This window comes from Euleptes europaea, chromosome 17 (assembly GCF_029931775.1).
Source record: "Euleptes europaea isolate rEulEur1 chromosome 17, rEulEur1.hap1, whole genome shotgun sequence".
In the NCBI taxonomy this organism is placed as follows: domain Eukaryota; kingdom Metazoa; phylum Chordata; class Lepidosauria; order Squamata; family Sphaerodactylidae; genus Euleptes; species Euleptes europaea.
The window spans coordinates 35685954-35829091 of record NC_079328.1 but is presented as its reverse complement, the minus strand read 5'-3'; the positions used below and the strand labels follow the sequence as shown (position 1 = coordinate 35829091).

At 43.6% G+C, this 143138-nt stretch overlaps 5 protein-coding genes across 5 annotated transcripts; 3 read left to right on the top strand and 2 right to left on the bottom strand.

Moving 5' to 3' along the window:
• Positions 1–26560: 26560 nt before the first annotated feature.
• Positions 26561–28167, bottom strand: PDP2 (pyruvate dehydrogenase phosphatase catalytic subunit 2). The gene has a single exon (XM_056862708.1). The coding sequence runs from the start codon at positions 28165–28167 to the stop codon at positions 26563–26565; it is 1605 nt and encodes a 534-aa protein (XP_056718686.1). The 3' UTR covers positions 26561–26562.
• Positions 28168–55784: 27617 nt separating this feature from the next.
• On the bottom strand, positions 55785–67494 carry CA7 (carbonic anhydrase 7). Its single transcript, XM_056862781.1, has 7 exons — positions 67428–67494; positions 65410–65607; positions 60880–60998; positions 59878–59973; positions 59250–59312; positions 57106–57261; positions 55785–55991 (listed from the first exon to the last, which is right to left on the bottom strand). Exons 1-7 carry the CDS (start codon positions 67465–67467, stop codon positions 55869–55871), a joined length of 795 nt encoding a protein of 264 aa, XP_056718759.1. The 5' UTR covers positions 67468–67494; the 3' UTR covers positions 55785–55868.
• A 5399-nt stretch (positions 67495–72893) lies between these two features.
• On the top strand, positions 72894–87699 carry NAE1 (NEDD8 activating enzyme E1 subunit 1). The gene is made up of 20 exons (XM_056862777.1): positions 72894–72976; positions 74058–74161; positions 74249–74309; positions 74688–74718; positions 75688–75759; positions 76948–77027; positions 78566–78675; positions 79287–79396; positions 79923–79985; positions 80452–80515; positions 80808–80899; positions 81001–81060; positions 81167–81300; positions 81835–81910; positions 82770–82809; positions 83628–83714; positions 84454–84546; positions 85152–85266; positions 85858–85907; positions 87516–87699. Exons 1-20 carry the CDS (start codon positions 72894–72896, stop codon positions 87623–87625), a joined length of 1635 nt encoding a protein of 544 aa, XP_056718755.1. The 3' UTR covers positions 87626–87699.
• Positions 87700–93903: 6204 nt separating this feature from the next.
• TERB1 (telomere repeat binding bouquet formation protein 1) lies at positions 93904–112832 on the top strand. Its single transcript, XM_056862356.1, has 17 exons — positions 93904–93931; positions 95100–95210; positions 95324–95452; positions 96171–96302; positions 96912–96972; positions 97063–97178; positions 97580–97702; positions 98648–98797; positions 99529–99660; positions 101432–101557; positions 102964–103127; positions 105316–105554; positions 107900–107964; positions 109581–109748; positions 110591–110706; positions 111494–111703; positions 112784–112832. The coding sequence occupies exons 1-17, from the start codon at positions 93904–93906 to the stop codon at positions 112808–112810; spliced, it is 2097 nt and encodes a 698-aa protein (XP_056718334.1). The 3' UTR covers positions 112811–112832.
• A 2708-nt stretch (positions 112833–115540) lies between these two features.
• On the top strand, positions 115541–140038 carry DYNC1LI2 (dynein cytoplasmic 1 light intermediate chain 2). The gene is made up of 13 exons (XM_056862780.1): positions 115541–115674; positions 120042–120115; positions 120830–120946; positions 122347–122577; positions 129469–129632; positions 131503–131596; positions 132482–132617; positions 133087–133198; positions 134396–134455; positions 135686–135727; positions 136347–136464; positions 136991–137107; positions 139847–140038. The coding sequence occupies exons 1-13, from the start codon at positions 115544–115546 to the stop codon at positions 139951–139953; spliced, it is 1503 nt and encodes a 500-aa protein (XP_056718758.1). The 5' UTR covers positions 115541–115543; the 3' UTR covers positions 139954–140038.
• Positions 140039–143138: the final 3100 nt, after the last annotated feature.

The window sequence follows — 143138 nt, the reverse complement described above, 5'->3', positions numbered from 1 at the left end:
GGGATAAAACCAATAAAACAGAACTGGGTACCCAAGTTGGGAGGGAAGAAAAATATATATAAATAATGAAAATATAATTTATTAGAAGCGCTATGTTAAGACTAAAATTATTTAAAAACATTGAAATAGCTCAATGGCATTTCCTAATGTTGATATCTATAACCACATGCCAGACGTGTTTCGGCCTGTATGGCCTTCCTCAGTGCTGGCTGGAGATCTCCTGCTATTACGACTGATCTCCAGCAGATAGAGATCAGTTCAGCTGGAGAAAACGGCCGCTTTGGCCATTGGACTCTATGGCATTGACGCCCCTCCCCTCTCCAAGCCCCGCCCTCCTTAGGCTCCACCCCCAAAACCTCCCACTTGTGGTGAAGAGGGACCTGGCAACCTTATTCCTCAGTGGTCTATGAGAAACCCATGTAAAACATGCACACATTCACAGATATATATATACATATACAGACAAGATATACCAGGCAAGGCATGTAATAGATTGTATAATATATTACCAATTACACAAACATCTGTTACCAGGTTGATAATTGCACACCTCTTACATGGGAGACATATACAGCCCAGCGTAAAAACTTGAGAAAATCTTAGACCACTGAGGAAGCCCATATCGGCCGAAAAGCGTCTGGCATGTGGTTATAGATATCAACCTTAGGAAATGCCATTGTGTTGTTTTAACGTTTTTAAATAATTTTAATCTTAACATAGCGCTTCTAATAAATTATATTTTCATTATTTATCTATATTTTTCTTCCCACCCAACCTTAGGTACCCAGCAGCGCTATCTTAGATCAATCTACCTGGATAACGTTTTCCAGGCACAACAACACATTTGTTTTTGTATGTTCCGGACTAATTGCCGTAGGTGTGAAGCGTTCCATTTTTAGCCATCTACTGTAAAGTTAGCAATGCATTGTTACTATTCTTGCTCCAAACCAGCACCATGTGTCACATATTCCCACACTAGGCTAATATTTAGTAAGGTCATGGGGTTGGCTAGCCCTTATCTAACACATTCCCTGGAAACTTGGCAGGGCTCTGTTTTGAAAAGACCTCTGATACGTAGGGTTGGTTACTGTTGTTAGGGTCCTTCCCCTCCCCCCCTTCTTTTCTGTGCAGTTTCTGGTAAAGGCATCAACGGTGTTTAAAAGAACATCTTGGACAGAATGGCAGTCAAAACCAGCACATAAACACGGACATTCACCAACTTCTTTTTCAGGCCTGGCTCCTGTGCATTTAGCAACAATATGGTGTGCAGAAATTTAGCAGAGTACATGCCGTATATGTCTCCCGTATAAAATGCATTCAGAAATTTAGCAGTTGCTAGGCCAGTGGCACCCTAAGCCGAGTTACACCCTTGTAAACCCATGGAATCTGCTTAAAACAGTACTGTTCATCTGGTACATTTCTAGGGTTGCCAACCTCCAGGTACAAGCTGGAGATCTCCTGCTATTACAACTGATCTCCAGCCGATAAGAAGAAGAGTTGGAAGGACTTCTGCAGGCTATAATGCTGCAGAGTCCACGCTCCAAAGCAGCCCTTTCCTCTAGGGGAACTGACCTCTGTGGTCTGGAGCTCAGTTGTAATTCCACTAGATCTCCAGGCCGCACCTGGAAGCTGGCAACCCTGCTTGTCAGGCTGATGGGAAAGGTAATGGGGCAGGGCCAACGCCCCCACCCCCCAAAGTAACAACCTTTGTTAATGTGCACACAGTTAAAATGAGGTATGTCCACATTAAATGAGGTATGCCCTGACCTGGATGGCCCAGGCTAGCCTGATCTCATCAGATCTCAGAAGCTAAGCAGGGTCAGCCCTGGTTAGTATTTGGATGGGAGACCACCAAGGAAGACCAGGGTTGCTGTGCAGAGGTAGGAACCGGCAAACCACCTCTGTTAGTCTCTTGCCATGAAAACCCCCAAAGGGGTCTCCATAAGTCGGCTGCGACTTGAAGGCACTTTATACACACACACACACATGTCCACATTCAAATATTTGTTTGTGTAATGTCACCCATGTTTTTTATCCAGGCCTTCCTCTAAAGCTCTCAGGGCAGAGTACATGATTTCTCCCTTCTTGTTCTCGTAACAACCCTGTGAGATAGGTTAGGCTGAAAGAGTGACTAGCCCAAGGTCACCTAGCAAACAATATGACTGTATGTTGAACGGCATGGCTCTCTCAGGTCCTAGTATGTACACTAGGGTAAAAAGCCGATGTGGTAAGTGGCTTTGGGTCTCCGTTGGAAAGAAAAGTTGTGTATAATTATCTAAATAAATAAAAACATTTAGATACCATGTAGCCAGATGCTAAGTTTATTCCCAGCCAATTGGCTATTTTGGAGGCTGTGCTGCAGAGAAAGGAAGCGCTCTGAGGTTGCCCTAACCACTGCAGCCAGGCACCCATTTTGCCATTTCCAGAGACAAGAGGGCAGAGGAAGTTCTGGGCAGCTAACTCACATCTGCAAGGCTAATTCCAACCCCCTTGCACTAGGGTTGCCAGGTCCCTCTTCGTCATTGGCAGGAGGTTTTGGGGTGGAGCCTGAGGAGGCGGGGTTTGGGGAGGGGAGGGACTTCAATGCAGTAGAGTCCAATTGCCAAAGCAGCCTTTTTCTCCAGGGGAACTGATCTCTGTCGCCTGGAGATCACTTGGAATAGCAGATCTTCTGCTATTACCTGGAAGTTGGCAACCCTACCTTGGGCACACCTCTCTGTTTAGGCCAGCTAGGTTAATACATTTTTACAGATGTGTGCTGGGGTAAAGAGAAGCGGCCTGCAAATAGCTTTTAAATCAGTTAATTCGCGGAAGAATCAAGACCGCTAAAGCAAGTCACGGGGGGAGTCACGGTGTCCTTGGACCGTGTTATCTTTGGTGCCCGCGGACTGCTGATTGCCTTTCTATCTGCCTCGATTTGAAGCGCTGGCGTTGACACCCCCAACCAAAATAAACTTCCCTGACCAACAAACGGGCGGAGATACTTTTCGGACTTAGGGAAAGAGCTTTTAATAGCCGCCCTTTGATTTTAGATAGACAAGCTGCTTGCTATTTTCAGCAGAGAGACTTTTGTGATCCTTGGCCGACGGACCGTTTTCACACACATCGGCTCTGTCACAGTTACTTCAGTCAAGAATGTGTTTCCCGTGGCGCAGCAACCACCAATCTTCCCTGACCAAGAGGGCACCATTTCAGTAGTATGCTGGGCAAAGTCCAAAGACCTGTGTTTAGATATATTACTTTGGTGGGGGGGGACCCGAACCATATATATCGCACATTTTTTGGAGGCAAAGTAGTTTACCGGTATGCTTTTGTTGTGCACACCTGCCACTACTTAGACCCATTTAATTGTGTACATAACATTAGTCATTCCACAGCATCCCTTCAGCAGAAGCTAGGGCTAAGCTGGGCATATTGTCCATGTATATTTATACGTGTCCGTTTGTTCAATGGAGCCCCGTGGTGCAGAGGGGGAAGCTGCAGTACTGCAGTCAAAGTTCTGCTCACGACCCGAGTTCGATCCCAACAGAAGTCGGTTTCAGGTAGCCGGCTCAAGGTTGGCACAGCCTTCCATCCTTCTGAGGTCGGTAAGCTTGCTAGGGGTAAAGTGTAGAAGACTGAGGAAGGCAATGGCAAACCCCACCATAAACATAGACTGCCTAGTAAACCTCGTGATGTGACATCATCCCATGGGTCGGTAATGACCCAGTGCTTGCACAGGGGACTACCTTTACCCTTACCAATTTGTTCATGCCTGAAGTAGAGGCCAGAAATGGTTTATTTTAAAATAATAATAGAGTCTGTGTGGGTGATCTGCAGGTGGGGCTTGGAGATCTCCCAGAATTACAACTAAGGTTGCCAGCTTTGGGTTGGGAAATACCTGGAGATTTTGGGGGTGGAGCCTGAGGAGAGCAGGGTTTGGGGAGGGGAGGGATTTCAGTGGGGTATAATGCTATAGAGTCCACTTTCCAAAGTAGCCACTTTCTCCAGGTGAACAAGGGTTGCCAACCTCCAGGTGGCACCTGGAGATCTCCCACTATTACAATTGATCTCCAGATGACCAAGATCAGTTCCCCTCTTCTGTGCCTGTTGTGGTACCTGCTCTTTAGGGAGATTCTTTGGGCTAACTTGAACGCAGGGCAAATGGGATACATATTGTTTAACCGGCAGGTCACACAGATCTTGAACAGGCGTCGAAGAAGGAACATCACGTATGGCGTTTCTTCATCAGCCTTAGCAAGTAGTTCCTGGCAAAATTCTCTATTTCCAGAACTGTTCTGGAGAGAAGAAGGCCTGTCCTTATTTGATTCTGGTCAGCCTGCGTGTTTGTGTTTGAAGAGCGTATGCATCATGAGAGCCTTTTGGCAAGCAAGAGACAGATCTGTAGCCAGCTCTGGCAGGCCTTTGGGCTCAAACTGAAGAGTCTGTAGTCACTGGCATAATATGTGCACCTGTTAGCTGTCACAGAGTGTGCTGGAACCTCTCTAGCGAGCAAGGTCACAAGGCTTCCCCCTCACTCGTTGCACAAAGGAGAATCCCCGGCCTCGTCCGAGAACCAACATAAATAGATTTCCGGACCAAATGCTGTTACGGAGCTGATTACCAGGAAAATTTGTCCTGAAGATAATGTAGCTTTCCTTCAATACATTCAACTCTCTTGGGAAAGTTGCTCTCTGGACAATTAGCCACAAGTGTTGTTATGTTTCAAAGTGAGCTGTAGCCCACAAAAAGGCTAGAATCAAAACTTTTTTAGTCTTCAAGGTGCCGTAAGTCTCTTGTCTGTTTATAGTTAATTTACAAACACTTTACAATGGTCACATTTTCTCCTCAAACTGGGAGGTGGGTCGGCCCACTGGGAAAGAGGACATTTTCCTGAGCCCTGGCCAAGATGAGTAGGGTTGCCAGGTCCCTCTTCACCACCGGTGGGAGGTTTTTGGGGCGGAGCCTGAAGAAGGTGGGGTTTGGGGAGGGGAGGGACTTCAATGCCATAGAGTCCAATTGCCAAAGCAGCCATTTTCTCCAGGTGAACTGATCTCTATCAGGTGGAGATCAGTTGTAATAGCAGGAGATCTCCAGCTAGAACCTGGAGGTTCAAAACAAGAAACAGCACACACAAAATATTTAACGTATACAAAATTTATAGAGCAGAAACTGTACCGAAGCATCTAACTAACTAATCTAAAGACATGCAACATAAACATACAAAGTGGTACTGAACAACAAATATATACAATTATATACAAGAGGCTTTAATAGCCAAAAATGGTCCCGTAGGAGGTCGAAGAAGTCTTAAATGTCTTGAATGTTCAAATAAAAAAAAAGACCTTGAACAGATTTAGAAGCGGGCTTAAACAATCTTCCGAACCTGTTAAATTTTCTTCCATTTCACTAATATTAGGATTAGCTGAAGTTCCTTAAAATGGATAACTTCTCATGTCCTAGTGGGACCCACAGACAGTACTTGTTCAGGACCGCAAGAAAGAAGGGACGCAATTCCCAGGTATTATTTTGCATTTCACTGAGTACGGCTTCATCAGCCTTGCACGTCTCAGGAATAATTCATAACAGCCTCAAAATGAGGTCCTGTGTTTCCAAGGAAAGTAGGTCTTTCTGTCCGTTTTAAGGAACTTCAGCTAATCCTAATATTAGTGAAACGGCAGAAAATTTAACGGGTTCGGAAGATTGTTTAAGCCCGCTTCTAAATCTGTTCAAGGTCTTTTTTTGATTTGAACATTCAAGACGTTTAAGACTTCTTCGACCTCCTACGGGACCATTTTTGGCTATTAAAGCCTCTTGTATATAATTGTATATATTTGTTGTTCAGTACCACTTTGTATGTTTATGTTGCATGTCTTTAGATTAGTTAGTTAGTTAGATGCTTCGGTACAGTTTCTGCTCTATAAATTTTGTATACTCTAAAATATTTCGTGTGTGCTGTTTCTTGTTTTGAATCTCTCATTACAGCACCGGGTGATTTTTGGTTTTGTAGAACCTGGAGGTTGGCAACCCTAAATATGAGGTTGATCATCGTGACTGGTGCCAAGAAAAAGAGAGAAAATAATGTACATGGGCTTGAGGGACGTCATGTGGCAACCTCTGCTCTGAAACCCTTATTCCACTTTTACATTCATAATATGGTCACGTAAAAAGTGACCAGCAAGAAGATGAGGTACAATATTATAAAATACAATTATGCCTTGGTTTGGGTGTAACTACAGTGGAAAGGTAGTTGTTAGAATGCCGGAATAGGACCTGCAACACCCGGGTTCAAATCCTCACTTTGCCATGGAAGCTCGCTGGGTGGTCTTGGACCAGTCTCTTTCTCTCAGCCTCACCTACCTCACAGGGCTGTGGTTGTGAGTATAAAGCGGAGGAGGGGAGAAGGATATTGAAAGCCACTATGGTCCCCATTGGAGTGAATAGTGGAGTATAACTATCTAAGCAAACAAAGAGATCCATTAAATAAATAAATAACTTGGCCAGGAATAATGGGTACTAATTAATGGGTGATCCGGGCAGCTGATCGCCTTTGGTCACGCCTACCTTCAAGGCAGAGAAGATTCAAATTGGTCTGAGCGGTGATGTAGCATAGCGGGTAAGGGGCTGAGTTTCAAATCCCAAAGTGGCCACAAGTTCACTCTGCAGCCTCAAGCAAGCCACCAAGCTACACGGGACATAGGGAATCTGAAGACAGGATCCCATGTAGGGTTGCTAGGCCTGGATTGGGAAATTCCTGGAGATTTTGGGGGCAGAGCCTCAGGAGGGTGGGTTTTGGAGAGGGGAGGGGCTTCAATGCCATAGATTGCCAAAGTGGCCATTTTCTCTAGGTGAACTGATCTCTATAACAGCAACAACAACAATAATACTGAGGTAATGTCTGTGTTATACCATGGACTGCCAAAAAAAAAAAAAAAAAAAATCAGTGGGTTATAGATCAAATCAAGCCTGAATTGACCCTAGAAGCTAAAATGACTAAACTGAGGCTATCGTATTTTGGTCACATTATGAGAAGACAAGAGTCACTAGAAAAGACTTTCGTGCTAGAAAAAGTTGAGGGCAGTAGGAAAAGAGGAAGACCCAACAAGAGATGGACTGACTCAATAAAGGAAGCCACAGCCCTCAGTTTTCAAGACCTGAGCAAGGATGTCAAAGATAGGACATTTTGGAGGACATTGATTCATAGGGTCGCCATGAGTCGGAAGCGACTTGATGGCACATAACACACACACACACTCACACACAATGTCTGTGTTGTGATGAGCATGATTGTTATTGCCCAAGCTGAAAGCCTGCTCCTCTCAGAAAAAAAGATCTGGAATGAAACCAGTTTGGATTTAGCCAAAGAAAAAATGTTTGGTTGAGTCACGGAACTAATGGATGTGAAACATCACACTTGCATTGTTTGAAAAAAAGAAAATTGTCCAGGCATGAGTCAGTTCTCCTTAGCATCTGAGGAGCCCTCAAGGAACATTCACAATATGGTGTGATTAGTCGGGTTCACCCAACATCCAGATGGCGGGATGAAGGGAAATGAAGGAGAAACTCGACTGTACATTGCATCTTTCTGTCCCGCCGCACCTAGCATGGTAGCCGGCACAAGGCCATGCAGCGTGCAAGAAAGCAGGCACACTTTAATGGAGAAAAAGCAAGAACTACGTTTTCACTGTGACTCCAGGCAGCTTGACTTGCGTGCCGATCGGGGTGAAATCTGCCCCAAGCTCTTTCATGAAAAATTTAATTTGCTCTGAGAAAGCCACTCAAGATAGCCCGTGCTCAATGCTCAGCCTTCAAAAATGTGAACGGATAATAAAAAGGAGCATCTCTGAGCATGTTAAGTGCATTTTTTTCATGATGGCAGCACAGCTGAGATTAGCAATACAATCGGCAAGTTACCCGCAGGGGAAAGTTACCAGGCAGACTAACCCACAAAAACAAAAGGCTGTGGTACATCTTGAAGAAAACAAATAGAACCCCTTCTACAAAAGACTGGTTTAGTCCTATCGGGAAGGTTGCAAGATTCAAGTCTTGAAAGCTTATTCCCTGGAAATCTTGTTGGTCGTTATGGTGCTACTGGAAACTTGATTCTAGTGCTGTGCATTTCCCTAGCCTGGAGAAAGCACCAGACCATTCTTGCAGCAAAGCCCTACCTGATGTGAGTTAGTCTCCTATCCAGAAGCAGACTTTCGTAGTTCTACCTGTCTATCCGTTTATCCATCTATCCGTTTATCTATCTATCCATCCGTCTATCCATCCATCAAAGAGAAAGATGTTAACAACAATTCATAGAAAGCAAAGCAAGGTGTTTTATCCCTAACATTTTCATTCCATTACATAATAAAAACTAGCCAGCTGACATAAGAAGAGTTGGTTTTTATATGCCGACTTTCTCTACCACTTAAGGGAGACTCAAACCGGCTTTGAAGCACCTTCACCTCCCCACAACAGACACCCTGTGAGGTAGGTGGGGCTGAGAGAGCTCTAACAGAGCTGTAACTTGCCCAAGGTCACCTAACTGGCTTCGTATGGAGGAGTGGGGAAACAAATCCTGTCCACCAGATTAGCCTCCGCCGCTCATGTGGAGGAGTGGGGAATCAAACCTGGTTCTCCAGATCAGACTCCACCGCTCCAAACCAACACTCTTAACCACTACACCACGCTGGCTCTCATGTCCATGCATTGTAAATTATTTCTTTTGGGTAGTATGTTACTGTAGTAGGAAGAAAGGGAACCTTCTCCATGATTGGTGCTTTCAGATGAAATTCTCCTGCTAGAGCTTTTGCCCATCAGGTTTCACCTGATCATTTTAGGTCCTAGAGGGCAGTTTGTTGAACCGCTGATCCCCAACCCCTAATATCAGGTTCCCTTACACTTGTCCACGAAGTGACTTTCTACATCAAAAAATGCTGTGCTCTTAACGGATCCTAATGAGCTGGAATTTATTCGTTAGAGGGTGCGTCAGTTCTATATATAGGCATTCCCCTCCTCCCCCCTCCCCCATCTCCAACGATGAATTCATCCGGTCAGAAAAACAAAGTCTTACTGCTCTCAAAAATGAATTATAATATGTCCTGTCATCAAATACGGGATGTTGGTGGTGCTGAAAGAGGGCAAGGAATACTTCTGGCTCATTTATGATTTATGACCAAAGAGTTAAATGGAAATGGCCTATCGAGAAAAAAAGGGGGGGATGGAAATAACCATTCCTCCGAGTTTCCAGCAGAACAGAAAGGTAAGCTTTGCTTATATCAATAACGTATCCAATTACTGTTTAAATGGAAAGTCCGGAAATAGGGCTCAGATAGCCACAAAACTGGAAACAGAAGCAAGAATGATAGAAAGAAGGCCAGGGCAATTGCAAATGGTTTCAGGCTGACAGAGCCCTAACCCCAATGCAGCCTTGGTAGCATGGTAACTGAATGAATGTAATGGGGGAGAGGAGCAGTCCTGATGCATTGGTAGGGTTGCCAACCTCCAGGTAATTTGTTTGGGGAAAAACAGTCCTCAGCTCTATATGCAAAAATATCAAACAGTGTATTACAAAATAGTGGAGACAACTGTGAGGTGCAAACAGAAACTTATTTACAATCCTAAACACAGATTATATACACATATATGGGATATCTTCTATAGAGTCTAATAAGACTTCAACAAGGTCTTTAGTAACAGTTGTTTTAAAGACTAAACAATATCAAAATGCCAAAGTATTGAAAGCAAGGGAAACAGTCCCGTTTATCTTGGAAGAATGGTGTGATGAGTAAAGTTGGGAAACGTCTTCCGGAATTTTCAAAACGTTTTCTGCAGAATTATGCTTCTTCAGCCTGTAATAATGAAATTCATGGCGCCATGTATGGGGCTGCTTCTGTTTTCTTTCAAAGGTTCTCTTGTGAAAGAAAACAGAAGCAGCCCAATACATGGGGCCATGAATTTCATTACTACAGGCTGAAGAAGCATAATTCTACGGAAAACGTTTTGAAAATTCCAGAAGATGTTTCCCAATTTACTCATCACACCATTCTTCCAAGATAAACGGGACTGTTTCCCTTGCTTTCCATACTTCAGCATTTTGATATTTAGTCTTTAAAAACTATTGTTACTAAAGACCTTGTTGAAGTCTTGTTAGACTCTATAGAAGATATCCCCATATATGTGTATATAATCTGTGTTTAGGATTGTAAATAGGTTTCTGTTTGCACCTCACTGTTGTCTCCACTATTTTGTAATACACTGTTTGATATTTTTGCATATAGAGCTGAGGACTGTTTTTTTCTAAACAATATACTGTACAGTACAGGTGATTTGTAGAGCTTGCCTAACCTCCAGGTAATAGCAGATTTGTAGTGCTTGACTAACCTCCTGCTTACAACTGATCTCCAGCCGATAGAGATCAGTTCACCTGGAGAAAATGGCCGCTTTGGTAATTGGACTCTATGGCATTGAAGTCCCTCCCCTCCCCAAACCCCACCCTCCTCAGGCTCTGCCCAAAAATCCTCCCGCCGATTGCAAAGAGGGACCTGGCAACCATATGCATTGGGCCCTCTTGCTTCCCATCCAGATGCTAACTTCACTCTCTTCCTCCATGGAAGCGAATGGGGTAGTGACCTGAGCTAGACTGGACCACAAGCCGTTTCTGGTCCAGTTTTGAGAAAGCACAGAAGCAGGATGAGGAAACCACCGAAAAACAACAACCTGCTCTCCCAAGTGAGATCTTGTTCCTCTTAAAAACTCTTTCTTGCCGTCCCATCCCATCGGACTGAGTGATCTTCCTTGGCCCAATCCTGAGAATTTTCACTTATTGCCCTGATGCTCTGGAATGTTGAACACATGAACACATGAAGCTGCCTTATACTGAACCGGACCCTTGGTCCATCAAAGTCAGTATTGTCTACTCAGACCGGCAGCGGCTTTCCAGGGTCTCAGGCAGAGGTCTTTCACATCACCTACCTGCCTAGTCCCTTTAACTGGAGATGCCAGGGATTGAACCTGGGACCTTCTGCATGCCAAGCAGATGCTCTACCACTCAGCCATAGCCCCTCCCCTAATGTTCTGGAATGCCTAATGTTCTGGAATGCTCTGGAACCAAGGAGCTTGAGATGGCGCCCTCTATTGAATTGATTCTACACAACCATCCTTTTCTAGGGAGGGCCTTTTGGTAAAAGGTTTTGAATGTGAGAGCCAGCATGGTGTAGTGGTTAAGAACGGTGGTTTGGAGTGGTGGAGTCTGATCTGGAGAACCGGGTTTGATTCCCCATTCCTCCACACGAGCGGTGGAGGCTAATCTGGTGAACTGGATTTGTTTCCCCACTCCTCCACACGAAGCCAGCTGGGTGACCTTGGGCAAGTCATGCTCACTCAGCCTCACCTACCTCACAGGGTGCCTGTTGTGGGGAGGGGATGGGAAGGTGATGGTAAGCCAGTTTGAGTCTCCCTTAAGTGGCAGAGAAAGCCGGCATATAAAAACCACCACCTCCTCCTCCTCCTCCTCCTTCCTCCCATCTGCTTTCGATAAATTTGTTTTGATTATTCTTATTGCTTAGATTCTCTGACCGATTACCTTGGAACCCCCCTTGTAAAGAGAAAGGTGGGCTATTTGAAACAAATATCTTTGAAACAAATATCAGTTCACTCAAGCAGGAGAAAAGGCATATATTCGAGGCATAGATTTTCCCCCTTTAGCAGTTCTAATTCTCTCTTGGCTCCTTTATATAACACTCCAGGGCCTTTTTTGCCATTTAAGCAGCTGAAAATGGTTAGGATGGAAATAAAAGCTGCTAATTTTGAAGGTGTGTTATTTCTGACCTCTCTTTCAAACATGATTTTCCTTCTTGGGATTTCCCCCCCTGCCTTCTAGCGGCGGGATGAATAAAAGATGAGAAAGCCGGCTGTAGACGTCTGAAGTATTTATTACTAGCAGGTGATGAAAATGGCAAGGGAATGTTTATAAAAGCCTCTGGTGGAGAAACCACTTAAAAATTTATTATATTAACCAACTGGTCTAAAAAAAGGAAATGAAGTTAAGCCATCCTTCCGGCCTATCCTGGAACGTGACCCTCGGGCAACATTAAGGTCATTTTAAGTCTGGACCTTCCCGTCATACATGGAGGCAGGGGAACAAAGCATCCACCTGTTGAGATGTGGCTTATACACAGCTTGTGATCTACCAACTGTGTATGGGGGGTGGGAAGCTGCCTAACAACTGCTTCCCCCTCCATTTTCGCAACCCCCACACAAGTGGCAAGAACAGGAGGTTTTTGAGCCCAGTCTTAGCACGTCTACTCGGAAGTATGCCCTACAGTGTTCAGTGGGGTTGCATAAGAAGGCAGCTCACCTCGCTTCTTCCAGATACCCTTCAACAGAACTTTCTCCTTGCCAGACTATTTCCGCTGGTTAGAAATTCATAAGTTCAGACAAGCTTTCTTATGGGCGAGATGTAACGCCCTAGACCAGTAGTTCCCAAAGTGGGCAGTACCACCCCCTGGGGGGCTGTAGGATTACCTAGGGAGGCACTAAGAGGCAAGGGGGAAGCAGGGGGGCTCTAGAGGTGGGCCCCTTCAACTGTGTTGTTCACTAATTTATAATAGATCAAGCTATGGCACCGTGCTGGCAAATTTGGTGGAAACGATCAGAATTTTTCTCCAGACTTTGAAGAGCTGGTACCACTGGGTCAAGTTTATCAGCTTTGTTGAATAAATTTCAACTAAAAAATTTTAATTGGATTTTAATAGATGCGCAATTAATTGTTACTGTTTAAATTTTATTGTTATTATCTTCTTTAGTGAGTCATGCAAGCCCCTATTTTGAATAATGCTTTTTATAAGATAGGGTAGGGGATGCTGGGGTTGAGTTTGTGGAACCAAGGGGGCAGTGGCCCGAAAAGTTTGGGAACCACTGCCCTAGACTCAGCCGAAACACAAGGGCGATACAATAAAATTACTGCAGAAGAACGAAAATGCCCATTTTGACCAGATCAAATAGATTCCCTAGCCTGCATTGTTTTATCATGTCCAGAAAATAATATTGCATGAAATAAATATATCGCTCCCTGGATAAAACAGCTAAAGACACTTTCTGAGAAGCGGATACTGTGTTATCTGCTGTCAAATAGATCGGTCAATTGCGTGAGAGATGCGGCAACTTTTCTCTTTATAGTGTCAAGGAAAAAATTAATTTCATTTCCCCTTTTTAAAGTGTGAAGTGGTTGATGGATAGCCACTGGATGTTAAATCTAGGGAAAGGAAATAAGATGGCAGCTTTAGACTCAGTCTGCACATGACTTTAGTAACAATTAACTTTCCTTCCAGTGTCATTGTCCTTTAACCTAACACAGCTGCCCGGGATGCAGTCTCCAAGGGGAGACCCCCATGGGGACTAAAAGCATATTTTCTTTCTCTGCTGGGTTGCCACCTCCAAATTGGCCCCTCCCAGTTGCTCTTGGCCCCATGTGGGAAAAGTACCTGTTCTGCACCCCCATGAGGTCAGAACATCTGGAGAGGGGATTCGAGGTGACAAACCAGCAGAGAGGAAAGAATTTTCCAATTTCCCTTCATTCATGTATTTATCACAGGGGTCCCCAACATGGTGCCTGTGGGCGCCATGGCACCTGCCAACACCTTTTCTGGCACCCACCAAGTGTTTTTACAAGGGGGCTGGGCCGGGTAGGGCTTTTGCTCAGCAAAGCTTCTGATTGACTATTGGAGATAGTCGGGGCAGAAAATACTCAGGCCATAGCAGAGAGAAGGGAACTTCATGAGTAGGGTTGCCAGGTCCCTCTTCACCATCGGCGGGAGGTTTTTGAGGCGGAGCCTGAGGAGGGCAGGGTTTGGGGAGGGGAGGGACTTCAATGCCATAGAGTCCAATGGCCTAAGCGACCATTTTCTCCAGGTGAACTGATCTCTATTGGCTGGAGATCAGTTTTAATTAGGTACTAGCTGGTACTAGCTGGAGATCTCCTGCTATTACAACTGATCTCCAGATGATTGAGATCAGTTCACCTGGAGAAAATGGCTGCTTTGGCAATTGGACTTTATGGCATTGAAGTCCCTCCTCTCCCCAAACCCCGCCCTCCTCCTCAGGCTCCACCCCAAAAACCTCCTGCCGGTAGTGAAGAGGGACCTGGCAACCCTAGTTGTAATTGCAGGTGATCTCCAGCTAGTACCTGGAGGTTGGCAACCCTATTCATGAGGGAGCTGCAGACAGTGAGGCTCAGGGCCACAATCCTGCCCACAGTTAGTGTGCTTAAATCCCATTGGCTTCAATGGGATTTAAGGAGGTTAACTCTGTGCAGGATGGCAGCTTTCCACTGGTCTCATTCCCAAACTACGGAGCCCACCCACCCAGTTTCGCTGTCCATTCTCCTGCCTTCCCTGAGTTTAAGCCACCTCGTGGAATGTGGTACGTGGCAGGCTGCCATTCAGAAATACAGTACAAAACAGTACAAAGCTGCTTTTTGCACTGGGTTAAGACACAAATATATAAAATCTTGAAACAAAATCCGAAGTGAAGACTGTGTGCCTAAAATAAAGCAAAATATTTTTAAACAGGCAGTACAGAGGACGTTGCGTTCCTTAGACGGGCCTTATGTTGCCTATCTGCTGGAGAATATTTCGCCTAATGGCTAATCCAGCCCTGGGAGAGGCCTAAAAACCCATATGGAGAATAACTAGGGTTGCCAGGTCCCTCTTTGCAATTGGCGGGAGGTTTGGGGGGGGGCAGGGTTTGGGGAGGGGAGGGAGTTCAAGGCCATAGAGTCCAATTGCCAAAGCAGGCATTTTCTCCAGGTGAACTGATCTCTATCAGCCAGAGATCAGTTGTCATAGCAGGAGATCTCCAGCTACTACCTGGAGGTTGCTGTACAAAGAGGCAGCACATGGCTCAAAATAATAAACACCAATATAAAAAAACAACAATTGTGTTTGTCTTACTGTCAAATGTATTGAAAATAGACCACCAAAACAAATGAAAAGTGTGTCAAAAAACACACACAATAGCCTCGCAGGGCTAGCCTCGCAGGGCTTAAGGAAAGCCTTTCCTATATTTTCAGCCTATTGGCACTGCCTTAAGCCCTGCGAGGCTAGCCCTGCGAGGCTATTGTGTGTGTTTTTTGCCACACTTTTCATTTGTTTTGGTGGTCTATTTTCAATACATTTGACAGTAAGACAAACACAATTGTTGTATTTTGATATTGATGTTTATTATTTTGAGCCACGTGCTGCTTCTTTGTACAGTTACCACTATTTTCAGCATAGGTTCCTTCTTTCTCCAGCACCACTACCTGGAGGTTGGCAACCCTAAGTATTACAGAGTGACACCTAGCTACCAGTCTCTGTGGTGTTTTGGAGTGTTCTTTCCCTTAAGCTTCATCAGGAGCCTACCTTACTGTCCTTTAGGTACCATGGCAGAACACTTTTTTTCTATCTAGAGTTTTGACCTAGGGGTTCCATCTTTTAAGGCTGTTTTTATGACCTACTTCTAGCCTGCCTGTTTTATGAAAGTCAAATAGACTGCTGGGTATTGTTTGATGTGATTTTTATGACTAAGCTTGCCAAACTCCAGGTACTCTATGGCACTGAAGTCCCTCCCCTCCCCAAACCTTGCCCTCATCAGACTCCGCCCCAAAAACCTCCCGCTAGTGGCGAAAAGGGACCTGGTAGCCCTATTTATGACCCTGGCTTCTTTATATGGCTTGTTTTAGGGTTGCCAGCGCCAAGTTGGGAAATACCTGGAGATTTTGGGGGTGGATCCCAAGGAGGGAGAGGTTTGGGGAGGGGAGGGACTTCAATGGGGTATAATGCCATAGAGTCCACCTTCCAAAGCAGCCAGGTGAACTGATCTCTGTTGCCTGGAGATCAGTTGTAATAGTGGGAGATCTCCAGCCACCACCTGGAGGCTGGTACAAAAGACTCACTCAAAACTGTACAGTTAAGCTGTAATGACAAACAGTAGTCGGCTCTGCAAACAATAATAATAGTGTAATAAAACACCAAAAGGTCAAAATGACGATGTAACAAGAACAAAGTGGAAAGGTAATAAGATAAATAACAATTACAAGTGTGTACACAAATGAAGAAAATAACAAAAAAGACAAGCAACAATATTCACAGAACAAGTGAAAATAGTGCAAGCAAATGAACGCAACAGCAATCAGTCACAATACTTTCATAATGTTCACAATAAGGGAACAATGTCCAATAGAGTCGGCTTGGCTTGTGGCTAGACGCTTGTGCAGTCAGGCAAATTGGAGGAAACGCCTTTCCGGATATACAACAGTGCTTTCGCCACAAAAGTGGCTTCTTCAGCCTGATTGTAAAATGCAAAGTTAACTGTAGAAATAAAATTTCTTGTAGACTACCTAGTCTACCATTGTAGACTCCAATGGGGTATAATGCCATAAAGTCCACCTTCCAAAGCGTCCATTTTCTCCAGGCGAACTGATCTCTGCCGCCTGTAGATCAGATGCCATAGTGGGAGATCCCCAGCCACCACCTGGAGGTTAGCAACCGTAGCTTGTTTTAATATGAATAAATCTTTTAAAAATGATTGCATTGTGTTGTTTTTACTATGTGAATTCCCTCAAGGCTGGTTCTAGACTTATTGTTGCCAGCCTTCAGGAGATCTCCCAGAATTACAACTGATCTCCAGACTGCAGAGATTGGTTCCCCTGGTAAAAAAATATCTGCCTTAGAGGGTGGACTCTATGGTGTAATACCCAGCTTAGGTAGGGTTGCCAGCTCCGGGCTGGGAAATACCTGGAGGGGGAGGAGCCTGAGGGCAGGGGTTTGGAGGGGGGGGACTTCGATGCCATAGAGTCCAGTTGCCAAAGCTGTCATTTTCTCCAAGGAAACGGATTTCTATCGCCTGGAGATCAGTTGTAATAGCAGGGGATCTCAAGCTACTACCTGGTGGTTGGTAACCCTAAGCTGAGGTCCCTCCCCTACCAAAACCATACCCTTCCCAGGCTCCACTCCCAAACTCCACTCCAGGAATTTCCCAACCTGGAGTTGGCAACGCTATCTGAAGCAGAGACATACACATATCAATAAATAATGCCCAAAAGTTTAATAATAAGCAAAATGTGAATCAGCGCCAGTTGGCATCTGATTCTTCCTACCCTTGCTGTGAACTTTCCTTGTGGAAAAAGAGTGAAACACTGACATCTTGTGGCTAGTTCTTGCAATGCAGCCTTTAGCCCTAGTTCACAAAGCAAGTTCTTACAGGGCTGAATTCTGTTGCACATTTTGGCAAGCTGCTGCCTGCAGCCAGGTCGTTGGAGCAAGGACAGGATACAAAATACACCATTGAGAGAGAAATGTGGGGGGCAAAGTAGCACGAAAATGAAAGAGCTTCTAAGCTTTTTGTTTTCTTCTAAAAACTAGATGGTGGTGGTAAGTGCTGTCAAGTCACAGTCAATTTATGGCCACCCTGTAGGGAGGGTTGCCAGCTCCGGGTTGGGAAATACCAGGAGATTTTGGGGGTGGAGCCTAAGGCATTGTTTGGAGAGAGGAGGGACTTCAATGCCATAAAGTCTGATTGCCAAAGCGGCAATTTTCTCCAGATTGTCGAAGGCTTTCACGGTCAGAGTTCATTGGTTCTTGTAGGTTATCCGGGCTGTGTGACGGTGGTCTTGATATTTTCTTTCCTGACGTTTCGCCAGCAGCTGTGGCAGGCATCTTCAGAGGAGTAACACTGAAGGACAGTGTCTCTCAGTGTCTTGACACTGAGAGACATTATTGTGGCTTAACCACCTGGAGGTTGGCAACCCGAACTTTAGGGGGAAGAAGAAGAAGAAGAAGAAGAAGAAGAAGAAGAAGAAGAAGAAGAAGAAGAAGAAGAAGAGTTTCTCTAAAGGGAGACTCAAATTGGCTTACAATCACCTTCCCTTCCCCTCCCCACAACAGACACCCTGTGAGGTAGGTGGGGCTGAGAGACCTCTAAGAGAGCTGTGACTAGCCCAAGGTCACCCAGGTGGCTTTGTATGTAGGAGTGGGGAAACAAATCCACTTCACCAGATTAGCCTCCGCCGCTCATGTGGAGGAGTGGGGAATCAAACCTGGTTCTCCAGATCAGAGTCCACCATTCCAAACCACTGCTCTTAACCACTACACCACTCTGGCAAGAAATCAAGGCAAGAAATGAACAGAGGTGATTTGCCATTGCCTGGCTCTGCGTAGCGACCCAGAACTTCCTTGATGGTCTCCCATCCCAGTACTAACCAGGACCGACCCTGCTTAGCAGCTGAGATCATATGACCAGATCAGCTAGCCTATGTCATCCAGGTCAGGGCAAAAACAGGCATAGTGGGCCTTAGTTTGGATTGACTCCAGGACATCATTGGGGGGGCATTCCTACCAAACTCTGACTGAAATAGATTTGTTCTGCACACCTCAGAGGAGTGAGGTTCCGAAGCACCTTGATAAGGTCATAATTTTCTGTGGCAGGAAAATAATGAAAACTTGTGGTGGTTTTGTATTATCTGCTTGATTTCCTACTAAGCGAAAGCAGGTGTTTCTCTGAAAGCAAGTATTTCAACAGGGATTAAAGTTGCTTCGCCCTCCCCAGCAACAATAGATGATTGCAGCTCTTCCTCTTCCACCCCCAGTCTGCTTCTTGCCAACTGGATCTGAAAAGAGAAATCTCTCCTTTCGACTCTCATTCTGCAGGTAGGTGTGTGGTTGCGTGTACGTTTCCCCTGCCCCCAAAATGTTTTTTTAACATGAAAGTCATCATGATGTTTTATGAATGTACATCAAGGAAACGCCCGCTGTTCACCATTGACTGGCAGGTTATGTGAGAACAGAGGAACTGTATTGTGTTTGGCACAATAGGAAGGCCCTTCGCATATTGTCAGGGTCAGGAAGAGTGGATTGGCATGTGCCCTGTTTGCTGAAATATTTATCCCCAAATAAGCTTATAAATGTGCTTGGAAAGAAGGCAGTTAAGGGGAGACATGATAGCGGTCTATAAAATTATGCATGGTATAGAGAGTGGACAGGGAGAAGCCTTTTCCCCTCTCTCATAATACTAGAACGCGGGGTCATCTGCTGAAGCTGGAGGCTGAGAGATTCAATACAGATAAAAGGAACAATTTCTTCACAGAACACATAAATTGTGGAACTCCCCCGCCCCCCAGGATGCGGTGATGGCTGCCAACTTGGAAGTCTTTAAGAGGGGAGTGGGCAAGTTCATGGAGGATAGGGCTATCCATGGTTACTAGTCAAAATGAATACTAGTCATGATGCATACTTATTCCTTCCAGGATCATAGGAGCATGCCTATATTAGGTGCTGTGGAACACAGGCAGTTGTCTTGTTTGTGGGCTTCCTAGAGGCACCTGGTTGACCGCTGTGTGAACAGACTGCTGGACTTGATGGGCCTTGGTCTGATCCAGCATGGTTTTTCTTATGTTCTTATGTGTGAAATCACCTGACACTGTGCCATTGTTCTGTCTAGCTCAGTATGATAGCCACTTCCTAGGATCTTAAGACAGGGAAATATTTCCCCCCACTGAGATCCTTTCAATAGACAAGCTGGAACGTGTACAGAGGAGGGCAACAAAGATGGTGAGGGGTCTTGAGACCAAGTCCTATGAGGAAAGGTTGAAGGAGCTGGGTATGTTTTGCCTGAAGAGGAGAAGATTGAGAGGTGATATGATAACCATCTTCAAGTACTTGAAGGGCTGTCATATAGAGGATGGTACCGAGTTGTTTTCTGCTGCCCCAGAAGGTTGGACCAGAACCAACAGGTTGAAATTAAATCAAAAACGTTTCCATCTAGACATTAGGAAGAATTTTCTAACAGAGCAGTTCTTCAGTGCAACAGGCTTCCCGGGAGGTTGTAAGCTCTCCTTCCCTGGAGGTTTTTAAGCAGAGGCTAGATGGCCATCTGTCAGCAATGATGACTCTATGACCTTAGGCAAATCATGAGAGGGAGCCATCTTCTGGGCATGGAGTAGGGATCACTGGGTGTGTGTGTGGGAGGTAGTTGCGAATTTCCTGCATTGTGCAGGGGTTGGACTAGATGAACCTGGTGGTCCCTTCCAACTCTATGATTCTATGAATTTGGAGATTCCAAAGACCAAACCTCAGACTTTTCATACACAAGTGTAACCTTCCCAAGGAAGGTTCGGTCCAAAGAAGGCTTAGCTTATGCTGTGTGTTACATGTTCTCAAGTTGTTTCCAATTTATGGCTTCCCTACAGATTAATGACCTCCTAAACACTTACCATCGACAGCCTTGCTCAGGTCTTACAAACTGAAGGCCGTGGCTTCCTTTATTTAGTCAATCCATTTCCTGTTGGTCTCTTTTCCTACTTCAACTTTTCCTAGCACAGTTGCCTTCTCATAATGTACAAACAGTACAATGTGTGTGTGTTAAGTGCTGTCAAGTCGCTTCCGACTCATGGTGACCCTATGAATGAAAGTCCTCCAAAATGTCCTATCTTTGACAGCCTTGCTCAGATCTTGCAAACTGAAGGCTGTGGCTTCCTTTATTGAGTCCATCCATCTCTTGTTGGGTCTTCCTCTTTTCCTGCTGCCCTCAACTTTTCCTAGCATGTCTGTCTTTTCCAGTGACAATACAATAGTACAATAACCTCAGTTTATGCTAGAGGGTCTCTTTTCAATATCAGAGCTGAGGTCTGGCACATGACTGATAATTAAATCCCCATCTGAGCATGCGTGGAGTGTCTTTCCCCTTCACCATCATGATCCTTGCATGACTAGGATCAAGAAACACTAGACTTGAGATGCAGAACGACTACAGGAAGGGTAATGTCAGTGGCAGGCCAGCAAAGAGAGTAGACCAAATAAGAAACTATTTTTCAGTCAAGATGAATAGCATAAGAAGCACAACCTTTTAAAGAGAACACTAGTTTGACTGCTGTGCTAGAAGGAAGGCACCCGATAGCTGAGTTATATGATGGCCTCCCGGTCAAATCCTGTTGTTTAAGATTCTGATAAGCAACCAGAACACAACCAAACCAGAACACATCCACACAGCTGTCAAACACCACAGTAGATACTCAGCTGTGTAGGGGGAAGGAGGGAGTTTGCTGTTCGGTTTGATCAGCACCTGACATGACCACCAGCTTTAACTTCAAGTCATTCAGTGATCAAAAACCAAATTCCAGAGATTACAAACTAATCTTCCAGGATTACTGAATTGCTCTCACTTGGTTATTTCAGGGTTTTGGGGAAAAATAAGCATGCCAGCTGGGATCTGAAGAAGCGCTCAATTGGTTCCACATACCGAAGGCGAACTTTGGGTTTGCTGCCCTGCAAACCACCTTTGACGCAAAGGGGACTTTCCAAAGATATCCGTAATATGAAAAGAGTGGCGGCTGTTCATACAGAAAGGCCTGGGTTTGGTGGGAGATTTTATTTACTAGATTTACAGGCTGCCCTTTCCAAGTGTTGGTCAGTTTCAGACCCCTGTGCAGAGAGATTTGAGAATTCGACTGCAAATACTGGGCATTGAGAGAGCTGCATATCCAACGGAAACAACCCGTGCATAAAAGGCAAGAGACAAAATGCCCCATTATGAAATCTGCCTGCACATCCTGAAGCCCTTGGGCATGCCTAATTAATTTTTTTCTAAGCATAGTTTGTCAATATGGTGGTTAGCTTTATCCAACATTTCATATGCATCTATTCTTGAACCACAATGAGTAAGAATATGACACAAAATTAAGGCACCAAATGTCAAACAAAGCAGTAAAACAGACTTCATAACACATTTGGCATGTCCAGTTTTAGGTCTTTTATTTCCCAATAGATGTTAGAAAAAGCAGAACAAAAAACAATATCTTTAAATACAGACATTTAATAATATGTTCTCTTCATCTCAATAAGAATGCCACCCCACTAAGTTTCCAATAATGTAACCCAAAAATATACCCAGAGAATTTCTAAATGGTGATGAAATCAACATATAAGTAATTTCTCCTGAAAGTAGAAATTATTTTACTGAAATATTGCTAAACAAGTTCAATATGTAAAAATTACAGGAATTTCTATATTTTAACTGCTGTTCTTTATTATACAGTATTGTTAAATTGAGACACTCCCCCCAAAAAAGCTACAAATTCATTTCCAGCAACCAAACATAGCCCAAGCCACTGGGAACTGCTTTTATGTAAATATTACTTGAAATTAGCAGCACTGAAGATTTCTGCAGATTTTCCTGCTTTGCACCCGGCAAGTAATTTGGAGAGGGGAAAACAGAATACAAGCGTAGCTCACAAGACCAGCAACGAACCGAGATATGTTCAAATGCTGCCTTAGAAGTAATCTGGTTTCTATCTTACGCTTGAACAGCTGCTAGCTTAGAAGGGGTGGAACATACAGCCAACACAACTATTTGCATATTGGTTAAGCATTCAGCACTTGCTTTCAAAGTTCCCTCCTTCTAGAGAACAATACTAATTATCAGACTCTCGATTCAATCAGGCCCACAGTGCCCTGGCGATTAAGTGCTGGTTTTACAGAGATCTATAAAACGGTGATTACCAAATTAACAAGGACAGCATAACAATAATTAACGTTAACGATGCCATGTAGCGCTTTCGAGACGTTGAGTGTCATCTATGCTACAGACACAAATGCTTCACTCACGCTACTTGTATGACAAATCAGAGGCCCTCTGTATTGGAAATTAACTGGGAATCAAGATTATTAAAAATGACACTGTTTTCTATACTTTATTGTGGTTTAGCATAATACTTGGGACCCCAAAACAATAATTTAAAAAACCCCATCACCTAGATTTACATTCATACCCAATAATATTTTAAGAATAATTTATGTATAAATCCATGCATAGAATTCTTTTTAAAGTGCTGGTGGAAAGGCAAGCTTTCTGGTTAATATATTTAGAAGCTGATTCATAATGTAGAAGTGTTCACAGGTCTTAGGAGGTCTCAATAATTGTCACGTGGCTGGCCTTTCATTTTTCTTCCTGTCTCAGCCTTCTTCTTAACTGCTTTCTTTCCCATACACAGTTAAGTCTATTTTATACTCCGGAGGAATGGATGTTTACAAAACAGATTTCATTATCTGCATCGAGCTAATCAGTCGTTGCAGCTTCACGCCTTGGCCAGTCTTTCTGCAGACCACAACATGAACTGTTTTTACTCCGGCCAGCCTTTATCCTTGCAACCATATTATCAGCTGCAGCCTTCAAACCTGACCCAAACTTTGAGCGAATGGAAAATTCCCAATGCTGGATTGGACATTTTCCATTATGGGGCAGCTGTACTTTTCCTGCAGCAGCAGGCTGAAATGTGGTCACAAGTGCTTTTATGTTGTCAGCAATGGCTCTGAAGTAGGGTTGCAACTTTATCTAGACAAAACACTCGAAACAAAGTGTGCTATTAAGTACTCAGCGAAAGAGCCCAACTATTGGTAACAGTTGTGGCAAAGCCCTAATAATGCAGGGACCATTCAGTCAGCCAGTAACAATGACTGCATATCCAAGGTTGTATTTCCATACAGTCCATGAGCAAATCTTCATTCATCCAAAAAACAAACAAACCCCACACTGATCTCCTAAACAAGGAAAAAGCATCACATTTTTTGTTTTACTTCTTTCAATGAAGTAGAGACAGACAACTGTCCTTAGACACGTTTCCAGAAACCCTTCCCCCCACCAACCATTAATAGTGGGCACTTTCACACATGCTGAATAATGCACATCCTATCCACTTTCAATGCACTTTAATGACTATTTGCAAGTGGATTTTGCTGTTTCACACGGTAAAATCCAGCTGCAAAGTGGATTGAAAGGGCATTATTCGGCATGTGTGAAAGTGCCCACAACATAGGCCCAAATATACATACCTAAATCCATTGGTGGTGGAAAGTGCCGTCAAGTCACAGCCAACTGATGGCAACCCTGTAGGGTTTTCAAGGCAAGAGATGAACAGAGGTGGTTTGCCATTGTCTACCTCTGCATAGCAACCCTGGACTTCCTTGGTGATCTCCCATCCAAGTTTTAACCAAGGACAATGCTGCTTAGCTTCTGACGTCTGATGAGATCAGGCTGACTTGGGCCATTCAAGGTAAGAGCAAACTAATATGGGGATGGAAAGTGCTGTTAAGTCATAGCCAACTTATGGCATTCCTGTACGGTCTTCAAGGCAAGAGATGAACAGAGGTGGTCTGCCATTGCTTGCTTCTGCATAGCAACCCTGGACCTCCCCGATGGTCTCCCAAGTACTAACCAGGGCCAACCCTGCTTAACTTCCAAGATTTGATGAGACAGGGATAGCCTGGGACATCCAGGGCAAAATAAAATAAAATACACATCAGGGTGACTATTTTCTCTAAAAAAGAAGCAATCTACCAAACTTCCCTTGCAAGCATAACTTGACTGAGAAAAGCTTTGAGGCATTTCTTTCTTTTTTACAGCAAACTTCCACAGGGAAGTTCTGGGGCACAGATAGAGCGCTGGGTATTATTATGGCACAGCACAGGCAATAACTAGAACCCTTAAATCCCTGCTATACAGTATGTACGTCTTCAAGCAATAATTTAGTCCAGTGCACAAAGAGCTTTACTGTCAGAACAAGAAGAAAGCTAGCTAGTTTTCAGTCTTTAAATATGTTACAGCGGAAAGCTGATTAGGAAAGCCAAGCACATTTTCTTTTGAAATGGCTGAACTGTTTGGTATAAGAAAGCTTCCCTGTGGAAATAAAAAGAGGAACGAGTCCAGGGAACGCACAGTGTGCTTGTCAGACGTGCTACTGAAATGTCATGTTCAGGGGCACAGAAACCCACCTCCGACTCAATCCCCTTTTTTGTGCACCTCCCAAGCCTGTCAGGCGTAAGAACGATTTGATACATAGCTTTCCCGCTGACTAAGACTACCTCCATTTGCAGTCTTTCAATCAGCGGCTACTTTTGAACCTGGGCTTCAAATGAAAAGTGTTGCCCATTGTTCTGAACAAGACTGTGCTGATCTCGTTCAACAGCAAGCCACCTCCGTTCATGCCGAAGGCATCTGCCACCAATTTCAATGGCAACAACTCTGCATTTAGGTCTTACTTGTTCTGTAAACAGCTAACTGCATTGGTTCTTGTAGGTTATCCGGGCTGTGTAACCGTGGTCTTGGAATTTTCTTTCCTGACGTTTCGCCAGCAACTGTGGCAGGCATCTTCAGAGTAGTAACACTGAAGGACAGTGTCTCTCAGTGTCAAGGGTGTAGGAAGAGTAATATATAGTCAGAAAGGGGTTGGGTTTGAGCTGAGTATTGTCCTGCAAAAGTATTGTCCTGTAAGTATCAAGATAATGTGCTAATGAGGGTATGGTATGTTAATATGGAACCATTGTATCCTGAAGTGATCTGTTAATGTGTGTAATCCAAAGCTAATCTGTATGGCTATTGTTGAATGTTGTCTTTGTCTGGAGGTTTTTCAGGGCAGGAAGCCAAGCCTTATTCATTCTTAAACTCTCCTCTTTTCTGTTAAAGTTGTGCTGATGTTTATGAATTTCAATGGCTTCTCTGTGCAATCTGACAAAATAGTTGGTAGAATTGTCCAGTCTTTCAGTGTCTTGGAATAAGACCCTGTGTCCTGTTTGTGTCAGTCCATGTTCAGCCACTGCTGATTTCTCAGGTTGGCCAAGTCTGCAGTATCTTTCATGTTCTTTTATCCTTGTTTGTATGCTGTATACATACATGTTTGTATTCAGCATACAAACAAGGATAAAAGAACATGAAAGATACTGCAGACTTGGCCAACCTGAGAAATCAGCAGTGGCTGAACATGGACTGACACAAACAGGACACAGGGTCTTATTCCAAGACACTGAAAGACTGGACAATTCTACCAACTATTTTGTCAGATTGCACAGAGAAGCCATTGAAATTCATAAACATCAGCACAACTTTAACAGAAAAGAGGAGAGTTTAAGAATGAATAAGGCTTGGCTTCCTGCCCTGAAAAACCTCCAGACAAAGACAACATTCAACAATAGCCATACAGATTAGCTTTGGATTACACACATTAACAGATCACTTCAGGATACAATGGTTCCATATTAACATACCATACCCTCATTAGCACATTATCTTGATACTTACAGGACAATACTTTTGCAGGACAATACTCAGCTCAAACCCAACCCCTTTCTGACTATATATTACTCTTCCTACACCCTTGACACTGAGAGACACTGTCCTTCAGTGTTACTACTCTGAAGATGCCTGCCACAGTTGCTGGCGAAACGTCAGGAAAGAAAATTCCAAGACCACGGTTACACAGCCCGGATAACCTACAAGAACCAATTAACTCTGACCGTGAAAGCCTTCGACAGCTAACTGCATCTTTATCTCTCAATATTTTTGGCACAGATCTGCCTCTCTCTTGCCCCTACCCCCAGGACACCTTACAACATTTTGTTCTAACACATACATAAAATTTTTAAACACTAATTCTTGCCTAGAACAGCGAAATTAGGCCACTGGAGACAGCTAAGGGACTTCCAAACAGTGGCATTTCACTAATAGCAAAAAGAAATCCCTTCGTAGTACGCAGAATTAGCACGAGTAAGGTCCAGTAGCTGGACAGGTCTCTTATTTATTCTCTCGGTAGTAGCTGTCAACCGTATCAGAATTAAAATGGACCACAGTGACCGTGATGTCATCCCTATACATGCGAGCCAGGTCATCGGGAAGCGTCAACATGGCCCCAAGCCTCTCTGGGTCAACCTCTCCGTATTCATTGCTCCCAACGGCATGTCGGATGAGGTGGGTGGCCACGTTTTCGTCATAGGAGCGGATGCGTTTGGCTTTCCTCTTGAGCAGCAGGTTTTGCATGTAACCCAGCTTGGCCGGTTTTTTAAAAGTCAGCTGCATTTGCGGCACTTTCATTTCATGCAGGTGTTCCGCAACAAGCTTGACCACCTCTTCGTTGCTCAACATGTCCCACAGGCCGTCTGAGGCGATGACTAAAAATTTGTCCTGATGCCTTACTTTGTGGTAGGTGACCTCCGGCTCCGCGGTTAAATAGGGAGGGGTGTGGTAGTTTGGAGGAACGTACTCGCAAATGTTTAACACTTCATCCTCGCCCCTGTTTCCCAGCACGCTTTGCTGCAGCTCCTGACTCCATTTGAACCGCACGTCTCCGAACGCCCGAGAAGGCATAAGGACTCCCAGCAGTCTGCTGTTCACAAAGAGAGTGTTCTCTTCGGACGTTGGGTGCTCCCTTTTTAACCTTAAGATTTCCAGTTGGTTGAAGGCGTTGTGGTCTCGAGTGAGAGGGAGGGCGGACCACGATCCGTCTTCGTTCTGAATGCCGAGGACGGCCCTACAGTCTCCGGTGTTGGCTACGTGTAAGTGAACGTTATCAATGTGAGCCACACATGCCGTCGAGCCTGAAAAAGCTACCTGGAGGGCTATGTTCCTCATCAGTTCGTTCTCTAAGGGAGCCTGGGCCTCCAGTGACAGATCCGAGTCCAGCCTCTTAAAGGCGTACACTAAGGCTTCCTTCATTGTGAAGCCTGAATCCAAGTCCAGTAAGGTCTGCCAATAAACCCTGAGCTGTTCCAAATACAAAGAGGCCACTTCTTGAAAGAACCTGTCATTCGGATGCTTGTACCACTGCAGGATTGGCAGAACGGGCTTCATGGACTCCATGGCGAGTTCGATTTCCTCCAGCCGCTGCTGAGGCAGCAGAGAAATGGCTATGTAAAAAAACAACCTCTCGCTGACTGTCTGGGCACAGGCGTAACCCGCATGGCCGTCAAAGACCCCAAACATCATCCCCCGGGTCTGCAAGAATGCAGCTGAGCTTCGACGGTCTTCGCTCGGGGCATTGGCGGCCAACTGGTTACTCTCAAATTTCAGCACCGAACTGGGGTTTTTCCCATCGAATTCGGGTATCGTCAGGGACAACTCGTTCGCCCTTAATATGTCATCTATCTGTGACGGTGTCAGGTGGAAGAAGTCTTCTTCTTCTGTTGAGGTATGTCTGAGAGCCTTGCTCAAGGTGAAAACGTCAGCTGTGCTGCCTCCGACGCTTGCCCGTACAGAGGGATAAGGACCTTTGGAAAGCAAACTCCACCGTGTTGCTTTCTTCTGGCTTGAAATGTACCTGGAATTCAAATGTCCCTTCCCGTGCAAAGCGCAGATGCTGCTTCTTGCAGAGTTTATAATCCGGGAGGACACAGTAGCAGACATCGTAAGAATGTTTCAAAAAACCTACACGTAAAAGAAAGCAGAAGCAATTGTTGAATTAGAAGACAAACAACAATGCTACTTGCAATCCTTACAACACAGGATAAATATTAAACATTAATTTGGACTGGTGTGCTATTGAGAAAACAGGAGTTTTAGCAATAATTTTTTGTGACTTAACATTACATACATAAGTGCCATCAAGTCGCAACCAACTTATGGTGACCCCAGCCTTGGCTTTCAAAGAAAGAGAGAAGCAGAGAGGATCTGCTATCACCTTCCTCTGCAAAGTCTTCCTTGGTGGTCTCCTATCTGAGTACTGACCACACTTAGCTTCTGAAATCTGACAAGACTGGGATATACCATGCTACTTCCCTCCCCATCTAACATTGTGTTTGTGTAAAGTACCATCAAGTGGCAGCTGACCTATAGCAACCCAGTAGGGTTTTCAAAGCTAGAGACTAACAGAGGTGGTTTGCCATTGCCTGCCTCTGAGTAACAACCCTGGTATTCCTTGGTGGTCTCCCATCCAAGTACTAACCAGGACCGACCCTTAGCTTCTGAGTTCTGACTAGATAAGGTAGCCTGGGCTATCCAGGTCAGAACAAAAAGCTATTACAGGTGTGATAAAGTATAGTTTTTCCAAATGCACACTTATGGACTAGTTACTGAAAACTTCTTGGGAACAGCTGTGCATTTTTCCAAAAGTGGACTGGTTCTTAAATTCATGAGATCATGAAAAGAAAATGTCTGACCAGTATATCCCACACACCATTTACTAAGATGCTTTCCCAAGTAATTAACTAGCCAAGCACATCAAGTTGTACAATGGGACTCTTTTTAAATTTCTTCTCTGAATAAGAATCTATATCCTGCCAGTTCAAAATGGCTCATGTGGCATCAACACATTAAAAATGCAGTATCAATAAAATTATAGTTAAATAGCACCACTCGTGAGAAAATCACATAGTTTCATTGGCTAGTTTTCATGAATAAAATTAATACTTCACTGATGTCTCATGGCATGTTTTATATCCCTGTTCGAATGCACAATTCAAGTTCTTTTTTCCATGCCTTGAGGTAACTGGAGGCAAAGTGAATTTCACAGAAGTAAGGATTTTCAGCTTGTAACTTACCTATTGCTGTTTTCTCCAGAGCTGCAGGATCACATTCTGAATCGGTCCTTCACCTATCCTACTGGACAGGTAGAGAAGAATGAAATGCTGCAGTGCCGGCTTAATAGAGGGTGGAGTTAAATCAATAAAAGGTGTCGCTGAGTCAGAGACAAGGTCTTCATGAGCCCTGCAGCAGAGCCAAGATCTTTTATCTCCTTTCAAGATTTACAATGCAGTCCTAAGAAGAGTCACACCCTGATAAACCCACTGATTTAAGTGGATTTAGGAAGGTTTATAACTCAGTTTAGGATTGCACTGTTAGCCCAAAATTATGGCCCTACAAGCAAGTATTATTGACAGAACTTGCTACTTTGCATGAAGGCAGGTGTTATTCACAATGCTTTTCACAACAGACGGTAACCTTTCCCTGTTTTCCTTTTGGGTTTCCTCCAGCTGTCTGTTTTATCTGTGTTAAGGAAGGCCACCACATTTTATGTGTTATATGAACAATTGGCTTGTTTATTCCTCCCTTACCCCACATCTTCCACTCCCCTGCTTCCTGATCTCCCTCCTCTCCTACCCTCCCTCCTTTCCTCCTCCAGTCAAGATGGCTTTCTCCTATTTGCAGAAACCAACAGAACCAAGTAATAAGAGCGATCTTAATTTAAATACTTTTAGTTCGCTTTTCTTACAAGCCTTGAAAGTGTTTTACTTTGTGAGCCACCTTGAGCAGGTCTCTGGAAAGGCGGCACATACGTTTTCTGAACAAATAAACAAGTAACTATTTCATTCAGGGCTGGATTTAGGTTTGATGAGGCCCTAAGCTATTGAAGGTAATGTGGCCCTTTATATGTCCAGCTGTCCTTTGTCAACAACAAATTGTCGGTGATTTTTGTGTTGAATATATGCTATATGGTAATTTATGGACCTAATAGGTATCTAAAGCCATTTGCACATAACAAAATATGTATTTTATCAAAGTAATTGTTGAACTGAAATACAAACCAGTGATATTTTAGGAGCAGGCTAGCAGGCGGGGCCCATTACTTACATCATAGGAGCCTACACAACACAAAACACTGTTGCTGTATGTAGGTTTTATTTGTTTTTTATCTTATATTTTGGAAATGTACATCCAGTTTTTTTTCCTTTAAATTTTTTTGGGGGCCCCAAGAGAGTGGGGCCCCTAAGCTATAGCTTGTTTAGCTTATACATAAATCCGGCACTGATTTCATTACCTTGTTAGCAGTCCATGATCCTGCACTTTATTTTTGGGTACAACCAATGCAGATATCCTTCTTGTAAACCTAATGCAAATAAAAAATAGATAGGTTTTTTTTTAAGTAAGATCAAATATGGCACTTATAAATACAATCAGAATGGCAGCTGCCCTTCACTCTAATCAGACAGCAGACCCAGGTGGCCCACAGACACAGGAAGGGCTTCTGCATACTCAAAACAACTCCAGGTTTGCAGGAAGACATCACGATTTCCTTTGTAAAAACAAAAGAGACAATACGACAACAACCAAAATTCCCCAGAGATGGCTGCTCACGTACAAAGCCATCCCCTAGAAACAGAATAACCTAGATGGCTCAGGTTAGCCCTATCTCCACAGATCTCATAAGCTAAGCAGAGTCACTCCTGGTTAGTACTTGGATGGGAGGCCACCAAGGAAGTCCAGGGTTGCTACAGAGCCAGGCAATGGCAAACCACCTCTGTTCGTCTCTTGCCTTAAAAACCCAAGGGGGCTCATCATAGGTAGGCTATGACTTGATGGCATTTTCCGTCACCAGGAACAGAATGTCAGAAACAGTTTAAAACCCCAATAGTGAGAAGGAAAGTGTCTGCCGGACCCATATTTGAAAAGAACTCCCTTAGGTAACAAAGGAAAGGAAAAGAGGAGAAACACTTCATTGTATTGAAGCTGGCCTTGCTGTGCAGCAGTTTGCTGAATACCCAGCCCCAAACTCTGCAGTATAAGCGTAAGGAGGACCCCCTTTCACTGTACCATTCAGCAAGGCCAGCCCCTAAACTTCTTCCCTTCTCTGAAGCATTATCATACTCTGGTTCAGGGCAGGTGACACACTCTAGGTGGGGGTGGAAAGTGCTGTCAAGTGGCAGCTGACTTACGGCGACCCCGTAGGGGTTTCAAGGCAAGAGACGTTCAGAGGTGGCTTGCCGTTGCCTGCCTCTGCATAGTAACCCTGGCCTTCCACGGTGGCCTCCCATCCAAGTACTGACCAGGGTTGACCCCACTTAGCTTCTGAGATCTGATGAGATTGGGCCAACCAAATCAGGACCACAATCTAGGAAGGGGGATTTAATCCCCCCTACCGTACCATTCAGGTTGAAAGCCATGTCACTTGTCTCCCCCTCACCCTGATTCTCTTTTCCTAATGACTGCTTTGAGCCCCCAGCCAGCAAGTTTTTTGTGGACCCCCCATTTGGTGTTGATCGAAAACACCCCCAATGGTTAATACTTCATAAATAAGTAGCATTTACCATTCCTCTAATGTACAAGACTGTGTTTTGTCAATGCCCTCCCTCCTTCATCAACCTCAGTATAGTAAGTTTTGTGTTATTTGCTCAGCGGGTCAGCTGAGGTAACATTACTTTAGAACTTGATAAAGTGTGGCTGCCTGGCTGGGGCTAGACTGGGACCGAATCCCTTTGTTTACTTTTTCTCGTGACACTGCTGCTAAAGAGCTGCTGGCAAGCATGACAGGACCAAAAGTGCCAGCAACAGGAAACGGGCGAGGGGTGGGAAAAGAAGAATGCAAAGGATTACACACAAGAGAATCTAACATTTATAGCAGGAATACACTGACACATCACACACTTCCATGTTACAAAATACAGATATATCTTTGTATATCCACATAGACAAACAAAGCATGGAAACTGATCTTATATTAAGATTACAGTTTACAAGCAGAATAGAAACCAACACGAACAATTTAGATCAGGGGTTGTCACCTTTTCTTTAATGACACTCCCTTCTGAAGAATGAGTAATATCCTAAGCTACTCCCCTGTGCTCTGCATGTTACCAAGTTTTGTTCTGTGTTCGAAACAGCATATGGGTTAGGAAGAGTGCCAGAAGTGAAGTGATTAACTAAGCAGCAGCAGAGAGAAAATTCTATGAAGAGCTTTGGAGAGGGGGAGCCTAGAACAGATCTTTTCATAATCTTTTACTGGGTCCTCTACAGGATGCGGGAGCTACTGGTAGCTCATGAGCTACCTGTTCGAGACCCTGGTTTAGGCTTGTGTGCTTCAAGTTTTTAAATGTTGCCCGAGTACCTGAAACACTCAAAATACCTTCTCTTCCAAATGCCAGATGTACCTCCAACGAGAAATCATATATTTGGACACACACACACCCAGTTGGTAAATGGGTAAAATCAAAAGGCAGCAAAATGAAATATATCTGAGAGTTTAAAAGATAAACTGCAAAACAATAATTACAAGAAACAAAACTTAATGTGGTTGAAAATGGTTGACAGACCACAGATGACCTACCTACATCAGTGTGGGAGTGTAATCTCTTAGTCTTATTATTTATTGCAATCTCCCTCCTGAAATCAAGTGATCCTTCATTCTTAATTTCTTTACTTCCAAATTCTTTTAAAGTTAGATGTCTTTCTTTTACATGTCTAAAGTTACATATCTTTATATTGTCGAAGGCTTTCACGGTCAGAGTTCACTGGTTCTCGTAGGTTATCCGGGCTGTGTAACCGTGGTCTTGGTATTTCCTGACGAAACGTCAGGAAAGAAAATACCAAGACCACAGTTACACAGCCCGGATAACCTACAAGAACCAATTACATATTTTTCTTTTGACGCTGAGATTTTATTCGTTTACTGTAAGCCCAGGATACTTTCAGTGCAATCTTAAAAACACTTTCCTAGGAGTAAGACAATTGACTGAATAGACCTGACAAAAACTGCTCTGTTCAACTAAATGCCATTGAGACTGGCTAGTTGATCTCCTGGCATTTGAATTAATTCGTTGCTGTAAGGGCTAAAAATAGTCGCTAGAGGTTTGTTTTATTGTGTGTGTGTGTGTTAAGTGTATCATGTCACTTCCAACTCATGGCGACCCTATGAAACAATGTTCTCCAACTCATGGCAACCCTATGAAACAATGTTCTCCAAAACATCTTATCTTCAACAGGTCTTGCAAACTGAGGGCCATGTACGGTTGCCAACCTCCAGGTATTAGCTGGAGATCTCCTGCTATTACAACTGATCTCCAGCTGATAGAGATCAGGGTTAAACAGTGAAGTAGCCAAGTTTGCAGATGACACCAAATTATTTAGGGTGGTTAAAACAAAATCGGACTGTGAAGAGCTCCAGAAGGATCTCTGCATACTGGAAGAATGGGCATTAAAATGGCAAATGAGATTCAATGTGAGTAAGTGTAAAGTGATGCATATTGGGACAAAAAATCCCAACTTCACATATACACTGATGGGATCTGTGCTGGCAGCGACAGACCAAGAAAGGGATCTTGGGGTGGTAGCGGATAGCTCAATGAAGATGTCAACCCAGTGTGCGGCTGCTGTAAAAAAGGCAAATTCCATGCTGGCCATAATTAGACGAGGAATAGAGAATAAAACTTCTGATATCATACTGCCCTTGTACAAATCTATGGTGAGACCACACTTGGAATACTGTGTACAGTTCTGGTCACCACACCTAAAAAAGGATATTACAGAGCTTGAGAAGGTGCAGAAAAGAGCAACCAAAATGATTAGGGGACTAGAGGAACTGTCCTATGGGGAGCGGTTAAGATGCTTAGGGCTGTTTAGCTTGGAAAGAAGGCGGCTGAGGGGAGACATGATAGAGGTCTATAAAATTATGCATGGTTTGGAGAGAGTGGACAGGGAGAGGTTTTTCTCCCTCTCCCATAATACTAGAACACGGGTCATCTGCTAAAGCTGGAGGGTGAGAGATTCAAAACAGATAAAAGGAAGTATTTTTTCACACAATGCATAGTTAAACTGTGGAACTCCCTGCCCCAGGATGTGGGGATGGCTGCCTGCTTGGAGGGCTTTAAGAGGGGAGTGGACATATTCATGGAGGAGAGGGGTATTCATGGCTGTTAGTTAGAATGGATATTAGTCATGCTGCATACCTGTTCTCTCTAGTATCAGAGGAGCATGCCTATTATCTTGGGTGCTGTGGAACACAGGCTGGATGGTGCTGCTGCAGCCGTCTTGTTTGGGGGCTTCCTGGAGGCCCCTGGCTGGCCACTGTGTGAACAGACTGCTGGACTTGATGGGCCTGGGTCTGATACAGCAGGGCCTTTCTTACGTTCTTATCAGTTCATCTGGAGAAAATGGCCGCTTTGGCAATTGGACTCTATGGCATTGAAATTCCTCCCCTCCCCAAACCAAGTCATTTTATTGTTAAATTAGAGATATTACTTTTCTTTGTATTATTACTATTATATTCTTTTTGTTGATATATTAAATGAAGAAAATAAAAATTATTTTTAAAAAAAAGAAATTCCTCCCCTCCCCAAACCAAGTCACTTTATTGTTACATTAGAGATATTACTTTTCTTTGTATTATTACTATTATATTCTTTTTGTTGATATATTAAATGAAGAAAATAAAAATTATTTTAGAAAAAAAGAAATTCCTCCCCTCCCCAAACCAAGTCATTTTATTGTTAAATTAGATATATTACTTTTCTTTGTATTATTACTATTATATTCTTTTTGTTGATATATTAAATGAAGAAAATAAAAATTATTTTTTAAAAAAGAAATTCCTCCCCTTCCCAAACCCCGCCCTCCTCAGGCTCCGCCCCAAAAACCTCCCGCCGGTGGCAAAGAAGGACCTGGCAACCCTAGGGCCGTGGCTTCCTTTATAGAGCCAATCCATCTCTTGTTGGGCCTTCCTCTTTTCCTGCTGCCTTCAACTTTTCCCAGCATGATTGTCTTTTCCAGTGCCTCTGGTTTTATTGTACCCGCTTTCAAATTGAAAAACAGCAGGGTGGTCTTTAAAAGACATTTAAAAAGCCGCGAGATGCAAAAAGGGCAGCCGGCCAGGTCAAGCAGGCAAGAACCGAGACCGCCAAAGCTGCCGGCGGAAGCTCCGCCCCCAAGGCGCGACGCCATTGGCTGCTGCGAGGGGCGCGAGGAGGCCGCCGCGGCCCGGAGTGGGCGGAGTCCCCGCCACTCCCCAGCGTGCCGGCGGAGCGATCTCCCGAGAAGGGGTCGCGCGCGCAAAAGGCACGAATCACTCCGCGCTCCGCCCAACCCCCGCGCCCTATGCCGAATGCCCGCCGGCTCACTCCTCGAGCAAACCCCAACGTCTTCGCTGGGCTTTGCTCCTGAGTAGGCGCGCAGAGGCGAGCCCCTTCCAGCACGCGCGAAGCCGCAGTCACCACACCTCCCTATCGGCCCCGGGGGGGCCTCAACCCGCCTCCCTCAGACATTCCCGACAGCCTTACTTCCAAATGATGGTCGCCAGCCTCCAGGTCGCAGCAGGCGATCTCCCGCTATGACAACTGATCTCTAGCCGAGAAGAGATCGGTCCGCCTGGAGAAAAGGGCCGCTCTGGCCGTGGGACTCGATGGCATGCAAGTCCCGCCCCCAAACCCCGCCCTCCTCAGGCTCCGCCCCAAAGGCCTCCCGCCGGTTGCCAAGAGGGACCTGGCAACCCGACTTCCGATCGCCCCCCCACACCCCGGGCCAGGCCTGAGGCGGCGGCTTCCGCCCGCTTTCCTCACAGTAACGGCTGAGGCGCCCCCTTACCCGCGAGGAGGCGGCGGCGGCGGCCGTCCAGTCCGTCTTCCCGCCCGCTCCGAGCTCCTCTCTAACTGAGCGCGGCCGCTCCCTCGGCCGCCCCGCCTCCGCTGTCCTCCCTTGACCTCGCCCTTCGCGCGGCTCCGCCTCAGGACCCTGCCTGGAAGCTTCATATGCTTTGATGATCCCATTCAAGTTAAAAATGGAAATTTCATGTGACCTAATATCGTCGAAGGCTTTCCCGGTCAGAGTTCATCGGTTCTCGTAGGTTATCCGGGCCGTGTGACCGTGGTCTTGGTATTTTCTTTCCTGACCTTTCGCCACCAGCTGTGGCCGGCATCTTCAGAGGAGTCACACTGAAGGACAGTGTCTCTCAGTGTCAAGTGTGTAGGAAGAGTAATACATAGTCAGAAAGGGGTTGGGTTTGAGCTGAGTCATTGTCCTGCGAAAAGTAACAAAGGTAATGTGCTAACCATTGTCCTGTAAGGATCAAGATAATGTGCTAATGAGGGTGTGGTATGTTGATATGGAACCATTGTATCCTGAAGTGATCTGTTAATGTGTGAAATCCAAAGCTAATCCGCATGGCAATTATTGACTGTGGTCTTTCATGTGACCTGCTTAGCATACATTGAGGAACGGAAGATTGCAGCAATGTGGAATGTCAAACAAGGCAATACAATAGAGATGACTCAGAGCCCTTTTAGGCACACAAAAGAGTTTTTAAATAGATTTCTCTATTTTACTTCTGGCAGCAGCTCGTTGCCCAGAATCTCAGAGCCTGCTAAAGTGGTTCTGAGATTTGGGGTGATGAAGTATGGGAGGAAAGAGGAGGCTATAATATATGTTCTGCTTGCAGAATTTACAAGGCCCATCTTTCCATCTAGCACCAGTAGATTTGAATAAACGAGTTACTCCTGATAAGCCGGTCTTATCGTATCAATATTCAATCACAACAAAACAGTAGGAAGTTGAAGATTTAAAGCCGTTTGTTTTTGTGAGATAGGGCTTCTGACAGCTCCGTCCTCAAACAAGATGGTTCCCCCGCAAACAAAATGGAGTTCTCCGTGCACTCCTCCCCACCCCCGTTTTCCACACGAACTCCGGCCAGAGATTTACAATTGTGTTGGGACCCGCCCGTGTAAATCTTCGATCTGATATCGGGTCCCGCGCACAAAGCCGAGAGCTCGGCCATCTCCTCCACTGATTGTTCATAATTGTTTCTGTTTCAGTTTTACTTAAGTCGTTACCAGCAGGAAACGACTACATTGTCTCTTTGTTCCTGTAACCCTATTGTATCAGCCCTATAAATGTATCCACACTCCCCCTGCCATGTATTCCAGCCTTTTGCGTCTCCTTACTGAAATCACTGACTTTCGGAATAAATTCTTGAATCGCTGCTCTGCCTGGATTTGAGTTCTGTTGCCTGAAACGCCGTGCATTTGCTGAAGTCTGACAGTTTTATTGGCCAATACACAAAAAGCCTGGTGAAAATTGCCTGAAGCGTAGGGCAATTTACACCCACATCAAAGGGTTACAAGCATGAATATAGACTTCGATAATGGGTGGTTACAGAGGCGTAATACTCACGTAAGACCCAACTGCCCAATACTTGGGACCCCTAAATTAGAATAGCCTATAACAGCATTGAAGGCGTTGCAGAGAAAGTGGTGATCTAATGCTCTCTAATGAGCAGAGAAGACCCACCAGTGTCAGGTGCTTCTCTGTTTGATCCTAAGCTACTGAAGTTCTTATCTTGGACCCTGGCATCTGCCAAGGCTAACTAAGGGAGTTTTCCTAGCTGGCCCGATGAGGGAAGGGGGGGCAGCTTATGAGAGCATACTAAGATCTTCTATAGCTTCTTTACTGAACTTTTAACTAGAGGGTGAAACGTGGCCTCTTTAGGATTGAGGCCTGCTAATATCTATAGGTGCTTGGTGTGACTTTATAATAGATGCCAACTCTTATATATGCTGAGTCTGGCATATTCATAAGTGCAGATTATACTTTATTGATTACAAAGAATATATTTCAAATCAAAGAATACATTTCTAATACATTTCCCATAGCGAATAATGATTTCAGGCATTACACTCCTACCATTAATTATAAACATGGAACATATAATTGCAATAGGATTTGTGTGCACTCTGAATAAGTAGTTTATCCCCCCCCCAATAAAGAACAGCTACATTAAAACAATAGTAATAAAACACTGCTCAGGGAAATGGTGGTAGACCAAACAATTCTGGCTTAAAATGATTCATAGACTGAAGTACTAGAGTTGCTTCTTTTGTGAGATCTTTGTTAAGGTTTTCATCTGGAACCATGACCACTTGCATCCCAGCTGCCAGACCTGCTCTGACTCCAGTTGGAGCATCTTCAAATACAAGACCAAAAGCCTTCGGGGTGGGCGAGCTGCGAGGAGAGCCGCTTTCTCGCCCTCTTCCCAGAGGCTGGTCGGCTAATCCGGCAGGATCGGGAGAAAGAAGCGTGAGGTGACTCGAAAGTGGCCTCTGCTCGGGCTGTGGCCGCATCCCGCCCCAGCGCTTGTGTGTGTGTGTTAAGTGCCGTCAAGTCGCTTCCAACTCATGGCAACCCTATGAATGAAAGTCCTCCAAAATGTCCTATCTTTGACAGCCCTGCTCAGATCTTGCAAATTGAGGGACTTCACTGAATCAGTCCATCTCTTGTTGGGTCTTCCTCTTTTCCTGCTGCCCTCAACTTTTCCTAGCATGACTGTCTTTTCCAGTGACTCTTGTCGTCTCATGACGTGACCAAAATACGACAGCCTCAGTTTAGTCATTTTAGCTTCTAGGGTCAGTTCAGGCTTGATATGATCTATAACCCACTGATTTGTTTTTTTGGCAGGTATCCATAACACTCTCCTCCAACACCACATTTCAAAGGAATCTATTTTCTTCCTATCAGCTTTCTTCACTGTCCAGCTTTCACACCCATACATAGTAATAGGGAATACGATGGCATGAATTAATCTAGTCTTGGTGGCCAGTGACACATCCTTACACTTCAAAATCTTTTCTAGCTCCTTCATGGCTGCCCTTCCCAGTCTCAATCTCAAGCCCCTGCGCTTGGTTGGATTTATAGCCTGCCTGCCAGTGGTGGACCCACATTTTTGGGGCCCTGAAGCTTGAACTGTTATGGGGGCCTCTCCGCAACCAGCAACAATAGGGCAACATCTAGCAAGGGTCCAAAGGGCCTTGCTGCCCTTGCGAGGACCTGGAGGCTCAAATGGTGGAGGACAGGGTGGTGGGGTGGAGTCCTTGAAAATGGGTCATACAGTGATGAAATGAAACCACAGAACTCTTGAGCCATGCACCAACAAAGGATCTGACAACCCAGCTGCCCAAATGTAGGCTGTGAATAAATCCTGGCGAGCTCAGTGAGCCCTTACAGCTGGGGGTTCGAGCACTGTATGTCCCCAAGAAAATTTTGAAATTTGACCAATTACAGGGACATTTTGCGGCCATATGGAATGAGTATTAGAGCACATTCTAATGTCAATGTTAAGTACATCAACCCATTGGCTTATGATTCTATCACTTAAAAAACTCCATCAATTTTGTTGAGAAATTCACTCATTAAAAAAAGTTGCTTCAGGAGGCCCCTCTGGGCTTAGGGCCCCTGAAGCTTCAGCTTCATTAGTTTCACAGTAGATCTGCCTCTGCTGCCTGATGCTGAGCGTGTGTCAAGTGCTGTCAAGTCGCTTTCTCATGGCGACCCTATGAAGCAATATTGGCCGTTTATGCACGGGAAACATTGCCTTGGATTGGCCGTTCTCTAGATGCACATTTCCCCCATCCGAATTCTCAAAACTCTGCAGGGGGGGGGGGCTTATGGGGCACTTTCACACATCCTAAATAATGCACTTTCAATCCACTTTCAACGCACTTTAACAATAGTTTGCAAGTGGCTTTTGCCGTTTCACGCAGTAAAATCCAGCTGCAAGGTGCATTGAAAGAGGATTGCAAGTGCATTATTCAGGATGTGTGAAAGCACCCATAGTTGAGTTTTGAGAATTTGGATGGGGAAAATGTGCATCTAGAGAGCAGCAAACCTAAGTCAAAACCTCCCATGCATAAATGGCCAATGTCTTCTGTTGGCTCTTCCTCTTTTACTGCTGCCTTCAACTTTTCCTAGCGTTACTGTCTTTTCCAGTGACTCTTGTCTTCTCATCATGTGACCAAAGTACGAAAGCCTCAGTTTAGTCATTTTAGCTTCTAGGGTCACTTCAGGCTTGATTTGATCTACAATTCACTGATTTGGGTTTTTTGGGTGCTCCAGGGTATCCGTAACACTCCTCCAACACCACGTTTCAAAGCAATCTACTTTCTTCCTATCAGCTGCTGCTGAGACTAGAGCGAATTATCGAATATATATAAAAGCAGAGACCTCCAGTTAACAGTGTTTTGCACTTCAGCAAAACCATGAGCAACTGAGTTTAATTATTTGGCTTTTTTCTCCCCAATGGGCAGCTTAAAATATCATCCTCCCCAATGAAACAGTGGCCAAATTCATTTCATGGGCAGTAAAACACTCTGACCAAATCCTGAAACTATCCTGACTGATTTGTTTCAGAGGACTGGTCTAATTCTGATGGTAGGCTTACTGACATTTCAGTTAACTTTTAAAATGTACTAGTTCCATCCTTTATTATACAAATTTTTGATTATGAATTGTGTTTATTTGCATGTTGTATGTTACTGGATGTTTACATTAGGCCCAGCCTGAGTAAATCCAATGAGCCGTTGTACTTTATGGACTATTTTATTAAGAATAAAGCATACATTTTTGTTCTTCACCACATCCCTGTGAAGTAGGTTAGGATGAGAGTGATTGGTGCAAAGTTACCCAGCAAACTTCGATGGCAGAGAGGGGATTTGAACCCAGTTCTCCAGGATCCTAGTCTGACAATAGGATCACTACATCATGCTGGTGATCATTTGTCCACACAGGAAAATCCAGCTGCAAATGATTGTCATTCAGTAAACTCACAATAATCCAACCATGTGAGGTCACACCTAAATTTATGCCAGGATAAAATGATGTTAGTCTTGACGGTACCACTAGATTCCAATTTTATTTTGCCGCTACCCTCTCTGGAATTACTACCTGGTGTTGTTATATCTTTTAGCTATTTGCTGTAGTTAGTGGCCCTTTGCTACATTGTGGAGGCAGTACCACACAAGGCTATTGTACAGAATCAAGCCTGTTTTGCCAATTAAACTTTATGCAGTGTTATAATCTCACAAAGATTTTTTTTGTTATAAAACAAACAGCTTTTTCTAAAGATAAGAAGCAATGTTTTGTGATTGAATGTGCCTATGGGCAGATCATAAACGGGCTTGTCCAGGAAAAACTCCTGGAGGAAGGAACTGAATCACCTTCCCCAATAAAATATATATGTACGTAGAAACATTATTACTTATTAACTAAGTAATGTTTTATGTTTTTTGCTTCTAACTTAATGATATAACTATCACACAGCAACCTTGCTGGTTTGTGCAGCGCTATCTAAGGAAATATTTCTTCACATAAAGAGGGAATGGCACGTGAAATTTACTGCTATGGCATGTGGCAGTTAGTTGATTTTCCAGGGGGATTAGATAGATTTATGGAGGGCAGGTCCATCAATTGCTATTAGCCATGGTGACTAAAGAAAGCGTCCGTGTTCAGACATAGTATGCCAGTGTTTAGAGAAGGAGCAAGAACGGAAGGGTTGGGTCTTATGCCTCCTTGTAGGCTCGTTGGAGGTATCTGGTTGGCCACTTTGTGAAACAGGATGCTGGATTAGATAGACCAGCAGTCAACCTTGTTGAGCCTGTGGGGATTTTTGAAAGTTTGAGAACAGGTAGAGCAGGGGGGGCAGCTTTTTTGAGCCTGCGGGTACATTTAGAGTTCTGAAATGGCAGGGTGGGCGCAGCAACAAAATAGCTGCCACAAAATAGCTGCTGCAGGGGGCAGATCCAGCCACAGAATAAATGTCACAGCTTCAGCAACATAGTGTAGATCCTTGTGCTATGGTGGAACCTGCTACCAAAGCAACATTTTAAAAAACCTGCACATCCAATCAGAAGCTTTACTGGCCAAAAGCCCTACCTGGACCCCCCCACTTCCTAAAAACACTTGGCAGGCACCAGAAAAGACATTGACATGGATGGTCCCTCCAAACACAAAGGTGATGCCTCGGGGTGGGGGGGAGGTCTTCTGAAACAACTCCACTGAAATGAAGGAAAGCCACATGGTTGGTTCTTTGCTTTGGGGAGGAAGCAAGCGGCTGCTCTGAAAGACCTTGGCAGGCACCATGATGGAAATCGTCTACACAGGCCGTAGGTCTGATTCAACATGGCCACTTTTATGTTCTTGTACTATTGCCTGGAAACAGACTGCTGTTCTGGTGTGCCTGAACTGACAATCCAGTGCTGAGGTGGGAATAGGGTTGCCAGCTTCGGGTTGGGAAATACCTGAAGATTTTTGGGGCAGAGCCTGAGGAGGGCAGGGTTTGGGGAGGGGACTTCAGTGCCATAGAGTCCAGTTGCCAAAGCGGCCATTTTCTCCAGTTGAACTGATCTTTATCGGCTGGAGATCAGTTGTAATAGCAGGAGATTTCCAGCTAGTACCTGGAGGTTGGCAACCCTACTCATCAAGAATGTATTTATGTGTCAAAATGCCTTTATGCTCTTTAAGGGCAAAGCGTCCTCTTTAGCTCCAGGAAGTACTCAGGAGAGGCAACGGGTTAAGGAGCAGAACAGCTTTTCCTTCTCAAGGCCAAACCAAATGCTGGAAGATCCTTGATCCGAACTCCAGCACGTTTCCCCTTTATAAATAGCAGCCATGGGACTCCCTGATTCAGAGCTGGAATGCAGGGCAGGCTTGTTAACTGTTGGTTGTCGTGATGTTTTCCTGATATCAACACAGGTGTGTACCCCACTGAGGAAACAAACAGGTACTATACAAGCAATCTATATGTTTTCCCAACAGTACCAGTACAGCTCCAGATATTTATTTATTAGGTTTATACCCCGCCCTCCCTGGCACTGCCTGGCTCAAGGCGGCTTACAACAGGATGGAACATATAATATACATACATAATGCTAAAAACATATCATATAAAACTTTAAAACTAGGCCCAAGTTAACATAGATGGCACCCTAATTACGAACTAGCTCCTATAAACATGTCCTCACCAAGATGATTGGCCAGAATGGTAGTCAACAGAGCCAATAATGTCCAAGGGGGCCCATTGGCCCAAGGCCAGGAAGACCATCACAACAGGGACGGAGAAGGAACAGACGAGGAAAGGGCAGAAAGGGTAAGAGGAAGGAATAGAAGGAAAGCGGTGAAAGGGAAGGGCTGGATGGGGGCAGGAGGCCAGCTGGTCTTCAGCCATCACTGTCCTGAACTATATGCCTGGCAGATAGGGTTGCCAACCTCCAGGCACTAGCTGGAGCTCTCCGGCTATTACAACTGATCTCCAGCCGATAGAGATCAGTTCCCCTGGAGAAAATGGCCACTTTGGCAACTGGACTCTATGGCATTGGAGTCCCTCCCCTCCCCAAACTCCACCCTCCTCAGGTTCCGTCCCTAAAATCTCCTAAGAGCTGGCAACTCTGCTGGCAGAACATCTCTATCTTACATGCCTTGCGGAACTGAGTTAGGTCCCACAGGGCACAGGTCTCATTCAACAGAGAGTTCCACCAGGCTGGGGCCAGAACTGAAAAAGCCCTGGCCCTGGTCGAGGACAGCCAGATAGTTCTAGGGCCAGGGACTACCAAAAAGTTCTTTTCAGTTGAGTGCAGTTGAGTTGTTTAAGGTTGGGAAAATTAAGCCTGCATGGTGGTCCCAATCCAAATCAAGACCTCCCAGGGTCGCTATTTACAAAGGGAAAATGTCATGGAGATTTTCAATGCTAAGCAGAGTTACATTCTTCTAAGTCTATTTAGGACCATGGGTTTAGAAGGGTGTAACTCTATTTAAGACTGTGCCGCAATTCTTTCAGAGCCTCAGGTGGTTCAGAAAACTGGATCCACCCTGTAGCATATTTATGCCACATAATTCTGCAATAATCATATTTTGTTTTTTCTAGGGAGGAAAATACTAATTAGTGGTTGGCAGTTTTATGTGTTTCGCTGTCACCATTTTACATGTTTTAGTAGCAGATCTAATTCAAGAAAATTTGCATGTTTATAATCAAGTACTCTAAAAACTAGTATATATTCTCTTTGAGATTGCCACGCAAAAGCATCTACAAGCCAGTAACGAAAGTCACAATCTTCAGAATTACCACTGTCAACAATCATGGATTCCTTTTTTTAAAAAAAGATGCATCATGAAGAGCAGAGAACCATAAAGCAGAAAGACACCAAAACTGTCCTTCAGTGTTACTCATCTGAAGATGCCTGCCACAGCTGCTGGCGAAACATCAGGAAAGAAAATACCAAGACCACGGTCACACAACCCGGATAACCTACAAGAACCGACACCAAAACACCTTCAGCCTCTTGTTTGACTTGGATTGTTTGCATTTTACCTGTCTCAAGTAGCTTTGAATAAAGTGCCAGATGCCAGCACAACTGAAAACTCAGACCGTTATGACGACAGAAAGATTCCTTTCACCCCACAGGCTGATTGCTAAAAGTCTAGTAGTGGCCATTAATCAACTTTTATCTGTCTGTTGGCAAACACTTTCATTCACAGTGTTTGAGTTTCAAAGGTTAGAATAGAACAATTCCCACAGCCACCAGTTTAGTTCAATGGCCTTACTCCTGTAACACACACAACTATAAAAAAACCAACGTTCCAGAAATTAGAAGCGAAAAAGAAGCTTGCCGTTCATGCACTTCAGCATCCTGTTTCTGACAGTGAGCAATCAAATGCCATCAGGAAGACCACAGACCAGAGTGTGGAGGCAAAGACCCCTTTCTGTTGTTGTCACCCAGCAAATTATATTGGCTGATTTACTGTCCCTGAACCTGGAGGTTTCGTTTAGCTATCCTGGTTATTATACCTATCCTCCGTGAATTTGCCTAATCCCCTTTTAAAAGCCAAGATCACATCTGGTAGCAGCAAATTCCACAAGGTTTGTATGTGTCGGATACCTCCTTTTTTCTTTCCTGAATATACTGCCAATCAATGGATGATTATAATTTCTAGTGATGCAAGAGATGGGGAAAACATTATCTCCACTTTTCCTGCACGGTATTTTTATTTACTTCATTTATACCTCTCTTTTGTCCCCCAATGGAGACTCAAAGCATCTCACATCATTCCTCTGCTCCCTTTTATCCTCACAACTCTGTGAAGTACCGGTAGGTTAGGCTGAGAGTATGTGACTGACCCAAAGTCATCCAGTGAATTTCTGTGGCAGAGCAGGGATTCGAACCTGGGTCTCCCAAATCCTAGTCTGACATTCTAACCACTATACCACTCTGGCGTTATAAACCTCTATCATGCCCCACAAATCTTTTTTTCCCTTTTTAAACCTGAAACTGTTTGTCCCCTTGTACCATCAGTTCTGTACAAACCTGGATAAACAAGCATTTTCTGCCAATGTCTTATGTCCAATCTGGTCTTGGATCTGCAACATATTGTCCATGCATTAATCCTGAGAGCAACCCTGCAAGGCAGGACCGCATGATTATCCCAATACTGAAAGGGGGGGCCTGAAGCTTTCCAGAGGTTATGAAGGAAGTTCACATTGGTAGTAGAAAGTGTTGTCAAGTCACAACCGACTTACAGTGATCCCGTACAGTTTTCAAAGTAAGAGGTGGCTTGCCATTGCCTGCCTCTGCTCAGTAACCCTGGACTTCCTCGGTGGTCTCCCGTCTAAGTACTAACCAAGGCTGATCCTGCTTAGTTTATGGGATTTGACAAGATCGGACTAGCTTAGGCCATTCAGGTGAGAGCAAGTTCATGTTGGTAAATTAAAATTTGAACCAAGAACTTCCCAAATTGTATATATATAATTTGTGACTGGCCCAAGGTCACCCAGCAAGTTTCCATGGGGTAAGTGGGGATTTGAACCTGGGTTTCCCATGTTGTAGTCTGACACCTTAACAGCGACACCACGTTGGCTCTCTACCCAATTTATATAAATATGACATATTACCCTTCTACCCTGAAGACTTCCACAAAAAACTTCTCATCATATAATTAAGCCAGATTAAACCACAGTGTCCTGGGAATGAACTGTCAGAAGACAACTTATCCTTGTGATTAGCCTCAAGTGACAGCTATAAAAAGCCAGCTAGAGAAAGCCCATGTGATTCCAGTGCAGAAAGCTTGTAGTGTGTGGGGAAGTGCAGAAGAGCTATTCAGAGAAGGCCAAACAGGATTATTTGTGTGCATGAGTCAAAGCAGAGCCTTGGTACTACAAACAGAAAGATCTTGCATGAGTGAAAAAGCAATGCCTGCACCAACTTTGTTGTTTCTACTCAAGGAAGACCTGTTTGATGTGAAACAGAAAAGAAAACTCCCCCTGCCCCTGAAAAAAAAAAATCTTAATTGAATCTCTTTTGCCCATCTAGTTCATAGGTAGGGTTGCCAGGTCCCTGTTTGCCATCGGCGGGAGGTTTTTCGGGCGGAGCCTGAGGAGGGCAGGGTTTGGGGAGGGGAGGGACTTCAATGCCATAGAGTCCAGTTGCCAAAGTGGCCATTTTCTCCAGGTGAACTGATCTCTATCAGCTGGAGATCAGTTATAATAGCAGGAGATCTTTTGCTATTACCTGGAGGTTGGCAACCCTATTTATAGGGGGACTCACTCCATAGAGCTTGGAGTGAAGAAAACAGCTGAGCAAAGACCCCTCCTGTGCATCTGAATGACCCCCAAACTGGCCCTAGTATCTTTTAGAATTTAATTTATTATTAATTTAATTTAATTTCTATCCTGCCCTTTCCTAGCCAGGGCAGGGCTCAGGGCGGCTAGCAACAGTACAATAAAACACCAGAATCAATATTTCCCCTGCTCCCTGGCCATCAGAAACTCATAAAAACTCCTGATAACCTTGCTTAACTCTGAAGGACAGTTCGTACTGATATGCTCCATGGTACGCAGAAAATGCTGATGTTTGGAAAGGGATGCTATTTGTTCTGCTCCAGCTGACCCTGGACAATCTTGGGGTGAAAACACATGATCGCTTTAACCTCCTTTATTCCCTGTTTCAGCCAGGATTCAGCCAGGATCGAACACATGCGTTTCGCAGAATGTGCGTTCGATCCTGGCTGAATCCTGGCTTGTGAACGCACTAGCAACTTACCTCACAATTTAAACGTGTCCAGTACACAAGCATCCAACACGGCTTAAAATTTCTGTTCCCACCGCGACGCCTTCCTTCGCGGTTTCCCCTCAAATTCCCACGCATGCGCGGCAGCATTCACGCGCCAACTCAAAGGAGCATTGTGATTGGTTAAGGTGGTAGCCAGCTGCGCATGCCCACTCGGTGCTCGAAACTCGAAACAAGGACGGCGATTGGTCCAGCGGGGGGGAGTGGGGGTGGGCTGGCAGCAGGAAGTGGATTGAAGACAGATTGCATGTTCACACTTTAAGGCTCCGGGTGAGGAAAACGTTTCATTTCTATTAATTCGCCGTATAAGCGAATGCTTTTAACACGGAGAAATTGTGCTCTGGAGACGTCTCTGGAATCCTTCGGTTGAGATGAAGCGCGAACATGCAAGGAAAGCCCGCAGAAATCGGAGCTGCAAACCCGAAGTGCGGACATGGTCCTGGCTGAAACAGGGAATAAAGGAGGCTAAAGCGACCATGCGTTTTTACCCCTTGGTTTAGACATTCATAAAGAGAGACTGTACATTTTGGAGGAGAACTGATGTACAGTATACTAGAAAAGAAGCAATGGCTTGGCTTAAACCAATTTATATTTTAAGGTAAAGCAAGTACATTTTCAAGTACTCTCCTTTGTGATTTATAAAGACACTACTGTCAAGGTTGTGGGCTCCCCAAATGGGAGGATTTCCTTCCCCCAGGAATAATAGTTCTACAACTCTGAAGATCTTCAACCGAATTTTCAGCACCAGACTATATAATTCCCAGGATTCTCTAAGGAAACCTATGGCATTAGTTTGGTAGAAAACCATTATAACTAGTAGCATAGATGGGCATTCTGTTTAAAGCGCCATGGTGGATTTTCCCCCTTTTGTCTTTTTTTGTTGTTGTTGTTGAGAAAGCCTAACACAATTACTCTTCTAGAATGAAACTTAGCACATCTGTCAGCAAGCGCTCCAAATAATGGACGGATTTAATAATTTCACAATGTGAGTATTTATTGGCAGTTTTTCAGGAATGTCAAAGAAGCCTTGAGGATCACACTGACTCGTCTACTTCCTATGTGGATAGTTTGTTGTATATTTCCCCCCTGAAAGTTTGGTGTGTGTGTGTGTGGGAGATCTCCAGCTAGTACCTGGAAGTTGGCAACCCTGGGATGGGCCCTTCCGGATTTCTAGGTCCCTAAAAGTATACCCATTTCCCACCTATGACTTGGCCCTGTGTATGTTCTCTTTTAAGAATCCCAGGGATTCTTGAGGCCTGGATTGGTCAGGACTGAGGCAGCCACATACAATGTTTTAAATCAATAAATATATTTAATTAAAACAGTGCAAACAACTCTGATATCTTTGATCACCAAATTACCAGCCTACTGCAGTAAGTGGGCATGTATGGAAATAAAGCAGCAGTTACTGTCAGTACAATAAATGCATGGACATATTTTCATAGTGTCCAGACTGGGCCAAACAGGCTGGCTCAAAATTCCAGCCATTCTTTGGTTTTTACCAGAGCAAACTCTAATCTTTGGACCGACAATATAAACAATGCCCAGCACATTCCGTAGCCCCAACACATGCAAACACATTTCAAAGAGAGTAAATAGAGAAGGTATGCAAAAAGTTAATTGAAAAGCCGCTGGTCAAAACGAGTCTTTCTCCTCTCTCCAGATTTGAGATTCAGTCTTCATTTCAATCATGCAAGTTCCCTTTTATCATACTCCTATTCCCCAACCATCCTTTCCCACACTAGGCAAAGTGTTTGTGCCTTCTTTCTCTTTCTACCAGCCACACCCAACACCAGCTGCACATGCAATTTAGATATTTTTGTATTCTGGTGCTTGCCTAGGGACAATTGGTGCGCGTCCCAAGTGAACGGCAAATTACGATTTTGGTCTGCAGCCTATTCTATAGTTTATGTATCGTAGCCCTGCAAAGCCTGGTACTGAGCTGTGAAATCTGCATGTCCCATATTATGAATTAATTGGAATAATTTTTCTTTGCTTCTATAGGATGTTTGCCTTGACCCAGAGAGCCCAGACTAGCCTGATCTCATCAGATATTGGCTGCTAAGCATGGTTCACCCTGATTAGTACTGGGATGGGAGACCACCAAGAAAGATCAGAGCTGCTAAACAGAGGCAGACAATGGCAAACCATAATTCTGTTCCTCCCTTGCCTTGAAAACCCCACAGGGTCGCCATAAGTCAGCTGCAACGTCAAAGAAAAAAAGAGATGTTTGGATAAGAGAAAGATCACCTTTGAGCACAGTCATGAGAATTTTTTCCTTGCTGCAGACTAGCTGAAATTAGGGGATAGGACTTCGACAAGGATGAATCTCCAGCACTCTCCTTTTCCTCAGAACTATTTGTGGCATGGTGTGAAGACTGTGGATCGTCTATCATGCAGACGCCATGCAGATAGCATGCAGCTATGAAGACACTACAAGTCTCATCTGTGCCTAAAGTCATGAAATCCAGTTTATGCCCAGTTTAAGTCACTGAGGAAACACCAATTTCACAACATCAGCCATTCATCAACCAATCTCTCATTGTTGTTCCAACCGTAGATCGGCCCATGCTCAATCCATGGCTAATCCCAATTAGTTGAAAGCCTGTACGTTTGACAGATGAGTAATGCAACGGACGGAGGGAGTGAGCCAAAATCTACTGCTGGATCCAGCGCATAACCTACTAGTTCCTCTGGATTCCCAAATTCATTTTATTTAAAGTAAGTCTGTAGTCCTCTTTGTTGTGGAGATATAGGGGGAAACTGTATCAGAGACATCACATTATCTAATGATCCTGCAGCAAATTCCCCATATTCTTAAATTAAAAGGCATTTACTGAAAAACAAATTCCCATTGATTTTGACAGCACTTACCCTCAAGGAAGTATGCTTGAAATTGCAGCTTAAGATTTATTTTTTACATTTTTTACAGTGTGAGATCAGTTAGGAAGTGAAAGCCGGCTGCAATAAATTTGGTTCCTTTCCAGGATGACCTTGAATGCCTTCAGAAGTGAAATATGGGTGTTGCTGAAAACTCTCACAAGAGCTGTGTGATATCATACTGGACTTATCTCCTGGCCTTATCACGGAACCGCTGAGGCTTGTCTTGCCACATTCCCTCGCCTATCTCCTCAACCTTTGTGTCACTGCACAAAGGCTGAGGAGATACAGTCTCCTTGCTCTATGTTGTCACTTGCACCCGTTTACAGATCATTCACACCCAGCGTGGATCTCACATGATGTCGGTGCTACGGAAAGATCATTCATGTCTAGCACCTTTTTGAAATTACTGGTTGTCTGTCTGGGGTTCCAAGACTGAAATATCCCAAATCCATGTTTCGAAGGGGGGAAATCATCTCCAGAGTTACAAGAATACTGTTATAGCTGTATTTGAGTCCAGTACCACCTTAAAAGGTAAACGTGTGATGTCACATCATGACGTTTACTAGGCAGGCTATGTTTACGGGGTTGTTTGCCATTGCCTTCCCCATTCATCTGCACTTTACTCCCAGCAAGCTGGGTACTCATTTTTTCAACCTTGGAAGGCTGAGTCAACCTTGAGCCGGCTACCTGAAACCGACTTCCGTCAGAATCAAACTCAGGTCGTGAGCAGAGCTTGGACTGCAGTACTGCAGCTTACCACTACGTGTCACAGGGCTCTAGACCAACAAAATATCCAGGGTATAAGCTTTTGAGGGGCAAAGTTCCCTTTGGCCATGTATGCTTGGTAATTAGCAGCGCATTCCAGGCTGAATTGTCCTGTATATTTTTTTGAGTTTTTCACAGTGAACCGGTGAACCGTCGTTCAGGAAGTGACTGCAAACCTGGCGCATACCTGCTTTGCATTACTTAAGAGCCCCTTTAACACGATCTTTTGTGTTTGCTCCGCACCCGCTGCGAAGAATCCCCTCAAGGAAACATGCAAAATCACAGCTGCGTGTTAGCTATGCATCCGGTGATTGCTAATGGCTATGCAAACAAGGAGCAGGCAAGTGGGGTGGTGGTGGATTTTCTCCTTTTGCATTGGGACTGTGAATAGTCATTTTAAAGGTCACGTTTAAAAATAGAGCTTTGAGCGAGCTTCAAAATTGACCCTGCATAAATGGCCTTTGTCTTTAAGGTGCTACTGGACTCAAATCTTGTTCTACTGCAGACCAACATGACTACCCACCAGAAATAGTTATCGCTGTGATTGTGTTGCCAGTTAGAGCACAATACATGAAAACACCAATTGAAATCACTTCCATTCTTTCTCTTTTTTTTAAATAGATTTTTATTGGTTTTCTTATATATAATAACAAATACTCCAACTATCATAATACATTCATCAAACACGAAAAGTAAGATTAATTAATGCAATACAATTATACCATTTAATTTTCCCATTAATCTTAAATATTAAGTTGTAAATTTAAAATAATCCAAATTAAACTAAACTAAATTAAAATATAATATAATAAAATAAAAAATAAAAATAAAAATAAAAATAAAAATGACTTCCCCTTCACCCTCTTCTATCCTTTTATAAAATTGATTCCCCTTTTGTGCTATAAATTCTAACCCCCATACATTTCTTAACTTTTAATCTTATTTATTACATTTCTTTGATTATTTTTTTAATTTATTACGTTAACATATTCTTTTAACTGTTGGGTTAGATCAAAGTATAACCCTTAAATTCTCCCATTTTCAATACATTCTCACAATAAAATGTCCATGCTCCCCATTCTTCCATGAAATGACTTCCATTCTCATAATTTCCAAGGTGAGATCTTTCCAGGCAGTAAGATTGCTTCTCAAGTAGGGACTAAAAGCAGAGCCAACAAGTAACCAAGTGAATCAAGGCCACTAGGTGGCATTTGCCGACTAATTGTTTTTAAGTAGCATTGTTTCCATGGAGTATTGAAACGCTTTCTTTTGAATGTGCCATAACATACGGAACGCCACAAGACTCCTGCTGTATAACACCAATTGTCCATCTTGTCCAGCACCCTGTTTCGCATAGCCCGGTTCAGTCATCATCAGTCTGGTTCTCCAACATTGTGCAATGGGAAAACACGCTACTGTCGATCCTCTCGATAAGTGTGGCCACCATTTTGCATGAATGGGGGCAACGTGCTTCTTTTCCAGCATCGGTATGCATGAAGTTGTAACTTCAAAAAACCTGGACCATGTGTACCTAAGCTGGAAAAGATGCATGTTGCTCTATTCACATAAAATGGTGACCATTTATAACAAGAGAATCATGCATTGTGTAATCTCCCACTACTCAAAGTTGGAACATCAAAAACATAACTGGACAGGGCTGTGGTTAATGTTCTACAATGGGTGCCAATTGTTATGCAGATATTAAGCAGGTGCCCATCGGAACCTGGAGAAAACAACCCTCAGAGCTGTGGACCGGGAAGATCCGTTGTGTATTTGCAAAGAAACAGCAGATCTGAATTGGGGGACAGAGTGGGAGGTAGAGAGGTGTGTGTTGGCTGAAGCACCTTGGGATGAAGGATCTGTCTCCCTCATTCTCTGGATGTGATGTGGGGTAGGGTTTCAGCGGCCCTGTAAGGGTGCCCCTTTGCCTCCATCTGTACCCCTACTTGTATTCTTGTAAATTAAGCAAATCTTATAATCGGGAGTCTTGTGGCAACTTAAAGACTAACTAGATTTTATTTTAGCACAAGGTTTCACCAGTCAGACCTGACTTCATCAGATGCATGGGAGTCATTTTGCAGATTTACAGATTTATTATTTTATTTACTTCATTTATATCCCATCTTTCCCCCCAGTATAGACCCAAAGTGATTTACGTTGCTTTCACCTCCGTTTTACCCTCACCTCTAGTTTATCTTCACAACAACCCTGTGAGGTAGGTTAGGTTGAGTTTGTGTGATTGACCCAGCAAGCTTCCATGGGAGAGTGGGGATTTTAACCTGGGTCTCCCATATCCTAGTCTGACACCCTAACCATTAGGAATTATGAGACAGAGCAGTGTTTTTGAAACTGTATTGTTAGGAAATCTGGTTTTTCTCAGTAGTTTAATTAGATAGAGATTCCCCAATAAATTTATTGGTAATGGTGTACACATGAATACATAAAGCTGCCTTCTACTGAATCAGACCCTTGGTCCATCAAAGTCAGTATTGTCTACTCAGCCTGGCAGCGACTTTCCAGGATCTTGGGCAGAGGTCTTTCACATCACCTACTACCTTGTCCTTTTACCTGGGATCCTCTGCATGCCAAACAGATGCTCTACCACTGAGCCATAGCCCACTCCCTTGTTCACCATAATGGTTCCACCTCTGGTATACAGAACTGCCAAGAAGGGCCAGCTACATTCTAGGAGATGTTCTCAGAGCGAGGCAAAAGCTAGACCCAGTAGCTCTAGAATGAGGTTGTGACTGAATCAGATTTGCCAAATTGCACACCCTTCTCCAGTATCCAGACAAAGCACAAGAAAGAAGAAGAACATTGTTCCAATGCCATTTCTTGTTTCTTCTGTGGACAAAGAAGCAAGGACAGAATGATATTATTCCATCCAATCTGTAGATTTAGAGGAAGCTCATCCAGTGCAGACACAACATTTAGGGCGCTCTCCTCAAAAGGGTCAAAGTCAATTTTATAATAAGTTTAAATCACCAAGAAGCAATTTTTAAGACTGTCAACTTAAACAAGGATATGTACTTCCAAGGGTAATGGAGCTTAGTCAGGGGCAGCAAACCACACTGTGACTTGAGTCAAGTAAAACGTTCTTTCCTATTATAGCTACAGCTATGAACAATTTATAGGTATTAAATGCAGAGGATTGTGAAAATACATCTTTCACTGACCCATTCATTTTCATTACAGAAACTGCATGGCTTTTCATTCCAGCTTCCCAAATTACTTTCTACATTTCATTGGTCTTTACACCAGGTGACTTTTTATTGCATTTCATAGTGTTCTTGCCACAGTATGGCATAGGTTTACACCAGTATAAATGGCTCCCTGGTGGCTGTTAATAGTAGAACCCAGGGTCATCCACTAAACTGATGGGTGGGAGATTCAGGACAGACAAAAGGAAGTACTTCTTCACATGTGCTATGTGTGTGTGTTAAGTGTCGTTAAGTCGCTTCCGACTCATGGCGACCCTATGAATCAATGTCCTCCAAAATGTCCTTCTTCACATAGCACATAGATAAACTGTGGAACTCAATGCCACAGGATGTAGTCACAGCCACCAACTTAACAAGGAGTCAACAAATTCATGTAGAATGGGGCTATAAGTGGGCTACTAGTAATGATGGATATCTAATTCCTCCAGTACCAGAGGAAGTGTGTATGTGTGTAAAGTGCCATCAAGTCGCAGCCGACCTACGGCGACCCCTTATGGGGTTTTCAAGGCAAGAGACTAACAGAGGTGGTTTGCCAGTGCCTTCCTCTGTATAGCAACCCTGGACTTCCTTGGTGGTCTCCCATCCAAATACTAACCAGGACTGACCCTGCTTAGCTTCTGAGATCTGACGAGATCAGGCTAGCCTGGGCCATCCAGGTCAGGGCACCAGAGGAAGTATGCCTCATTATATCAGTTGCTGGGGAATATGCTGTTGCAGTAGACTTGCTTGTGGGCTTCCTGGAGGCAGCTGGCTGGCTGCTGTGTGAACACAATGCTGGACTAGATGGGCTTTTGGCCTCATCCAGCGTGGCTCTTCTTATGTTCTTATGCTATGCCTTTGCTATAGTATGTGGGTTGCTCTCCCCTTCTCAGGTCTGAATCTCCCAGTCCCTATACTATGAGACCAAGAGAACTCCTGCTATCAGCAACATCTGGTTATTCAATAGTGCAATCCCAAGCAGAGTTACACCCTTCAAAGTCCTTTGAAGTAAATGGACATAGAGGGATGTAACTGGGTTTAGGATTGCACTGCAAACCATCTGGTTGCAATTCTAGACACTTCTTTAGGAATACACACCCCATTGAACAGAGTGGGACAAGATTTCCAAGTAAACTTGCATGGAGTTAGGCAGTAAGAATCTTGCCAGCCGCACAATTTGACATGCTTGCTTTGCCCCATTTGTTTGGATAGCCATATTTGGTTTAACCCCAGAGTTCAGAGTAAGAACCTCTGTCAAGAGGATGGAAGGATGTAAAGCATTGGCTGAGGTGGTAGCTGACCCAAAGCACTTGAGGTAGCTTTCTAGAGACCCTGCTGAAGGCAGCTTTTGGTGTCTGAGACCTCAGCAGTACCTATATTTTTTAAAAAGCTTCCTTCTGCCACCATGAGGACTAGAAACATTCCTTTAAGAAATGAAAGCTGAGGTTCTCTGGAAGCCAAATGACTCCCAATTTCCTGCTCTGCTTGTGAGAGTTAGCATGAGCACCGTATCTACCTTAAGCACTGTAACTAGTATCCTCATTTAATCTGTGCTTGGATTAAGTGTGTTTAATGCCCCGTGGCCCCTTTGGAGCTGGAGATCTAATCTGAAGTCCTCTTATCCAGATCTTGCAGATACTGAAGCACTTTGGATTGTTTGAAGTTCACTCGCGATTATTTAAACCTTGAAAGATGCACGTACGATTCTTCCCTTCAGAGGCTGCGGGGGGCGAAAGTTATTCACCATGTGGATTCTTTCATCTTCCTCAGTGGTAAAGAGGAGTGTTCGGAATTTCCCCATCTGTAAATTCAGGCACAATAGGATTACTCCTTAGGAAGGTCATTGCAGACAATGGCCACAAAGAAGAGCCAAGATGAAAGGCACAGATACCTTTCATCACAAGAACCAGCAGGTCTTTGCAATTAGCAAATGGGCTCAAAGGAGTTTTAGCAGGCCAACCACCCCACCCTGAGTAGTTACACCTTTAAAAGCCCTTTGACTTCAACAAACTAAGAAAGGAACAGCTCTGCTTTGGATTATGATATAATTTTACTGATTAAAAATGAGTTTCTTTGTTTTCAGTTTGTCCTCACACAAAGGGTCTTGAGCCACATGTGGTTCAGCATGGAACCAAATGTGGCTCTTTAAAAAGGAAAAGGAAATTTTTAAGCAGAGATCTATTGGAAGGTAAGGTGGGGTGTTTAAAAAGAGTGACCGGTGGCGCAGAGTGGTAAGCTGCAGCACTGCAGTCAAAAGGTCTGCTCACAACCTGAATTCGATCCCAACGGAAGTTGGTTTCAGGTAGCCAGCTCAAGGTTAATTCAGCCTTCCATCCTTCTGACGTCGGTAAAATGAGTACCCAGCTTGCTGGGGGTAAAGGGAAGATGACTGAGGAAGGCAATGGCAAACCACCCCGTAAACATAGTCTGCCTAGAAAACATCAGGATGTGACGTCACCCATGGGTCAGTAATGACCCGGTGCTTGCACAGGGGACTACCTTCACCTTTACCTTTTAAATAATTGGTATATGAAGGGAATGGCAGGCAAATATTTTCATGGGACTTAAGAGCTCCTTAGGGATGCTTTACCGAAATGATAGAGGTAATTGGTCCATTTTATCCTCACAACAACCCCATGAGGTAAGTCAGGCTGAACATCTGCGTCTGGTTCAAGGTCACCCATGAGCTTCCATCGCAGAATGGGGATTCGAACCTGGCTCTCCCAGATCCTAGTCTGACACTCTAACCTCTAACCATGCTGGCTCTCTAAGTACTAGCTTTTGCTTTTCTGATACACAACGTTGTTGCTATACAAATAAAATAACATACTATGTTTTAATGCAAGTTTTTAAGAACAGGTATCACGGATCTTGCTGCAAACAACAAACAAAGGGATACAGGTCTCCAGGTGTACCTGTCTTTCGGATATCCTAATGGCATCCTTCAGGACTATCCAAGTTACACTCTCACTAAGGGGAGGAGTTGTCAAGGATCCAGGATATGTCCAGTAATCTAGACAAGAGGGCAGGAGAGTTCTCGGGCTGAAGCACTTAAACAGAGCCTTTGTTCCCTAAAGAAAGGATGAACAAGAATTAGGATGGGGGGGGGGGAGGTAATGGAAAGGGCAGAAACCAAGGTGCAAACTGCATGTTGAAAACATTTTGAAAGCTGCATAAGGATTGTTCTTGCCCAGCACTATGAAACTGTGTCAAAGCCATCCAAACACATGAACACATGAAGCTGCCTTCTACTGAATCAGACTCTTGGTCCATCAAAGTCAGTATTGTCTACTCAGACCGGCAGCGGCTCTCCAGGGTCTCAGGCAGAGATCTTTCACATCACCTACTTGCCTAGTCCCTTTAACTGGAGAGGCTGGGGATTGAACCTGGGACCTTCTGCATGCCAAGCAGAGGCTCTACCACTGAGCCACGGCCCCTCCCCAAACCAGAGTGGTTGATCAGGATTTCAGACTGAAATTGACAAGCTCACAGCCAAAGTAGATGGAGGAAAAGGATTTGTCAACAGGTGATTTAGGAGCAAAACACACCTTAGTTCAGAAGACGCTAAACTTCAGTCCTCCACAACTAGTATCTGTCTGAAGGATTTCCTGCCCCCCTTTTTTTGTATGATGAAGCATTCTTGGGGGATTCTACTGCAGTCAGATGTGGTTCGAACCCAAGTACAGGTTTGGCTTCTCAGTGAGAATTTATCCTCTAGCAAAGAGGACATGAATCAGGAGCAGTTCCAGAAATAACTCTGCACATGGCTCAAGCACATGAGCTGAACCAGAGTCCTCAAGGCGTTGGGTCCAAAGGGGAAATACAATCCAAAGGGAACAGAGTTAAGGTTACGGAAGGTGACGCTTGTATTAATGTCATAATGGAATATTTACAGTGATGCTGCTGTAATAATGACACATCTGAACTGTTTATCCATTGATTCTGAGAGACAAAAGTCGAAATTTGACAAACTGGGGGCCTGTGATGATTTGTGTGTGTGTGTGTTGGGGGAGGACAATTTGGAAATTCTATCACCCAAATCTATTCCTACGGGATTCTGTAAACTCACAGACGCACCAGTAAGGCAACAATGCAATCCTAAGGAGAGCTGCTCCTGTCTAAGCCCACTGAAATGAATGGGCTTACACTGGAGTATCTCTCCTTAGGATTGCACTGTAACTTCCCCTGTGCCACTTGCCCCACAACTGATTCAACTGTTATGAACTATGCCGCCAGAAGCAGCATGCAGAAAACATGGTGAAAATGCGGGGAGAGAGCGAAGTGACTTCTAAAGGTTGGGAAAGACATGCATAATAAAAACGAACCCCCAAAGTAGTGGCGGGGGGGGGGGAGGGATTGCCATGGAAACAACCCATGCATAAAAGGTTTATGTCTCTTGACATTCCCCCAGTTTTTTCTCTGATTTTTTTTTAATGCCAGGGAAGTCCTGCCCATGTTTAAAGATGGCCTGGTTTTGTTACTTTCATGCTGGGTATCCGAGGTCGGGTAAAAGGATATAGATATAGATATAGATATAGATAGATAGATATAGATATAGATATACTGTAAATATAATTTATTGGAAGCGCTATGTAAAGGTTGATACCTGCACACATAATATATGAGAGACATACACTAACCAGACAACCTATACACATGCCTGGTTGGGTTTGAACTGTTTGTATATGTATGTATGTATTTATTTATTTCTGTAAATGTGTGCAGCTAACATGGGTTTTAATTAACCACTGATGAAGGCCCAATAGGCCGAAACGCGTTTGGTTGTGGTTACAGATGTCAACCTTAGGATATGCCATTGTGCTATTTTAATGTTTTTAAAATATTTTTAACCTTTACATAGCGCTTCCAGTATATATTTCCTTTTACCCAACCTCGGGTACCCAGCTTCTGTTTTTAGGTTGGGTCTTATTCCCCTCTTTTTTCTTCCACTTTGTTACTTTCATGACCATAATGGGGGCTAGCGACTGTACTAGCGATGTCTGAACAGAAAACGCCAAATCACGCAAAAGCTTACTCTAAATTTTGATTTAAGACTTACTTTATATTTGACCATGTACAAGGCATCTGTTAACCTGTTCATACCAGCATGTTCTTTTCCGATCTAAAATTTTCAAATGACAAAAGAGATGTGTAAGAATGTAGGTTTTTCATAACAGTGACTACAGCAGCAGACAGCTGGTTAGTTTGTGCCCCCCTGGATGAAGCCATATGAAAACACAGTTTACTTCCTACATTAAAGGCACTTCACTACAGTTTACTTGATAATTTTGGTTTCATTACTGGCTTTTGTGGCACAGGCACTAAGAGCCAGAGCTAAGATCCAAAGGTTGCCGGTTCAAATCTTATCTCAGCCAGTTTTGGTGCCAATTCAACAGGTGGCTTCAACAATCCACCCCGTAGGGTTTTCAAGACAAGCGATGAGCAGAGGTGGTTTGCCAGTGCCTTCCTCTGCACAGCTACCCTGGTCTTCCTTGGTGGTCTCCCATCCAAAAACTAATCAGGGCCAACCCTGCTTAGCTTCTGAGATCTGATGAGATCAGGCTGGCCTGGGACCAGCCCTGAAAGTGCTGTTTATATGCTTAGTTTTGTTAAGCATCTTTCTCGCCACTCCCCAGTGGGAAAATGTAACACTTCTCTACAGAAATAACTACTTGCGTGGCTCTTACCTCTAAGAAAACGCCAACCACTGCTAAGCCGTCTGGAGCCTCTACTGCCTCTCCAAAAGTCCTATATTTCTTGGCGTTCCAGTGAACTAAGTGGAGCTGGTGAAGGGAGTTATGCATCATTACTATGAACGTTAACTGACAAGGTCAAGGCTAATTATGTTCAGTAAGCAATAAGGGCAGCCAATGCTTGGCTTTGCTCGGAACGGTAAAGCTGCCAGAATTTCTGGAAAGCCAACGAAACTCAGGAAGCCTGCAAACAGTCGTTGCTTTATTGAATCAGCAACGACTGTGAACACAAAAGAAAATCCCTGTTTCAGACCCAGGTTCATCAATCGCACCTCGCCAGAACTCACCAGTCTTTTAGTCACACTGAACAAAGAGTGTAAGACCTTTGTCTTTTTTTGATATCTTTACCTGATGTACTGGTGTTCCTGTTTGACTAAAAGACTGTACAACATTTTGTAGAAATACACTTTGTATTTTTATCAGTTCAACCATGTTTATACATTGCTGCTAACATCAACAATCTATTGTTATTTGTAAAAAATAAAAAAAATAAAACTACATATAGTTATATAGAAATTGTATTAAAAATTGGTATTCACATTCAGTATAATGGGTACCACATTAGAAGAAGAAGAAGAAGAAGAGCTGGTTTTTATATGCCAACTTTCTCTACCACTTAAGGAAGAATCAAACCAGCTTACAATCACCTTCCCTTCCCCTCCCCACAACAGACACCCTGTGAGGTAGGTGGGGCTGAGAGAGCTGTGACTAGCCCAAGGTCACCCATCTGACTTTGTGTGTAGGAGTGGGAAAACAAATCCAGTTCACCAGATTAGCCTCCGCCGCTCCTGTGGAGGAGTGGGGAATCGAACCCGGTTCTCCAGATCTGAGTCCACCCCTCCAAACCAAAGCTCTTAACCACTACACCACTACTCAAACCTTTGCAGCCACAACATGCAGGTTTTCTTTCTAAAGGGGTCAAAGGTTGTGACTCACCTCACAAGAAAAAGCTTTGCTGTCAATGGTGTGCTCTGATCCGCAACCCCGGCTTTTCCCCCAGTGAAAATGGAACTGTTTTAGCCTGTAAGGATCTTCCAGCGGGCCTCCACTTATCACTGTGAGAAGGAAGTAAAGCAAAGGGTTAGTGTGGTATAGAGATATATTTTTTTTAGGAAGCAGTGTTGGCTACAGTGTTGGGCTACTGCTGCAGGATGTGTGTGTGTGAAGTGCTGTCAAGTTGCAGCCGACTTATGGCGACCCTTTTTGGGGTTTTCATGGCAAGAGACTAACAGAGGTGGTTTGCCAGTGCCTTCCTCTGCACAGCAACCCTGGTATTCCTTGGTGGTCTCCCATCCAAATACTAACCAGGGCTGACCCTGCTTAGCTTCTGAGATCTGACGAGATCAGGCTAGCCTGGGCCATCCATGTCAGGGCGGTTGCAGGATACCTGGGTTCAAATCCCCACCAAATGACAGGGCCTAATGACATGCTTGAAAGAGCCCCTGCAGAGTGGTAAGCTGCAGTACTGCAGTCAAAGCTCTGCTCACAACCTGAGTTCGATCCTTGGTTTCAGGTAGCCGGCTCAAGGTTGACTCAGCTTTCCATCCTTCCGAGGTCGGTAAAACAAGTACCAAACTTGCTGGGGGTCAAGCGTAGACGGCTGGGGAAGGCAATGGCAAACCACCCCATAAACAAAGTCTGCCTAGTAAACGTCGTGATGTGACGTCACCCCATGGGTCAGGAATGATCCAGTGTTTGCACAGGGGACTACCTTGGCTTTACCTAATGACATGCTATGTTTTCCTCACATCATTCCTGGGTCTGGCCCATCTTAACAAGTAGCTGTACCCTATTTTCACAAATAAAACACAATTTTACTGAAATAACACAGTCCTAGTAAAGACTGGATGTCAGGAACACTGACGCAGCATTTCTGACACAAAAGCTTCTATCTGGAAGCAGAGCCGGCTCTAATACAGACTGAGTTGGCACATGTCAAGGGCAAATCAAGGGGCACCTGTAAAGCCGGAAGCAAGTCATGAACCCAGGTTATCCCATTGTTTCTGGCACGGCAGGCTCACTGTGTAGACAGCGTTCCTCAGAATCCTGATCTTGCAATTCTAATCATAGAATCATAGAGTTGGAAGGGACCTCCAGGGTCATCTAGTCCAACCCCCTACACAATGCAGGCAACTACCTCCCCCCCACACACATACACACAGTGCTCTTAATATGCGCTCTTAATTGACAGGCGGTTCCCCTCATCCTTGCTATACTGAGAATGGGAGCATAAACAAATAAATATAAACTTAAAATTAAAAACAACAACTTTGAACCAGTTCTGTCCAGCAGCATTTTCAATAAACTGAAGAAGAAGAAGAGTTGGTTTTTATATGCTGACTTTCTCTACCACTTAAGGAAGAATCAAACCAGCTTACAATCACCTTCCCTTCCCCTCCCCACAACAGACACCCTGTGAGGTAGGTGGGGCTGAGAGAGCTGTGACTAGCCCAAGGTCACCCAGCTGGCTTCATGTCTAGGAGTGGGGAAACAACTCCAGTTCACCAGACCAGAGTCCACTGCTCCAAACCACTGCTTTTAACCACTAAACCATCCTGGCTCCTGGTTTTGTTTCCAGTTCACCAGATTAGTCTCTGCCGCTCATGTAGAGGAGTGGGGACTCAAACCCATTTGTCCAGATAAGAGCCCACAACTCCAAACTACCCCTCTTAACCACTATACCATGCTGGGTCTCAGGATTCCTGTGGGTGCTACACATTCCCTTGAACTGTTCCTACTAACAGGTCTTTGCAAGTTAGGTCAGTCTTAAGTGATCGAATGGCTGCAACTTAATATAGTGCCTGATAGTGCTCTAGCGATATCAGGAATGGCCTCAGTTTCTCAGCCTGTCACTGGAGACTGTAACCATAACATTGAAGGCATGTTTCTGCATTACACTCTGTCCAGGGGAAACCAGTAGCATCATGACACCAGCGTTTGGGCACGGACCAAGGGAAGGTAGGCATCTCTCTCTCCCCCCCACTCCCCCGTGAATGGGGCAGCTGTATGGGCAAAGCTTCCCAATTTGTCTCTCTTGTGCCTCCTACTCACTCTTTCTAATTCTAGTGTTGCTTCAAGTGTATAGAGATAACCGTACAGGGATGGCAAGTTGGTGGAAGAGATACAACAATATCTTGTACGCATTAAACAAGAAGGCAATATGATTCATTCATATTTTGTGCCGCAAATATTGGCCTTTGTGTTGGTCTAGGTCTAGGATCTGGGAGACCCAGGTTCGAATCCCCACTCTGCCATGGAAGTTTGGTGGGTGATCCAGGGGTGGTTACTCTCTCTCAGCCTAATATGGCTCACAGGGTTGTTGTGATGATAAAATCGAGGGCAGGAGAATTATGTGGGCTGCTTTGGGAGAAAGGTAGGGTAATAAACAAACAAAATGTCATTGTGAAGACCATGTCGTTTTAAAAGCCTTCTTAAGCTTTAACTGGCCCAGAGGCACCGGCCTTTGGTGTGAACCGAAGGGCAAGAACCAAAGAGTGTAGCTCTTCACCTGGGGCCCTGCCAGTTGGGAGCAGTTGGGAGAGGGACGGTCTGAGCAGATGTGCAGCTCAGCTGCTGACCATCTGGTGAAGGAAGAAGAGAGACCTGAACTGGCCTCTGACAGGCAGTTGGGTTGCCAACCTCCAGGTGAGGCCTGGAGATCTCCTGGAATTATAACTGGCCTCCATACAGCAAAGATCAGTTTCCCTGGAACAAATGACTGCTTTGGAGGGGTGGACTCTATGGCGTTATACCCCAATGAAGTCCTGCCCCTCCCCAAACCCCTCCCTCCACAGGCTCCGCCCCCCAAATCTCCAGGTATTTCCCGACCAGAGTTGTCAACCCTACCCTGAGTCTGTTTGAGAGGGTACAGTGCTTGAGTAACACCTAAGGAGTAGGAGGAAGGGACATCTGAGAAGAAGAACTAAACACCAGGCTGTCCCCAAGCAGTGCAATTCGCCGTTTTATTTCCTCTGATTATTTAAGAGATTGTGATAGGCCCAAAGTCTGGAGGGCTTCCATGGTTGAGTGAGGACCTAGTCTAACCACCATACCACACCAGCCCTCAGCTGGGAATCCTAAGGAATCCACACCCTGTAGCTCAGGGTGTGGTGAGCTAAAGATCTAGGGCTGCCAACTTCCAGATGGGGGGCTGGTGTTCTCCCAGAATTACAATTTATCTCCAGACTACTAAGATCAGTTCCCCTGGAGAAAATGGGAGTGTTGGAGGGAAGAGTCTATGACATCACATCCCTGCTGAGCTCCCTCTCCTGTCCAAACTCCGCCCTCCCCATCCACTGCACCCAAATCTACAAGAACTGCCCGAGCTGTAGTTGGCAACCTTAGAAAGGAAGTCTAACATAGCATCTTCGTCACCCTCACTAGACTACAGTCCCCAGCATACATGAAGGGAAAGCCATGACAGTTAAACCTATATGAAACTCAGATAACCTTGCGGTGTAGATGTACTGTTTTAGAAGCCAACGTGTCCAGAGAAGGGCAACAAAGATGGTGAGGGGTCTGGAGACCAAGTCCTGTGAGGAAAGGTTGAAGGAGCTGGGTATGTTTAGCCTGAAGAGGAGAAGACTGAGAGGGGATATGATAACCATGTTCAAGTACTTGAAGGGCTGTCATATAGAGGAGGGTGCCAAGTTGTTTTCTGTTGCTCAAGAAGGTCGGACCTGAACCAACGGGTTGAAATTAAATCAAAAGAGTTTCTGTCTAGACATTAGGAAGAATTTTATAACAGTTAGAGCGGTTCCTCAGTGGAACAGGGAGGTGGTAAGCTCTCCTTCCCTGGAGGTTTTTAAGGTTAGATGGCCATCTGTCAGCAATGCTGATTCTGTGACCTTAGGCAGATGATGAGAGGGAGGGCATCTTGGCCATCTTCTGGTCACTAGGGGTATGGAGGGGGAAATAGTTGTGAATTTCCTGCATTGTGCAGGGGGTTGGACTTGATGGCCCTGGTGGTCCCTTCCAACTCTATGATTCTATGATTCTATGATAGAAGACCCCATCTTCTCCTAAGATAAATTAGGGGGAATGCCTGCATTTTCCTGCAATGTCTCTCCCATCCATAGGGTTGCCAACCTTCAAGTACTAGCTGGAGATCTCCCACTATTACAACTGATCTCCAGCTGATAGAGATCAGTTCACCTGGAGAAAACGGTCACTTTGACAATTGGACTCTATGGCATAGAAGTCCATCTCCTCCCCACACCCCACCCTCCTCAGGCTCTGCCTCAAAAATCTCCAGGTATTTTCCAACCCGGAGCTGGCAACCCTACCCATCCACCACCCCCAACTCTCCCACTGAGTTGGATTCCTTATGTGACCTATGCAGAACTGTTGCCCAGCTGTTCTGCAAATGCCCTGAGTACCGTATATGCCTACGTTCATTCTGGTTGTTCAGCTCAAAAGCCACCAAAGCACAAAACAAGAGAGTCATTCGGGGAGGGTAACCCTTACCTGCCTTGTCATCAACATCCTTATAGTCCACCATGACCGAATGCCCATTGTTGGAGAGCTCAAGAGATGTGCATGATTCATATGAAACCCGGAGAGGTTTCAAAGAGGGGTCGAAAATGGCTTGCTTTGAGTCTATGTCAATTGGGGATTGACGGTTTCCTTGGGCAATGGGATAGGACGTGTGCCACTCAGAGGGTCCTGGGAAACAAAGAAAACCACTGTTACTTCAGAACCACAGATGTTCCTTTTTTTCGTTCCCATAAGTCTTTTGACTATTGCTCCATTGTTATGGGGATAATCATAAGGATATAAGAAGAGCCCTTTGGAATTAGACTAGTGGTCCATCTAGACCAGCATCCTGTCTCACACAGTGGCCAACCAGTTCCTCTGGAGGTCCAACAACAGGGCGTAGAGGCTGAGGCCTTCTCCGATGTTGCCTCCTGGCACTGAGATTCAGAGGTTGACTGCCTCTCAGTGTGAAGGTTCCCTTTAGTCACCTTGGTGTGTGTGTGTGTGTGTGCGCCGTCAGGTCACAGCTGATTTATAAGGAGACCCCCGTAGGGTTTTTCAAGACCAGAGACATTCAGAGGAGGTTTGCCGCGCCCTGCCTCTGTGTGGTGTGGCTAGGAGCAACTAATAGAACTATCCTCCATGGATCTGTCTAATCCCCTTTAAAGCTGTCTATTGCCTGTGGCCATCACTATAGCCTCTGGCAGTGAATCCCACATTTTAATCACTCGCTGTGTGAAGAAGTATTTCCTTTGGTCAAAGTCACAAATGAACTGGTCTAGAATAATTAGTGAATACACCAGACTACGAAACGACTGTTTTTGGGGACCGTTGACCTCCGTACAATACGACAAGCTTGGGGAGGGAACCTAATTGCCATAATCACAGCAGTGTGGAAATTGTTGTCGTTGGTATCCCCCTCCCTCTCCTGGTAACCTCAAAAACCCCAGTTCGTGTGGGAGAAGACGCACAACATAGCCGCAATTCTGTCCAAGTTCAGATTCAGACAAGGTAATGACGCACGTGTTACTTATTAGAGATGATCCAGACATTTTTTACTTTTTGGTGGGATATTTCCTCCCTTACATTGCATCAAAACAGCAGGCCATATTGTGACTGGCAGAGGCTGTATGGGAATCTCAGGAGATGTACAGGCTCTCTGAGAGTGATTCCAGGTATGCAACGTTAGGTGCTGCGCTACTGAGCTATGCTCCTTCCCTTACGCATTTTCCCAGGGCTCAATGTTTTCCCGCTGACGTGATCCCTCTTCCGCTCTTCCCCAGTTAGTCACTGGAACTAAAAGCTGTGTCGTTTGCTGCCGCAAAACGTGACGGGCATCTAGTGTATAGTGCTTGTCACATCACTAGTGAAAAGTAACACATCTGAAGCATTTTGAGAATTTTAGAAATGTTTTAATAACTTTCCTGCTTTTGAGCATTCTCCCATTGCGCTGCTCAGTTGCAGGAATGCTCATATAAAAATAATTGGTGAACATAGCAGGGTTCTCCATCCCTCTCTCACATACACACTTCGATTATTTGGTATCCCTTTTGATTGTATTTATTTTATTTTAATTTGTATGCATTCCTGCCCCCTCTGGTTCGGTTCTGGAGCACGGCTCTTCTCTCTTGGCTCAAGTCTTATAAAAACTCTGTCCCCTTTCAGCATTTGTGGGAGTGCATTAAGCGAAAAGTACTGGTTTTATTCTTTGGAAAGGGCCCTTGAAGGGGCGAAGGTCACCCAGGTTACCAAGAAAAAGCACCGCTTCTAGTGATTCAAACACAATGGCAAAAGTATCCTTGGTTGTGGCTGGGCCGTGCTTTGGCGGAGCATGCAGAAGGCAATGAAATTTGTGCCGGATCCACGCAATAATTCAAGATTGGCTTATTGGTTAACCAGTTACCTGCCTGTTGCACTGGCGTGGCAAGCTGGAGGGAGTTCCTAAACATATTAAGCAGAACAGAAGAGAAAGGGAGGAGATGGAGGTGGAAGGGGTGCAGATAACCTACCGTCCTTCTGCCCGTATCCCCAGCACTTATGACCGGTCATGATTCAGCCTGCTTCTTTCTCCTTTGCTGCCAGCTCTTTAATCCAAGCACTGCGGCTTACCTGCCTTTATAATAGCTCACTCGTGGGACAGTGTCAGTCTCTTAAAGCGGCAGAAGCAATTCCTGCTCCTAACCCGGTTTGCACTGTCAGAAATGTTGACTGAATCCCCTGGTAGACAGAGTTTTGTGCAATCCCTTGCCTCGCTGATTAAAAGTCCTTTGATCCTCTACAAGTACCATCGCAAGAATCGTTTTATTACATTTGTTCATTCAGATATTTATACCCCCACCTTATTAACCATTAGAGTCCCCGAGGCACAGAAGAGGCTTAACCTGCGATGGTTCGGTACACTTGATCGCCACACTAGAGCTTTGCAGGGAATCTTGTGCAGGAATGCCCTGACGGTGTAAAAAGAGGTCTTAATTGTGAGAAGGAGCTTGGGGGACCAAAGATGCTCTTGTAAGGGCTCAATTTTATCATGTACTATAGGGTGAATTACCCTAACAAACTGTGATTTCATATTACTTCACATGGAAGGTTGCAAGTGTTGGTTCAAAATCTATCATCAATTGCTACAATGCCATTTGTAAATCTTATTAAGAGGTCACACAAAGGGACACACATGAACACACGAACACATTAAGCTGCCTTATACTGAGCCAGACCCTTGGTTCATCAAAGTCAGTCTTGTCTACTCAGACCAGCAGTGGCTCTCCAGGGTCTCAGGCAGGGGTCTTTCACATCACCTACTTGCCTAGTCCCTTTGACTGGAGATGCTGTGGATTGAACCTGGGACCTTCTGCGTGCCAAGCAGATGCTCTACCACTGAGCCACGGCCCCTCCCCAAGATGTTTGGTCTTGTTCAGTATCCAATTATTGAATTGCTAAACTGGCCCCGAAATGACCCCCCCCCCCCGATAGTTCCACTGCCTCTCACACTCGACAGCAACTGTAGAGTGTGAGAGGCAGTATCAAGTAACAAAGCAGCCACCTCACATCTGGGAATTAAATCACTACACAACTACATATATACAAAATCTATTTGTTGAGTGCATAATCATACAGCAGAACAATCACAGCAGAACGATCACATTGCTTTTTTGATCACATGCAGCTAGTTATGACTTTCTACAGGCAACATTTATGTATTTCTTTATTTAGACAAATTTATATGCTGACTATCTGGGAACTTGCCCAAGGCAGCTTACAAAATAAAAAAAAAAAACACAGCACTAAAAGATCTGAATTAAAATCTAGCATTAAAACCCCAGCCTAGCATAAAATCACAGGCCATAAAAACAGATCACTGACAGCTTATAATAACAGTTTCCAGACAAAAAAAGTGTGAAATTATCAACATGATTGTCTCATCTGCAATGTGCATGAGAAGCCCTTTACCCCCAAAAAAGTGGTTTGGTACCATAAAATAGTTCAAGCTGCAGCCTATAATGAAGTTAGACTCATAAGTAGGGTTGCCAGCTCGGGGTTAGGAAATACCTGGAGATTTTGTGGGGTGGAGCCTGAGGAGGGCAGGTTTTGGGGAGGGACTTCAATGGGGTATAATACCGTAGAGTCCTCCTTCTAAAGCGGCCATTTTCTCCAGGTGATTTGATCTCTATCGCCTGGAGATCAGTTGTAACAGTGGGAGATCTCAAGCTGCCACCTGGAAGTTGGCAACCCTTACCCATAAGAAGACAGGAGAAATTGGCTTTGTGGAACTGTCTACTCTGACTTCTTAAGTTGGACACTTTCTGGTGAACAAATGCTGCATCTTCCACCTGGACATGTGCATTTTTTTTCAGATTGCAAGCATTATCTTACTCAACATGCCAGGCTAAAAACAGAAACTAGTCCATTATGCAAAAGCACTTTGCACGTTTAAAATGTTATGGTGGCACGACACACACACACACTTCCCCCCCCCCCTTTGCAAGCTGTCCTTGAGCAGGGACAATTTATTTTTGTAACCGGAGTTTAGTTCCTTCTTCATTATCTCCTTTTGAGGAGCACATATCATAAAATCTTGTAACTGGGGTAAGTTAATGAGAAACAACATTTTGCCTGGAACGGCTGCCCTTCTTGGGAACAACTGTATTGCACAATCCACCAGGAAATAGGGAGTCACGGATAATGATCAAAATGTAGACTTAACTGGCCTTGTACCTGGTTCTCCTCTGCCTTGTTCGATTACTGCTATATATTATTTCATCTCTGCCAACTCTAAAATTGACTCTATTGACTTACATGCCCAGGGTAATGCCAATCGCCACTTTGGGGTCAGGAAGCAATTTTTCTCCAGGCCAGATTAGCCAGGGATCCAGGTGGGGTTTATTTTTTTTATTTTTTTTTGCCATCTTCTGGACATGGAGTAGGGGTCACTGGATGTGGGGGGGAGGTAGATGAGAATTTCTTGCATTGTGCAGGGGGTTGGACTAGATGACCCTGGTGGTCCCTTGCAACTCTATGAGTCCATAAAGTATTTTCAATTGAAGAAAGAAGATCTATGTAACAGGAAAAATCTGATCAAGGGCCCTGGGATTACTGGAGGCAGAAGACATCATACATAAAAGTTGGCTAGCCAGTTAAATTAGGGAGTGTTGAACCATAAAGTGTTAAATGGTCCATAGTTTTAATTCATCTTGCATAAAGATCTACTGACTACTTCTTTGTGGCATCAGATTTTTGTTTTGTATCACAAAGGAATGTGCAGCAGAAAGACACACACCAAAATTTGGCCTTTCAAGACAAAACAGTAAGGAATTTAGCTAAAACGGTCAAACCTAAAACAATCTAGCTATTTACTGTTGGCTGAGTAGGCTAAGGCTATTTCTTGTGTCTTAAACTCAAGGATCTATCTTCAGATGAATAGGTTAGAAGCATTATTCTTTATCACAGTATTTACACTGATTTTTACTGGGCTGAGGGGCCATGACCCAGGGAGTAGTGCGTCCTCCACCCTAAATTATTTCAGCAGATGCCCTTGGAGGTGTGTTTAGCATACTGCAGGAGGCAACCACATCAATTCTCACGTGCAACCCCCGCAATAGTGCTGCTATGCAGTTTCGATTCATTTCAGCGTGGCTTGTGCAGGAGGTTTTGACTTCTGAACCCGCACTCAGGGCCTCCCTGTGGGAAGCAGAATGCAGGACTAGATAGGCCACTGGTCTGACCTAGCAGGCCTCTTCTTTTTAGGGCTGCCAACGCTGGGGTGGAAAATTCCTGGAGATTTGGAGGCAGAGCTTGCGGAGTTTGAGGGTGGTGTTTGAGGGGAGGGTGGAGTTTGAGGAGGAGAGGGAGCTCTGTGGGTTGTGACGTCCACCCCACAAAGCTGCCATTTCTTCCAGGGGAACAGATCGCTGTTGTTTGGAAATCAGCTGGGAGAACTGCAGGCCCTGCCCTTACGTTGGGAAACCTACTTCTTATGTTCTGGTTAGTGGCATCCTATTGCATGCTCCTAATGTGACTCAGTCCGCCCCGAAAAGTTCTCTTTTCTGGAGGATTTGCTTCAAGCAAGCGGTACAGTTCTTCTGTAACTCTGGTTCAATTTGGTGGGGCTTGAGCAAAAGAGCCAGGGAATCGTGCCCTAGAAGATGAAATGCTCTCTGCTCCAGAACACTCTCCGCTCGCGTTTCTGAAACCTTATCTTATCCTCATACAGAGTCTCTCTCCCCTTAGGTTACACTGGAATTGCTGATACTCTCAAAGCCGCCGTTAAGAGCCCTTATTGATTTAGTGCATTAAAGAAAGGCAAACGTATCCAGTTATTTATTGTGAGCTTATATTCCTGAAAGCATATATAAACAACATCAAAAAGGATCTTGAGCAGAGTTTCCCTTGGGCTTTCTCTCAACACTAGGCAGGAAGGTGATGCAAAGGACTCCTACCTGAGACCCTGGAGAGCCGCTGCCGGTCTGAGTAGACAATACTGACTTTGATGGACCAAGGGTCTGATTCAGTATAAGGCAGCTCCATGTGTGTTCAGCTGGAAGGAGACGGACGGTGCAAACCGTGCCTATATAAAACACAGACAACTCCTAGAGAGACGTTGTCCAACAGGAAAAAAACAGCAGCAACCTCACCCACCACACGCAAGGCGCTCTGCAGCAGCAGGGAAAACAAGCAGGGACCACATTTGTTTTTTGGGTTGTTTTTTAAATAAATTTTATTCATTTTTAAAAGGGGTGTGTGTGTGTGTTAAGTGCCGTCAAGTCGCTTCCGATTCATGGTGACCCTATGAATGAAAGTCCTCCAAAATGTCCTGTCTTTGACAGCCTTACTCAGGTCTTGCAAATGGAGGGCTGTGGCTTCCTTTATTGAGTCAATCCATCTCTTGTTGGGTCTTCCTCTTTTCCTGCTGCCCTCAACTTTTGCTAGCATGACTGTCTTTTCCAGCGACTCTTGTCGTCTCATAACGTGACCAAAATACGACAGCCTCAGTTTAGTCATTTTAGCTTCTAGGGTCAGTTCAGGCTTGATTTGATCTATAACCCACTGGTTTGATTTTTTGTTTTTTTGGCAGTCCACGGAATCCGTAACACTCTCCTCCAACACCACATTTCTTTTTTTTAATATAAATTTTTATTAATGTTTATAACATAAAACAAATACAATAAAAATATTTTATTGTCCTTCAGTGTTACTCCTCTGAAGATGCCCGCCACAGCTGCTGGCGAAAAGTCAGGAAAGAAAATACCAAGACCACGGTCACCCGGCCCGGATAACCTACAAGAACCAATGAACTCTTGACCATGAAAGCCTTCGACAATATTTACAATAAAAATAATACCAAAAACAACAACAAAAGATAATACAAATTATTTTGTATATACTTATTATATATATATATATACACACACACACATACACACACATATATATATATAATAAATATATAATATATATTATAATTATATAATATATATAGTTAATATATATAATCTATAATTATATATATTATTATTATATATTAATATATTATATATATACACACACACACACACTTATTAATAAATTCGTAGTTACAAAGTTATTAAGACCAAAAAGATACCCCTTCGACCCTCCACCCACCAACACCACATTTCAAAGGGGTCCAGGAAAGGAAAAAAGTAAAGGGACAGATGGGGGAAGGTTGCACAGTTCGTGGTATGTCCGTGCCCATCAAAACCCGTCTACATTTCTGCGTTTGTTGCCATGGTTATTGTCCTGATTGGTCTTTTTGGGGACACCGGGCGCGTGGGGAGGAGGGGCAAGGCGTGGGGAGTGGGGGAAATGGGACTTGCGAGGAATCAAAGGAAGGACGGCTGCGCAGGCGCATTGGGCGCCGGCTGTGCGCACGAGCTCCCCCTCCAGGACAGCGTCAGGAAGCGCAGGCGGAGGTCCGCGCGGAGCCGGCGGCGGGGGGCGGGGAAGAGGAGGGAGCGGCCATCATGGCGGCGGCCGTGCAGCAGCCGCCGCCGCCGCCGCCGGGCAGAGTCAGTATGAAGGAGCAGCGCTACGACCGGCAGCTCAGGTCGGCTCCGGAGGGCGAGGGGAACGGGGCTGGGCGCTGGCAAGGAGGAAAGCACCCTTCTCCGTGCTTTCCGGGGAGGCGCCCCCTCAAAACAGGGGAGCAGGCCGCGGGTGGGTTGCAGAGGCGGGGCCAGGGCTGGGTAGGGGGCTTGGCGGTTGCCTAGCGACGCTCTTTAAGGTTGACAATGAGGGAATTGAAATTGTTCAAGACTTTCCATTCCTTGGCTCCACCATCAACCAAAAGGGAGACTGCAGCCAAGAAATCAGAAGGAAGCTGAGTCTGGGAAGGGCAGCCATGAAGGAGCTAGAAAATATTTTGAAGTGTAAGGATGTGTCACTGGCCACCAAGACTAGATTAATTCACACCATCATATTTCCTATTACTATGTATGGGTGCAAGAGCTGGACAATGAAGAAAGCGGATAGGAAGAAAGTAGACTCCTTTGAAATGTGGTGTTGGAGGAGAGTGTTACGGATCCCGTGGACTGCCCAAAAAACAAATCAGTGGGTTATAGATTAAATCAAGCCTGAACTGACCCTAGAAGCTAAAATGACTAAACTGAGGCTGTCGTATTTTGGTCACGTTATGAGACGACAAGAGTCACTGGAAAAGACAGTCATGCTAGGAAAAGTTGAGGGCAGCAGGAAAAGAGGAAGACCCAACAAGAGGTGGATGGGCTCAATAAAGGAAGCCACGGCCCTCAATTTGCAGGATCTGAGCAGGGCTGTCAAAGATAGGACATTTTGGAAGACTTTCATTCATAGGGTCGCCATGAGTCGGAAGCGACTTGACGGCACTTAATGCACACACAGTGATGCTCTGCGAGCTCGCGCCAGCAACCCGTTTGGCTGCTGGGATCTTCCTCAGCAGCCCGGCCTGGGGGCCTCCCTGCCTTCCTCCTGGTTTAATGTTGAAACTGCAAAGATTTGGTTCCCAGTGCCAGCCAAGTTGATGACACCAATTATTGAGCTAAACTTGGATTGAAAGATCTGTTAGCTGCAACGTGGTTTTCCAAGCAAACCATAATTAAACCATTATTTTGCGTTAATGTGTGAACTGGAACTCTGTTTTTGCCATGCAGGTTATGGGGTGATCATGGACAGGAAGCTTTAGAACTTGCTCACGTTTGTTTGATCTGTGCAACTGCCACGGGACAAGAGATTCTCAAAAACCTAGTACTGCCAGGTATAAATATAGAGCAAATTTTAAAAAAATTATGTAGTATAGGAATTGTAATTTAATATAAGTACCATGTTTGCTTTTGTCTTCAAGGAGTTGGATCATTTACGGTTGTCGATGGGAATCAAGTGGCTGGTGAAGATGTCGGAAATAGGTGTGTGTTTCTGTATAGGTTTGTAGTATTTTCATCAGTGTGAAAATGATTAATAGTTGGTTAGATCCAAAACCATAGGATTTGATTCAACAGAAGGAGTCCTTTGAATTTAACTTACTGGACTCATAAAATTTAGTGTTTAGTGAGTGAATAAAACCTTCACATATAAAGAACACGAAACTAATTAAAATGAGGAAAATGGACCTGTTGTCCAAATCTCCTGTTGCTGTAATATTTTTGTTGAATGAGAGATAAGAGTGGGCTTTTTTTGAAATTATGAAATGCAGAGTGAAATTATGAAGTGACAGAGTTGATTACTGAATTTTTTTTCATCTTAACTGAAAATTCAAAATAATGCCTTCTGTTTATGCTTTTCAGTTTTTTCCTGCAAAGAAGCAATATTGGCCAGGTAAAGGCATTTTAAATACAACTATTGAAAAACTGATTATGCAGTACCATCTGATGCACTATGCTTTCCTTACTTTTTGTTATAAAGGACTGTATTTGAGATTACTATGTCCTGTATTGTACTCTTCTATCTTTAATAAGGTAACCTGCTTGCAGATTTTGTAAGAACAAGTGGAAAGCTTTATTCTGATTAGTTCATTCTAAATTCAAATCATCTTCATTACACTACCCATCCCCATCATCACACACATGCATATCTGCAGGTTATCCTCTGATCAGTTTGGGTTCTTTTCTTATAATGCCAGCAACCAGAAGAATACGGCTGTGAAAAAAGCAGAGGATACACTATAAACTTTTATCATTTGAATCTTTATCTCTGCACTACTTCTCACCAGCAGCACAGACACTTTTGCTCTTGGCATTCATCCCTCAACATTCCATGACCTCACAACAGATCAACCAATAGCCTGAACTTTCATACTGCCCAGCAGTCATTAGTCACTGTCAGCCACTTTTTTTTAGTTCCTGTGACTTCATATCTCTCTGACCACATTAAAAGGGTCTAAAATAGTGTCCACACAAATACCCTGAGGTTGGAATTCAAACATGCTGCTCAGTTCTGTGCGAACTTACTTGGAAGTAAGTTAATATAAGTAATTTAATTAGGTAAACCAATATTTTATGTCTTAATGAGCAGGAGAATTAGTGGAATGTATTGATGTTCCCATTGGGGTTTGCAAATGAAGTTCAATAATGGTCTTTTTCTTTGGTCTATGTAATTTTTGTGATAGTTTTTTTTCTTTCTGTCTTTATATCTATGCAGTGTTTTTTTCTTTCTTCTGATGTTCCTGTGGTTTTTCTTTTGCACTTTCTAACAATAAAACGTATTTAAAAAAGAAGACGTGAGTATGCACAGGATTGCTGCAGTAGGTATCTTAACAAATCTGATTTTTTTTTGTGTGCTTAACAGAATCGAGCCCAGTGCACAACAGAACTGTTGCAAGAATTGAACAGTGATGTCTCAGGAAACTTTGTGGAAGAGGTTTGTGCCAGTCGTGCTCTGGAGCATGAGCGTAATTAAAGAAGTATAAAATAATGAGTGATTCATCTGTCCCCCTATAATACTGACATGGAACAGGAGGATTGCAAATGTGGGAAAATGTTTGTAGCCAAGCCAGATAGTCTCTCCCCACCCCCATGTTTCCCTGTGATGACATTACCTTATGCTGCAAGATGCTCCTGCGTTGAAAGGCAAAATTCTTCTGAATTTTAAACAGCCATCTGTGTTTTGTGTTAGATGAAATTGCAGGGCAGCGTGGGTTTTACATTTTGGGCTCCGCAGTTGTTAGTTTTGGAGGGTAGCTGTGTTGGTTTGCAGTAGAACAGCTAAATTCGAGTCCAGTAGCACCTTAGAGATCAACAAGATTTTTGGGGGTATGAGCTGTTGAGAGTTAAAGCTCCCTTTGTCAGATAGTGTGGTTTTAAAAAGAGGAAGAAAGAAGAGTATGTGGCAGCAACCCCTAATGCAGTGAATGGAACAACAGGCAGGCTGATATAGCTTTGGCTGAGAAGGCTCCTATCTTACAAACGATGCATTTCATTTTTTATATTTTGATAGTTCTCTTTTAGAAAGAAATCATGAGGGAAAAGGTTAAATTCAAATTTCAATCATATTTTATTATGTACAGAAATACAAATGTAATTTAGAAAGGGGGTGGTGGTAGAAAGTGCCATCAAGTCACAGCCGACTTAGGGCAATTCCGTAGGGTTTTCAAGGCAAGAGATGTTCAGATGTGGTTTGCCATTTGCCTGCCTCTGCGTGGGCTGAGAGAGTTCTAAGAGAACTGGGACTGGGCCAAGGCCACTCAGCAGGCTTCAGGTAGAGGAGCAGGGAATCGAACCCAGTTTTCCAGATTAGAGTCTGCTGCTCTTAACCGCTATACCATGCAGGCTCTAGAAAGGGGTTACCTTAGCTAAATCCCTAATATTGGGCTGGATCCTGTTTTTCTGATTGCTTACGGTGATGCTTTCCTCCAGTGCTTAGGAGGCTTCTGTCAATGCAAGAGACTGTACTGCTGATGGAAGAGCCTTTAGTATTGACGGAAGGCTCCATACTTCGGAAGAAATGAGGATCATTGATGGAACATAATCCTGACCCATTAACGTTAATTTTGAATATATATATTTTTTGCTGTATGATCAAATATTTTCGTCTTTTGTATTTCTTAAGAATCCAGATACGCTTCTAGACAATGATCCTTCGTTTTTCTGTCGGTTTAACGTTGTGATTGCAACTCAGCTCCCAGAAAGGTAAACAAGGGTCAATTTGATACTTTTCATTGCCTAAATCTCTAGTTTGGTTTGTGTGTTAATTCTTAATGCTTTCAACCTATATCTAGGCAGCAGCTCCATGTGATGGAAAACATATCTGCTTTGAAATTGACTAGATAAGGGCTGAAGTGGGAGTTTGTCAGGAAATGGGGGTGGTGATGGAAAGCAGGGCTGCCTCATCTCTTCCAGGGAGTGGGGGATCTGCAACTCTTTCCTGCCCGGCTATTCGTCCTTGCTTGCGATGCTGGAAAAGTGGTAATCATAAGATGGTTAAACCATACACATCCACACATTGCTTTTCTTCTGTAAATTCTCTCCTGCACACAGCTTTGCAGCGCAGAAGCGATAATAAGGGTTGTTTGCTGCTGAATGGTTAGTTTAGCGCCTATGGAGGTCATGTCATTGAAGTGCTGATGCTCTACCTCTTTCCTCTCATGTTACAGTACATTCCTGAGTGGAATGCCTGCAACTGGCTTAGGCCCTGCCCCCAGCCTGGCACCATAGCGCCCCAGGAACGCCTCCCGGGATGCTGGTGCGGCGTTTGGATACCAGCGGAAGGCTCTGTTGGCGTCCTGGCCTGGCGCTGTTGCAACCAGTGTTCAGGCCTTCCCGCCGGCGTATGGACTGCTTACACCGGCGTTGGCTGCCCAGACGCCGGCGCGGCGCCTTCCTGGCCTCCTAAGGGCTTTCGCCTTGGAGGCTCAGGAATGCGCTGTTAAGGTGTTCATAAACATATTAAGCTGCTGTTCTTTGCAACAAGCATCTCCTGCTTGGTTTTTTAGATAATGAACAAAACCTGGCACAACACTAGCATTTATTTTGCCTTAACTGTTGATATTTGGTTTGCCAAACTGCTAAAAAATAAGCTTAAGGTAGGAGAGATGATGAGGTGATACTTAAATGTGGTTTTCTGGATGATCTGTTAGTTTTGGTTTGGGAGTCAACTCTGCTAGGAGCTTAAGGTGCCGTTTTTATTATTATTTATTATTTCATGGAGTTAAATCTTTTTTTTACTGTTCTTGATTTTAAATGTAAATTTGACTTGTTACTCACCCCGAGCCCTGGGGGGTAGGGGGTGGGATATAAATCTAAAATATAAATAAATATCTGTAATATCACATATTTTACTGAAATGTATTCTGCAACTTGCAGAATACATTTATAATATAATAATAAAGAGCACTTTATTATTGCACTTTTTCGAATCTGTTGCCTTAGAAAATGAAGGATTGAATCTAAAAATGCTATCTTTACATGGAAATGTTTTACGCCTTGCACTACAGTATTGCACTAAGAAAGTGAAATTTAAAAAAAATCTTCCACTTGCACTAGAGATTTATTTATTTATTATTTCAGTTTAATACCCCGCTCTCTCTGGTCAAGGCTGGGCTCAGAGTGATTTGTGCAAGTGGAAGCATGAGAACTGCTGTACAACCGGCTAGTTATAGTGCGCCTCAAGCATTAGCAGCAGTTTGCCATCTGTTCTGGCACCAACCCAGTATTTTCTGTTTTTGTAGTACGCTGCTCCGGCTAGCAGAAGTTCTGTGGAATTACAACATCCCAATGCTAGTTTGTAGGACTTATGGATTAGTGGGATACATGCGAATAGTTCTCAAAGAACATCAAGGTAAAAGATTTATCAAATGATTTGAGGTTCTTCTGTCAAGCAGCTCTTAAAAGATTGAACTTACTTATATAGTTTCACATCACATTTGCTTGGTTTTATGAGGTGCACATGTGCCTGTATGTCTGTATCAGTGATTTTACATATCAGAAAAAATATTCTAGGAACAGGTATGACTTAGTAAGGGCTAAATACAACATCCAAGTTAGGATAGGTTGAAAGATACAAGAACTCCTTCAGTTTCAAACTACCCTTTATTGTGTGTTTTTCTTTTGTACTGTACTTTTGTAATGTATGTTGTCACTTCAGTAAATGGTGTTGCGTGACCATTCAAAGCAGTACACGAATTTAGTGTATCTAATTTATCTAACCCAAATGTATCTGAAGTGTGTCATTTTTCTCGCCTCTGAACTAAAAAATGGCTCAAAAAGCAGTTCACAGCAATTGACATACAATGCAAAAAGGTTTTTGAGGGAAGGGTACCATGGAGGTGTGGCCTGGCTGCTGCCTCCCTTTCCTCTGATGGCTTCTGCAAAAGCTGTTAATGTCTGGGGGGAGTGGGAGTAATGCCCTTTATTAAAATGTAAAGAAAATCTATCTTAATGTTTTAATAGTTATAGAGTCTCACCCGGATAACGCGTTGGATGATTTGAGACTGGATAACCCGTTTCCAGAACTGCGGGAGCATATTCAGTCTTATGACTTGGATCAGATGGAAAAAAAGGTCAGCGTGAACTCTGTTCGGCAATATTCATGCAAAGTTTGCATTTATTCCAGAAGAAGCGAATTGCCACCCTGCTTCCAAAAAGATTCATTTAAAAAATAGAGTTTAAACATGGAGACTTTCAGTAGGCTTCACTACTATAGATCCAAATTTATTATATTTAAGGATTTAAATTGGCTGCTGGAAAAACTCACATGATTGTTCCCTGTAAATAATGTGTGAACTGTTCATTTAAAAAAAAGTATGGGGCAGATTCTTTGTGAAAGCCTTGCCTTATCAACAGACTCCCATTCTAATATCCTTGTTTAGCTGTGGCAGACAGCCCACGAAGGATTGAATAACTGGGCAGGGGAAGCTAAAAGAATCTGAGTGTTAAGAGCTCAAATACTGTTGGAATTTCCAAATACAGAACAGAATTACCAATTGTCAGCACTGACTGGGAGAATTGCGTATGGATTCAGAGCCAAACAGTGAGTTGTGTGAGATATCTGTGACTGAATCTCCCAATGTTTTCTTGTGTTCGCAGGACCACAGCCACACTCCATGGATTGTGATTGTAGCTAAATATCTAGAAGAATGGTATAACAAGGTAGGTAGAACCACTGATCTAGTTACTCCTGGTCGGAGTGTAAGGAAGTTGCATTGTGGAGGACATGAGCGGGTCTGGGTGGGGCATAGGGGATATGCAGAGACCTTCCATTTTCTGGAATTGCTCCCTCCTGGCTTCCTGTACATGAACCCATGTACTTGTTTTTGGAGTAGAACAGGTTCTGCCCCACAATCCTGGCTTGGGCCCTTTTGTCTATCTTGCTTTTTCATTTGTGTTTAGTGATTTAAATTTTTTTGTTTAAGTCTTATCCGCATTGTTTTCATATGATCAGACAAGGAATTAAACACATAAAAACTGTTGTCCCAATCCAGTTTCTGTTACATACTTAAACACTAATGCGCACTCCATACTATCTCCCTGCTTGGTCTTCTATTTAGTTAGCTTCTAATAATTGACTGTGTGTAGTTTTCACATGGTTAAAAAATGGAGCTGTTCTTCAATTTAGAATGGTGGTCAGATACCCAAGAACTACAAAGAAAAGGAAGCCTTTCGGGAGATGATTAGGCAAGGTAAGTGTCAAGCGATCACTTTTGACAGAGTATCGAAAGCTGCTGGTGTGTGTGGGAATTTGGTAGTATGAAGTTGGGTTTCTGTCTTAAGTTTATAAACAGTTTTACGTTTGCATCTACAATATACACTTCGATATTTTGTTTTAACTTATAGTGCTTTTAAAAACGGCATGTCTGGAACTCAGTTTAGCAAATCTGACATTTTGCCATGAATGTGAAAGAAGATGGGGTAGAATAAAGAACATCTATATTGAAAGCAGATTGCTTCATTTAGTAATCTATTTCTTGTTAGGTATCTTGAAGAATGAAAATGGAGTCCAAGAAGATGAAGAAAACTTTGAAGAAGCCATTAAAAATGTGAATACATCTGTTGTTCCTACAAAGGTGAAGAAGAATCTCTTCCCCCTGATATTCTAGCAGCAGAAATACTGAACGAAACTATTGTTGGGAAGGTTGCTGATGTGAGTACTTCTTTTTTATTATAGATTCCAGTTTGTATTGAAGACATCTTTAATGATGATCACTGCACCAATCTCTCACAGCAGGTAATATATGCTTGTTCAGTTGCTGTCCAGCATTCTGCTTTTGTGGGTAGAAAAAGGTCAATGGACTGTAGTTTGTTCATGCATGCACCTTTCTAATTTTTTTTAGACACCATCTTTTTGGATTTTGGCTCGAGCTTTAAAAGAATTTGTGGCAAAAGAAGGTCAAGGCAACTTACCTGTCAGGGGTACAATTCCTGATATGATAGCTGATTCTGGTAAATTTATCCAATTGCAAAATGTGTAAGTGCTCTTTACATCTAATTGGCTTTATGGTAATGTTGGTAAAAGGCTTTTGGGCAGGAAGGGCAAATTTTTTACAAGTATCAGCACCGTCTATAGGTTCGTGCAGGTGACCCCTTCGAGATTTTTCTCCTGGACTATTTGATATAACAGTGTTCACATATCGGTTCTAAAATTGGCACAACATTTGGAGGTGGATGGGAAGCAGCTTTGTTATATCTGAGAGTCTTTAATGTTCCGTAAGACTCTCTCTTTGTGTTTGAAGCTAGGTGAACATGGCCGTCCGTCTGGAGTGTAGCTTGAAATGTTTTTGCTCCTCTGATGTTCATGCTGCTGGTTCCAATTTGTGTATTGAAAAAAGCACATATAACGTAATAAGAATAGCTGTGTAAATGTATATTTTGGTCCGAGTTTGTGGGTCAGTTGTTAAAGTGTAACACTGGTGTGACTCTCCACGCACAAAGTGAGAATGAGCCACTGATTCTTAGAAAGTAGTGAAGGTTTTTAAAAGAGTCTTTTCACCTTCCCTTTAAGGTATCGTGAGAAAGCAAAGAAAGACGCTGAAGCTGTGGGTAACTATGCTGCTAAGATGTTACAGTCAATAGGCAAGGTGAGCTTAGTGACACTTTATAAGTTGAATCTCCCTGCCCTTCATTTACACAAAATAATGATTCCTGTGTAACAGCCCAGTCCAGAGTACCCCTTCTACTTAGTAGCCCTGGGAATTTGTGTTTAATCAACAGGCCTTTTAACACTACACCTAGCTTTTAACATTTGGGAGGCCGCTACAGTCTTAAAGGGAGCAGTTGGGTAAGGGCTGAGATGGATGACCTCTTGAGAATTGTATGTAAGCTGCCTTGAATGCCTTCACAAATAATGGGCAGGATATAAATACAATCAAGTAATCATATTCCTCTTCATTTTCTTCACATAACAGCTCTTTTCTGTTGGCCCTATTTACCGTGCCCCTCATCACCACAAAACCCTTTAGCACAGCACAATAAACAGTATGTCAAAAATACAATGAAGTAGTGTGTGAATTAATGTTAAAATGTTGTTTTTTAAATAGCTTGATGTGGAAAAGTATTTCAGAATCCAGGGAAGTTTGCTTGTTTATTACATTTTTATTCTGCCCTTTGTCCAAGGAGTTTAGGGTAGCCTACATGGTCCTCCCCCCTCCTCCATCTTATCCTTACAACAAATCTTCAACAGTAGGTTAGGCTGAGACACAATGTCACTCTAGATGTTTCATGGCAAGTGAGGCTTTGAACCTCAACTTCCTCAGGCCTGGTGCGCCACTCTATCCACTGCACCACAATGCCTCTTCCACAGTAATTTATTGCTTGCTGTTTGTACTTGCTTGTACCAATGCAAAACGGGAGAGCAGTGTTTGGACTACAAGAAAGTTCTACTTTTGGTGGTAGAGTTACCACCTAACAACTGCATTTAATGATACTTTTATTTCACAGGCACCAGAATCCATTTCTCAGAGAGAGTTAAAACTACTTTGTAAGTATTCTTGATTTTTTTTTTTTAAAAGCTTTGTATTAATAGTGTTTGTTGCTGTAACAAGAAGTAATTGTCAAGATCTTGGAAGTTCTTGAGTCCATGCCTTTAGTTAGTAGGTATTCCAGCTTGCTTTGTGCAGTAGACATGTACCCTGATATAGGAGCTTCTTTCTCGCATGGAAGGTTTGGTGCACATGGGTGTGCGCATAAAAAGTCTTCACTAGCTCTGCACTTTGTTGTGGACAGTTGTGTTGCTGCTTTTCCAGCTTGTGATCCAAACTGCTGGCATCATTCTAGTGAACGGAGGAAACTTCTGCTCACTTAAAATGCTAGGCATCAAACACTTGTGCAGCTTGTCTCTTCTTTCTAATGGGTGCTGACCAGTAGTGGATCCTCTGGACTTCAGAGGGAGTTGAGGAGTGTTGAGTTGACTAGACAAAGGTCAGGGGGAAGCTGTTGGTAGCAACTCTTTGAATGATGTGTGATGATAAAAGTAAAGGAATTGCAGGTACCGCAAGACTGAGCAGCTCATTTATAAGATAATAGCAGCAGAATCCCATGCATCTCTGTAATAAGCATTTAAGTTGAATATATAATGTAACTAATTGTGAACTGAGTTATAGAATGTGGATCAATAGATCTGCAAAATGAAGCTAGGGTACACATGGGGGTGGGATTTCTCTACAAACCTGAAGGAACAGCAGATTTACCTGTATTGCAACGATTCATCTGTAAGGAACTAATAGAAGTTTGTTTTGAAAATTGATATCCATGCTAAGAGTGCTATATGTGTGTGTCTGTGCCTACCCACATATCTAGGCAGTAATTCAGCATTTCTTCGAGTGGTGCGGTGCCGATCCCTTTCTGAAGAGCATGGTGTGCATACTTCAAACAAAGATGAGATAAGTAAGATGAGTTCACTATCTTAGGTTTCTTTGATTGCAGTTTATTTCCAAATGTTGATATGAAAATAAAGGCCTACTCAGGTCTGGAAGAAGGAAAAGAAGAAACACATTGAGTCTTGTTGCTGCTTTCCTCTTTTCTGCTGTTACATGAAGTAGAATGACTATTTTAGCTGCGGGGGAATCAGTGAGCCCCAAAATGCACCCTTGTTGCTCAGGTATCTCTCTATGGGGGAAGTTTATTGAGCCACCGTTTCCTGCATTAGAGCAGTGAAAACAAGACCCAGAGCGTCACTTAAGTCTGTTTTTGTTTTTTGCCCTTCACAAATTTTAAGACTGCTGTTATCCCATCCAAATACTAGCTAGGGGCAGGGCTGAGAGTGTGTGGCTGGGCCAGGGTCACCCAGCAAGCTTCCATGGCATGAGTGGGGATTCAAGCCTGCTTTTCCCAGGTCCTAGTCTGAGACCTTAACCACTACATCACGCTGGCTCTGCTAAGTAATTATCTCAGAACATTATTACATCAGCACAATAAGGTAACAATATTACCTCGGATTCCACTTGATGGGAAGTTGGTAAACTTGGGGTTTTATGCTTAGATGCAAAATTCAAAGTTTTGGTTTGCCTATCCATTGTGAAGCAGCAAAAACATATTATGTTAAAGCAGTCTTAATTTTTTATTAATGCATTGCTCTTCCTCAAATTGTTAAATGAATTACAGATTGCCCTTTTCCTCCCTTAAGTTTCCCATATGGACAATCCAGATAGTGAGATGGTGCTGTACTTAATGTTACGTGCTGTGGATAGATTCTATAAACACCATGGAAGATACCCAGGTAAGCTTATTTTAATAATTTCCAGTTTGCTGTACCATGTCCCAGTGTGGTAGCCATGTTAGTCTGGGCAGCATATAACAACAAGTAGTCTTTGGCACTTCAAAGACTCTTTGGAGAGCCGCTGCCGGTCTGAGTAGACAATACTGACTTTTATGGACCCCCAGCAACGCCTCCTTTACCACCGGCGCAAACTCTTGCGGTGGGGATATGCTGCTGCTACGGCTGCTCTGGAGCTTGAGCGCGGAGCTGCCCTGCCACTGGTGTAAGTGGCCCTGCGCTGGCATTAGTGCCAGTTTAGCCAGCACAAGTTGCACTAACGTCGGTGCAGGGGTCACTCCGGCTCCTAAGGGCATTCACCCCCCCTTGCAGATTGCTCTGCATGTGTTACAGGTTCTTACATATATAGACTGACTGCATGTCTTGTTTTCCATTCTAAGCCAGAGGGACTTACGGTACCATTATTAGCATTCTGAATATTTGATGTACGAAATTGCAAAGGTATTAATTTTGGTAGTAAAACTTCCTACTTTACCTTTTATCCTACAAAAGAGTACCTTTTTTTTACTGAAATGTTAGCTTTAAGTATAATTAATTTTTCTCCCCAGGGGTTTATAACTATCAAGTGGAGGATGATATCGGAAAACTGAAAATTTGCCTCAACAGCTTTCTTCAAGAGTATGGGTTACCTGTAACCGTGAAGGATGATTATATCCATGAGTTGTGAGTAGAATATAAAAGAAAAAACACCACTTTTCTAGGTCTTATTTATTTATTACAACATTTTAATGCCACTTTTCTCACCATGCATGGAGACTCAAAGTGGCTTAGCAGACAAAACATAAAACCGAAAATCTACCCTCACAAGCTATGTCAACAACATGCCCTCATCTCCTCTACAGCCATAGCATACCACGAGCTTAATATCCATTATAGATCTGTCTTAAGTAAGACGGCCATACACTGTCTGCAGAATTGGGCTCCAGTAGGGCCACACTACATTTTTTTCTGGCAGGCTGTTTCAAAGAAGGACAGTATAATGCATTCAAAGAAATGCAATAAAACTGGATTTCAAAATTAGAGAACAATAATAAAAACAGCACAATACATCTGATAAACAATGAAATATATATAGGAGAAAAAGGCCTAAAACTTTTTCAGACACATTAAAATGACAACCCTATTCCCTGGGAAAAAACTGTCCCCCCTGAAAAATTTTAGCTGCAGTAGAGGACTCTGGGAGGACCTGAAATGGCACAGAGTTCGTCCGGTTATGCTGTCCTAAGTGTGACGACTTCTGTTTTTCTTGTACAGTTGTCGCTATGGAGCTGCTGAGCCACATACCGTTGCTGCATTTTTGGGAGGTAAGAATCCCGTTACTGATCTACTGCATGGATTATTATTTTTACTATCATAAAGTAAGAAGATTAGTATGGTTTTGGATTCTGTCTTTTGTATTGGTATGGTTTGGTCACACATGAATGCATGCTTCTGTTGTATAACTGTATGCAGCTGGAATATTTGGCTTGTAGAATTAGAGCACAGGGAGCCCTGTGGTGCAGAGTGCTAAGCTGCAGTACTGCAGTCAAAAACTCTGTTTATGACCTGAGTCTGATCCTGACAGAAGTCGGTTTCAGGTAGTCGGCTCAAGGTTGACTCAGCCTTCCTTCCTTCCGAGGTTGGTTAAATGAGTACTCAGCTTGCTGGGAATAAAGCGTAGGCGACTGAGGAAGGCAATGGCAAACCACCCCGTAAACATAGTCTGCCTAGTAAATGTCCGGATGTGACGTCACCCCATGGGTCTTGAATACATGAACACATGAAGCTGCCTTCTACTGAATCAGACCCTTGGTCCATCAAAGTCAATATTGTCTACTCAGACCGGCAGTGGCTCTCCAGGGTCTCAGGCAGGGGTCTTTCACATCACCTACCTGCCTAGTCCCTTTAACTGAAGATGCTGGGGATTTAACCTGGGACCTTCTGCATACCAAGCAGATGCTCTACCACCGAGCCACAGCCCCTCCCCTTTACTGTGTCAATAATGACCCAGTGTTGGCACAGGAGAGTACCTTTACCTTTATATAACCCATATCTACTAAAAACCTCTAGGTCTGGGTGTTTTTTTACCTTATTTATGCCACACCTTTCACCCCAAGGGGGACCCAAAAGGGCTTGCATCATTCTCCTCTCCTCTATTTTTTCTTTGCAAAAAACCTGTGAGGTAAGTCAGGCTGTGAAGAGAGTAACTGGCCAAAGGTCACTCAGCGAGTTCCCATGGCAGAGTGATGATGCAGACCTGCAGATCTTTTCCTGACAGTCTAACTACTTATGAAGTGCCTGGTTGTCTTATATAGTCCAATGATAGACAACAAGGAGGAGGTTAAAAGCAACAGTTCTTTATTTAGCTAAACACAGACCTGGGGTGAAATAACCAAAGATAAGATGCAGGGTTATTCACCAGAGAACAAAGGAAGCTCAGTATCATTTATGCATTCGGATGGGGCAGGCCCAATCTGCTGACAAGCAGATTGATACACAAAAGCACCAATACACATTAGGTGTCTACTCCACATTAATTAGCATAGCCTATAGATATTGCCCGAAGGCGTCTCTAAGCAAGTGCTAGGTCTTGTGATCTAAGTAACCAGAAACCACATTCCTAAGGATGAACGTAATTCAAAGACACTGTTTTCTCTACTGGTGAAAGGCCGTACCAGGCAATGAAATCTGTTGGCCTCTTATAGTTGTGGTTGCCAACGTTCCCAAAGCTTCCATGTGTGTGCGTATGAATGCATAGTGTTCTATACCAGCCCTAATATCTGGGCGTTACACTACTCCATGCTAGCTCTGAGATATCATGTGCCACTGATAGTGTAAGACTACAATTTAGCCAGGCAGATGCTATAACAGTTAAATTATAAAAGTTCAGCTGTTTTTGAAAAAATGTTCTGTTTCTCTTTCTGTTTCTACAGGAGCTGCTGCTCAGGAGATTGTGAAAATCATTACAAAACAATTTGTAATTTTTAATAACACCTACATTTACAATGGCATGTCACAGACCTCCGCAACGTTCAAGCTGTAGGCTTAACACGATACATTGTGTGAAGGTGCATTTTGTTCTGTCAAGTATTGCTAGTTGGATATTTTCTGCCAATTTACCCATCTTTGTATTTTCCCCCTCATTCATTAAAATATATTTTAAAATTACAATAAAGATCTAACCTTGAATTTTAATAAAATGGGCTGGAACACGGAAGATAATGTAAATGATAAGAGCCGATTCATCATTGTCAACTTCTTCATATTGTTTTAAGAGTAAGCACTTCTGTTCTTTTGGGAGCTGGTTCTTACCACGGACTTTAACATTTAGCTGGCCCATTATCACTCAGGAAAGTGTTTCTAAACTCCTTTGACAAATAAATACCTACTTTGAAGCCTGTATAGCAAGTAATATGTGACATTCTCTTCCATATTGATGGCTATTTTAGTCAAGTGTGAAAAGTATTTATCAGAGTGCACATATAGACACTTAAATCACCATGCAACTTGGAATATATTAATAAACGTTCTCTTAAACTATGATTTAAAGATTTAAATGCTTGATATTAAGCCTCAGATATGGACTTTTAACTATCATCACATTTGAAAGATGTACTGCGTGTACTCAATCTGTTTTACAACTTTTTGTGGCCTAGGTTTGCTCTTTGTGAATATTTTGGCTAGGGTGATTGTGTGTTGTATCAAGAGATTAATTAATAGTGCTGTATTAGCCCTGTAAGCAATTATAATTTTGAATATTTTCCATTTACTGTTCCAGTATCACGTGTACACTGGGCTGTTTTGATGTGGCATTCCCTTCTGTTAGAGTGACTTCATGCATCTTGCTATGGGATGACTGTAGTAGGTAACAAAAATTTCCATTAGTAAAACAGCCACATCATGAATCAAGCTTTTGTGTCACCTCTCCTTGAATAAAAGACAGCACATACGTCACTTGCCTACAGTAGCAGCCCTAATAGACTAAATTAGCCCAATCTCGTTGGAGCTTGAAATCTTAAGTAGGGTTGACCATGGACAGTACTTCGATGGGAGGCCGCCAAAGACGACTAGGGCTGCTATGCAGAGGAATGCAATGGCGAACCACCTCTGCTCATCTCGTGCCTTGGAACCACGAGGTGGAATTTCATGGGGTTGCCCTGAGTTTGTTGTGACTTTAGGGGACACTTTACTGTATATTAATATATTCCCACTAACATCCTACCAAGAAGAATTTTTGAAGAAGAAGAATAACCTACAGTTTTAGAAAGTGAAGTGAAAGCTGCACTGAGAGCAAGTGGGAGAAATCACCAGGAGCAGATGGGATCTCCATAGAGCTACTGGCCAGGGCCAGGGCTGAGCGTGTGTGACTGGCCCAAGGTCAGCTAGCAAGCTTCCACAGCACAAGTGGGAATTTGAACCTGGGTTTCCTAGGTGCTAGTCCGACACCTTAACCACTACATCGTGCTGGCTCTCATGATCTACTTAACTCCCAATAACTGCACTGCAGCATCCTGCACCCGCTACTGTCTTTTTTATTGATTTTGAGGGGAGGCCTGTGTAGAGTGCATGAGTGTAGTCTAGTCCCGATGTTACCGTGGCATGGAGCCAGGTGGCTACATTAGTACATACCCTGCCCTGAGCTCTTCAGAGGAAGGGTGAGGTGCATCTTGTTCATTTCTGGCCTACCCTTCCGGATGTGGCTGAAGTTGGTTCTCACTTCCTTATTTGCACTTCCAGCCTAAAAAATGGAGGATCCTTAAAAAGCGCTGCCACCCAAACTAAGCTGTGGACCACCACATATTAAACAGCCCCACGTCCAGTGGACTCTGCCCTCCCTTCAAGGGGCATCCACAGCCCCCCCCCCCGCCCTTTGTTATCCTCACAGCCCTGTTAGGTAGGACTGGCCTAAAATCACCAAATGAGCTCCACTTCAAACCCAGCTTAGTCCACCATGGTAATCACTTTTATAAACCAGTGCTCCCACACTCAGCCCTCAAAAGCAGGTTCCTAAATGTGGTGAAGAGCCGAAAAGATGTGAGAGACGATGCATCCAGGCGCCCTTAGAAGTTGCAGCTTTTTGGCACTCCTGGGAATGGTAAAAACAACAACAACAACCCAATGTCTAACTGCAAGTGCGCTTTTCTCTTCCTTACCCAACCTATACATGAACCTCCCTAAAGGTGGATCTAGGGGGGTTACTGCACCTTGTATTCCCAGCGATGTATTAAGAGTTTGAAAATGTTGTAAAAAACATCGCTTTAAAAGAGTTTGTGGATACCACGGCTTATAAATGGTTGGAAGATGTCTTCACAGATAAAGGGGCCAAGCAAAGTGCGAACAGTATTTTTTGTAACATTTTCAAACTCTTAATACATCGGTGGGAATACATAGAAAGTGCAAACAGTATTTTTTTATAACGTTTTCAAACTCTTAATACATCGTTGGGAATACAAAGTGCAGTAACAGCCAAAGTGCGAACAGTATTTTTTTTAATAACGTTTTCAAACTCTTAATACATCACAGGGAATACAAAGTGCAGTAACAGCCAAAGTGTGAACAGTATTTTTTTTATAACGTTTTCAAACTCTTAATACATCGGTGGGAATACATAGAAAGTGCAAACAGTATTTTTTTATCACATTTTCAAACTCTTAATACATCGTTGGGAATACAAAGTGCAGTAACAGCCAAAGTGTGAACAGTTTTTTATAACATTTTCAAACTCTTAATACATCGCAGGGAATACAAAGTGCAGTAACAGCCAAACAGTATTTTTTTATATAATGTTTTCAAACTCTTAATACATCGGTGGGAATACATAGAAAGTGCGAACAGTAATTTTTTTTATAACGTTTTCAAACTCTTAATACATCGCAGGGAATACAAAGTGCAGTAACAGCCAAAGTGCGAACAGTAAATTTTTTTATAACGTTTTCAAACTCTTAATACATCGCAGGGAATACAAGTGCGGTAACCCCCTAGGGCGGCTGCGCCATTTAGATCGATTCTGCCCTCATTCTTGAAAGGGATTCTGGGGGTTGTAGTTCGGTGAGGGCTCCCCCCCCCCAGCACCACCGTTGCAGGGATCGGGGAAACCCTGTTTAAAGTGTCTGTTTAAAAACCTATTTAAAGTGTCTGTTGTTGTTTTTTAAAATCTGTAATTAGGATAAAGCCTTTGGGGTGGGGCGGGGTGGGGCGGGGGAGGGGAGCGATCAAAGCCGAGCGACGTCGTCCTCTCAGCTGAGGGAACGCCGAAAAGGCGCTGGCGGGGACAGCAGCAGGGGAGAGAGAGAGAGGCGGCTCCGCGTCGGCCCGGCCTCCTCGGCCGAGTTTTCGAAAGGCCTCCCCCTGCTCTCCGACGCGCCTTCATTTGGGCGGGAAAACGGCCGCCCGCTGAGTTCTTCTCCGCCTCAACGGCTCCCCGCCTCAGGAAGGCCGCGGTGAGAAAAGAGAACCGGGCGGGATCCAGCCTGGGGCCGTTTTCTCTCCTGCGAGGCCCCCCTTCTGTTCTCGAAAAGGAGGCTTCCATTCAAAAACAAGTAGTAGAAAAGGGCAAGAGTCCAGTAGCACCTTAAAGGCTAACAAAAACGTTTTCTGGCAGGGTGTGAGCTTTCGGGAGCCACAGCTCACTTCAGAGTGAAGAATCTGAAGAAGCGAGCTGTGGCTCCCAAAAGCTCATACCCTGCCAGAAAATTTTTTTGTTAGTCTTTAAGGTGCTACTGGACTCTTGCCCTTTTTTACTAGAAAATATTCTTGTTAGTCTTTAAGGTGCTACTGGACTCTTGCCCTTTTCTACTAGAAAATATTTTTGTTACTCTTTAAGGTGCTACTGGACTCTTGCCCTTTTCTAGTAGAAAATATTTTTGTTACTCTTTAAGGTGCTACTGGACTCTTGCCCTTTTCTAGTAGAAAATATTCTTGTTAGTCTTTAAGGTGCTACTGGACTCTTGCCCTTTTCTACTACTGCAGACAGACTAACGGCTACCCACTGAGAAATATTTTCTGGCAGGGTGTGAGCTTTCGGGAGCCACAGCTCACTTCTTCAGACACAGCTAGATTGTGAATCCATCTGTCTTTAAGTATGTGTGTGTAAAGTGCCTTCAAGTCACAGCTGACTTATGGCGACCCCTTTTGGGGTTTTCATGGCAAGAGACTATCAGAGGTGGTTTGCCAGTGCCTTCCTCTGCACAGCAACCCTGGACTTCCTTGCTGGTCTCCCATCCAAGTACTAACCAGGGCCGACCCTGCTTGGCTTCTGAGATCTGACGAGATCAGGCTAGCCTGGGCCATCCAGGTCAGGGGTTTTTGAGGCAAGGAATTTCAGAGGTGCTTTTCCATTGCATGCCTCTGTGTCATGACCCTGACCTTCCTTAGTGTTCTCCCATCCAAGTACTAACCAGGGCTGACCCTGCTTAGCTTCTGAGATCTGGACACACTGGGCTAGCCTGGGCCATCCAGGTCTTTAAGCAGAGGAGAGTGAATTCAGACAAGTATTAGTATGTAAATGTTAACAGTATGTAAATGTGAATAGCAGGTGTGATGGGATTAGGTGCGGTATGCAGAAGAGTCTGTGATGTCCAGGGGAGAGATGGGTGTGGAGAAATCAGCGTTGGTAATGAGCCATGAATGCTGTTCGTATAAGGAGGTGTTGTAGATTAGCTGATACACTAGGGAAGCTTAGGGGTTACCGCACTTTGCATTCCCAGCGATGTATTAAGAGTCAAACTGTTATAAAAAATACTGTTCGCACTTTGTTTGGCCCCTTTAGCTGTGAAGACGTCTTCACAGACGTCTTCACAGCTAAAGGGGCCAAACAAAGTGCGAACAGTATTTTTTATAACGTTTTCAAACTCTTAATACATCGCTGGGAATACATAAGGGGTTACCGCACTTGTATTTCCACTGATGTATTAAGAGTTTGAAAACGTTATAAAAAAATACTGTTCGCACTTTCTATGCATTCCCACCGATGTATTAAGCATTTGAAAACGTTATAAAAAATACTGTTCGCACTTTGTTTGGCCCCTTTAGCTGTGATGACGTCTTCCAACCATTTATAAGCCGTGGTATCCAAAAACCCTTTTAAAGCGATGTTTTTTACAACATTTTCAAACTCTTAATACATCGCTGGGAATACAGAGTGCAGTAACCCCCATAGAAAGTGCGAACAGTATTTTTTTATAACATTTTCAAACTCTTAATACATCGCTGGGAATACAGAGTGCGGTAACCCCCATAGAAAGTGCGAACAGTATTTTTTTATAACATTTTCAAACTCTTAATACATCACTGGGAATACAGAGTGCGGTAACCTCCGTAGAAAGTGCGAACAGTATATTTTATAACATTTTCAAACTCTTAATACATCGCTGGGAATACAAGAGCGGAAACCCCCTTATTCTGTTGTCCCCCCCGAGGAGGCAATTAGGGTTGCCAACTTCCAGGTGGGGGCTGGAGATCTCCTGGGATTGCAACTGATCTCCAGGTGAGTGAGGATCACTTCCCCTGGAAAAAATGGCTGCCTTGCAGGGTAGGCTCTGTGGCATTATACTCTGCTGAGGTTCCCCCCTCTCTGAATCCTGCCCTCCCCAGGCGCCACCTCCAGTTCTCCAAGTATTTCCCAAGCTGGGTTTGGCGACCCTATGTGACCTCCATTAAGAGTTTCAGGTAGGGTAAGAACAAAATTCGAGTCCAGTAGCGCCTGACAAACCAGCAACATGTTCCAATGTGTAAATGTTTTCGAGCCAAAGCTCATAAAAGTTTATATCCTGAAATCTGGTGGAGGAGGATGTTCTTTAAGGGGCTGTGTGTGCGCGAGTGCCATCAAGTCACAGCTGACTTACGGCGACCCTGTAGGGTTTTATTATTTCAACTTCTACCCCAAGGCAAGAGTCGTTTGGAGGTGGTTGGCCATTGCCTGCCTCTGTAAGGGCTGAGAGAACTGTGACCGGCCCAAGGTCGTCCAGCGGACTTCATGTGGAGGACTGGGGAATTGAAGGTGCTACTGGACTTGAACTGCGTTCACCATTTTTATCTTCACAATAACCCTTTAAGGTGGTTAAGGTTAAGAAGGAATGACTAGGCCAGTTAGTTTGATGGAGAATGGTGATTTGAATCTCTGTCTCCCCTGGCTTAGTCTCATGCTTCACTCCTACACTGCATTGGAGTGTGAGTCCCATAAAGGAAATTACTATGAAAACCAGCTTTTATTAAATGTAATATCATTTTATTCAGTTTTTTTAAACTTCTGCCTTTGATAATGGAAATGATGCCCCCCTTTCTTTACAGAGGTTAAGATAGGCAGTGCAGTCAAGTTGCAAAATGGAAAATACCGGGAACAGACAATGTGGTAAGGCTGATAGAATTATTTTTTTAAAGCCTATAAATTTACTTTTCATTTCTTCAGTCTGATTTTCTAACAAATGCTGGGACAGGCATCTCTTTCTCAAAAAGATATGTCTGATTTTCATTGTATGAAATGTTAGTGATCACATTCCGGGGATTAATGTTATGATTTTTGCCACAGCTTAATTTTGTTGGTTTTCTGGTGGGGAACAATGCTCCAGTGGGCTGTAACTGGAGAGAGCCACTGAGTGGCATTTTGTCACTGTAAGCTGCTTTGGGAGCCAAAGATGCTGAAAAGTGAGAAATAAATGAACCCACATAGCTACTAGTAATGTTTGAGAAAATAGTTTTTATTGAAACATATATTGTATATTAGCATTTATTTATAATATAGGATCTTATTTATAATACAATATAATTGTTATATATTTAACTATGTTAATCACACTTGGTGTAAAAACCAACTCTGCTTCTTCTTCCTCTTGTACTGGGGACTCAAAGCCTAGACCTCTGACTTCCCTAATGCATGTTCCGGGAGTGGGGTACACTGCCCCCAGGAGCAGCATTTTAGAAGACATTTTGGGCCTCCGTGGGCAGAGGAGGCAAGAAAGGTCAGCTCTATGCTGATGGGAAAATCCCTTCTGTCAGTGGAAATGTTTGATGGGATCCAAGGCCCTGTATTCTGAAAACACGGGTGTAACTCTCAACTTCAATTGGATGCCAATGGTACTTTTGGGTATTCATTAACTAGCCATTTAAAGATATTTATATAGTACATTTTTTATTTCATCTTCTTCCAGGGTACTCGGAATGTAGAGAATTCTCTCCTCCTTCATTTTATCTTCACAACAACAACCCTTTGAAGTAGATTAGGCAACCTCTGGGAAAGGCCTTGGCCTCTATGCCCTGTTGTTAGCCCTCCATAGTAACTGGTTGGCCACTGTGTGAGACAGGATGCTGATGGACCACTGGTCTGAACTAGTGGGGCTCTTCTTTTGTTAGAGAGCGACTGGCCCGAGGTCACACAGCAAGCTTCTTGGCAGAGTGTGGAATTTGACCCTGAGAATCCCCCAGATCTTTGTCCATAACCCTAACCACTAACACTATGCTGGATGAATGAAAAATAAAATTATGTATAATAATTCTGAAATCTGTTTGCTTGATCCTTACAGAGATGAAAACTGATCTGAATTTACTTCTTGAATGTCTTAAGTATCAGATGGACCAGCCTACTTCTCAAAAGGAAGCCTTGGTTACTGTTTATTCAGTTTGCCACCAAAACAGTAGGATCAAATTTTGTTTTACAGTCTTAGTTGTTGCTTCTTGTTTTGTTTCCAGGTGGAAGTATTTATTTTTTAACGCAAGGCCTTGTTTACTGTTTCTGTTTTTGCAACAGGTGGCGCAAGTGATTATTTTCGAGAAATAGGTGGCCTGATGTTTGTAAATAACCTGGTAAAGTCAAGTGTGCACAGCATAGTAAAGGAAGCTGCCTTATTTACTTTAGGAGGTTTAGCCGAGACCAGTGGTAAGATATAACTTTATTCTCATATTTTTAATATCAGAATATATTTTAGTTGATATGGCTGCAGTCCTAACCACGCTTACTAGAGAGTGTCTCATTGAATTTAGTGGGATTTACTTCTGAGTATATGTATCTCAGTTTCCTTATTTTGCTTCTTTGCGCCTTTGTGCAAAAAGATAAGTCATTTTTAATGTGTTTACCAATTTACAAAATACTTGATTCAAGAATCTTGATTCAATTAGAGCCATCTTATTACCTGAGAATTCCCTGTAATTGGGGTAATCTTTGTAACATATAGCTGATTTATTATCAGCGGAATGCAGAACATTGGTTTTTTTATAATGATTGTCCAGGAATGTATAATGACAGCAACTCAATTCACAATATTTTAGGTTTCACCAAAAATGCATGAAAGGGGTGTTCTATACCTCTTCCTGTCCTATAGGTTACATGTAGGTTTCTGGCATTAACTCTTCTTGAAACTTTTATACCTCGAATCAAATTGTATACACGATCCTGCAGACTTCGTTCAGAGATTGACAAATATAATTTTTCCAGCCTCATAACAACCTATTGTGGATGTAAAGAGAGGTCTGGGAATTTAACATATGAATTACTTTGTATCTCCTTTTTAGTGTTCATGTCAAGTCTGTACAGTAGACTTTTTAAAAATCAGCAATTAAAAGGTATATTGTTCAAAGGAATATTTGTGTTGTTTCAGTGTTCTGCCAGGAGATTCTGTGTACTTCTAGATTATTTGAAGACCTCCATACATTTCTAACTCAGAAGAATTCCAGTGTGAATTTGAAAAGAATGTCTGTTTATGTCTTATTAGTACTTGTTTCAAATAACAGTAAGTTTTCCTCTGTACTTGTGCATATATTACAGCTGTACACATATACACAATTTAAATCACAACAGCTACCACCTAGAAGAGACTTACAGTATACTCTTAAATTGGTTTACCCTGAAGTAAATCCCCCTGGATTCAATGGGATTTACTCTCTAATCTCTGTGTTTAGGATTGCAACCTTAAATACGCTGAGGTCAATTGGACTTTGGTACCATAATTTGCATAATTCTAGCTCCATATAATTTTAGATATATGAAATGTAGCATCAAATTTTCTACCAAGTGAAGGAACCAGAACTGGAAACCGTGAAGGATTAAACAGTTAACAGTTTACATCATGCTGAATAAAATTTCACTTCTTCAGGCTTTATGTCACTGTCTAGCGAACATGGTCTATTTCAAGTTCTACACTTTTTAAACATACACTGAAGATATTGTACACTTGGCTGCTACTCCCGTTAGAATATATTCAGTATCATACAGAGGAGTGTTCCTAGTTAATATGTGAAATGGTCCAAAAATTTCACAATTTATTTTCTACCTAGTATTTGAAATACTTTATTTTTTGGGGGGGAAAATTATTATATGCCAATATTTGGTCATTTTACAGAGAGCGGGCAAACATACGTGAGAGAATGTGGTTGCCTTGATGTTCTGCTACAATTATTCAGGTAAGCCAACAAGCTAAGCTATTGCAGTTAAATGCGTACAACAATGTTTTAGAATGCCATTTTCACAGTGTCTGTCTTCTTTCCCAACAGAACCACTCTTTCAGTGTCTGAGGTGAACCTATCAGATAATAATAATAACCTGTGCTATCAACTGTGGTCTTCGGTTTGCAGTGCTCTCTGTGCATGTGTCAATAATCCCCAGAATGGTAATGACTGTTGTGAAGTATTCGCTTTCATTGTTCTCAGTTGAAAGTCATATTGTTTCATATTGGTGTGAGAGCCAGTGTGGTGTAGAGGTTAAGAGCAGTGGTTTGGAGCGGTGGAGTCTGATCTGGAGAACTGGGTTTGATTCCCCACTCTTCCACATGAGCGGCGGAGGCTAATCTGGTGAACTGGATTTGTTTCCCCACTCCTACACACGAAACCAGCTGGGTGACCTTGGGCTAGTCACAGCTCTCTTCGAGCTCTCTCAGCCCCACCTACCTCACAGAGTGTCTGTTGTGGGGAGGGGAAGGGAAGGTGATTGTAAGCCGGTTTGATTCTCCCTTAAGTGGTAGAGAAAATCGGCATGTAAAAGCCAACTCTTCTTCTTCTTCATCACCTACAGAAGACAATCAGAAAAGCTGCAGTTTGGTTTTTCCGTATGCAAAAGACTGCCTGCAACATTGTACAAAACCTGAGGTAGTTCGCCCAATTTGTTCATTCATTGGGCTCACTCTTGCCAGTAATTGTAAGTATCTAATACTGTATGATTACATTATGCTTTATGGAACTAAGTGTCATTGAGTAATAGTGAAAATTATTAAGTTCTTTAGTCAGAGATGGGGTAACCCCTGCTGTCTCAGGTGTTCTTCATCTCCTGTAACTGGAGCACAGAAAAGTGGTGTCCTACCTTTGTGTTGCTGTCACAATGGAATTGGGTACTACCATAAGGAGAGGAAGGGAAATGTTCTAATTGCCAGATAATGTATGCACATATAATGCTATCTTGCACAAACTCAGAACACTGGACTATTTAGTTTGCTGTTGTGTAGTCTGAGTGGTAGCTGCTCTCTAAATCTTTCCCAAACCTACTACTCAAGATCCTTTAACTTTAGCCATCCAGGACCGCACCTGGAACCTTTTACATGCAACGCAAGTGTTCTGTCACTGAATTATGGCAACAACCCAAGTGATTTGACACATCGTCTCTCTTCTGGCTTTATGATGATTCCAAGAAAGTTTTACTAGAATATCAAGCAAAAGTATTTCACCGGCACTACTCGAGCCAAGAGGCAACACCAGGGAAAGGCCTCAGCCTCTATGCCCTTTTCTTGTCCCTTCAGAGTAACTGGTTGGCCGCTGCGTGAAACGGAGCGCTGGACTAGATGAACCTCAGGTCCGATCCAGCAGAGCTCTTCTGATATGCTTTCTAAGACACCCTGGAAGCATTTTGAAGTTCTGCTTTGTAAACTTGCTAGTACTGTCATTATTTGTAGGGGAAGGTGCTTTTATTTTTGGTTGTTGGCTGGTTTTCATTTTTTAGAAGAATATAGGGTTAAGAGGACGACAGAAGCAGTTTTCCCAAGAATTTCTCAAAAAATGTATTTGACTGAGATAATGTCTGGACATTAGTGACTTAAAGTGAACTGTAAGAATGTCTGGTAACTGTCACATTTATTTTTTCTTCTTCAAGCAAGATTACAACAGTTTTTTGTTTCCATTGGTGGATTAGCTGTGCTGGATGAACTTCTTGCCAAACTGATATGCAATTCATCAGGGAATTCAAGCACAAAACTTGCAGTAGTTGTGACAAAGACCCTGGATGCTTGTATTGCTGATAATTGTGAGTGAACAGACCCAAATATGATTAAATATTCTACCAGTAAATGTGTATGTTGTGGGTTAAGTGCTGTCAAGTCGCTTCCAACTTATGGAGACCCTATGAATGAATGATCTCCAAAATGTCCTGTCGTTAACAGCCTTGCTCAGGTCTTGCAAACTGAGGGCTGTGGCTGCCTTTAAAGACTCAATCCATTTTACACTGGGTCTTCTTTCCCTGCTGCTTTCCACTTTTCCTAGCATTGTCATTTCCCATGAGTCTTGTCTTCTCATAATGTGATCAAAGTATGATAGCCTCAGTTTGGTTATTCTAACTTCTAGGGAGAGTTGAGGCTTGATTTGATCTAGAACCCACTTATTATTTGACTTTTGGTGGTCCATGGTATCCGTAAAACTCTCCTAGAATCTAGACTTCCCTATAAATGGAGGTACTCCCAGGCCCTTCACTGCTCATGTAGTGAAGATCCGCTTTGGTTCCTGACTTTGTCTCTCTTAGTACTGCAAATTTCATTTGGACAATTTTACCCATGTTAGAGATTTTTGCAAGGACAGTTACAACATCTACTAATCCCCCCCTTGTATTTACACTCTTCCCACACATTCCTTCAAGGATCCTATGGATGGTTAGAATTGAAGCTAACGAGAAGCAAGTATTAACATAAAGTTTCTGAGGTGGTCTTGCTGTGCTCCATGCTTAATGGGCTTTATTTTCTCTCAATTATTGTGTACCAATAGATGCAATTGGAGCTACCTTGGCAAGATATAACATTGTGCCGAATCTACTGACATTGCTTTCTTACAACAAGATGAATTCAGGAGAAAAATTCAGTATTATACTTACCCTTGGACACTGTACAGATGGTTGTGGTAGGATTCACATTTATTTTATGAAAGTTTTGTCTAAGGGAGTTTCCCAGCGAGGAAAGGCATCGTTTTACCCTTCCGACTGTAACATTCAGTTAATTCAATTTTATTTCTGTATTACCCATGATCCATAACAGAATATTCTGTAAAATACCTTTATCAGACAAGATCTATATCTTGCAAATTGTCACAGTAGGCAATCCAAAACTAGTTATCATTGCAACAATCATAACAATGGCACACAATTTGAGATTCAGCAAAGGCAGCGTGGGACTTTGAGAATGGGATTTGGCTGCTGACAAATAATATTCCTTGACATTTATTTGCTAATAAAAAGTCAGTCCTCTGATGCACTGACCAATTTTCTAAGTTCAAGGAGCTCTTACTAGAGCATGCTACTGATTCTGTGCAAAGTATTCAGATAAGATTGACTGAAACTGAAGTGAGGATTTCAGAATTACTGTACTGTATTGCTTTTCCTTCCCAAGATTAATTTATTTATATTACTTACAGTTCGCCTTTCTCACCGAGAGTCAAGGCAGATTACACAATGAAAATCAGTGCCATCTATAAAATAAGGCATCTAATAAGCTATGTGACAGGACTAGGATTACAGAAATCTGAAAAAGCGTATTAAACAGGATATTTTAAAACAAGGCATAAAAAGGCATTACATAAGGAAAAAGCAATGCAGTACAAACAAGATAATACATAGAGCGACAGATAATACATACTATACATAGCAGTATAGTCCACAGTCTCGTTCCCTCTATTAAAGCACCTTCCTTTTTTTTTTTTTGCAATAAAAGTCCACATTTGTTGGAAAATTTCAACTGTATTGATTAATAAAAATTTGTATAAAAATGAGAATGACTTGAATAAAATTGCATTCACTTTTTAAAAAAGTATGCAACCTTGACCTCAAGATGTAATTCTCTGTATATTTGCAAATTTCTGATAACAGAGGGCAACTCTAGATTTCCTCTGAAGGAAGACCCTTCTTCCATTTCTGAGACAGGAAGAGGCAGAATGCAGTTTTGACTTTGAGCCATTAGATCTAGTGATGATCTGACTTCATTGGCTGGCTTTGTAGCTATCATCCAAACTGAAGAATTTATCCTTTATGAAATACAAGTAGTGTAGAATAATGAAGCCATAAATTCAGATAAGCATATGCAGTCTGGAAGGCAATAAGGCTCAAGTCATTAAAACACCTTCCGGACCCTTTTCATTATAATTCAGTCTTATTACCTTTATAAAAATGCCCTCCTGAACAATTCTGTTTTATAATTCCACAGCGCCTATAAAAGAGAGCTGTTTGACCAGGCATACGCTTGAGGTCAGCGACGGTTTCCATCCTGCTGGCCTCCCTCCCCTCCCTTTCTTTATTATGGCTTCTTTTTTATTTTTCTTGCTTAGCATGGTTTCCCATCATTGTTAATTGTTTATTGTTTTGTGCTGCTGATGGGTTGAGGGTGCCTGGTTTTAAGTGACGTAATTAGTTTCGGTTGTGAATTTATGGTTATTTTAATTTTATTTTTGTGAGCTGCTCTGAGCCTGGCCTGGTCAAGAAATGGGCGGTATAAAAATCCAACAAATAAATAACAAAAATAAAATATTGTCTGTAGAATGCCAGAAGCATGTAAGCCTTCCTGACCTCCTCAGGCATGCCATTTTACATGGAGGGGGCCAAGATGGTGTGAAGGACCGTTAATTAATATTACAGTCTGAATAGACGTTTTACTGGCTGCAGTGGTGTTTTTTGTTTTTTTAGAGGAGAATCAGTATATTCTGGTTAAGAATAACGGCCTTCCGCTTATGATTCAGGCTCTAACCGAATCACAGGATGAAGAACTAAACAAGGCCGCAACCTTTGTGCTTCAAAACTGCAAACGTATCAGTAAGCTTGCTGCTTCTTTAATTTCTGTTTTAAAACGTATTTCTAGGGCAGGCTTGTACACATCTCTTGCCTGGCTGCCTGTGATGAGTAAGAACTGCTTTCCATTGACCAGGCTTTGTAGATTGGAAGAGTGTTGGTTCTTTCTCTGTTGGAGGCTGGGCCTCGTCTTCTCCCAGCCGGCGACATGGTTTGCTGCTGAAGTGCAAGATGAGCTCCAGTGACTTTGAAGGGGCTTGTCTTGCGCCTGGATGGCAGTATGAGAGGAAGGGACAGGCATGGCTTTGTCACCTCCAGACCTGAACCAATGCCACTGTGCTTGGGTAAGTGGAATACCCAGGGCCTAGGTATTTCCCCTTTGCCATTTACAGAAAATACACCAATTGACGCATTTATTACTCACAGATTGCACTGTCCTTGCCCACGAATAATAGTTTATCATAGCGAGTGGCCATTAAGAATATCAGTAACAGTATTCAGACAGTTGCCATCATCCCCAGGACCTTTTGTAAGAGGCCATCTGCTTTTTTCCCATCTCACCCCCTTCTATTCTAGTAAAAAAGGAGTCTTGCGGCACCTTAAAGATTAACAGGTGTACTGATTATTCAATAAACCTGTTATCTTAAGGTGCTACAAGGCTCTTTTCTGGGTTTGTTACAAGAGACTAATGTGGCTGACTAACTGGAATCTCTACTTCAAGGTGTTTTCCACGCTACTATAGCTGATGTTGCTACTGTAGCTGCCTAATGATATTCAATGCTGATTAAGATAAACAATCCCCCTAGCAGTGGGGGCAATGACAAACGGCCATGACAGGGGAAGGGAAAATGGTTGTCTTGTGGGTGGAACTAGGAAAATCTGAACTTTCCCACCTACACAGCAGCCCCCCAACCTTTACAGCAATGTTTCCCAAAACTTCATAGTAAATCAGGTTTGGAAAAGATTAGAAAATGGCTGGGGAATGTGCCATGATGCTGTGAGGAAGCAGGGGTATCGAACCTGGGCAAGTATCCCATGTGGAAAAGGTCTAATGGCTAATGTTGCTTCTAGCTTTCCTGGCATTGAAATAGAAATCATATGCACCCCTTTTCTAAAGAATCTTTTCTTGATGCTGCACAGAAACTAGGCCAGAAATGCCATGAAATGGCCCTGTGCCTTTCTTGAGAGCCAATATTTAATTTAGAATATTAAATATATATTGTGGAATGGTAGTCAGGAAATTCCTACCTGTTTAAATAGGGTCAAGTGTGGGTTTGCAGAAGGGCATGTCTCTTGACAATACAACCCTGGTTCTTATGGGATGTGCATTAACAAAAGAATATGAACTGGGAATGACTCACTATATATATATATATATTCCTCTGTTTTTATTAATCCAAATGATGATTTTTATTCTTTTCCAAAAAAAGCTGAGAAATTGTCAGTGAAACTAAGTGAGTATCCCTCAAACGTGGAGGATGCAGGACATTTGGAGGCAGACCTGCAGCGCAGAGAAGGGATTATTGAAGACTACAGAGAGAAAGCAAAACAAATTTTATATCGCATTGAACAGCTTGAAAATGAAAATCTAGAGGTTGTTTTTTTTTAAAGTGTAGTAACTGGTGAATTCTGTCAAAATCCGAGGAAAAGGACAGGGTTGTATGCAAGAGAGTGCTGTCTGTATGAATTATAAAAGAGGGAAATGTATCCAGAGAAGCTATATTTCACAGCTTGATTGCTGTAGCATTTATAATATCTTCACTTCCCTAAGGTTAGGTGGCCAGCTTACGCTACTTGTGTTTTTACCACTTGAATGTTTTGTGGAATGGTAGTCAGGAAATTCCTACCTGTTTAAATAGGGTCAAGTGTGGGTTTGCAGAAGGGCATGTCTCTTGACAATACAACCCTGGTTCTTATGGGATGTGAACTGGGAGTAACTCACTATGATGACTATTCAGGCAGGATTCTCATCTGTGTCAGCATCAACCTATGGAACTCTGCAAGCATGGCCTGAGTGCTGGATAAATTGGGCACAAAGGGAGCTGTTTGCATGATATATAGAAACACAGCTCAATTCACATGTAATAACAACTATGACTTGTCATTATGGGTATGAACATGGAAGAATCTTGGGCTCACATCCTCCCCCCTCCCCTTGCCTGTGGCTCAAAAAATCAAACATTTCTGCTTTTGTGGCAAACTGTAGTTTGTTGTTATGGCTTAATGACCAGCTACTGTTTGTTCTTCCATCTCCAAAGTAGAATTCCAATCCATGGTTTAATCCCAGTGTGAAGGGAAAAGAACAAACCCTGGTGTGCAGATCAGACATAACGACAACACTATTATTTAATGCAGTGGTTCCCAAAGTGGGTGATGGGGAGCGGTGAGGTTATCAAGGGGTGTGCTAAGAGGCAAGGGGCAGCAGGGGTGGGGGTGCTGGAGGTGGGCCTCTTTGACTATTCACTATTCTGAATAATGCTTTTTATAGGGGACCACTGGGGATGAGTTTATGTAACCAAGGGGGCGGTGGCCCGAAAACGTTTGGGAACCACCAACTGAATAATTCCATTTGTATCCCCCTTTCCCACATGAACATATGAAGCTGCCTTATACTGAATCAGACCATCAAGGTCCATCGAAATCAGTATTGTCTACTCAGACTGGCAGCGGCTCTCCAGGGTCTCAGGTAGTGGTCTTTCACATCACCCACCTGCCTAGTCCCTTTAACTGGAGATTCCGGGGACTGAACCTGGGATCTTCTGCATGCCAAACAGATGCTCTACCACTGAGCCACAGCCCCTCCCCTTTTGTTCCATCATGGATCTCAAGGGAGCATATACAGACCCAGGAGACCTTCCACCAACAAGATCCTGACCTGTTTAGCTTCAGCAAGGGTGATGCAACATGTGCTTTTAGACCATTCCCTGGGGGCTTACGGTATATTCCCCCATAAAAACAGTTGTTTTTCATATCAGATAGAAGGGAGAGGAGGGAATGTGTGATAGTCCCATAATGACAAACAAGGCCAGTGTCTCAGGGAAAAGTACCCTGCCTACCTGCTAGAATGTCCCCCCTCATATGTTCTGTCATCCATGTCAATATATTTAATTTAATAGCGATCTTTTCACATTTTCACTGTTCCATCCCATGTAATTTAATTTTTGATAATAATTCTAGTAAATTCGTTAAAAACATACATACACACACTTTTTCATGGTAAAGAGTTGCGACATCACAGGAAGAAACCCGTTGTCTGTTGTAAATTGTACCACTTTCTGGAACGGAGGATTTTTTCATAGCTGGAAAATGTCTTAGGGTCAGCTGTTTTTGTGTATCTGTTTTGTTGTATTACATCTGAACTGGAACAGCATTTCCCAGTTTTGTATACTGAAGGAAGTTATGTTGTCTTCAGCAGGAGGAAAAACATCAGGAAAGGAGTACATATGAAATGTTCTGTAATAAGTTCTGCGAGAGACACCGAAATGAAAATCACAATCTTCAACAAGATGACAACATCAGAAAACTACCATACAGTGCAGAACAAAGCCACAATAAGTCTAGGCATTTAAATGTGAGTGAAATAGATAAGACTGGAGGATATAGAGTGTACTCACTAATGCTGCAGAAATGCTTTATGGTGTTTCATTTATTTGTATTATTCTATCAGTTAGTTTGCCAGTGGATTCTTGATAGTTTTAGGTTTCAGTCCTACTGCATGTGTATTTTACTACAGTTGTAGCACATAGCGCCGCCATGATCGCTGGAAATGGCGTCGCGTCCAGTTCGGCGGGGGCCAGCAGGGACTGAGCAAGCGCGAAGGTCTGGGGTCCGCACAGGCTGAGGAAGGTGGAGCGTTTCTTCCCGACATTGGTGATGTCGTTGGCGTCGAGGTAGAAGGCCAGCCAGTTCGCGTAGCTCTCCCAGGCGCTAGGTTTGGAGGGGTCGAATTCTTCCAGAGGCCCCCGGGACGCCATCTCAGTGAAGTGTTGCGTCTCTGGTGTGTCAAAGTGAAGTCTGCAAGGCGAGCCGGACTGCCTACCGGGCACTGTGATATCAGGAGATTTCAGCGAGAGTGATTCCGGTAGCAAGACGGACTGCCTACCAGCCTTCGTCGCCACTGTTAAGTCCGTGTGGGGAGGACACACGAGGTCGAGACGGAGTTCCAACAACAACGCTTTATTGTAGAACAACTGAACTGAGAACTGTACAACCAGGCCCTGCTTAAATGCTCCCCCGGCCCCTGGTGGCCGCTCCCCCCTTGATCCGTGATAGGGGGAAAACAACCCCCGGGTCACCAATGGCATGACCCTGCTTAGGGCCAATGGGATGTGTTGGCTTGGCCAATCATGCGAGCAGGGCCTAGGAGCCTTCGCCCGGGACTCAAGCTCCTAGGCTTCCCTTGCTATGATCTTAGCTACTCACATACATTACATGGATGCTAATTTTTTTCTAGTCCATTATATTTGCCCTGCCCTGGATGGCCCAGGCTAGCTTGCTTTTCGAAGCTAAGCAGGGTCAGCCCTGGTTAGTACTTGGATGGGAGACCGCCATGGAAGTCCAGGGTTGCTGTGCGGAGGCAGGCAGTGGGGGTTACTGCAAATGTGATGACAGTTAAAAGTTCATATCTGAGGCTTAATATCAAGCATTTAAATCTTTAAATCATAGTTTAAGAGAACGTTATAAAAATACTGTTTGCACTTTGTTTGGCCCCTTTAGCTGTGAAGACGTCTTCCAACCATTTATAAGTCGTGGTATCCAAAAACCCTTTTAAAACGATGTATTAAGAGTTTGAAAATGTTGTAAAAAACATTGCTGGGAATACAAAGTGCGGTAACCCCCAATGGCAAACCACCTCAGTTCCTCTCTTGCCTTGAAAACCCTATGGGGTTGCTAGGTCAGCTGTGGCTTCACAGAACTTTCCACCACTTTTGACCTGTCAATCGCTATTTCCTTGTCCATTTAAATGCAATATTGCTGCCACTTCTGTAGATCTACACAAAGGCAGGTAATATGCAGAATAATTTTACTGTGCCATCTATCCAACTGCATTAAAATAATTACGCACTTGCTGTTCAGGCATTGGTTTCACTGGTTTTCATTAATGTAGCCAGGCTTAAGACCAATAAGGGCTTATAGATATTACTTTCATCCTAAGCCACATAGCTTCTAGAAGTAGGTCTGAAATTGGGCCATACTTGTAGCATTTGCTGTATTTAACCTAGATGATCAAATTGATCCTGGCCTAATCTTGTTAGTCCTTCAGTCGCCTGTTTATTTTGGCCTAGCCTTTCTAATCCTTTGAAAAAAGTATGTTTTATTTGTATGCATGTTGTACGTCCTTTAACTGATTTCTTTTTTAAACATAGGAAAAAGTGAGAAGACCGATATTTACTGATGGTTACAATGACATTTCTCCAGATTATGTTACACAGACTACATCAAAACACCTTGGAGTGAGTGCTGATGATCAAAGCTCCAGTAGAGGCACGAAATGTACAAAAATGAACCAACCAGTGCTAAATTCAGTATTGGATCATCTGACTGCTACTAAACGTGTAAATGATTCACCCACGAATGAACAGTTAAAGCCTGCCAAAAGGAATCCAATCAACGTTTCACTCATTCAAAGTGATCGCCATCATTTTCTCCACTCAACTGGTAAAAAGGAAACAGCCAGCATAAAAGAAGTCTGGGTTACAAATAAAACCACAGTTCTTCAGTCTGGTAAATCTGATGTTCGGTTAAGGTATTGTACCTTCAGTTTCCTAAATTGCTACTTTTTAATTGTAAAACTTAGTTCAGATGATCAACATGGCATTTTAATAGCGATTTATTAACCAGAAATCTGTGTGATTGTTTAAATTGCTGGGTACACATCTAAGTTGTGTTTAGGCAACTAGCTTGGCAAATTCTGGGAAGGAATGGCAAAAGGCTTCAGAGCTGTAGATGTAAATGAGAGAGGGATCTAGAATCTCATGTTTTTTCAGGCTGTTTCATAATGCATCCAGCTCACACAGTTGCTGCTGGCACTTTGTCGTTTCCTACAGGGAGTAAGTAAAGTGTGAACAACACGTCCACATCTTTAAACATCAGTGTACACGCATCAGAGAGCCCTGGTCTAATGATTCCCAGATGGGTTTGTTTAAAGCAGTGGTTCGCAAAGTGGGCAGTACCACCCCTTGGGGGGCGGTGGGATCCCTTAGGGGGGCACTAAGAGGCAAGAGGACAGCGGGGGGTGTGTGTGTGTGTGCCAGAGGTGGGCCCCTTCAACTGTGTTGTTCACTAATTTACAATAGATCAAGCTATGGCACCATGCTGGCAAATTGGGTGGAAACTATCAGAATAATGTTCATTTCATCCTTTCAGTGAACGTTTGTTCAAGCAACCAGATTTTGTAATGAAAAATGCGACACGGCAAGTACCAAGAATAGGTACAGATAACCTAAATATAGTTCTTACTACCTCAATTGTTATTAGACATAAAATTGTTTTAAATGTAGAACAAGTAGTTTATATGTTTATGCTGGATTTAATGGCCAAAATGAATGGGCCTGTATGTGCATTGAGGCCTTTGTGTCTTCTCTGTTTCTTCTGCACTGCCTTGTAGCCCCCACAAACTGCTTCTAAAGGCTATGGAACCCTCCAAAGCAGGAAGTGGTGTGGCACAAACCGAGCAGTCTTGAAGGGCCCCCCCGAAGCTGCTGAGGAGGCGGTGTGACCCCTAGGCCAGTGTAAGTGCCTCTTGCACTGGCTAAGTGGGCATGGATGCCGGCACAGGGGCACTTATGCTGGCATAGGGGAGTTGTGCAGTAGCACAAGACTTGGGTGCTGGCACTGCCTCGCTAGCAGCATTTTTCTGGCACAAGGCCAGTGCTGGCATCGATGGGGGTGTTCCTGGGGGTGGAGCTGACAAAGCCCTTTTGGCCTGGGAACCCTTTTTGCAGGCCTCAAGTTACACCTGCAAAAAGGTAGGTGTAGCCCTGTGGAACTCTATGGAGAGTTCCACGGGGTTTCTTTGGAAAATCTGTTTTTGGCTTGCTGCGTCCTTGGGCGCTGCTATCCCCCCCCCCCCTTAGGAGTGGGCTGAAGATCAGCATCCTCTTTCCCTGCAACTAAAAAAAAAAACACTTTCTGCTTAAGCTTATTTTAGAGCACAATGTACAAAGTTTATTATCTTTATAATTATGGTCCCCATATCTAGAAAAGTACATTTACAGTATATAAAACATGAAGCAACATACAAAGCAAAGCTGAATACTTACTTACTTAATGTATTTCATGTTATTCAAATAACCTCTTCTTCTTTTAGAGCCAATTAAATTGTGTTTGAACGTGAAAAATTCAGGGACACATCATATTCCGACTACTTCTATGGATTCTAAAATATCAGAATTAAGATGCTCAGGTATTGGGACCTTTTTACTCTGTTTTTTATTTATTTATTTCATTTATACTCCACCTTTCTCCCTAATGGGGACTCAAAGCAACTTTACATCTCTCCTCCATTTTATCCTCACAACATCCATGTGAGGTAGGTTGAGAGTGTGTGACTGACCTAAGGTTACCCAGTGAGCTTCCATGGCAGAATAGGGATTTGAACCTGGGTCTCCCAAATCTTAGTCTGACACTCTACCTATTATTTTGAGACATTTGTTACTATAATACTGCACTATGTTTCAAGTTTTGGCAATGAAGAAATTATAAATTCTTGTCCAATTATAAAGCATGGACATGATTAGATACGTACTTAACTTGGACTACTGCCTTGGAAGCATCATATATTCACAAGTCCACATAGGACTGGGGCCTAGTGATATTTTTTTCTTACTTTTCATCCTTGTTTTGAAAGAGAGGAAGTGCCATTTATTTATTAGTATTATCAAATGACAGTGGCAAGAATTGTGAACACAAATAATAAATGTAGGATTTATAGCTGCCAAAAGTTGGGAAAAGAATATGATAAAAGTGGAAACAGCCTAAGATATTTTTATTGTTGAATGCCACTTTTATATTTACTTGATATTTCTACAATATCCTATTTTTTCAGGTTGTATAACAGGACGTTTGTTAAACAGCCGCAATTTTTGCAAGATTTTGCAGTCTTGTCAACATCTGTGTGAGCAACACAAAGTTATTCTACAAACTGAAATGAAATATAAAAGCAATCTAAAAAGATCTATTACCTCTCACAAGGATTGTTCTACAGACTATAAAGGTAATTGTGATAAAATACAGAAGAATATAGGTGAAATTAAGCCATTTAAGTGTTTTCAATACCTCTACTAAGTATTGAAAGTGTAGAATTTGGGTCTTGAAAGTGTAGAATTTTGTCTGAATAGCAGAACCTTTTACAGACACCGCCTGCAAACATCTTTCCCCAGTTAAAGGGCTAAAAGAATTGGCCAGCTGGTAGTCTTTCAGCTGTCCAATTCTGCACAAAATGCCATGCGTGTGAATTCACAGACCAACATTGTTGAGTATAATTTTAAATGAAACAGTCAACTTTGTTCAGGTTAGTAGAGTTGGAGGCTTGCTTCCTAGGAACTAGAGTTCATTCTGATTTTTTTTGTCATGAATAAGGTATTGGTGACTTTATGATAGCTTTGCATCTACAGGGAATATTTTATTAAAATAATTACTTTGATGAAAAGAATAGTATCAAAGCACCAATAAAGACAGAACTTTATTATGCTGGCAAGCATATGTTTTCTGAACATCAGTTAATACAAATGCAAATAAGTGTGGGTGGCTTGCAGGATAAATAGAACCTATTGAAATGGTTCTACTAATGCTATCCAGGTCCCTTTTTCTTTAGGTGGATTCTTCTGGTCATGGAGCCTTGTAGAGGGGAAACAGTTTAGAAAATGACTGGGGGTGCATTTGTAGGTGGAAGTAGGTGGGGGAAAGATGAATATTTCCCTCCAGCTCACCAGTTCAACCATACAAATGCCCCCTGGACTGACAAGGGAACAAAGAGTTTTCTCATATTTTCTTCATAATAGATAGTTCTGCCATTCGTTTTCAGTAGGTAAGCAAATAATGTATTGATCAAAACAGTAGATCTTCAAGCAAAACATGATACGTTTGTGGAGAGACAAGCAAGCAAGCAAAAATACAACCCTGAAAATGCAAGTCTGGGTGAAAACCATACATTTTCATTTGATGAAGTTGAGGTATGCTCCATTTTACACTCTGATGGTTTGGTACAGATGCTAGTAGTCAGCATTTTTATATCATTAAATCCTCACCATCACTGGGGACTCTCAGCAGTGCTGATTCACAACTTTAAACAAGCTAATGATGTGGTGTTTCATATCTTGAGGAGAGGTAAGGGTAAAATGTCAGTTTTGAATGTAGTGCTCAGCTTCTGAAAGTACTCAGGGCATCCAAAGTTAAGCATGATTAAATCTAAGGACAGTACAACTCAAAAGTGTTTATGCCTTTGCTAGATCTTGCCTTCAGTCCTGATAAGAAGTTGGCTGCAACATTTATGAATCAATCAATCATATGCAGAGAGCAAGTGTGGTCCAGTAGTTACAGGAGGGAGCTTAGACCAGAGAAACGCAAGTTCCTATCCTCACTCAGCCATGAAGATAGCTGGATGATCCACTCTTTTTTGTTATTTTGAAAGCTTCTATAATATTAACTAGCCCTTCATGAAGATTGAACCTGGGACCTTATTTATACCGCATTTCTCTCTGCAATAGGATCCTAAAGCAGGGACTCAACATTGTTCTCCCCATCTCTGTTTTATATTGCCAATAAAAACCCTGTGTGGTAGGTTAGGATGAGAGAAAGTGAATGGCCTAAGGTAATCCAGCACACTTCCATGGAAGGTTAGGAATCTGAACATGGGTCTCCGAGATCCTTACATTCTTCTATCCACTACAACGTACGTATGTGTGCCAAAATTGCACTTTACCTTTCAAAACATATGGCTTGTTTTGATTAATATTGCAGGATACTGAAATTCGTTCAGCAGATGTACCTGCACCAGCTTTTAAAAACAGCCAACGAAGAATCAGGAAAGATTTTACATCAGAAGAAATAAACTATCTTTTGGATGGCGTCAAAAGAAAGGGTCATCACTGGAATGCAATTCTGTGGGCCTACCCATTTCAGAAGGGACGGACAAACGTTGACCTTGCTAAGAAATACAGCAAGTTACAGGTACTGCTACTACAGAGTTAACTTTCTGACAGTCTTCCATGTAATAGTCCATGTTCTGCATGTGGTGGAAATAGGAAACTTTAATATTGTATAAATATACTGAAATTTTTAAAATGAATTTTTTTTCAAAAACATTTATATCTCTTCTAAAATAATGAGTTCACAAAATATTTAAAGAAGCTGAAAACCAACCATCTTTTAAAAAATAATAAAACAGTGCAGAAGAATAAGTCTCGTTAATTCTCAAAGGCATGCTGCAACAAAACTGCTTTTACTGACCTTCAAAAAGAGAACAGGGAGAGGCTGAAATAAATTTCCCAAGGCAGGGACTTCCATTCTGCATCAGCTGGCATTTTTGGGCCCCTGGTAAAGTCCCTCTGATATAGAGAGTATTGCACCAAAGTAACTACAGCACAGAAAACAGTGACTGGCTCTGTTTATCTTCCAGAAATGAGTTCAACTGGCAAATCAGTCAAAGCTGATAAAATACCAGTCAATCACTTGGGGATCCAGGAGTATAGCCAAGCTGATTTTTTGGGGAGGGGGAATGCACAACCTTACTTGGGCAGTAACTGGGTCCACTGACAGGATCATCCTGGTGCAGCTCTGCTTAGGGAGGCGTTGTGAGTCTCCCACAACTGTCAACTCTGTCTTATCTGGATTGAGTTTAAGTTTATTTGCCTTCATCCAGGCCTTTAGTGCCTTCAGGCATGCATTCAAGGATGCCACTACTTCACCTAATTTGATGAAAAAGAATAAGTTTAATCAGCATACTGATGACAACCCATCTTATATTCCTGAGCAAATTCTTTGAGAGGTATAATGTTTATGTTTGAAAGCACCAGGGATACAGTTGAGCCATCAGGCATCCTGCTCTCTCGCAAGACAGAGTGGCAGTCCCGACACCACCTTCTGGAACTGATTCTCCAGAAAGGAAGAGATCCACCGCTCAGCTGTGATTGCCTCTAATGACAAACTTGCTGAGTATCTTGAGATCATGAGTCACAACAGTATAGTATTTCTGTGTTTTCATCTGCTGAAGTTTTGTTGACGTTGCCTTTCCCTCTCTCTCTTTTACAGAGGAGTAAAAAGAATAAAAACATATGACACCTTTAAACTACTTTGATTTGTCAGAGAAACTGATTAAAGTTTTGTTGCAGAAGTATGATGTTGTTAATAATTTGGAGAATGCTGTCTTTCTTCAGGGATTTGGTGGATTCTACTGTCATACTGTTTTTTGAATTGTTTCACTTCACCTTCTCAAACAATGTTATCCCTGTGATATGACTAATTCCCTCTTCTATCATCTTCTACTATAGGAAAGCCAACTTGTTTACAAGTTTACAAGTTTGGGGTGCCTTTGCACCCCAAAAAGGGTTCCAGATAGGGATGGGAATGCCTAGTGGGTCATTGAGCCATGTGGGTTTAAGGCATTCCATTCCACTTTTTGGGAGCTTGATTTGAGTCCAATAGCACCTTAGAGACCAACAAGATTTTTGAGGGATAAGATTTTGAGAGTTAAAGCTCTCTTCATCAGACAGCTTTGACTCTCAAGAGCTTATTCCCAGAAAATCTTGTTGGTCACTAAAGTGCTACAGGACATGAAGAAGAGTTGGTTATTACATGCTGACTTTCTCTACCACTTAAGGCAGAATCAAACCAGCTTACAATCACCTTCCCTTTCCCTCCCAACAACAGACACCCTGTGACGTAGGTGGAGCTGAAAGAGCTCTAAGGGAGCTGTGACTAGCCCAAGGTCACCCACCATGCTTCATGTGTAGGAGTGGGGAAACCAACCCAGTTCACCAGATTAGCGTCCACTGCTCATATGGAGGAATGGGGAATCATACGTGGTTCTCCAGATTAGAGTCCACCACTCCAAACCAGCGCTCTTAAACACTACACCATGCTGAATCTTGTTCTTCTGCTGCAGATCAATACGACTACCCTCTGAAATAATTCCTTTTTATGTATGCGTTTTTAATGTCTCCTTTTTATATATGGGGGGGGGGGTCACCAAACCTCAGCCACAACCCCTTTCCAAGAGCTAATAAGCTTTTGTTAATGTTCTTCATGTACTAGTTCTAGATCATTTATCCATAAATTAGGGCCAATACATCCAGTCTTCTAAGTCTGCTGGCCTATTTGGCTCTAGCCACATGGAGACAATTGGGTGTCTGCTGACAACTTGATCGTCCCTTAGGACTGTTACAGCTTGGGGGTGTGCCAAGGTGGGCCAAATCCCGCACACAGCATTGGCATTTACGGTCACCTCCCTATGGGCTGACAAAGCTGGACTGAAAGTTAGTACACGTTGACTGAAAATCACAACTCGGCCTGAGTGGGTTGTGTAAACAGGCCCTTTATCCATGGTGCATCATATACCATCTGACATGGTAGCTTCCTGTCATATGCCTTTATTTAAAAAAAAACCTCCCAATTGTTCAGATTTTGTCTCATATACAGAATTTCTGCATGAGAAAGGGGCTGTGGCTCAGTGGTAGAGCATCTGCCTGACATGCAGAAGGTCTCAGGTTTAGTCCCCGGCATCTCCAGTTAAAGGGACTAGGCAAGTAGGTGTTGCGAAAGACCTCTGCCTGGGAACGAGGAGAGCAGCTGCCGGTCTGAGTAGACAATTCTGACTTTGATGGACCAAGGGTCTGATTTAGTAGAAGGCAGCTTCATGTATTCATCATTCCCATCCCAACAAACCTTTTGAGTGGTCTTTGATCTACAGGCCTGGCGCAGCTTACTCGGCTACAAGGGCCCTGGTTCCTCTGCCCGCCTCCTCCCTATGTTTAAAAACCTGCAAAGGGTGGGGGGGGGAACAGAAGCTCAGCCCAGATCTCATCTCCTAGGCAGAAATACTGCAGTCATACAATGATGTGGCTTTCAGGCTGAATTCCCCCGGGGCCACTTACAAGCGCACTCCTATGCGGAGTTCCTTCAGTCTAAGGCCATTTATGCCTGGGAGGTTTTGCCTTGGCTTTGCCGCTCTCTAGATGCACATTTTCCCCATCCAAATTCTCAAAACTCAACAATAAGTTCTCAAAACTCAACAATAAATTCTCAAAACTCAACAATAAGCCCCCATGCAGAGTTTTGAGAATTCGGATGGGGAAATTGTGCATCTAGAGAGTGGCAACTCTGAGGCAAAACCTCCCATGCATAAATGGCCTAAGATTTCTGCATCGTATCGCATTGCCAAAGCACTTCTCAGCCCCTTATCTCGCTGCTGTAGTGCCCCTGTGGGGGAAAAAAAGTTGATCAGCGTATTGTGTTTCTCAACCTCGCTGCGCTTCGCCCCGCCGTTTGCGTCTCCAGCCTCTGAGAGCGGCTTTTCCCATGACATCACTTGTGCAGCCCTCTTTTGTTCGTGTCACTTCATTCTCCAGTGAAGGGAACGGCGCCGAACTGGTCCTGCAGCTCTCCTTCCATCGCGCCGCCGCTCCCTTGCCGAGACCGGGAGCCGCCAATAAGAACCGGCAATGCTCGCTCTCGCCACTAGGGGCCCCTGTCCAGCACAAATCCTGGGCGGCGGCCCTGAAAATCTTGAACTCATCGCCCAGAATAGGGAGCCGGCAGCCTTTAGGTGTCCGGAATATCGCCTGATTGCAAAGAACCCTCTGCCCGCCCGTCGGGCCGAATCCCCGCCGCGGAGTGGCCATCGCGTTGCGACCGAAACGGCCTCCGGATTGGGCGCGAGGAGGCGGATGGGTTTCGGATAGAGCAGCAGGGCCTAGAGTCGAGAGGCTGCCACCCGGCACCGCCAAGGGCGAGCGAGGTCCTCGGCCGCGCCGGTGGGGGAAAGGCGGGGTCCTTTTGGTGGGGCCTGGGCGGATGAGGTCACTCTTTGTGGCGGCGGCTGTTGGCAAGATGGCGCCGGTGCTGGCGGAGAAGAAGCTGCTGGGGCCGGACGCGCCCGCGCCGGGCGAGTTCCTCAGCGAGGAGGAAGAAGGCCAGAGCCTCTGGTGAGGGACGGCGGCGGGGGCTCCTGCGCGCCCTTGCGGACGCGGAGCCCCGGCTCCCCTGCCTCTTAAGGGGGGGGGGGCGGTGGGACCGGCCATTGTTGGAGGATGGAGGGAGAAGAACAGGAGAAGAGACACCCCCTTGGCCTCCTGGGTATGCCCTGGCCCGGGGATGGAGATCCGGGCTCGGCCGCCTTCCGCCTTCGGAAGAGCTTTTGGTGCAGTTGTGGAATAGGAACAAGGCCCTGACAGGCGTGGGATGGAGGGATCCTCTGCTCCTTTCATCTCTCTCCCCCCCCCCCGCACAGATGCACGCGTTGCATGTGCGAGAGACGCACACAGAAGCCAGGGAGCCGCATGGGGAAGGGACCCACCCTGCCCAAGAACGAGCATCCCTTTCTTTTCCCTCCTTCCCTTTCATGGAGACATTGCTGGAGTCCCCCGAATTGGATCCCGGGGTATCACAGGAAGCGCTCATTCCCGTCTCCCCTCTTCTCCAGAGCCCTTCGCTTTCGAGATGTGGTGCTCTTGATTTGAGAGCCAGTGTCGTTGCAGTCCGGAGGATCCGTTCCTGGGAGTCTCATGGGGTGGGGGACGGCGACTTTTACCTCTGAGCAGATCTACTTCGGATTGCGCCTATAGTGTTAGGAGTAGGATCTGGGCGACCCAGGTTCAAATCCCCACGCTGTCTGTAAAGTTCACTGTGAGACCTTGGCTCATACCTGCTCTCACAACCAAACTCCTGCACGGAATCATTAGACTAGAATGAAGCGATAACTGTATACAGCCCTGACCTGGATGGCCCAGGCTAGCCTGATCTCGTCAGATCTCAGAAGCTAAGCAGGGTCAGCCCTGGTTAGTATTTGGATGGGAGACCACCGAGGAAGTCCAGGGTTGCTGTGCAGAGGAAGGCACTGGCAAACCACCTCTGTTAGTCTCTTGCCTTGAAAACCCATAAGGGGTCGCCATAAGTCAGCTGCAACTTGAAGGCACTTTACACACAAACACACACAACTGTATACAGCGCCCTGAGCCTGTTTGAGGGAGAGGGGTATGCATAATAAATACTAAATGCATAACCTTAATCTGTGCAGCAGCTACAGGTTTTGAAAATGAAATAGAAGGATTGGGGGAGGGGGGTTGTGGTTCGGTGGTAGAATGCCTGCTTTGCATTGCTGAAGGTCTCAGACTCAGGTAGATGATGATTTGTGAAAGAACTCTACCTGAGGCCTTGAACAGTCATTGCCACTCTAAGTAAGCAGTACTGTCCTTAATAGGCTGATAGTCTGACTCAGCAAACGGCAGTATAGATGCAGGGTAAAGCACTTGCTTTGCATGCAGAAGGTCCCAGGTACAATCCCTGGCATCTTCAGTTATAAGAATTAGGGAGTAGGTCATGTGAAAGACCTCCACTTGAGAGGCACTGCCAGTCAGTCAAAGTAGGCAGGACTGATCTTGATAGGCATGTGGTCAGATTCAGTAGAAGGCAGCTTTCTGTTTTAGGGAAAGGCCATGGCTCAGTGGTAGAGCATCCACTTTGCATGTAGAAGGTTCTTGTTCAATGTCCAGTTAAAATAATCAGGTAGCAGTGATGGGAAAGACCTTTACTAAGGTCCTTACCGAAACCCTGGGTAAGCTGCTGCCAGTCAGAATGGATAGTATCAACCATGCTAGTCTGACTTGGCAGAAAACAGCTTCCTATGGGATCATATGTGATTTCTGCGGTAGATGATGAGAGCAAAAAAATAGGATTGTCAGCAGAAAATTGATCAATTGTGAGTGCCTGAGAGTTTCATATGATGATGGTGTGGGAAACTAGGATGCGATGTATGTGGTTCTTTTGAGTGTAAAAAAATTCAATAGCATTTCCTCTGGTCATACTTCTCTGTTTAGTTCAATCAAATGTTCAGCTGCAGGCAAAATTTCTGCTGTTACCATTCTGCCCAGCAATAGTATGCCTGTGTGAAATCTGAGGCACCTGTCCTTATCCTCTCTCTTGACTTTGTCAGGAATGCTGTTCTACGATGGAAACACCGATGTGAATAGATCTGAGGAGCTGTATCCCATTGCAAAAGCAAGAGTAGCGTGCTAGTAGAAATGTGCTTTAAATCGATTGATGTTCAGTGAGTTATTTGGCATAGCATTCCTTGCTCCTGATCTGTTCTGGGTTCCCTCCCCCTTGCATCACGAGATGGGATGGAGTGGCAGGGGGGATTGATTCTGACCTTGCACCACAGCAGTTTTGACCCTGCTTGGGTTATCCCTTAAGAACATAAGAGGCCATGCTGGATCAGACCAAGGCCCATCAAGTCCAGCAGCCTGTTCACACAGTGGCCAACCAGGTGCCTCTAGGAAGCCCACAAACAAGACGACTGCAGCAGCACTATCCTGCCCGTGTTCCACAGCACCTAATATAATAGGCATGCTCCTCTGATCCTGGAGAGAATAGGTATGCATCATGACTAGTAACCATTTTTACTAACAGCCATGAATGCCCCTCTCCTTCATGAACGTGTCCACTCCCCTCTTAAAGCCTTCCAAGTTGGCAGCCATCACCACATCCCTTCAGTGCTACTCTTGTTTGCAGTTCTCATCACTTACATAATATTTGTGCCTGTGGTCAAACTTCTGCCGTGAGCTTTAAGGCTACATATTTGTTTCCTGCAATAATTATAGATTGAGGTGCGGAAGGCTGTTCCCAGGATTGAACATGCTCACACCCCATCTGTGGTAAGCAGGGAAGCGCTTGTATGCACCAGTCAACACTGGTGCTTTTTCTTCTTTGGCATTACCTCCCTTATTGGGGGAAGGAATCTGAAGCCACTGCTTCTGGCCTGGTTATCTCTGGGGGAAATTTTACTGTTATGGGCCAGGGGGTGGTACTACTCCCCTGACTGCCTCCTGGGAAAGGATATATCTGACCGATAAAAACAAATACTCTTTGGATTTTCCTTCTCACCGGTGATATTTGAGTTTGTGTACGGATCCTAAATCTTTGCTGCAAATCATGACTTTCTTGCTTCTGAATGCAGAATTCTGGTGTCGTTAGATGGGTGGATATTCTTGTTTTTCTGGAAGAACCTTAAAAAAACTGTAAGATATAGTTCTTACCCATTTACCAAGGTGGTACAGTGTGATGTTGCAAATCAAATGCTGGATTTTAATGAATGTATTTCTTGGTTTCCAGTAACTTATTTTTAAGCATTAGGCTAGATGTCTATCCTGCCAGGACAACAGGCTAATAGCTTTAAAAGTGTACTAGTGCAATTTCAGCAAAGTAATGCAGAAGAAACTCATCTTTCCTCACAGAAGCAGAATTTCATGGAGGATCAGGTTTCCAAAAACACCTTCCCTTATGATAGAATGTCATTTCAGTGCTGCATAAACTTTTGAAATATACCGAATTAAAGCTATTTTTATTAACAATAAAATGCAACACGCTGGCACTGTTCCAGCCATGGTAGCACTTCTAACCATAGCAAGCCAAGAATAGGATGCACTGATTTAAATAAAGTTTCCAGTATTGTAATTCATAGTTCTTAAACATTTGCATGGTAAGCATTTCCTGCAAAAACAGATTTCCTTGCAATTAAATTTTGCTATCTAATTGGGAGCTTCATATCATGTAGGTTCTCCTGCCTTTTGTGCTATGGGATTGCAGCTGCTTAGAGAAGTGGAAGGTAGGGAGGGCAGTAAAAGCAGTGGATTTCTATTTGGCTCTCTGTAGACATGCAGAGACACTAGGCAACCTCACTTGCCTTGAAGGCTCGAGTGCCGAAGACTTTGCAGAAGGAGCTGGTAGCTGTTGGGCAGTGCGGTGTTACTTCATGAGATTAAAAGTAAATATTGTTCTTGTTTGGTTAGGAGAGTCGTATATATTCAGAGCTTGACATCCGAGCCACAGATAGTTACAGGGCATAAAATTGGAGTATAAGAGGGTGGGGCCAGTGGTAGATCCTGCTGAGGTATATGAGTGGGTGTGTCCTCAGCTCTCCTCACACCTGTGTTGACTTGTCAGTCCATTAAAATATGATCTGGTATCTTAATAGTCTATTTGTCCCCCTAGTTCATTCTTGTACATTAAAATGCTATGTTTTTAACTCAGGTCATCCACTTTCAGTTCGATAGCAGGAGTTTCGGCATTAATACGTTCATATTTGGATGTCATTGTAAACCAAATTATTTTTAATAATTTTAATAATATTTCAATAAACACTGAATGTTAAGAGGTTAACTCCACTTAAAGTCAAAGATTGCTCAAATGGCTGTATGTAAATTCCTTTAGCACAGAGAAGCATTTTAATATTGCTTTGTTTCACCATTACACTTTATGTCTCAGACAGGTTAATAAGAAATTTTTTTTCATGCAGGCTTTCAATACTAAGTGAAGTTTCTACTCGATCGAGGTCTAAATTACCCTCTGGGAAAAATATTCTTGTTTTTGGTAAGTATTAGTGAGTAGTAGGGAGAGAGCTTTGGTTTTGTAGGAATGCTAAGATCTTGGGGTGGTTTTCTTCTGGGTTTTAATAATTTTAAATGACTGTAACCATAGTGTTTTATTGTTGAAATGTTTTATTGATATTTATACTGTCCGATGTATGGATTTTAGTGTTGTTACCTGCCCTGAGCCTGGTTTTGGCTGCGGAGGGCGGGTTGGAAATTGAAAAAATAAATAAAAGCTTTCCTTTTTATTTTAAGTGGTAAAAGAAAAAGAGCCACTTAATTTGCTAGAAGCCCATTATAGATGTGCTTAAAATCCTACTACCCAAGCTTGTGTTTTGATAACTTATACCTTAGACCTAATTTATTTCCATAAAGTTGTGTGCCCCTAAACTGTTTTAAAAACTAAGTTGAATGAAAATCATTCAACATAATTATTTTTTTTAAAAAGCTAGCACGACTTTTTTTTGTGGAGTAAAATGAGAGATTAGTTTTACTTTGTAGCTGAGTAACGTTGGTTGTGACGTTGAAAATTGTGACTCAGAGATTATTTTTAATGTGGCTTCTGCTTTATTCCACTGCCCTTTAAAAATGACAGAACAAATTCGATGCTTCTTCCGGCATTTGCAGAAGATTGCTTAAATTCTCAGTTCAAAGACTGAATGCCAGAGGTTGGCTTTCTGATGATGATTATTTTGTCCTGCAAACTTATTGGCAGGTGATGACGGCTCGGGCAAAACAACACTAATGACTAAAATACAAGGAGCAGAGCATGGCAAGAAAGGAAGAGGGCTGGAATACCTTTACCTGAACATTCATGATGAGGACCGAGATGGTAAAGAATATGCCTTTATCTGCATTACATTTGTCGCAATTAAGCAGGCCTTCCTGGCCAGTTTCATTGATGCTGCTGAAGTCTACCCTGTTTTCGTGCTGCCTTTTCTTTAAGCAACTGATACGAGGTTTGCCTCTTTCCATTTAATTCCCATTTAAGAGGGGGCCCACGTTCACCCAGTGAGATTTATGGGCCAGTAGGGATATGGCTCTTGATCACACTGGCTCTTACGCACATGTTATGCTTTCTGAACCTGTGCATGGTTTAACTGGAAGTATGCCCAGTTGCGTTCAGTGGGGCTTACTCCCAAGTATGACTTGCAGGCCCACTTGGATCGGTCCTTTTCCTGCGTACAGACACACGGATGCAATTGGCAAGATGGAGAGTGTAGACTGACTGATCTTCACCTTGTCCTTGTTTCCCTCGATAACTACATGTCACTAACACATATGTTGCTCTCACCTCTGTTGTCTGTCCCTCCCCCACTCTGCCCGGCGGTCAGGGTGAAGTTTGTAGGGTTCCCATCTCCTATCATCATCTCACTACATTCTGGTAAGACGGAGTAGGCCAACAGGTAGTGGCTGACCTCACCAAGCTTTCCAGTTTGAAGGGGGATTTAAACAGGGATGTTAGCACCAATAGAGTAGTGCCAGCATGGTGCAGTGGTTAAAAATGGTGGTTTGGATCGGTGGACTCTAATCTGGAGAACTGGGTTTGGTTTCCCACTCCTGCACATGAAGCCAGCTGGGTGACCTTGGGCTAGTCACAGCTCTCTTAGAGCTCTCTCAGCCCCACCTGTCTGTTCTGGGGAGAGGAGGGGAAGGTGATTGTAAGCCAGTTTGATTTTTCCTTAAGTGGTAGAGAAAGTCGGCATATAAAAACCATCTCTTCTTCTTCTAGTCTGATGGTTCTCTTGTGGTTTTTGCTGATGCTTGTTTGCTGGCTAGATAACTTATTTACATTAGTTTCCAGTATAGTTTGTTGTCCTCCCCCTCAATATTCTTTTCTCTCCCCCCTGCAAAACATGGAGCATATTGGATTATAAATGTGGATTGTTCCAATAAAGAAGGCTGCTTGCCCCTTGTGTTTGAATAAAAAATGAATTCATGGTCCACTCAGTTGAAAGAGAACTCCGTTCTTGTTCTCAATTCTGTGTTAATCTCTGGACCAAATCAGGCCGAAATGTTGCCCACAGACATAAAGTCGGCTGGAACGATTTGTTGCTTGTTATACAGCTTTTATAAATGCATTCCTGTTTTCTTGAGTTTAAAAGCCATGAGTATTAATTGTAACCCATGTGGAACATAAGAAGTTACTGGTTTTGTTTTGCTGAACACGAAGGTAGCAAGCAGGTGGGAAAGGATCTGCTGATATGAAGATATTCCTCTTTGGTTTTTCAGATCAAACCCGCTGTAATGTCTGGATTCTTGACGGGGACTTGTACCACAAAGGGCTCTTAAAGTTTGCTGTTTTGCCGGAATCGCTGCAAGAGACCCTGGTAATCTTTGTGGCGGACATGTCGAGACCATGGACTATTATGGAATCTTTACAAAAATGGGCCAGCGTCTTGCGTGAGCACATTGATAAGCTGAAAATCCCCCCTGAAGAGATGAGAGACATGGAGCAGCAGTGTAAGTAAGGTGGTGTTGGAATTGTTGTACAAGTGCAACTTTCTGTGACAGCTGCTAGCGAAAGCCTTCCTTGCGATCTGTGTGTAATTGTGCCTGGGAGGAATCAAGAAAATTGGAAAAGTCTTGATAAAATAGACCAGTTTGTCCAGGAAATGCAATCAGAATAAAACCGAATGTGCTCCCTTAATAGAAGATCGCTAAAACAAATGAGGAAGGGTACTTTCCCAATATAGTCTATATATGAACCGATTAGACATAATAGCCTCTCGTTATTGCGGGGATAACTTTTTTTCAGACTTAAGCCAATAGAGTAGAGCCAGCGTGGTGTGGTGGTTAAGAGCGGTGGTTTGGAGCAGTGGGCTCTAATCTGGAAAACCGGATTTGGTTCCCCATTCCTCCACATGAAGCCAGCTGGGTGACCTTGGGCTAATCATAGCTCTCTTAGAGCTCTCTCAGCTCCACCTGCCTCACAGGGTGTCTGTTGTCGGGAGGGGAAGGTGATTGCAAGCCAGTTTGAGTCTCCCTTAAGTGGTAGAGAAAGTCGGTATATAAAAACCAACTTCTTCTAGTCCGATAGTTCTCTTGTGGTTTTTGCTGATGCTTGTTTGCTGGCTAGATAACTTATTTACATTAGTTTACATTAGAAACTCAAGCAAGTCTGTAATGTAAACAGAATTAATATTCCTGGTGAGACTAACATTATGGCTGGAGGTACAGATTATGAGCCAGAATGGTGTAGTGGTGGGATTGTTGGACTAGATCTGGGAGAGCCAGGTTCGAATCCCCACTCTGCCATGGAAGCTTGTAGGGCGACCTTGTGCCAGTCACACCCTCACAGGGTTGTCTGAGAATAAAATGCAGGAGAGGAGAACAACGTAAGCTGCTTCGGGTCCCTGTTGTGGAGATGGGTGGTGTATAAATTAAGGAACCGAGGGCTTCATTGGGCAACTGATTTGTGGAATCTGACACTTAATGCAGAATTTGGCATCCTGAGAATCTTTGCTCTTAAAAAAACACACACCAAGATCTCCTCCTTATTCTTGTAGCAAGAGGCTTGAGAACTTAAACATATAGAAACTGTGAGACAGTACAGATTGGTGTTCAGGTTAATGCAAATAAACTTTATCTGGGGAGCAAGACACCCTGGCTTCTTTTCGATTTAATGAGAGACTCTTTGGTTGTTACGAGAAGGAGTTTGGGAATTTCTTGGTGTCTCAGGAATTGAGGATGTTTTGGTTTGACGCCAGCCATTGTTAATTGTCGCATGCCTTCCATTTGTTTTGTTTTGTTGCCCATAAGCCAGGATTAAGCCAAGCTGCACGTGTCAGGAAACAGTGTGTTGCCGGAGGGCATCACAGACTTGTTCTCGAAGTGAAAAGTAATAGCCATTGAATGCAGCACCTGAAGGCCTCTGAGGGCCTGGACTAATTGTTACTTAGCTTGCAAAAGTCTTCAGAAGCTGAAATGAATCTTAAGAGATCCTTGGCAAAAGACCAGCCATTGCAGAGTTTGTGTTTGACATTCTGGTTTTTTTTTTTTTTTTGCCAAAGGCTCATTTGCGTATTGTTTGTGGTTAGAGCCGTCCTAAAGTGGTCTGTACATGGAAGACGTTATCCTCTTCATTCTGCGGCCCATGTGTGCATACTCAGTCCCTTGCTGTCTGACTTGCTACTGTGACCACATGAGCCATTTCAGTGTAGCTGCTATCACAAGACTAGGTTCACTGGGGCTTTCTTGGTGGCCACTTTATAAAGTGTCTTCAGGCTGTCGGCCGAGGCTGGGCAAGTTGTGGGGACCCTCGAAAATGAAAATGTATTTCTGGTGTCTCTTGATTTCTTCTAAGAAGCTCTTCCTTCAGTTTTATCCTTAACAAAAAAAAACCACTGAGAACATTTTTCAATCTTTATATTACAACCCTCCCCCCAATCCCAAGTTAACATGCTAATCATTGTCCTGTAAGTATCAAGATAATGTGCTAATGAGGGTGTGGTATGTTAATATGGAACCATTGTATCCTGAAGTGATAATGTGTGAAATCCAATGCTAATCTGCATGACTATTGTTCCTGCGCTAAATGCTTTTAGAGCACATGATGACTTGCTTCTCAGTGCTTCTTGCGCTTCATTGGAGCAAGCCTCTTATTCTGTTTGACTTTTAAGTATTTGTGTGCCAGTCTTTCCTCCATAAAAAGAGTCCGGAGAACAAACCCATCAATACACAAATCATGTTTAAAAACGGATGGTAATATACGTTTGAGTTACAGTTCAGGCAACACTGAAAACAAATAATAGCACTGTTTGAATTGAGCAAATATGTGGGACACCCTAGCCGGTTGTGTACTTAGTGTTGATGGAGGCAAGGGGGTTATTCTGTCAGTGGGAGGCCTTGCAGAGAAACCGAAGGAAGGTGGGGCCAGAGTTTTCGGGGACACCTGATCTCTTAGTGACAGCATTTTCGAGTAACCAATACCTCCTTTGTGAGCAGCAAGTATGCGTGCTTGCAGAATGTTGGGCATATTACTTGCTTTAAAAACAGTGAGTGGAAATAGACTTAAAAGTCATCAGCTGATTGCCAGTAGGTGTTCTTCGACATACAATCTCTCAGAAAGCGGCACGGTCAGCTGTCACGTGAAGTAATTGAAGAGGCATTTTAAAAATCCACAGATTTTTGCACACGATACAGCAAACTGAACCCCGTTGGCAGGAAACTGCCTATCCAGAGTTTGTGTGTGTGGGAAATATGTGGGGAGGAGCCGAGGCTCAGTGATAAGAGCATCTGCTTTGAATGCGGGCGGTCCCAGGTTCAATACCAGCGTCTCCAGTTGAAAGGACCAGGTAGCAGGTGATATGAAAGACCTCTGCCTGAAACTGGAGAGTTGCTGCCGGTCTGAGTAGACAACACTGGCCTTGATAGACCGATGGTCTGACTCAGTATAAGACAGCTTCACATTAATAAATGGCAATTCAGTTGCGGACATGGCAGTTCCTACTCTCTCCTGGTATGTTCCCCAGAGGACTCTTTGTTCATCTGATACCAACGTTTTGGTGGTCCCTGGCCTGAGGAGTGTCTTACTGGCCTCTGCCAGGTCCAGGGCTTTTTCAGCCCTGGCCCCTGCCTGGTGGAATAGCCTCTCTAATGAGACCATGGCCCTGCGGGACCTTGGAGAGTTCCCCAGGGCCTGTAAGCAGAGCTATTCTGCCAGGCCTATGGTTGAGGCCAGCTATGGTTCACTTATATATAAATGCTGGCCTCCCTAACCTCCACTGCAATTAGTTTTTCCCTTTATCCAACTTGGGATCTTATCCATCTGCTCGCCAGGATGTAGCTTTATGTTACACCTCAAAGGCGCCTAGATGATTTAGGACATTTCTGTTTCCTATGGCTGTTTTATAGCACTATTTTAAATATTGTTTTAAGGTTTTTAAAGGTTTTTATCTATTTAATTGGGATGTTGTACTCCTTTGAAAGCTGCTCTGAGCCCGGCCTTGGCTGGGGAGAGCGGGGTAGAAAGTTGAAATAATAAATAATAATTGCATACCCCCGTTAGGGGTCCTGGTATCTTCATGCTCTTCAGTTGCAGAGGGCTGTGCTTATCTCTGGGAGCAGACGGTCTCTTTGCTGCAGCTGTCCTCAAAAAGCATTGCTTTTGTGTGGTGAGCACAACTGGAAAAATCACTTCTTTCTCTTCCTGCCGCTTGACACTTCCCTCTTTGTCAAGAAATCCAATCCAGCAAGGGTTGCCTGTTGGCTTTGAACACCTTGGGCTCATTTTAAAGTTAGGGCTAAATACTCGATGACTTCCAGAGCTATATCATGCGCCTTAATCATACCCACAAAAAAGAATGTCCCATTCAGTTGGTAAGAAAGCTTCCTTTCTTCTCCCGAGAAGTCTTGTTTCTGTTTGGGGGAGGGGGGATTGCGTCATCCCATACTTGTCTTGTGAGAGAAACCATGAGCCGGTGCCTGTTGCAGGGAAAACTAAACGCCTGCCTCTGGGCTTGGGCAAAGTAAGCTTCCCATTTCTGCGATTGCAGAGTCGAAACATTTCATGCAGTTCTCATGGTGTTTGTGTGTGTGTCAAAATGGGAGCTGGATGTAGATGGTTGAAAACGCCAGGAGAGCAGAACATCGCAGGGGCTGTTAAGGGCTGTGCTTTCCCGCACAGAAGGTTTCGTTGTGTGAGCCCCAGCAGCTTCTTACATGAACACGATAAAAGTTTACCTAAAGAGAAGCCTTTGGAGGTGGGGGAAGGGGGGCCGCATGCGGTTGCTGTCTCTAGGAGACTCCTTTCAGTAGCATCCTTTTAAACGTCAAAAGGGTTTCTGCAATTCGGGGATGGAACAATTTACACGTTCCATGTTTCCCTAGCTGCTGATATAGTTGAGACAGCAGTGAAATTCATCATTAGTGGGGGTCAAAACAGCCCTTCAGACTCCTGCCTTCATGACAAGCCTTGTTTAGTTAGCCTTAGCTTTGGGCTGCAGCCACGGCTAGGGGGAGATCTTGGGAAACCGTTGATTAATCCTCAGCAGATGTCTTTGGAGGGGAGTTTATGAGGAAGCTGTAGAATTATTGCTAAGAACTACTAGTTTCCAGTGTTGGAAATTTTAATGTGTGCTTCGTTTAGATAATGTTTAGAGGGGATATGATAACCATCTTCAAGTGCTTGAAGGTCTGTCATGTAGAGGATGGTGCCGAGTTGTTTTCTGTGGCCCCAGAAGGTTCGGACCAGAAGAAACGGGTTGAAATTAAATCAAAAGAATTTCCGTCTAGATATTAGGAATAATTTTCTAACGGAGCGGTTCCTCAGTGGAACAGGCTTCCTCGAGAGGTGGTGGGATCTCCTTCCCTGGAGGTTTTTAAGCAGAGGCTAGATGGCCATCTGTCAGCAAAGCTAATTCTATGACCTTAGGCAGATCCAGAGAGGGAGGGCACCTTGGCTTTCTTCTGGGCATGGAGAAGGGGTCACTGGGGGTGTGGGGGGAGATAGTTGTGAATTTCCTGCATTATGCAGGGAGTTGGACTAGATGACTCTGGTGGTCCCTTCCAACTCTGTGATTCTTTGTAGCTGTGTATCTGGTGTAAAATTCAGTTTCCTGTAATATGGGTGCATATACAGAGCACCCTTGGAGCTGTATTTGCTTACTACAGGTAGCTCCTTGGTACTCAGCAGAAAGCTTAATGACAGTGTACTATGTACTCTTCCAGGCTAAAAAAATCAGTTTGCAGTTGTAAGAGGCAGATGACTTTGGCGGCCTGTATTTATGGACAGTATCTCTTTGCATCAATATTTATACGATTCCCAGTAAGAGAGAGGTGGGCTCTCGGATGTTTTAAACTAGCCACATCCTTTGCTGGTGTTTTGTTTTGTTTTTTGTTTGCATCGTTTTCTAATTTGGTAATCCTAGTCTTCCACTGTGTGCTGGGTGCCTTATATTGCCTGATTGCTTTGTTTTACATTTAGTAATCTCCCTTGAGTCGCTGGGAGAAACGTGGACTAGAAATGAAGCAGATACATTCTCTGAACAAATCCCGGACCTATATTCTTTGCTAATTCTAGTGCGGGAGGGGGACTGTCAGAACAATCTCTCATAGGAGGGGCAGAGATATTCCTGTGAGCTTCTGACCGCTTCGGTCATGCATAGTTGAAAGCCTAGAGGGTCGAGCTGGCACTTAGGAGGGTTTAACCCACGGGAAAGTTTTGCCTTCGGCCTGCGTTCTGCCCCACACTGAGCTGCAGTGTATCTTCTAGCTGCAGGGCAGGGATGGGTACCGGTCCTTGGCTCAGTCTCCTGCCCTGTACATGTGCCCTCTGTCACTGGATGTTTTGTAGAGGCCTGGCCCTCGAATAGTGTTCTCCTCCAAGCTTTCAGCTGTGTCCTGTTCAGTTTCCACTGTTAAAGAGGGTAAATATAGCTCCAGGGAGCGCAGTCATGAGGTACCCATTTGGCTCGCCCTCTCTACTGGTTTGGGCTGGCATCTGTTAGACTTGGCTGTCTTAAGGATCATGGAAGAGGGAAAACAGCAGCAGCAACATGGGGCAGTTCCCAACGCATGGTCTCCCCACCGTTATTGCTTCTGCCTTTGGGTTCTCTGGATGGAGGCTCCAAGCCTGACACGAGGATTTGAGTGTTTAATGGAAGCTGCGTTTTAGGTGCTGTGGAACACGTGCAGGACAATGCTGCTGCTGTTGTCTTGTTTGTGGGCTGGACCTGGTTGGCCACCTTGTGGACAGACTGCTGGTCTTGATGGGCCTTGGTCTGATCCAGCAGGGCTTTTCTTATGTTCTTATGCCTTGACCTGGATGGTCTCAGCTAGCCAGATCTCATAAGATCTTGAAAGCTAAGCAAGGCTGGCCTTGGTTAGTACTTGTATGGGAAACCACCAGGGAGTTTGGGGAGTTGCTATGTAGAGGCAGGCAATGGCAAACCACCTCTGGTTGTCTCTTGCTTTGAAAGCCAATGGAATTGTCATAAGTTGAGTGCAACTTGATGGTACTTTCTACCACCATATGGTTTTAGTTCCTGTTATTTCTATAAACTGTAAAACGCTCTTGACCAGAAATCTTTCTTTTTGCTAATGTAAATAGCATTCAGTATTCTACGTATTGGGTCATTCGAGATGCAAGGACTGCAGTGAATAACTTCGCATCTTGATTTAATAACGCTGCTGTTCGATAAGAATCTAATTGATCCATTTGCTTACCAGTTTTTAAAATCACCACGATTCTTGCATCTTCCCATGAGTGTGGTGATTGTTTGCCTTTCATTATCTGGCTAAATAATATTGTCATTTATAATTTTAGGCTCTAGGTGTGAATCTTTCGTCCTCTAATCTGAAAGGTTGGTTCATCATTCTAAGCAATTTTGTTGTATCCTTTTGCTTCCATAGTTGTGAAGGCATTTCAGGAGTACATGGAGCCTGAGGAAGGCTATCAGGGATCACCACAGAGAAGAGGCCCGTCGGGCCAAGATGATGAAAATGTTGCTTTACCACTTGGGGACAACGTGCTGACCCACAACCTTGGAATTCCTGTGATAGTTGTTTGTACGAAGGTGAGCTTGATCGCCAGGGTGTGTGTGCATGCATGAAAATGTTGCTTTACCACTTGGGGACAACGTGCTGACCCACAACCTTGGAATTCCTGTGATAGTTAAAAATATTGTCGAAGGCTTTCACGGTCAGAGTTCCTTGGTTCTTGTAGGTTATCCGGGCTGTGTAACCGTGGTCTTGGTATTTTCTTTCCTGACACTGTCCTTCAGTGTTACTCCTCTGAAGATGCCTGCCACAGCTGCTGGAGAAACATCAGGAAAGAAAATACCAAGACCACGGTTACACAGCCCGGATAACCTACAAGAATCCTGTGATAGTTGTTTGTATGAAGATGAGCTTGATCGCCAGGGTGTGTGTGCATGCATGTGTGTGTTTTTTAGTGCACTGGAGTAGACTTTTTTGCTAGGGAGGGGAGGGACTCCAGGTTTATGTGGGGTCTGTGACGCTACTATTAACAGTCCTTGAGTTTCCATTCTTACTACAGCTAAGTCTAAGAATGTATTATCATAAATGAAAACACATTCTTCCCTTAATGATCTCTGCTGTGTCTCCTGGCCCTTCCTTGGTCTCTCGTGTGTTGAATTTTAGATTGTAAGCTGTTTGGGGGCAGGGATTGCCTTCTAGCACTTTGCAAAGGACGGCTTAGATGCTGCAAGGCCAGATAAATTCCAAAGCCTGGGCCACAAGTGCCCCAGGGATGAGGTTGTGTTGAAGTGACAGAGGTCAGGGATAGTAGGACGAATGGTATGACTTCAGAGCGCAGGTGGGGGGGGGTCACATTTTGGAATGTTCCCCCTCTGTTAAAAAAACTCCTTGTAAATAGAAAACCTGTAAAGCATGCAAGAGAGAGGGGCTAGAACATTTATTCCTGCTGTGTTAGCAGGGGAGTTTTAAGATGCATGGGGATGTTCAAAACTGGAATGCTCTAGTTGCAGTATAAAGTGATATAGTCCAATGTATCACCTAAGATTTCTGCCAGGGCTAAACCCAGGCCTGATCTACCTGCAAAAGGTCTTGCACATTGATGGCACATTATTATTGTTGTGGTGGAGGAGGAAGCAACTTCCAAAACGTTATTTCTTCCACTCTACTTTTTGATTATTAATGTATGTAAAAGCTGGAATTCTTCAGTTTTTTTAGAAAGAGTTTACTTAGCTCTTTTGACTTACAGTGATGGGCTGCTTAATTTCTAATTGTTTTATTACCTAACGTATAGTGACATGTCAAGCGTCTCTGTGGATTTCTTGTGATCGTAATGTGCCTACTCAGACTTTTTGCTATCCTCCATTGAAAAGGGTTTCTGTTAACACCTCAGGGTTATGTGGAATTCTTTGGATTTTAACAAGCATGTCCAGGGAGAGTGTGAAACACAATCTTGTGCCCAATTCCCGATCTAACTTTCAAAAAAATATTTCCTAATAAAATTCAGAGTATACTGTACCTTGATTTCTACTGTATATTCTTTAAGAGTATACTGTACCTTGATTTCTACTGTATATTCTTTATATTCTGTATATTCTTTAAAGTGAGGCAAACTGAAAGTAAAACTGTTGTGTTCTGAAGCGCAGATGTGTGAATTAAATGTCCCCTGGTTTTCTTGAAAGCTGAAGTGTCTAGGAATATGCGACGTCTATGAAATTCAAATGAATGTGTGACATTTTAAGAACAGAATCTCTCGCTTGTCCAGCTTTGGCTTTGTAGTATCTCTTGATGGCTTGTGGAGTTTATTCTTTTCCTTAATTGCCTCGAACCAGGCTGGCTTTGAACATTGGTTTGGTTTGATGCATTCCCCCCCCCCCTTTATGTGTTCCACACACCTTTTCTACATCAGGCTTCTGGAAATCTTAAGTTTCTCTTGTGCTTCTTTTTCAGTGTGATGCAATGAGCATACTAGAAAAGGAACATGACTACAGAGAAGAACAGTTTGACTTTATTCAGTCCCACATTCGCAGATTCTGCTTGCAGTGTATCCTTTTCTTGCTTGAAAAGTGACAGAACTGAAAAGTGGGGAAGCTGAGAGACCTTCTCTGTTCAGTTTCGCACGTCATCCCAGGTTTTGGTCCATTCATTGGTCTTTGGTGACTCTTGGCTGTTTGTTTCTGTCTCTGTATTTTTCACTTCCTCTTCAGTTGGTAGCTTAATGTGTATGGAAGAAAAAAGTGAGGTCCAGCATTTCCCTGGGCCACACACACACACCCCCTCTGAATCTTGGGTTTCCTGCATATTTTGGAACTGAGGCTGCACTTCTATGCAGGCGTGTGTAAGAGCAAGTCCCTTTGAAAGTAGTAGGGCTTGCATTAGAGTAAGCATGTAGGATCTGGCTGCCTGTTACATAGTGCGTTTTGTAAATGACTTAGGGAATTGCTGCTTCTGTTTGTTAATTTTCTCTCTCACAATTCCTTCTGTGGCTCTCTGCCTCTGGTTACTCTCACAACCCTGAGAGCTTAGGCTGAGAGGTTGTGATTGGCCAGAGGCCACCCAGTGAACTTCATTGTGTATGGGAAATTTGAACCCACATCCTTTCCCTCCACTGGTATTAGTGTGATATTGAGTCTGCTATTTAACTTTCCTGTGTTGCTTTTAAACCATAATCTCTGTGTCTTTCAAGCTTTCTCCTTGTTGTAACCTCCCCCCATGCCTGCTCAAAACTTCCTCTCGTTAGGTATGGAAATATCTACTCCATTTAATTTTGAAAGTGGCACACACTTGTCCCATCTCATCACCATGCTTGCATCCAGTGCTGAATTTGTGAAAACGTTGCTCTTTCTTAAAAATTGAGTAGTATTAAGAGGTGAATTCCAGTTTATTTTCAACCCACGCTCCTGAAGCTTTCCTTAAAATAAATAAATAGATGGTGCAGCCTTGATTTATACATCAGTTAAGGAGGAAAAGAACCTCGATTTGTTGTATAAGTACATTGTACATAAAACATACAGCTTTCACTTTGCCACACCTGCCTTAGTGGTCGAAAAGGATGCTGTTTTCATGTAAGTGAAAGGTCTTGGTAAGACATAGTGCTGAAATGTTGTCTTGTTAGTTTATCACCACCCAGGATGTGGTGATGGCTGCCAACTTGGAAGGCTTTAAGAGGGGTGTGGGCATGTTCATGGAGGAGAGGGGTTTTCATGGCTACTAGTCAAAATGGATACTAGTCATGATGCATACCTGTTCTGTCCAGAATCAGATAAGCATGCCTAATATATTAGGTGCTATGGAACACAGGCAGGATGGTGCTGCTGCAGTCGTCTTGTTTGTGGGCTTCCTAGAGACACCTGGTTGGCCACTGTGTGAACAGGCTGCTGGACTTGATGGGCCTTGGTCTGATCCAGCATGGCTTTTCTTAAGTTTTTATGTTCACTTCAAAAATGCTGTACCTATACTGAGCATCTTGATGCTGTACTTGAAGCTGTACTTCTCTAAAATGATTAATCTACCTGAATTTTATTCCCTCCCCAGACCTGCTGGCTGGGACAATGAAAAGAAAATTGCCATTCTGCACGAAAACTTGACAACAGTGAAACCTGAAGATGCGTATGAAGACTTCATTGTAAAACCACCAGTAAGAAAGGTACAGTAGACTTTAAAACACTTGCCCCCCCCCCCCCAAAACCTAGGGCTGCTAGGCTGGGCTGGCATCGGCATCCTCTGCTGGGGTCCGGGGCTTCTCTCTGCTCAGGGTCTCCCGCAACCCGGAACTGACCCTGCTGCTACGAGGCATTTTTGTTCCAAGTTCTTCCATGCTGTGAACATTGAGAGCTCAAGTCATTCATTTGACACTCAGAGCCAGCTAGGTGTAGTGGTTAAGAGCGGTGGTTTGGAGCGGTGGACTCTGATCTAGAGAACTGGGTTTGATTCCTCCTCCACATGAGCGGCAGAGGCTAATCTGGTAAATTGGATTTGTTTCCCCGCTCCTACACACGAAGCCAGCTGGGTGACCTTGAGCTAGTCACACTCTCTCAGCCCCACCTATCTCACAGGGTGTCTTATGGGGAGGGGAAGGGAAGGTGGTTGTAAGCTGGTTTGAGTCTCCCTTAAGTGGTAGAGGGTCGGCATATAAAAACCAACTCTTCTTCCTGAAGTGGCCTAATTGACTTTATCCTCCAGGGTCGCTGTCACAGTTGCTTTGGGGGATGCTGTGAGGCAGGCTCTCTGAAGTCAGATGGTACCACTGCAGATTTTTTTTTAAGAGTGTGCCTCTTGATCTCTGATAGACATGTTTTGTAGAATGGGAAGGCACTGGAAAGTTATGCAGTTCAGTTCCTTGCCACACAGCACGACATCTCGAGAAACTTTTCTGGGAGATTGCTTCCTGTGCTGTATGCAGAGAATATATACAGGGTTTTTTGGTTTTTTTGAAGAACAAATAAAATTCTTAAAGTGGTAAAATTCCTGTTGAGGCTAGTGGTTAAGAGCTCTTGTAACATTGCTTCTGTTATTTTTAATCACGGCGTTTCTAAGCTTTTTCCAATTTGCCTGGTTGACTGTGGTTCTAAGGGTACTCCACTTTACATCCTAGCAGTCCCCTCTAGTAGGCAAGAATTGTAAGAATTGCTGGATTAGTGCACTGTTAACAATACTGATATTTGAACGAGAGTAGAATAGGGGCATTATAGGATCCCTTGCAGGGAACATTTGGGGCTGTATTGCTACACCGTCTCTGCTCAGAGGATTGAACTGCGTATGGGTGAGTGTATACATGTATACACCCTCTCTCCTGGCTATTTCCTGTTGGTAAAAAAAGGACTTTTCTGTTTTCACTCCTCAGTTAGTGCATGATAAAGAGCTTGCAGCAGAAGACGAACAAGTGTTTCTTATGAAGCAGCAGGTAAGAAAAATCAGAATTCTTTCAATTAAGTTTTTCCTTTGCATTAATTTCCCCATACTTCAGAATTTTTCCAAACCTTGGACTGTTTCAGATATGTGTTAAATCGTTTTAAAAATAATAATAATCAGAAGTAAAATATATGGGTAGTGGAATATGCTCCCCTCCCATTAACTAATGAATCCTTTAGCAGAAGTACAGGGTGGGGCTATCCCAGAGGGAGGGGAGTATGTGGGCCTCTCTTCTACAGTGCCTGAATCCAACTCAGCCGAGGACCTCTTGGCTCTAGAACCCAGCTGCTGAGACAGTCAGGAAGGGAGGAAAGGGGCACCTTCTTCGTGCCCGGATGCCCCTCCAGTTTAGCATTCCCTCCCAATGGGGCATAGGTATAATTCGTGTGTTAGACTGGAGATATATACCTGCGTGCTGATCCATGACCAAAACACTGGTGTAACACTGGTGAACATTTACATTGTGCGCTTAAAAGTGGCTTAGTACCAGATTCAATGGCACGTCCTTTTTGAAAAGAACCTGGGACTTGTCCTTGTCCAAAGAAGCTGTAAAATAGGTACTGATGAGAGATCATTGCCCACTGGGGAAGGGCCGTAACTCAGTGGTAGAGCATCTGCTTGGCATGCAGTAGGTCCCAGGTTCAATCCCCAGCATCTCCAGTTAAAGGGATTAGGCCGGTAGGTGATGTGAAAGACCTCTACCTGACCGCTGGCAGTCTGAGTAGACAATACTGACTTTGATGGACCAAGGGTCTGATTCAGTAGAAGGCAGCTTCATGTGTTCACTGCAGTACTGGGATTCCCCAAACCTCCACATGAGCGGCAAACTCTAATCTGGTGAACCAGGTTGGTTTCCCCACTTCTCCACATGAAGCCAGCTGGGTGACTTTAGGCTAGTCACAGCTCTCTTAGAGCTCTCTCAGCCCCACCTACCTTACAGGGTGTCTGTTGTGGGGAGGGGAAGGTGATTGTAAGCTGATTTGATTCTTCCTTAAGTGGTGGCGAAAGTCGGCATATAAAAAAACCAACTCTTCTTCTGCTGCTGGTGATTATAGCGTGTTTCCAGTCCATTAGGGGAAATAATCCCCTTTATCTCGCTTCTCAGTGCCCTCTACTGACACTATTTTGTAATAACTCTCTAAATCTGTCGAGGTATTCAGTGGCGAAGTTAAACTCACAAAAGAGCATCTTTGGTTATTCTTTTGTTTCTTTTCTGTTTCAGTCTTACCTTGCCAAGCAGCCGGCTACACCTACAAGGGCTTCTGTGAGTATACGTATACAAGAAAGCCACTCCCAGATTAAAATAAAGGGCTGCCTCCTGAGAGTTTGAGTGAACAGTGAACCCTTTTCCAGTGTATCTTTTTTAGAATCTGCTTGGGACGTGGCGTGCAGTTTGCGAAAGTCATTTCTAATGATATTTGGCAAAATTCTGGCCTTGGGCTGGCGGGGAGGGCATGTAGGTAGTTTTACCAGCTGAATTTTCAAATCTGAATGTGAGAGATTTCTCCTGAAAAATGCATGCTTGAAACTGACTGTCTTTGCTGTAACAGTGAAAACAGGGAGCTAGCTTAAGGTAATAAGGAGACAAACTGTGGCGTGAGCAAAGAGAACTGGAAACTTAAAAAGGGAAAGATTGTGAAGGAAACAAGTCACCCAGCAGGAGGAGGAAACCCATTTTGAGAGTACAGATTCAAGCTCCAAATTATTGGTTTAAATACCCTGAAATTCGAACTGTAACATTCCCCTGTAATGCATTAGCCCCCACATTAGCAACACGTTGCAAGCTGATTGAACTTTGTTTTTTCCCCCAAAGGGAGGACTTCTGCTTCTTGGCAGAGAAGAAAATCAAACACTTACCTTCCCTCTTCATTTTTTCTTTACAGGAATCTCCTGCAAGAGGGCCTTCCGGATCACCGAGACCCCAGGGCAGACCTTGTCCTGCCACTGTCCCCAGTGCCTCACCAATAGCATCCGTTAAGAAGCCAGATCCAGCTATTAAAAGTATGCATTACACTTTTCAATATTCTAACTTTCCCTAGAACTCTTTGAGTCCCTCAGGTAACAGGACAGTTAAAAAGCAAAGGTCCCCTGTGCAAGCGCCGTGTCATTCCTGACCCATGGGGTGATGTCACATCCCGACGTTTATTAGGCAGACGTTGTTTACAGGGTGGTTTGCCAGTGCCTTCCCCAGTCATCTTCCCTTTACCCCCAGCAAGCCAGGGACTCATTTGACCGACTTCAGAAGGATGGAAGGCTGAGTCAACCTTGAGCCGGCTACCTGAAACCAGCTTCCGTCGAGATCGAACTCAGGTCGTGAGCAGAGCTTGGACTGCAGTACTGCAGCTTACCAGTCTGCACCACCGGGCTCCTGACAGGGCAGTTATAGCGCAGTTAATAATAACAGATATTTATTTTAGATACTCGGCAGGGATCTGTTGGGGTTTGGGAATGCTTTGCTCCTTGTGCTGTGTCCTGTTTGTGTCTGAATGCCATTGTAAGTCTCCTTTTTTGCTCTTCTCTTGATTAGATAATGCTGCCAGCGAAGGCGTCCTGGCCAGCTTCTTCAACAGTCTGTTGAGTAAAAAGACCGGCTCTCCTGGGAGTCCTGGAGCAGGAGGCGTGCAAAGTACAGCCAAAAAATCAGGTACTGTCATCAAGTCGAACACACCATTTCTTCATATGTATTTCTTCTTGAATTGAACACATGAACACATGCAGCTGCCTTATACTGAATCAGACCCTTGGTCCATCAAAGTCAGTATTGTCTACTCAAGCAGCGGCTCTCCAGGGTCTCAGGCAGAGGTCTTTCACATCCCCTATTTGCCTGGCCCCTTTAACTGGAGATGCCGGAGAGTGAACCTGGGACCTTCTGCATTCCAAGCTGAGGCTCTACCACTGAGTCACGGCCCCTTTCCATGGCTCTCCAGGGTCTCAGGCAGAGGTCTTTCACATCACCTACTTGCCTAGTCCCTTTAACGGGAGATGCCGGGGAGTGAACTTGGGACCTTCTGCATGCCAAGCAGAGGCTCTACCACTGAGCCACAGCCCCTCCCCAATTGTTTTAGAAATTAATAGGTGTTTGGCCGATATCAGTGTTGTGTTTTGAGCTCATCTTGCCAAGCCACCCTTCTTCCATTTCTTGGATGGGGAGCTGGAAGTGTGAAGGGAGCTTGGGGGTTCACTCTGAGATCTGAGAGTGGGAGCATTTTGAACCGGCTTTTTATATATGTGTTTGGAGGGCATGAGGAATCGCAGGGGGGATAAATGGTTCTCTCCTGAAATAGTGTCACAGTGTGACACAGCGTGTCACAGCTGACTCCCAGGGCTAAATAGGTAGCCCACAAGCCCCCAGCCTGAGAGCTGCTGTGGTACAGTGATTAAGAGTGTCAAACAGACTAGGATCTGGGAGACCCAGGTTCAAGGCCCCACTCAGCCATGGAAGCTTGCTGGATGACCTTTGGCCAGTCACTGTCTCTTAGCTTAACATGCTTCACAAGGTAGCGGTTGGGAGGATAAACTTGGAGGGGAGGAGAATGATGTTGTGAGCCAGTTTTGGGGCACCGTTGGGGAGAAAAGGGGGGTATAAATAAACCTCTAGCTCTATAGCACACTTGCATTGACTGCTGAGATTTAAGGCAAGAAGCTACACCTCTAGTCCTGCAATTGAGGGGGTGTATTTCCTCTCCCCATGCAATATGGCACACATGCACCAACACAAACTTCACATGTACACCCCCATTCTCAAAACATCTGGGAGGAGCAGAATAGTGCAGTAAGGATAGAATAGAAGCACTGGTCTCCGATCCTAAGTAATTCATCACCCAAGACTCTCTTAACATCATGGTAGTCACAGCCTTTAAAAATATATGACATTCTGGAAGGGGGAGAAGATGGAGTTTCACGTCAAAGTGCACATGTCCCAACCCTAATTTCCCCTTCCAAGGTAATATAAGCCCAAGCAGTCCAGCTTCTTCTCCCTTCCCCACTCCCAAAACTATTCTCAACATTTTGTGTTTATTTTTCCAGGCTGTTTTGATTTATTTTTCTTCCAAACTGTTGTCCATATTGGGGAATCTCTTGAGTATGCAGAAACCTGTAGTTTGTCTACAGGTGACCCTTGCCTGTTGTTCTGTTGGTACTAATAGATCAGCCTAGCCCAATATTGTCAGGGCTTGGAAGCTAGATAGGGTTGGTGCTTGGATGGGAAACCATCAAGGAAGAAGGGCTGCTGTGTGTAGTGAGAGCCAGTGTGGTGTAGTGGTTAAGAATGTTGGACTACTAGCTGGAAGACCTGGGTTCAAATTCCCACTCGTGCCATGGAAGCTCGCTGGGTGACCTTGGGCTAGTCATATTCTCAGCCTACCCTACTTCACAGGGTTGTTGTGAGGATAAAATGGAGGAGGAGAACAGCGTAAGCTGCTTTGGGTGTCCACTGAAGAGAAAGGTGGAATAGAAATAAAGTGAAGGAAGGAAGGAAGACAATGGCAGAACACCTCTGCTCATATCTTGCTTTGAAAACTGCATAAGGTAGAACCATGTTCAAGTACTTGAAGGGCTGTCATATAGAGGATGGTGCCGAGTTGTTTTCTGTTGCTCCAGAAGGTCGGACCAGAACCAACGGGTTGAAATTAAATCAAAAGAGTTTCTGTCTAGACACTAGGAAGTTAGAGCGGTTCCTCAGTGGAACAGGCTTCCTCGGGAGGTGGTAAGTGCTCCTTCCCTGGAGGTTTTTAAGAAGAGGCTAGATGGCCATCTGTCAGCAATGCTGATTCTATGACCTTAGGCAGATTATGAGAGGGAGGGCACCTTGATCAACTTCTGGGCATAAAGTATGGGTCACTGGGTGTGTGGGGAGGGAGGTATTTGTGAATTTCCTGCATTGTGCAGGGGGTTGGACTAGATGACCCTGGTGGTCCCTTCCAGCTCTATGATTCTGTGATTCTATTCTATACATGTGGTCACAATGAACTGGTTGCAACTTGATGGTATACTTCATTGTTATACAAGATCCAATTCCCTATTAGGAGGAGTGATTTTTATATGTAGGTAACTTCTCTCTTAGGAGCCCCGTGGCACAGAGTGGTAAGCTGCAGTACTGCAGTCCAAGCTCTGCTTACGACCTGAGTTCGATACCGACGCAAGCTGGTTTCAAGTAGTCGGCTCAAGGTTGACTCAGCCTTCCATCCTTCTGAGGTCGGTCAGATGAGGACCCAGCTTGCTGGGGGTAAAGGGAAGATGACTGGGGAAGGCACTGGCAAACCACCCCGTAAACATAGCCTGTCTAGGAGAAAACAGGATGTGATGTCACCCCATGGGTCAAGAATGACCCGTTGCTTGCACATGGGACCTTTACCTTTTTAACTTCTCTATTACTCCTTTTTAGGGCAAAAAACAGTTTTGACGAATGTTCAAGAAGAACTGGATAGAATGACTCGCAAGCCAGACTCGATGGTAACGGCCAACTCGTCTCCGACAGAGAACGAAGCTTGATAACGCCTAAACCTGCATATGTAAATGACCAAATAACTATGTACATTGATCTGATAAGACCAGGAGCTCTCTGCTGTTGTGGCAGATGCTATAAGTTTTCTTGGGGCAGGGAGAAATGAAATTTAACCTTCATTGGCTTGTCCCAGTATCAAGTGCACATTCAGGAAGATTTGCATATAAATTTCCTCCGTTTTAAGATAACCATTTTAGAGTTTCAATAGGGCAGTTCTCTTGATTTTGGGGGAGGGGTGGTGAACAAGGGGCAGCCGTGGTTCTTATAGGAAGAGCACAGAAACGTGAGATGTGGAAATCCGGTTGAAATGGCACGAAGGAAGAATCGAAGTCCCCCTTTCCCTGAATTTTGCTGGAGTTGGCCATTGGCAACGTACTGGGAGAGAATGTGGTGTAGTGGAATGTTGGTTAGATGAAGAGTGTTTAAAATGCTGCGTTGAAAAGGAGAAACGCGAGATCTGGCTCCGTAGATGCAAAAAAGCAAGTTGGACAGACCGGAGGGAATGAAACCAGTATTAACAAATCCTGCGTTTGAATATTATTGATCAGATAATCACTGTTTAAAAACAAAACAAAAAGCCTTCACGTTTGGAGAGTGTTTGAGGCTTAAACACTGAGCATCATGGGAATTTTTTCTTGATATAAATGGCTTTTTTTTCCGTTTTAACAAGGAGATGCATTTCAAAAAAATAGGTGGGTGCCCTTTTTTGTCTTAGCTGACACAGGGAGAATCTTGCTTAGACCAAGTGCCTGGCACAGTGTGAGATGTGTCTTTAAAAGGTGCTTGAATCTCTTGTGCACTGTAGTACAAACAGCCTCTGTTTGGCATTGTTTTAAAATTTTGGACAGTCGTGTTTAATTTTAAAACCCTATTTTTTCTGATAGCTTCTGCCTTGTGTATGTGTGTATTTCCCCACCTCTGAATACCAACCACCTGACCTGTTAAGAATAATGGGTGACATATCAATTCCCCATAATGCAATGTGTCACAGAATGGTTTTTCCCCCCATAGTTAAAACTGCAGAACGTTAAAAAACAAACAAACCCTGAATCCCTGCCTTAAGGTTTTTAAAACCTGTGGTGGTTTCTGGTAGATTTCCAAGTATCTTGTTCCAGTAAACAATAGAAGTGTGTGTAGGTTTCCATCGATAACATAGAGAGTGTAATGGCTTCATGACATCTGTGTCTCCCCTTCAATGTAGCCTTTTCAGTCTAGAAGGAAGGCTCATGATTATCCCCCATTGCTGTTTGGATCGGTGCCCACAGCCCCTGTGAACAGCGGCTCTATAGAGGATTCCCACGGTTACTGAAAAGGCACTGAGTTTTCTGTACGGAATAATTGACGGAGAAAACACTACCTTACACTATATTATCAAACGTGTTTGTATTCGACATACTGAAGGGGGGGAAAAGTACCCCACTGTATGAATTATGCAGAGTTTACTTTTATTGATAATGGATTTGTGTGTAATGCAAGATCTTATTTCTGAATAGAACACCCCTAATATTTATATAAATATATATATATATATTGTTAAACATTGCCGAACTGATTGACCACTAACACAGTACTGGATGTAACTGCAAACCCTGTGTTCCTTAAAGAGGTCATGTCACCTTGTGTTTTTAAGTCTAACACTATGTAGAAAGCTAAGTAAGGGTATTTACTTGCATTAACGTAAAAGCATGTTTACATGTGCCAGTTATTTTTTTTCCCTTTTTTTAAAAACATTTTTATAAGTTTTGGAACCTCACATCCACAGTTGCCTGGATTTTTCAAACGGAGAAGTTGTGGCCAGCCTGGTTTACAGATCTGCTGCCTTTTTGGATATGGTATGTGAAGTGTTGGATGCAAGTTAAAAACTGTAGCCCTGTTAACCTCCTCGGCCAGTGAAATGTACATCCCATCTTCACGATGCCAAGCTTTGGTGTTCTGTTGTTGCAGCTGCAGTGATTCTGGCACAGAGGCTCTTTCTGTGCCACTCGGAAGCCATGTAGCAAGGTGTCTCGTGCTGGGATGGTTCAGTTCACGTGAGATTTGAGCAAGGAGAACGTGGCCTCTCAACTGCTGCTCAGGGGCCACGGCCTGGTGCTGGAGCAGCTACTTTACATGCAAAAGGTTCAACTTCTGGAATCTCCAGTTAAAAGGATCTCATTTAGCTGGTACTGGGGAAGGCCCTGAGACCCTGGAGAGCGATTGCCATTCAGAGTAGACCATAGTGAGCTAGATGGACCAGTGGTCAGACTTCTCATAAGGCAGCCTCATGCATATATACGCACCATATATGTATACTACCTTGCCACGACTGCCTAATGCATGTGGCGATCGAGGGCTGACTTTGGCTTCGCGGGAGGTGGCTTTCAGTTTGGGAAATGAAATCTCAGAAGTGAGAAGAGCAGGCTGGCCAGGTGTTCCCTGACTGCGCAGTCGGGATGCGAGCCTCACCCCGCAACTGTGTGTTTTCTTATATTGTTTTTGTCATTAAAACAGATACGCACTTTGTGTACAAGTGGCTACTGAAGTTTTTTTTAAGTTTTTAAAAAATAAAACGAGCGTTAGATCTCCTACAAATGAACAAAAAAGCCAACATTTATACCACTTGCCAGTTGTTCGAAAGAGTGCTTGGACCCAACGGGAAGTCTGACTTAAAAAAGAATCCTATTTTCCTTGCCGCAAGTGAATGCTCCTAGTTTTTCAAAGGAAGGAAACTAAGTGACGGGTGTGTTGGTTTGCCAAAGTCTAACAGCTTTGGAAAGCTGCACAGTTAATTTTTTTTCCTGGTGTTCTCAAGCATTGGAACCAAAGGCCAAACTGTAAAACAGCCTTTATGTTTTTTAAGAAAAATCTAACTTTATTTTCAGGATTACATTTGTACGGTAGACTGTTAAAAGAATTATATTTACGGTATAGCGACTGCATCTACTGTTCATGTTTAAACTAAAGTAATAATCTACTCAACTTGAAGGCAAATATAAAGAATTAAGGATTGGCCCTCCATCAAAATGCTATGGTTATGCTGCTTGTTTTTCTTTTTTAAAGTTTGCACTTTTTTATTGGCGTTTTAAAATTTGTTTAAACTGAACAGAACTTGTTGTATTTTATTTAATTTAATGACATTGAAAGTGACTGAACTTAACCATATCTATGCTGTAAATGAAAAAGTTCACTCCTC

Excerpts from the sequence above, each read along its gene's own strand:
- PDP2 (XM_056862708.1), bottom strand. The coding sequence starts at position 28,167 with ATGTCTGCTACTGTGTCCTCCCGGATTATAAACTCTGCAAGAAGCAGC.
- DYNC1LI2 (XM_056862780.1), top strand. The coding sequence starts at position 115,544 with ATGAGGTCACTCTTTGTGGCGGCGGCTGTTGGCAAGATGGCGCCGGTG. Across the intron at positions 120,947-122,346 it reads TCATGATGAGGACCGAGATG|ATCAAACCCGCTGTAATGTC; the intron begins GTAAAGAATATG and ends TTGGTTTTTCAG. Across the intron at positions 133,199-134,395 it reads TAAAACCACCAGTAAGAAAG|TTAGTGCATGATAAAGAGCT; the intron begins GTACAGTAGACT and ends TTCACTCCTCAG.
- NAE1 (XM_056862777.1), top strand. The coding sequence starts at position 72,894 with ATGGCGGCGGCCGTGCAGCAGCCGCCGCCGCCGCCGCCGGGCAGAGTC. Across the intron at positions 80,516-80,807 it reads TCGGGAGATGATTAGGCAAG|GTATCTTGAAGAATGAAAAT; the intron begins GTAAGTGTCAAG and ends ATTTCTTGTTAG. Across the intron at positions 81,061-81,166 it reads GCACCAATCTCTCACAGCAG|ACACCATCTTTTTGGATTTT; the intron begins GTAATATATGCT and ends AATTTTTTTTAG.
- CA7 (XM_056862781.1), bottom strand. The coding sequence starts at position 67,467 with ATGACCGGTCATAAGTGCTGGGGATACGGGCAGAAGGACG. Across the intron at positions 60,999-65,409 it reads GGATGTTGATGACAAGGCAG|TGATAAGTGGAGGCCCGCTG; the intron begins GTAAGGGTTACC and ends TCCTTCTCACAG. Across the intron at positions 57,262-59,249 it reads TGTACATGGTCAAATATAAA|GGAACAAAGGCTCTGTTTAA; the intron begins GTAAGTCTTAAA and ends TCCTTTCTTTAG.
- TERB1 (XM_056862356.1), top strand. The coding sequence starts at position 93,904 with ATGGAAAATACCGGGAACAGACAATGTG. Across the intron at positions 95,211-95,323 it reads TTCAGTTTGCCACCAAAACA|GTGGCGCAAGTGATTATTTT; the intron begins GTAGGATCAAAT and ends TTTTTGCAACAG. Across the intron at positions 98,798-99,528 it reads TGCTTGTATTGCTGATAATT|ATGCAATTGGAGCTACCTTG; the intron begins GTGAGTGAACAG and ends GTGTACCAATAG.